This window comes from Sus scrofa, chromosome 5 (assembly GCF_054392235.1).
Source record: "Sus scrofa isolate SSC_HxYL_T2T_F1_AM1 chromosome 5, Sscrofa_HxYL_maternal_Yorkshire_Landrace_v2.0, whole genome shotgun sequence".
In the NCBI taxonomy this organism is placed as follows: domain Eukaryota; kingdom Metazoa; phylum Chordata; class Mammalia; order Artiodactyla; family Suidae; genus Sus; species Sus scrofa.
In genome coordinates, this window is record NC_139387.1 from 101249617 (window position 1) to 101393795 (window position 144179).

Here is a 144179-nt window from a genome sequence, read left to right on the forward strand (position 1 = left end):
AGAGACAGTTCCCTGATGTCTCTTGTCCACTTGGTTCCTTTTTTTTTTTTTTTTTTGGCTCTTTGCCTTTTCCAGGGCCACTCCCACGGCATATGGAGGTTCCCAGTCTAGGGGTCTAATCAGAGCTGTAGCCGGTTCCCAGGCTAGGGGTCTAATCAGAGCTGTAGCTGCCAGCCTACCCCACAGCCACAGCAACTCAGGATCCGAGCCGGATCCTTACCCACTGAGCAAAGGCCAGGGATCGAACCCGCCACCTCATGGTTCCTAGTCGGATTCGTTAGCCACTGTGCCACGACGGGAACTCCCTGACTCTTGCTTACTTTTAAGCAGCTCCTGGTTTTCTTCTGCTAAGGGACTGGAGGCTGGCCTTTGCCTCCTCTCAGAGGCTTACCTTAAAGAGGGATCTCAGTATTTCTGATCTCCTGATGAGCTTGCCCACAATCTTTGATTTGTGTGCTAGCTCTTCTCATACCTTTGATATATGCTTTTTTATTTTCTTAATTTGATTTCAGGTAATGTGCTTCTACAGCAGAACTCTAGTGCAGCAGTATGAAGGCAAACACACATAACAGAGTTATGGGTGTGACAATGATGATATTAATGTAGCTAGAAAGCCATTGGGCTGTGGAGGTGGGAGGAGGAGGCAGAACTAAGAGAAGAAGGAAAGGCGGGAGGAACAGAGAAAAAAATAGAGGGCGTCACAGCGGGGGATGAGTATACTGAGTACTGAGATGAATTACTCGGCTGAATGAAAAGAAATTGAACTGAATTTCTGATAGGTCCACCCCCTGTTTTCTTTACCCTTTAACTTATTAAGCCATTCTTTCCTAATTTCATAAAATTAGTACGATTAGATGGAGGTCTGCCAAGCTTCACTAACTGTACCAAAGTCATGACTTTTGTCATATACACCTTCCTTTACTACTAGTTTTATTTATTTAATGATATACATCAAACCGCTTTTATTTTTATTTTTTTACTGTCTCCACACCCCTTCATTTCTCATTAAGCCTAGTATTTATCTAAAATTATAATTGTTAATGTTATAAAATTGGGTTGTGATGATCACTGTATGACTATAAATGTAATAAAATTCACTGAGTAATAGAAAAAAGTAAAAAATAAAATAAAAAAGGTACATGCAACCCCCAAAATAATAAAATTATAATTTTTATTAAAGTATAGTTGATTTACCATGTTGTGCCAATTTCTGCTGTATAGCAAAGTGACCCAGTCACACACACACACACGTATATATTTACACACATGTATATATGTATACATATATAAATACACACACATTCTTTTTCTCATATTATCTTCCATTATGATTCCATCATGTTCTCTCCCAAGAGATTGGATATGGTTTCCTGTGCTGCACAGTAGGGCCTTATTATTTATCCATTCTAAGTGTAAGAGTTTCTAATAACCTTAAACTCCCAGTCCATCTCACTCCCAAATTGATCCTTCAAATATTTTCCTGAGATACAATCAACTTGAAATCATCTGTTCGATGTGTTATAGATGTGTTATACACATATGTTAGAGCACATATTTTAAAAATACATTTTGATTTATACTCATTTGATAAATATGTTCATTGGTGTAATACCTACAGTCATCTGGGGAAGCTTTATGCGTGGCACACTGCTAAATCCTTGAGTGGAGGCAAGGTCCCAGCCTGCAATAGTTTTGATATAGGGAAAAACTCCTTCAAATTCACTTCCCTTTCGATTAGGCCATGTGATGTATTTCAGGAGTGTAACTCCTTTGTGCATAATATATATGCAACTCTTCGGCAGACCAAAATTATTCCCAAAGGCTGGTTGGGTTAAGATTGGGATTAGCATGGAGAAGTCATTAGTTAAATGACTTTCCTAGACTGTTGCATTTGCTTCTGTTTTCAAACTTTTTTTCACTTCCACTTAAAACAGTCTGCAGGGAGTTCCCGTCGTGGCGCAGTGGTTAACGAATCCGACTAGGAACCATGAGTTTGCGGGTTCGGTCCCTGCCCTTGCTCAGTGGGTTAACGATCCGGTATTGCCGTGAGCTGTGGTGTAGGTTGCAGACGCGGCTCGGATCCCGCGTTGCTGTGGCTCTGGCGTAGGCCAGTGGCTGCGGCTCCGATTCGACCCCTCGCCTGGGAACCTCCATATGCCACGGGAGCGGCCCAAAGAAATAGCAAAAATGACAAAAAAATAAAATAAAATAAAATAAAACAGTCTGCAGCACGTTTTGGTTGAAAACAAAGGTAGTTAATACCCTGAACTTTGTTTGTGGTCTGTTTTCAAACATACATTTTTGTAACTATACAGGGGGAGGTAGTCTCCTAGCTGGAGCTCTGGAGCCACTTGGAGTGAAATACGCACGGAAGGACGCTCATGTACATACAAGTCCACGTTTCCATCCCATGTTCTCCCCAGACCTGTTTACTGTTGGGTGTGGTTGACGGAATGATGCCTGCCTCCCATGCCCAAAGAGGTCAGCATCCTAATCCCTGGAACCGGTGAATATGTTACGTTAAATGGCAAATAGGCATTAAGATTGCAGGTGGAACTGATGCTAATCAGCTGATTTAGGGAACTCAGCCTGGATTATCCAGTTGGGCCCAATGTAATCACAAGGTCCTCAGAAGTGGAAGCAGGAGGGGGAAGGGAAGGTCAGAGTGGGTGATGTGAGAAGGACTCAACTCACCATTACTGACTTTGAAGATGAAGGAGGCTATGAGCCAAAAACTCTGGAGAGCTTCCAGAAGCCTAGAAAGGCAAGAAAAGGAATTCTCCCCTAGAGCTTCTAGAAAGAACACAGCCCTGCCAACATTGCCAACACTGAGCCCTGGGACTTTTTGGACTATTTAGACTTTTTGGACTTTTGACCTCCAAGCCGTAAGGTAGTAATCTTACGTTGTTTTAAGTGATTAACAGCAGCAACGGAAAATAACACAGTGAACTTCAAATTTTACCCACTTAATTGTTTCTCATGGTTATAGGTTGCCATATTAATTTTTTAAAAAGAACTAGTTAAGTCGAATTTGGGATCCTACTCTTTTATTAAAACATCTAATTCCTAAATTTACACATTATTGGTTTGGGAAAATTGACCTCTCTCAGCCTCTGTTTCTTTTTCTTAAGATTTATTTATTTATTTATTTATTTATTTATTTATTTATTTATTTATTGTCTTTTCTAGGGCCGCACCCGCGGCATATAGAGGTTCCCAGGCTAGAGGTCCAATTGGAGCTGTAGCCGCCGGCCGCCTACACCACAGCCACAGCAACGCCAGATCCGAGCCGCATCTGCGACCTACACCACAGCTTAGGGCAACGCCAGATCCTTAACCCACTGAGCAAGGCCAGGGATCGAACCAGCAACCTCATGGTTCCTAGTCAGATTCGTTAACCACTGCGCCAGGACGGGAACTCCTCAGGCTCTGTTTCATCAACAATAAAATGGGAATAAAAATGACAGGACCTATACAACAGGTTTGTGGAAAAGATTTAGTGACATAATCTATGTAAAGTACTTAGCACGATGCCTGGTATGGCATTAAGTGCATCGAATAGTGGTTTTAACTATTACTGTTGTTGCAGTAGCTTTCCAATTCCAAAACCTCCGACAACAGCAAACAAAAGTGTATCTTTCGAGACCCTGGCTGGATCGCTGACTTCCGCGTTTAATAACCTACCGCTTCTCTTTCAATTTAAATGTCTAAAGAAGCAGCGGTAAACCGTTTTTGGAAACAGCATCTTCCTTAGCAATCTTAACCCTGAGTCAACAATTATTTCGACCATTAAATATTCATTCACTAAAGTAATTGTTTAAAAAAAAGGAGGGGGGTGGAGGCTAAGACAATGGCCCAAGTATAGATCCTAATTAAGTTAAAAAAAAAAAATCCCTAAAGCGGGGCGGGGTGAATTCTTCGCTAGCCCCCCCTCCCCCCAATGAACTATCCCGTACTGCCTCTGCAGAAAAGAGGGAGCTCCCGGACTTAGCGAGCGTGCTAGGTATTTGGTCCGTCCCAGGGCGGTGCCAGGTGAGCCGAGACGAAGCCGAGGGGCCCAGCTGCGACTCTCCGAGCCAGGCGCGCAGTGCACGCGGCAGCTGCAGGGTGTTCGGCTTCTCGCTCCGCACCCTCGTGCCCTCCTAGCCTTCGGGCCGTGCGCGCACCGGCCCCTAAACGAGGGGAAACGCTTGGATTAATCTATCCAACTTCTACGGTATTTGCAGTGCTCCGGCAGCCCTGCCGGTCTCCCCCCCGCACACCAGCAGAGTCTCGCTTCCCCGGGGCTCCGGAAGGGAAGGAGGCGTGTCCGGAGTAGGCGGGAGGGAGCCCTATAAAGTGCTGGCGGCGCGCCGGCCCGGGGCTTCACTCTCCGCCTCGCGCCGGGACCTGGAGCGCCGCGCGAAGCTGAGGCCTTGGAGAGGGCGTTTGCGCTCGGGCTACCCAATGCGTGGACTATCTGCAGCCGCTGCTCATGCAATATGCTGGAGCTCCAGATCAGCTAAACGGAGTTGCCACACCGCTGCCTGGGCTGGATCACAGCGCTGCCTTTCCTTATGAAGAAGACACAAGTGAGTACGGCGCACCCAGGAGCTCGCCGGCACGCCAAGAAAATCGCGCCCACAGGCCCGCGCCTCCCGGCCGCGACTGCTGGGGCGCGCGGGGCTGTGCTGGCTGGACGAGCCCGGAGGGCACCCGGGAGGCGGGCGTGGCGTGCTAGTGCCAGCTCCCCGGCCCGGGTGAGCCGGGGAGAGGAGTGAGAGAGAAGCGTGGGAGCTGGTGTCAAGTTTGGTGCCGCAGCCCCTAAGTTGGGAGCTGTCAGTGGGGAACTGCAGCTCCTGTAAGACGGGAGGATCTGCTCTTTGGCCGGGGAGTTTAAATTATTACGGAAAGGCATGCCTTTGCACGGGAGACATTTTCCAGTGGGTTCCGGGGAGATTACACAACAGCTCCCCGCGTGCCACGCTCGGTGGCTCGAGCACCCAGATTTTCGTGCAGCCCTCGAGTGGGTGCAGGGCTCGTGCGGACGCGGGAGCAGCCTCCAGAAGGTAGCCAACCCGGAGTTTCTTAGCAGCCACGCTCGAGTGGGCAGAGAACCTGCCTGGCCAGCTCGGGAAAACTTGGCTCCCGCGGCGTGTGCCAGGTTTGCGGCTCTTGGTGAGCTTCCCCGGAGAGCTCCAAACGGGGTGATACTTCTACATTGCACTCACCTTCTTTCATTACAGTAGAGAAAAAGTTGTGTGTGTTAACTCCGATGGTAGTTATTGAGGTAATTGCCAGTGCTGCACAATTGTGCATTATAGAGAAGGATTAGTGGCTAAAGCGCCGTCCAGGGGTACAATTAGATTTTTTTTCCCCTTGAGGTAGATAACTGGCTTGTCCTTTGGAAAGGGCCGCCACGGTTATTTTCAAACACAGTTCTTTTCTCCACGGCGGGCTGTACCTCTTCTCACTTCTCCCCTTAGGAATTTTTCCTTGTTTCTGCCTCGGGTTGGGTAAGGCTGCCCTTTCACCCCCCAGAGGTTCTGTCGGAGATTGCAATTCCTGAAATGTGTCGGAAGGGTGGAGGTGGTGGGGAAAAGGGTTGTATAAATCCTCAGTTGAGAATGAAGGCATCCATGTGCGGAAATGCTTTATTTAATGGCACACGACGTGTGCCATTTTAAGTATATGTCTAAGCCCGGGAAGAGTACACATTCAGAAGGGAGTAGAAAGACTCGAGCCCATTGCACCCGTGTGGAAAAGAGCAGCGGGGAGGGACTCACCTAGCAGAAAGGTTTGTGTGGTCTCTAGGACCGCTGCTTGGGACCGAGAGAGGAGCAGAACGCAGGTTCCTCTCCCGCAGGTCAGTTTATGGGCAAAGCATTGGACGCCACACCTGAGATGACCACAGGGGGCTGTTGAAATTCGAATGTGAAAGACTGGCGACAGAGGAGAAGTTTTAATGTAATTACTTGATTCGTACGTGCTTTCTGCTTTGTAGACTAATAAGCATGGGCGGGGACCCAATTCTTTGTTATAGTAGCATCTGCTCACTTGAAGGGTGGTGAGATCTGGGTGGAGAAACCCGCTACCTTCTAGTTCAGGGAAAGAGCCTCAAGCTTCCTATTTAAACAAGATCACTGGAGACAGATCAGGTTAATGACCAACACTCCAAAGGGGGGCGATGTGGTATCAAGTCACTTTGAGAGTCCGTAGGATTGATGATCCTTGCACCCTTGCTTTGCAAAACAAATGTGAGCTCTGTAATCGCCTTCCTCACTTGGATTAAATGGCTGTGTAAATCGGATTACAGGCAATAATTCCATTGAAAACGAGAAAGAGGTCGAACTAAACCGAAGCTTCTTGGTGTTAGTGAGTCAGTGCTGCTGACCAGGGACATTGGAGACAGCTAAGCATTTTAGAAATGTGACCTGCTCAGACCGAGGAAAAGTGCAAGCCCTTTGGTGGAACTTGCCTATGTTGAAGGGCTTGAGGCAAAGGAGGGCAGTGCCCTTGGTGAAAGAAGGCATTCATTGCCTGGGATCTAATGACCTTCAAGGTTTGCTTTAAGGATAGGTCTAGCAATTCCGCATTCTTGCACTGCAAAACGGGGGCCCTGGAAATAGCATGAAATGGATGAGATAAACAGCAGAAATGGAACGGGCGCCTAAATCCTCATTCGTGTTGTTAAAATTTCTGATCTTAAAAGTTACATTAAAAAATTGCCTATGCAACTCTGTATGGATGGAGAGCAGCGTAAGCAGATCTGACATTAAGACATAAGATCAATTGTTCTACTGAATCTAATGATATCCTTGCCAGGGAGGAATACTTATTAATATTCAATAGTTCGAATAGTCATTGACAAAAATGGCATCAATTCCAGAGCAAATGGTGGTGTGCTCTGCCATTACCCAGGATATAAAATGAGAATTTAATAATAACAATAACAACAACAACAACAGTAATAATAATATACTTTAACTTGAATTACGCAGCTCTCTAAGAATCACAGGGATATCAGACATTCTGGCTTTTCAGTCAAGCTGAATATGGAAAGTCTGTCAACAAACACTTGGGGTTTGATAAATGATTCTTTCATTTATTGAGCACGTGTGATGGACTGCAGCATGTGGGAAATAATTACCTGGGCAGTAGTTAGGAGCAGCAATTTTTAACAACGCATTTAATCGCAAGTCTACAGAAGTGAAAGCGTTTTGCATTTTTCAGATTTCTGAATGTATTTCATTCATATGGTGTGGTTTTATGGTTTGAAGGGAATTGTGTCTCTGGCTTGGAAAGAACATCTCTTTCCGTATCTTTTTTTCAATGTAATACTTTAATAACCTGGCATCTGTAATAACAATTAGGCATCTTAATTTGCAAATCCAATTTAAAAAGTGCTATTACTTTAATGGGCCTGGTGCCATCTTTATTGATACTGTGCTTATATTTTAGGTTTGAGATGGTTTTGTGAGTTTTCCTGATTGCTGTCAGTTTTGGAAATGCTAAGATAGGAAAAATTCATCTGGCAAACAGTGTAGAAAAGGCCATTTTAGGCACACTTTAGTTCTCAGAGAAGAAGCAAATAGAATATTAGCTTTTGTTATTTTGAAGAAAATAGCCCTCTCTCGTCTGTATGAAGTTTGTCATCTGGGTGATGAGGCAAGTTTATAGAAAAGAGCATTTTTAAATCTTGTCCTTAAAATCACTCAATTTGGGATGTATGCTTTGAATAATCCTAATTTATGTAGCTTTTAATTGATACATTCTGCCAAGACTTGAGAAACTCAAGTGCTAAGTCGATTACATTTAACGTAAAACATGGAAAATAACCATATGGAAATCTGAAGGCCTGAGCCAAATCAGTTAGAATTGCCAAATTTAATTTATAACTTAACTGCTGATTTGGAGATAGCAAATTATGAGTCACATTTGTTCTTTAATAACAGGTGATTGAAATCTTTCCATCACCATCGATAATAGTAAAAAATAAATAAATTAAAAAAAAAAATCCCTGCCCACCTAGCTAGTCTGAATACTGGGGGTTTCCTGCGTAGTCCGTTGAACCCCATTGCATGTGCCCTTACCTATCGGTATTTAGAGAACACCTGAGACAGAGGGGAGCGATCTTAGGCTCCAGCTTTTGAAGACTTTGATTCTCATTTTCTGTTTTACCGGTGGTGAGACAAATGACATTAGGTGAATGATTGAACTCCTTGGGATTTCTGTTTTATAGTTTGTACAGTGATTACAAGAGTTAGAAAGATTTCTCTCACATGGTGGTTGTAAGGATGAAATGAGATCTTATGCATGCCTCCCAGCACCGTGGTTTACTGCGGTTGCAGTCTGAATTTATCATGTCTGAGGAGCAAATTGCCTTCCCCTAACTTAAAAGGCAGAGGAAAACCAGTTACTGCAAGTAAAATGAGCCCATTTCATAAGTCTGGATCTGTGGATTCCGTCTCATAGGCTGATATTTCTATTCATCAAACCAGGGAAAAGAAAGATTATCCGTGGCGTGGGAGGTGTCAATGTTTTTTAAGTTTTTCTAATAAAAGTGAAAATGAGAGTTAATACTGAAAATAGAAAATGGGACAGTAAATCTCTGGTTTACTGTCACATTTCCACACTCTTGCTTTCTCAGTTCCCCTGTCTGACTCTGAGACACTATTATTTTATTTCATTTTAGGCAGAAAAACTAAAAAAAAAAACCCTGTCCATGGTGTTCTTGAACTTGCTTTCCTGAGTGAGGACAACCATTCATGTCTTCAGGATGTCTTTACTGTTTTGACCAGGCAACATGCAGTGACTTTTTTTTTCCTCCTTAAGTAAGTTAGGGAGGTTTTTTTTTTTTTTTTTTCCCTCCCTTTTTTCGATTACCTAAATGTTCTCTTTTGTAAATGAGGGCAAGGCTTTTGAATATACACCTCTCAGAGCAGTCTCTTATCTTCATTTCCAGTACATGAATCATGAGTAAACCACAGGATCTCTTTTCAGTGTTCATCACCTGTGTGGTCAGAACAATTTAGAAGACAAATGGAGAAACACCGGGATGCTTTTATAATATAGGCTGTTTGCAGGCGTACGTTGTTTAGGCTTTGTCTCATAGAAACCATCCACTGCAGCCTTGCGGATTTTTACAGATGCAGTGAGAAGTTTTTGCCATTTCACTTCATTAAGGTCATGGTAAAACCTGTTCATGGCTTGGATCTGGTGTGGCTGTGGCTGTGGCACAGGCCAGCAGCTACAGCTCTGCTTAGGCGTTGGAAAGGGTTGTCACTATCCCATCTCTACCTGTTTCCTCTGTCCTGAAAACTGGAAGTGACGCGGGTGATTCTTCTTAGACCTTACGCTCTTGGTCTAAAATCACAATGTGTGTCATCTAAAGGAAGACTGTCCTTTCTGTAACTCTCTTTGTCTTTTGTCTGTATTTTACTCTTCTTCCAGGCTGTGACATTGACTTGGTTATCAGGGGATGGTGTTCTTTTATTAGCACAGATGCTATGTTGTATGGCTTGGGGAGGGCTTTTGAATCTCTCTGGACCTCACTTGCCTCCATTATAAAATGAGAAAGTAGGGCTAGGTGAGTGTCCTCCAGTTCTAAAACTCCCCATTTCTAAGGCTCTGATACAATTGATGCTTGGACTAGATGGCATTTGAGCTTCCTGTAGTTCGGCGATTTGTGTAGTCACTGCTTGGGTGTGAATAGAAATGATAACCAGGGAGTTCCCACTGTGGTGCAGCAGAAACGAATCCATGAGGTTGCGGGTTTGATCCCTGGCCTCGCTCAGTGGGTGAAGGATCCGGCGTTGCCGTGAGCTGTGGTGTAGGTGGCAGACATGGCTTGGATCTGGTGTGGCGGTGGCTGTGGCACAGGCCAGCGGCTACAGCTCTGATTAGACCCCTAGCCTGGGAACCTCCATATGCCTCGGATGCAGCCCTAAAAAGCAAAAAAAAAAAAATTGTTTCATGATAGGTTTTATGATCATGAACCAGCCGATGGGGAGAAGTGAAGGCGATTTAGACTGCTCTGCTTTTCTCCTTTCCACTGAGCTTTAGTATTCTCTATGACAGGAGTGGTATTTACACTGGCTAGTTTGGCAACATCCACAGGAGAAGAGGATCTTTACTCTCTTGCAATCTTAAATTCTCTATGTGAAGAAGGTAAGTCGGGCAGCCAGAGGAAGTCATCTTACGTAATTAGGGAATGCCGCCCTCCCCATACTTATTTCTGCCCCTGCAGTTTCCAGCATCTGTGTGCATCAAGTAGAAATGGGGAGAATCTGCCTGTGCAGTAGAAGGAGCTTTGGTGGAGGGAAGCAGAGGTCCAGGTCCTGCCCTTGGCTCTGGCTCCAGAGCCTGTCCTTGGGTCTCAGCAGTCTTGGGCAAGTCTCAGACAAGTCTTGGGCAAGTAAGTCACGGAGCCCTAGTAGTATCATGCCCTAGCCTTATTCCTGAAAAGACAGTGAAGAGGAGGAGTCTGCACCTGGAGACCCAGAGGCTGAAAAGGAGAGAGCGTCCCTTCTGCCTCCAGGGAAGACGGTTCCTGCAGATGGTGCATGGCTGAGTCTGAGACTGTCCTTGCCTTGGGTTTTTGCAGGTCCAGTGTGGTCGCTGTAACACCTCTTCCCTACTCCTTTTCCTTAGCCTCTCTCTCAGATGGGCAGAGCTGAGACCAGGAGCTAAGCTAGTAGCCAGCAGCAGGTTTTCCTTAGCAGTCAGCAGCCACTTTTCTTATTGTTGACATGTGAATATTCCATGATCAGCTAGATCCCTCCTCTAGCCAAGGGGCCATGGATTCTGCAGAAAATAGAGCTGTGCCAGTGATGAAAACACTTTCCTGCTGTAAGTACCAGCAAAATCTAGGGAGCGTCCTACTAAAACCATGTTCAGAATTGAGGCAATGACCCAGACACTTTAAAAAAGCAGCAGCGACTATCTTTAGTTATCTGGATGCAGGAATTCAGCACTTGACTTTGCCAGTGTAGCTGTTGCCTTGGGGCTTGGAGTGCTGCTCATGAGAATGTAGTTTTGCAAGGGGCTAGTTAGGGTGCCTTTTCTGTGTTCCTGGCACACAGACAGTGGCTCAAAAATCTGGCAGTTGCCTTGCAAAGAATGCCTTTGCTCTCTAGGGTGACTGCGCAAGAGGGTGCACAGGACGAAAGCAAGAGCAAAGCAGTCGTCACTGCTCACTTGGAAAATCAAGCCTCTGCTTCCTTCACCTTTGCAGAAAGGGCATCCCCACTGTATAAAGTTTGTACCCCCTGAATGCATAATGTGCCCCCGCTGGAGACCAGGGAGGGAAGAGCACAGCCTGGAGGGGCCATTGTTTGCTGTGTATCCACACACACACATGCTCTGTTGCCCTTTCAGGAGCAGAAGCTCATCTTCCGAACAAAAGCCCTGTGGATGCTTAGAACTTTTGCCTCTTTTCCACCTTGACAGGACATCTCCAAAGCCAAGGACCTTTCCATTTTCAGTGCCTTGACTCAACTCCAGGACTGAATCACTTCTCATAATTGGCCTATTTCTTCTAAATGCCAGTGTTTGGGTGGTAGTACCCCAGCTTGGCTCTAAGAATTGCAGTGCAATAGTGGCTGTCTATTGTGAAGGACCCCTTTGTGCTGAGCTTTCCACTCTTTACTTGGGGGTCCCTTTCTCAGCACCTTCCTAGATAATTGCCCTGTGAAAACAGATACCTTGATTTCCAAGAAGAGTGTGGAAGAGAACGTAGGTTGTGTTATAAAGGCCTTGCTCTCCCCTCCTGGGATGTGTTGCCCATATGGATGGGTGTTAAAATTTACATTCACGGCAGAACTTGAGATGGCGGGAGGGAGGGAGGGTAGAAATAGTTCATGTGAAATGTTTTCTGATGTGATCTGGGAAACTGAAGGATTACAAAACAAACCTCAGCAGTTACACATCATTATTTATGCTTCTGCGTAAACCTTCGATTTAACACCTCTGAAATAGTCACCGTGTTAGGGGTTTCCATTCGTGATGACCAGCTGAAGTCTCTGCCTTCCTTTGGATCTCTGGTGATTGTAAAAGCTGCGATCTTAAGCCAGCCCCACCCGGAGAGCTCTGATGTGTTCTGTTGACGCACAGGTCACTCTACCCTGTGTTCAAAAGACAAATTATCACCATGCAGGATCTGGGCGGGGGCCTTCTGCCTCCAGGTGGTCCAAAGTGAGTGCTAAAGTGCAGGGATCTAATGAAGGAGTTAGAAAACATTCAGGAAGAATCAAAAGGAGGTTTCGAGTACAATGTCGTCAGTGCTGGATGAAGTCAATTCCATGTAGAAAAGCACAGAACTGTAAAACAGGATTTAGATAAGCCTCCCATTGTTTTTGCAAAAAAATGGTAACTTTTCTTTTTTCAATTCTTAACCCCTGCCCACAAAAGTATTTTTAAAACTTTAGAAAAAAAAAAAAAAAAAAGGAGTTCCCATTGTGGCTCAGTGGTTCACGAGCCCACTAGTATCCATGAGGATGTGGGTTTGACCCCTGGCCTCACGCAGTGGGTTAAGAATCCAGCATTGGCATGAGCTGTGCTGCAGGTCACACGTGGAGCTCGGATCCCACATGGCTGTGGCTGTGGCATAGGCTGGTGGCTACAGCTCTGATTGGACCCCTAGCCTGGGAACTTTCATATGCCATGGGTGCAGCCCCAAAAAGCAAACAAAACAAAAACCCCAAAACTTGGGTACATGTTCGTTCATAATGTACCCTGGTTATAATAGTACTCTGTCTAAACAATACTAGAAAATAGTGGAGTATTTTTTTCCCTCCATCTGAAACTTGGATCTTTTTTATTCTTAAACAACTCCATAGACTTTTCAACCCAAAACCAATCTGACCATTTATTGTTTGTATTTCTGTATAAATGTCACACAGAAATGATTCAGCTTGAAGGAATGATACTTACTCCAGTATGTGTCAAGCATTTGACATTTAAATGTGTAGCCATTTTAAGTAGCTTTCATGATTGTTTTGGTTAAATCAAATCACCCTGATAATAAGATCATGCCACAATGGCACTTACTAGAAAACAATTCCAAGATGAATTAATTCAAAGAACTTTTCTTCTGAGAGGTAAGTGCTGTTTTTTTTTTCTTTCTCAAGTCCCATTTCACAGATGGGGAAACTAAGATAAGGTCTAATCCTTGCCAACTCCAGGTGTGTATGGTAATGATTAATACCCATTTAGCTGGCACAACCCAGTCCATCAGCGCACCTTATTCTGTGCCTCAAAGATACACGTTCTGCCTATAGGAACATTGAAGCAAAAATGCAGTTCAGATATTAAACACAGCTGCCTATAATAGAATTTGGCAACAGAAATTTTGTGATGCCAGTTGCTTAGCAGAATGGCTCATGTTATATGTTCAATAAACACAGATTGAATGTTGTGGAATGAATAAATGCCTGATTTCAGGTTGCTAAGTGTCAATAACCTTTTTTAGAAGTCTTTCTTTTTCTTTTTCTTTTTTTTTTTAACAAAAGGTAAATTTTAAATACTGCCCTGCCTCTGTTATACACAGAAACATGTTTGATTGGAGAGGCTACTTTGTTCACCATTTATAGCATTAGTTTTCAGGGTAATAACTAAAATGCACTGTTATTTACTAAGCAAAACTGGCAGGCATGTGAGCAAACAGAAAACACTGAACTGAGTCTGATGTAGTAGCAGTTCTGCTGCTTTCTAGTATGCTCTTTAGTGTTTCTCTCTGAACTTGACTTTCCCAGTCTCTAAAGTGGGTGTACAAATAGCTACCTGTTGGTGGTATGGATGTGATGATTGAGACTGGGGATCTACACAGTAACTTGCTCTTAGTAAATAATCAGTTCCTTCTCTGCAAGAAGAGCAAATCAGGGAACCTTTCAGTAAATCCACATCCGGTCAAACATAAATTCATTGCTGGCAGTTCCTGGCTTTGGCCATAGGGCTTGTATGAATAAATGAATTAAAATAAAAGAGATGAATTCTTTAACTGCCTTATGTACACACGATCTACTTTAATGCTCATAAGCACTTTTAGAAAGTTAAACAGAATTTCCCCAAATTTTAGCTCCTTTGTCTTTCTCCCCTTTCTACAAAAGGTAACAGTTCTACAAAATAGGTCAAAAAACAAGCTGCTTAAGAAGGGAAAAAATAAGAAAGCAATAGGACTAGTTAATAAGTTAATATATATTGATTATTCACCATAGATGGGGCACTGTGCCATACCGCACAGGCATATGTCAATTCTAGCAAAAAATGTGATGAGGTAGATATTATGGTTGACATCTTTTTTTTTTTTTTATTAAATAAGGTGACTAAAGTTCAGAGATTAAGAACACTTGCCCAAGACTAAAAGGGGGGGGAAGCAAGTGGTAGAGCTTGGATTTGAACCCAAGCCTGTTGAAGTCTAAAGATTAGAATCCACTGAATCCCATCAGTAGAATGCGACTATATTAGGTATACGTGTATATACATCACAATCTGTAAGGCCTGAGACTTTTTTCCTTTAATTTGCATGTGAAGATGATGGTTCTTCATCTCATACCTGTTGAGATGAACGCAGGCAAAGCTGAGTTGCCTGGGTGAGGGACAGTTTGCTTGTTACTTAACTCTGCAGGCCCCCGCAGGAGCACAAGTCCGGGAGCGCAGGCTTGGTCCCCAGCCTCTCCCACCTCAGTCTCCTTAGCCATCAAATTCCTGTTCACTGACCCATTTTGAGGGAAGCACTTAGAAACTGTAAGAATACCATTTTATTTCATGGAATTAAGAACTACTGCCAAAACCTTAGTGTCTTTCAAAGGGTGCTTTTTTGGCAGAGGGGAGGTTTTTAAAGATTTGAAAAATGTGTTGCAAAATAACTTCTTGGGCAAAAAAATGCTTCAGGAATGACTATAATCAATTTGTTCTGACTATTTTCACGTTGTTTGCAAAGGCAGTTTGAAGTGGCTATGATCATATTAGAAAACTATTTAGCAATAATGTCTTTATGCTTACGTCTGGTTGTTAAAGCCACCAGCCATTAAAGTCGTGACCTTTGTATTGTAATTCTTTATCAGTCCAATGGCATGAATATTAAAAATTCTTCTACATTAATGGTACCATTTTTTGGAAATAAATGACTGCTGGAGCATTATTAACCGGCAGCAGCATGATGTAATTTATCACTCTAGTAGGAATGAAAGTGTTTGCTAGAAGGTCCTGGAATCACTGAACACAGGTGCAGGAGACGACAGAACTGTGGGTAAACCAAATGGACTGCAGTTAGATGGGCCGCTTTGGTGGGCTAATCCTCTGAGTCTGTCTCCCCATCTGCCAGATAGGGAGCAGTGGTCCATGTCTCTAAGGTGGTTGTGCAGAATACATGAAATGACCCACAGAGAGCCCTTAGTCCGGTGCCAGGCACCTAGGAAATACTAAATAAGTATTCGCTATGATCTTGCGCATTAAACAAGTTGTATGCCCATTGATAGTGATGACGCCTTTCTTAAGAAAGTGACTTTAATTGCAAAGTCTCCATTGTCAGAATGAAAGGGAAAATTGAAGCAGTTTATCCAACCAACTCAGGCTTCTAAGGCACTTTTGTCCCGAATAATTGCTTTCTTTCCCTGCCTTAAGAGAACTCTGAAAAGGAGCTAAATGGGTAGAATTATAATCACAAGATCATTTACCTAGAGCAAAGGGACTTCTTTCTGTCTTGTGCCCAAGGTCACAGAGCTCATGGGAGGTGGAGCTGGCTTATGAACCAGGTGGTCTGGAACCTGAGTCTGAACCTCTAAGCTCTATGCTGTACCTGGAATGGGGAGGGGGGATGCGGGGTGGTGGTGTGCATCCACGAGCCCTTCCTGTGCACTGGGGAGTGGTCTCCTGCTTTTCCCTCTCTGGGAGGAGGCGTCACCTTTTGCATCAGTAGAAATAGAGCCACTTGTTGAGGGAGAAAGGAAAGATCATGGCTTTGGTGTCAAAAGCACCTAGGTTGTACCTCTGGCTCTTGCCTCTACCTTGCCCAGGGGTCTTAGGCAATTTATTTAACTTGGCTTAACCTTAACCTGAATTTCCTCTTCTGTAAAAATAGAATAACAATACTTTGCAGGTTTCCTCTCTGCTTCTTCCACCTCCCCCCTTCCTGTTTCCTCCCTTCCTTACCTTTTTAACCTAGAAGTAGTTAGTCATGTACCTGCTTTGTGATGGTCACTCACAGAATTGTATGGCTATAAAAAAAAAAAAAAAAAAAAAAAGGACTTTTCAGACTTAACCGTATTTTCCTGCTACCCTATACATGTGTTCCAGTGTTTGACTCATTGGCCTCATGTAGACACTCAGAGGAGCATGGACTTGGGAGTGAGAATGAGGCTTTAGTCCTCATAGCGCTTGTTACTCACCAAGGCTCATGGGCGTGTTATTTACTTTTCCGCTGGGCCTTGATGTCCTCATCTGTACAATGGAGTAATAAAGGTAATAGTACATAGTTGGAAGAATATAAAGATTCAATGAGGTAATGTATGGAAATAGGCTGACGTCGAACTGATGGTCAGTAAGCGGTCGCTCTAATGGTCAGGGACTGGATTCTGCCAGCGAACATCCGCCTGTTTTTCCGTTTGTGTGATGGCAGTAATAATTTACACCTGTTGTCATTGAACAGCAGCGAGCGTATGGGTGATGATGGGAAGTGGGGTGTGTAACCATGAACGGAGATGAGTGAGGGTCTGCATAGGGGTCAACATCTCCCTTGGCAACCAAGGATGCTGACAACCTCACCAGTTGTACGATACAGGAATTAGCAATAGAGCAGTGCTCTTCAGACCATGCCGTTCCATTCGGAAGCCTCGGGGCTGACTATTATTCCAATCCTTGAGAGATGAAAAATTCACACTTTCTAAACCCATGAAAGCTTCGCGTTTATTAATGTCTTTCAAAGGGAGCCTCACACTAAATAGGACGTATTAATGGCTTTGGAGACACATGGATCTAGAGTGAGCTCTTCTAATTGGGTGACGTAGTCTCTTAATTCTTCTAACAGTCTGATTTTCCTGTTTGTAAAATGACATCTGTAATAGTGCCTAGCTCTCCAGGTGGTTTTGGGGATTAAATGAGCCAATGCATGAGAAGGGCTGTTGCCAGGTACCCGGAAAACATGGGTAAATGTTAGCTTTCCAAGCAAACTTAATTTATGTATGCAAAGTTTGTGTGTGTGTGTGTGTGTGTGTGTTTCACATGTGTTGAATTTAGTGAGACTGTATGATCAAGAGTTTGGGAATGTTTGCATTATGAATTCAGGTTTTACTTACTAATGGGTGATTGCGTTTAGTGTTTGAGGGCTTGATTGTCCAGGTTAATCTTCAAGTAAGTTTTAGATCAGTCAAGACAGATGCAAGTTACTTTTATCAGTCCATTACTTAAGGTAAACAAGCATTCCATTCTCTGACAGAACATTAAACTGTTATGTTCCTTTTGATGGGGTGCTGACTTGTTCAAAACACTCCTGAAAGACAGAAAACAGCTCCTGTTTTCCGACATTGTATAACCTGAAGACTGTTTCTAGTGGTTTCTTGATTGAATCTTTGACTGTCACTCCCTCAGCAATTAAGTTATCAACCCAGACAAGTGTGAAGTAACTGTGGGTTCATTTCCAGAGTGGGATCTAACACAACAACTTGGGCCAAAACTGTACAATCAAAAGGCGAAAATCTCTTTTTAAGTGTTGGAAAAGGAAAGAAAAAAAAACTACATCCATTCTTTTAAGGCCCAGTGAAGAATGGGACAGAATCATTGGCATGAGTTATTTTTATAAGCTGCTTAAGAGGAGAGCTGGATGACAAAGGGGCTTGCTAATTTTGCGTCTTTCCCTAGCAGTGTGTGTCTTGGCACTTGACAGGCAAGGTAGGAAAGTCAGAACAAGAACTTGGTGACCACCCAAGAGATCCACATCCTAAATGGAGCAGTGTGGTGCTGATAGGGGGTTCGCCTCGCCAAGGGGATCTATTTTATTATCCAATAAAATGAAGAGTAAATGCTATAATTTTAAAGTTTCTCTCTAATGCACCCAACTGAGATGATTAACAGAGATCTGATCATGTGACTATCCTGGTTAAAATCCTCCACTGACTCTGTATTACCTGCAGGATAAAGTCCAAACCCTCAACACACTACACGAGATTCTCTGTGATTTGGTTGTTGCTTTTCGCCATGGGTCCCTGGGTGGTAGATTTCGTTCCTCTAACAGTGTTGACTGGAGAGTGACATGCCCCACGCTGTACTTTGTCTCGAAGGGCCTGACAGCCTCTCTTCATCCTCCAGCTGATCTGGCTGAGATGATTTCTCCTCTCAGAAACCCTTCCTGAAGTCTGTTTGCTCTTTCTTCCCTCCCCCAACTCCCCTGTGGTGAGTGACCTTACCCTGTGCTTCTATAACAATCAAAAAAAAAAAATTGTATATTGGAAACAATATAATGGAATTATCTCCTTACGTACCTGTCTACCTGGGTAAAATTGCCTCATGTGGGTATCACCAGCTAGTGGCACAGCACGCAACTCTTAGTAAAGATTTTTGGAACCAAGCTATGAGTTAATGAATCACATCAGATGTATCTTTGACTGAATCTTTGACTCTTAACATTCTAAGCATGGATCTGAGTATTACATGCCTTCTGAGTTCAGTTGACACCCAGGAAGGGGACTGGAAGGTAGGAGCAACTTTTGAACGTGACTGTTACGCACTGATACCCTTCATAGGAGGAAACATATAACATACCCGCGATACCGCCTGTCACAGACATACATTGTTCAAACATGATTCTGTTTGGAGAAAGAACTGGGCCACTTGAGGTTGAGACCATGGATTAAAAAACCAATAGAGTGGGCCAACGTGCTTGCCACCTCTAAGGAAATAACAAAATAGGTTGAATAGCAGGTGTCAGCTGATGCTTGTTAAGTCAAGATGATAGAGGCACTAAGAGCCAGAGAGATTTTAGCAGGTAATACTGTTGCTGCTGCTGCTGCTGAAGAAAAGCTGATTCTGATGCTCATGTGCTATGCCCTGTCCTGAGCTAAGTTTGTTACATAATTTTATCTCCCCTGATTCTCTCCCATCTATGAGGGTGGTTGTCTGATCCTACCATTTACAGAACAAGAAATGTGGGCCTAGGAAGTTTGAACAAGTTGCTTAGCTTCTTACAAGTAGTCAGTCTTAAACCCATCCTTTTGTTTGGTGTTACTATTGCTGCCATCTTTTCCTTTCCCTAGATAGGATGTGTTTCTTGATACATACTAATGAATAAGACTATTATAAGGACAGTAAACAAATTCCTCCTCCCAGCTCACCCATGTTCAAGAAGCTTCCTTTCATATTTTCTCTCCACAGTTTGTGTTGGTTAATGGTTAGCCAGTGCAATAGACAAGGAAAGATGTTGTGTAGGTTTAGACACTGATGTGTATAATCTCTATCAAGAAAGTGTTGAAAGAAATGAGATATGAGACCGTAGTCAGTATGAGAATTTTAGATCATTAAACTTACATGGTATTTATGGGCTTAATTTGCGGTGAAGGCATTTAGCAAAAATGGTATTTCAGTACTCCAGATCAAAGATGTATTTAAATTTGGAGGAAGAAAGTTGGAGATGGATTTACAAGTGATGTTTTCAAATTTCAGCTGTGATTAGAAGCCACCGTCTTAATAACCTAAGGCCATAATACTACTGCTTTACAATAAAATTCCCTGAAGTAATATTGTATAGAGCCTGTGTACTTTAAAAAAATTCACGATGCAAAATTTTCACAAGTGCTGAAGTTTTTCAAGTTATGCAACCTTGTAGCATGGCCTATTTTGCTTTTTTTTTTTTTTTTGAATCAGGTAACCTGCTTGGTTTGGGGCATGGAACTGAAAGGTTAACTGGAACCCATAAAACTTGTCAGGTCTTAAATAATCACTGCATTACAAAGAGCAGCATCTACCTCCTGTCTCAATTTACAAACAAAAGCTCCAAAAAGGACCATCCATGAGAAGGAGATGTAACATTCAAAAATCAAACCATGAAGTAGATGTGCAGAATGGCGAGTGCAGACTTGGCACTTGACTTGTACAGCAGCTGAAGCGTGTCTTTTAAATTTCATTTAGCTGGATGCATGGCCCTGTCTTCATTCCCGAGGAAGTAGATTCCTTTTGCTCCTACATAGTGAAAGAATCTATTTGCTCTCCAAGCAGTCTCCTTGTTTACATTTATTCCTCCGTCCTCTTTGGAGTGCTCAGCAAAGCAGCTGCTGTGAAAGAAGCCCAAAGGCTCGCCTACCTTCTTTTCTGATCCACGGAGACTGTTCCTCCCTTCCCCCACTCCAGCATTATTCAGCATTAGGACTTGAAGGTTTAAAGGACATTTTCCATATTTTTTTTCTTTTTTACCAAGGAAGCTTAATTGATCACCTTCCCAACTCATCTTTGAAGAAGGATTTCAGAACACAAAGTAGTGTATGTACGTACATTTACTTTTAGTTTTTACATTGACTCAGCACCTTTTAAAAAAAAAAATTGTAGAAAGAAATGTGATGCCACCCCTCACATGCTGATACGTGGTGAGCCTTTTATTTCTGCCCTACATTTTTCTCTACGGAATGTGGGGTCTCTTCCTCCATAGGGCTGTCACAGAGAGTGCTAAGCCCAACTCCGTGGCATGGTGGTGAAAAATCAGAGTAAAAAATCTTGCCACTTAGTCATGATGATTAGCAAGAAAATGCAATACTAAAGCCTATTTTTTTGGGGGGAGGGGTGCAGAGGAAGTGTCATTCCAGCGCACTCTTGAGTTGTGTGGCATGCAACTTTCTGTTTCTTGCAAACAAGTCCTAGGAAAAGAGAGCAGTGATATTATGCCATGTTACTATGAAGAAAAGGGAGTCAATTTTATTCTTTAGTCAAAGTAGGTCTGGATGACATGAAAAAATAATTTAGGTCTGTGAGGGTTTTGGTGTTTTGTTTTTTTTTTTTTTTTGCCTGCTTTGGTAGGGATGACAGATAAGTCAACCAGTGCTTTGAGAAGAGATAAGATTAGCATTTAAAAGCTTAACCTTTGTCATCACTTCTGAACTTGCCTGCTCCCTAGTGAAATCTATTCCCTGCATGTGTTTCCAGTGCAGAATCACCATGAATAATTTTTTTATGAATGGCTGCTTTAGAGGTTTTGATGGATTGCAGCTCACTGGGGATACAGGGAGAAATTTATAGATGCATATTTGATGGAATTCTAAACAAAGCACAGAATTGTAGACCTCAGAGGCGTCCACGGAATTTAGTATAGGAAGGTATCTGCATTCCAGCTCCATGTTTTTGTTCTTTTATTTTTCCTAATATGCCCCTGTTGGGTCAATAAGGGAAAGTAACTACACATTGTACTCATCTAGTTCCTTTAGAAAGGGAATCTGGGGATTTTACAGGCAGGTTAGTACTTTGGATTATTACCACACTTTGGCTGCATCTGTCAGGAAAGGCATTTTCCTCTGGTTGTTCATTAAAAATAGTTTATTTATCATTTACTACAAACAAAGCACAGTGGGAGAGTTGAGAGCTACATTAGTAAGAAAAGCAGTTAAGTTGTTCCTGCTCTTCATGGGGCTTACAGTCTGCTCTTGGTTTTATATCTTTATTTTCCATGTTCATGGAGCTAGAGAAGTATTTCAAGGTATGAAGGAAACAGTTAAGAGTTCAAACTGAAAAGAACATAGCTATTGTCACATTTGGGGTAGTGAAGAGAATGTTGCAACGTTACTCACTCTTGGCATCATTAGGGTTTAACAGTGATAGACCTAAGAGTGCGAAGGATGGCAAGAGTTTATGACCAATGGGTGAGCAAAACTCTCCTGTTTATCCTTCATTCATTCTAAAAATGTTCATCAGAGACTTCTCTGAACATGGCATTGCTCTACCCATTCTGGACAAAACAGCCTTATGGTGCTGAAACTCAAGTGCAGGAGGCAGATAACAAGCGAATCTGATGAGTAATGTTGCAATTCCATTTCGTGAATATGGACCCTATCTACTAAGGACTGAATCTCACACTAGCCTGACTTTGTGCCCTGTTTCCCCCCTGAGTTTATTCAAACAGGTTAGAGATTGCTATGACTGTGGTCAGTGCTATACGAGAGAATTTTTCTGCAGATTTTAGTGACAGTTGGCCATGCACAGCTGTGAAGGAGCATGTCCTGTGAGTGACTAGCAGGTCAAGGTACTAGAGATAAGAATTAACAGTAACAGAATCCTCATCCTCACTCCCATTTACATGCTTGTCAGAAGGAATAGATGGTAAGAGCGAACGAACTGAGGAGGCAAGACAGTTTCTCATCATTTCTGATTGAGTGCTTGAGTGGAAATTGATCTGAGAGTGCTGGGAAGGCTTCTCCTTGAAGGTGATGCCTGAGATGAGTCCTGGATCATCAGAAAGAGTTTCCCCTTTGAGAGTCCAAGAGGAAGAAAGCTTATAACAGTTGGTGCAAAGGGCTTAAGGCAGGAACCCATTCCCCGTGTTTCAGGAACAGAAAGGAGGTCGGTGTGGCTGGAGTATAGTGAGGACAGAGGAAAGGGTAAGAATGAGCATGGAGGAGTTCCCATTGTGGCTCAGTGGTAACAAACCTAACTAGTATCCATGAGGACGTGGGTTCGATCCTGGCCTTGGTCATGGGTTAAGGACCCAGCATTGCCATGAGCTATACTGTGAGCTCTGATCCAACGTGGCTGTGGTGTAGACCGGCAGCCGCAGCTCTGATTTGACCCCGAGCCTGGGAACATCTATATGCTGCTGCTGCAGATGAAGCCCTAAAAAGCCAAAAAAAAAAAAAAAAAAGGATAAGCACGGAGGTGGGCAAGTGTACGTTAAACAGAGCCTTGTAGACCAGAGGCAGAAGTGTGCATTTTATCGCACATGTACAGCAGGGCAGTCAGAGGTTTTTAACCAGGTGGTGCTGTTTGTCTTTCCAGAAGACCACACTATTGTGAGAAGCAAGTATGAAATCAAAAAAGGCAATTTATTTATTTATTTTTGTCTTTTGTTGTTGTTGCTATTTCTTGGGCCACTCCCGCGGCATATGGAGGTTCCCAGGCTAGGGGTCGAATTGGAGCTGTAGCCACTGGCCTAAGCCAGAGCCACAGCAACGCGGGATCCGAGCCGCGTCTGCAACCTACACCACAGCTCGGCAACGCTGGATCGTTAACCCACTGAGCAAGGGCAGGGATCGAACCCGCAACCTCATGGTTCCTAGTCGGATTCATTAACCACTGCGCCACGACGGGAACTCCAAAAAAGGCAATTTAAAGGCTCCTTACAGTCTTCTAGGCAGGAGTGATGGAGCTCGGTGCAGGTTGCGGTGGTACAAGACCACAGGGAGGGAAGTGAAAAGTTTCAAGATTTCTTTTGCCAGGGAACTAATAGGATTTGACAGGCCGCAGATGGTAAGAGGGCGAATGGAAAGAATCAAGGATGGTGCCCAGAGCTGGGACTCGAACCACCAGACGTCAGGTCTGAAAATGACATTGAATGGAGATCCCTGTCAAGGGTGTGTTTGAAAAGACAACAGTCGTAATAACACAGTGGACAGTTATGAGGGTGAGCTCGTTGTCAGATACGAGATACCAAGTGTGAATATATGTAATTTTTTCGAATCCTCAAGGAGCTTGTGAACTAAGTTCTATTCTTAGGCCCGTGTTACAGGTAAGGAAACTGGAGCACAGAAGAATAAAATAACTTCCCAAAGGCCCCAAGGCCAGTCGGTGGCAGAATAGAGATTAAAACTAGAGCAGCCTGCATCTAAGCACGGCCTCTCAGCCCCCACGCTATACCGCATTCTCTGTGCGTGAGTAAACACACTGTTTTCTAAAACTGTCTGGGATTATTACCTAAGCTAAAGCTGACTTTTGAAACCCTGCTGTTCAGGTTAACATTCACCCTTTGCCCAAACAATTCAGCCTCCCTTTTGCTCCAGGTAGAGATGAGCCTGCCTGCTTTGGGAGAGCTGATCCCGAATCCAGGCCCAGGGGTCAGCTTCACAATCTCTTTTTATCCCCTTGCTGTGCTGATCTTTAATTTATGGCAGTGACAGAACATAAATGGGGTTGTGACATATCCACTGTTAGTATAGCTTTTAATTTTAAGGTCAACATTAAAAAAAAATTAGCAGTCATGATAAAATAACTGTGGGCATGCCTTGTTTTATTGTACTTCCCAGGTACTGCATTCCCCCCCATCCTAGATACTGCATTCCCCCCATTCTCCCCCCCCCACCCACCCACAAACCCCACAAAGATTTATGGCCACGCTACCTCAAGAAAGTCTGTCGGCACCACTTTTCCAACAGCATTTGCTCATTCTCTCTGTGTTATATATTTCTGCTGTATTTCAAATTGTTCATTATTTGTTATGGGGATCTGTGATCAGTGATCTTTGAAACAACTATTACAACTTGCTGAAGGCTCAGGTGATGGTCAGCATTTTTTAGCAATAAAATATGTTGTAATTAAGATAAGTGCATTGTTTTAGACATCATGCTATTGCACACTTCAGAGACTATGGTAAGTGTAAATATAACTATTACATGCACTGGGAAACCAGAATATTAGTGTGACTCACTTGCTTTATTGCAATAGTCACTTCACTGTGGTGGTTTAGAACTGAACCCACAATAGCTCCAAGGTATGCGGGTATAGCATTAACAGTCATGTCGTGATCTATTTAGTACCAGTTCTCTTGTGGGTACTTGATAGCATTGTCTTATTTATTAATCTTTGCAAAAATCCAAGGAAATGTTATCACCTTGAGAAAAACAGAGGCTCAGAGAGGTTCCATCATTTGGTCAAGGTTGCAGCATGTACGTTTCAGAACCGGGATTTGAACCCACAGCCTGCTTTGCTGATGTTCTTCTTTTCTAAACATCATCTCATCTCTTTCATAAGCAAAGAACCTGCAGTTGACATGTATTGTTACCAGAGGAACATGTCCTGGGCATGTCAAAGGCAGATGCTTTGCTGGGCTTCAGGTAGTAGAATTGCATTAACATTTTCTTGGATTGCCAATCAAAAACTGCCTTCTTAAAATTTTTTAAAAAGACCTCTATTCACAATTTGAATTTTGAAATACTGATGGAAAAACATAGGGTAAGTTTAGACTAACCTCAATGAGAAATAAATGCTTAGTAACTTGGATTTTTTTTCTCTCCTAGAATTGTTTAAGGTTTAGTTACAGACAACATAATCCACTCTAGCTCTTTTAAACAGAAAAGAAGATACTAAAGTGCATTTGATAGCTTATAAACCACTGGAAGGGCTAGAAGAGCAGTTTAAGATTTCAGAACAGTCTTAGCTCTCAGAACCCAGTCAAGTTCAAGGCCACGTGTAAAGCATCTACGGCCAATGCTGTATAGCCGGGACTGTTGCTGATGGCAGGGGCTTGCTGCCCCTACGACCACCCAGCAAAACGCACGCCCAGCATTCATCTAACCGTCTTCCCCTTCAAATCTTGCAGAGTTGTTCCTGACTGATGAAACTCAAGTTGTATCTGCAGCTGTAGCTTGTTGCAGAGGTGTCAGAGACATGGGGATGCTAATTGTGCAGCCACTGAGGTACAGAACATGCTCAGAGAGAGCAGGACTGGGAATTAAGAATCAATTCACAGTATGCTCTCCACTTACTACATTGAGCTCTTTTCAGATTCTTCTAAATCAGGAGTAGCTAATATGTAGCTCTTGAACCAAATGCAACCTTGTATACCTTTTCAGACAATTTTTGTTTCCTCTAATGCTACCCCTGAACCAGCAGAGCCTAAAATGGCATGTCTCAGACTTGAGAGTGTACCTAAGAATCTTGTTAAAAGTACTCATTCCTGAGATGGACCTTCAGAAATTTGGAATCCACGTGATGCCCAGAAATCTGTACTCTAAATAAATACCCTCTCCTCCCACCCCAGATGATTATACTTTGATCTAAAGGTAAGACAGCAACTCCCCTCATTTCAGATGGGGCACTTCCTTGAAAGGCAAGGATATTTCAACAGTTTATTCACTTCGGCCAGAGGCACTTGGTGTGTCCAGAATACATTGCATAATCAGGAAAGTTCTTGCAGTGACCTTTGCAAATCTGGCTTGTCATCTGATGCGATGGAGAAAACGATCAAGATTGTGCATGTTCTTTGAGCTCATGCCTTTGACCTGCTGGTTTTGATGATATTTGGAAGCAGTAACAGCAGAGTATAAAGATTTCATTTATTTGTAGTCAGAAACCCAGATGGGAAGAAAAAAGACTTTGTTGGAGATTTCCTGAGCTGCTTCCTCAGATTGAGTCTTCTTAAAAATTGAAAGGACCTGTGAGGCTAAACTTGTCAGACTCCCAGTGGGTGATCTGACAAGACATCTGAGCATATTTAATTACAGCCACAGGGGAAAAAACACAAGAAGTTCTAGGAAGTTCAGGCATTCAGTCCAAATTCAGTGCCTGGGCTCAAATAGCAGTGAGAGCCTACTGCACTCATTGTCCCATCTCATTTGTTTGGAGTTCAAAAAGTTGTACAGATTTTAATGATGTGTAGAAACTATAATTTACAGGTCATCACAATTTCAAAAGTGAGTTAGATAGTTGGAAGAATATAAATTAGGATTTAGGTTTTTGTAGCAGTTGTCGGAAAGTGACAACCCTTAGATGGCACATCATGATTCAATTTTAAAAGCAACTAATTGGCATAATAGTAAACAAAGCCATGACAAAAGAATCAGTGCCCAGGAAGTGCCGAATTTGGCTATATGACGTGCTGAATTTGGATATGTGGATTTCAGAGCTGTTACTTTTGTGTGTGTGTGTGTGTGTGTGTGTGTGTGTGTGAGAGAGATATTCTTATTCTTGCCAATGTTGAGGGCCTGCCGCTCTTATTTTTTAACTAAACATATCAAAAATAATGGTAACAGATATGTAAGGCTAGGTTCAACATTGAACTAGCATCCACCAGTCTTCTAGACCCATTTGGTTTGTTACACATCTTCCTTATAACATTGATTAGAATTAGCCATCAACTAGCATCTCTGTCAATTGCAGTGGGTTATACTCTTGATGGGGAATCTTTCGCTCTGCTTTTATATAGTTGCTGAAGACTTACATTTATGAATAGCTAATGACCTATATAGTACCATTCTTTCCAATGAAATAATCTATACTGCTGGCACAAACTCTTACTTTATGATATATGTCTCTATTAAAAATAATAGTAAAACTCGAGCCCTTAGACCCTAGGTTCTAGCCTCAAGTAGAAGTCCTTTGTAGGTATTTTCACATAGGGGCAAAGTCTCTGAGCTTACCTGATTCTCATTAACCCCAGCCGAGTCCCCCATGCACAGTCCATTTAAGGAAGAAGAAGGCTTCATTGGTCATTTTGGCCCCCATCCTTTTCCTCTTCTCATCAACCAGGACTAAAGTTAAGCTTTTAGGCCTTCCAGATGTCACACACTCTCTGTTTTCGTAAGCCCTTGAAATTCCCTCACTCTCATTGACCTCCGTGGTCCATCGGCCTTGGCCTCACTCCAAGGCTGGCTCCATTAGGTACTCTGAAACAACCGTCAGGTTGACATCTCTTAGTGCTTGTTTTATCAGTCACACTCTCCCCTTTTTACCTTTCTTTTCTGTTGGCCGCAGTACCCCCAGATCAGCTGATTTGCCTCCCACATGGATGGCTTCTCATTCTCTCTCGTCGCCTCTGCAGATGGTTCTTCTTCTTACATGACAGTGTTCTCCAGGGGTTCCGGTGATCACTTCCAATCTCCAGCGGCCACTTCGACATAGCCTGGCTCAAGGCGTAGCACCACTTCTGCCTCGGTCACCCAGACTGGACCCTGGAAGACATGTGTGACTCCCCTTATAAACCCCACCTCCCTTCTGTCAGTCTCCCAGATTCTTCTTTCCTGCTTCCACATCCGCATGACCGTGTCTGTTTCTCTCCACTCCCACTGCCTTTTGCTAGTTAAGTCCCTCCTCATGTGGCCTCCAGATGACTCCACTGACCTTCACACTGACCTCTTGCCCCCAGGCTTGTTGCCAGCCTTCCCACCCCATCTTTCCTTCATTCTGATGGCCATTAAACTTTGCAAAAATAAATCAGATCTTGATCCTCCCCTGCCTAAAACTCTTCAGCAGCTCCCCAATGCATTTAAGATAAAATCCAAATCAGTTAGCAAAATTGGGAGGGCCTCTGCTTATCTTCTAGCCTCGTTTGTTGTTGCTTATTCCTTGAAACTCATTTTTTCATTCATGTCATAAACATGAAGGTCTGTGAAGATGCCTCGTTCCCTCTCTTCTGTGGGCACCCACTCCTTTACTTCTGTTAGGGGTCTTCGCCCCAGCTCCTTTGACCTGGCTACCTTCCACCCACCTTTGAAAAAAGATGTCATCTTCTCCCAGAAGCTCTTTCGGAGCCCCTCCCTCACTCTCCCCACTCCCCATCCCCACAGTCAGGTTCAGCTGTTCTTCTGGGCCCTTCGCCTCTTGTAAGCTCTCTCACCCTGCTGTGTTTGCCAGGAACTAGAGCTTCCTGAGGCCATGATGGTATCTTCTGTTTCTTTACCTTCTGTACTTATCACGTGGTCCCTATGCGTCTTTTGAATAAGTAAGTAATTCTTAGAAATATAAAAGCACTCAATTTTGTTTTTTATCAAGAAGGAATAACTTATCACTTCATTTTTGAGCTCTCCTCTCCCTCTAGCTATGGATTTTTTTTTTTTTTATCAAGTATAACCTGATGTACCTGCACTACTTGTTTACCCAGCCTAGTCATAATTTGACATTGTCGTTTCAATTAGAAACTGACGTGGTTAGAGAGACCTTATGCCTTCCACAGCCTAGGCATTTTAAATACAATTTAATTGTTTATTAGATAGAAATGAAGTCAGTTTTTATTATCGGACTGGCCCAGCGTTTTTCTTTCTAGAGTAGTGTAGGTATTGGTTTAAAGTCTGTTCACGCTGGGATTTACTGCAGAGTGGCCACAGACCAGTCAGTTAATCTCATTGCATTGTGTTTTTCTCCCTGTAAAATGGGGTAATAATGACCTCCCTGGGTGATGGAGGGTCCTGTGACGTAGTATCTGCACGCTGTCCTGTGTATGATCCTTAGTAGGTGTCCATAAGTGTGAGTCATTGCTCCCCTTAAAAGGCATTTACTCGTAGAGTAAGGACTAACTCTCATGGGGTGACTCCCCCTCCCCCCTTTTCCCCATAGACTGAATACCTTGACCTTCTTGCATTCTCCTTGTACGTTAAAGCCATTGTCCGCCTTTGTAATATTAAGCACCTCCCTTTTAGAATGTTCAGATTTTGTTACCAGCGCACACGTGCCCATATTGGAAAATATTTTACTTCCCAAAAAGATCTGCAAGGAGAAATTAGAGGATTTTAGTGGCACCTCTTGGACTTTGACCTGATGTGAGTTTCACTCTCCTGGCCTGTTAGCATCTACTTTCCTGAACCAGCAGAAAAGACAACCCATCTGCTGTTTCCTTTGCCCCTTTGCAATTACTGGACAGTCACTAGAGAAGAATCTGAATCAGTGTAGGATGATGAGGTGTTTTCTTTATACTGTGAAATGGTAGAATCTTTTTGAACCATAAAAAATCCAAAGGAAGTCTAGAATCCAAAAAAAAATCTAGAATGGAGTGGTTATTCACTGACTGAAAATCTGTGGTTAATTTAGGTCAGGAGTATCACTTGTGGAGGATCGGGTTCATATGTCCTCAGAAAACCTGAACTCAGGACTAGTTACTCTACCTGTATATTGGTAACCTGCTTTCCTGGCTCTGGGTAGCTGAGCCAGTTGGCTCTCTTCCAAAGCGCATTTGGGCTACAAGGGAACTGCCTGCTTTGCTAGCTGGCATGTGAGATTAGGGAGAAGATGAATGTTGTTTTTGGCAGCAGCTGCTGTTTTGTTCGGGGCCGTCCTAATACCATTTGGTAGTTCTGTGCATAAAGAAAACGAGTTTCACAGACACCCCACTTACCTTTTTGGCTTTGAGAAGTCTGTAAGGTGGATGCTGGCCAGGCGTCTTTTAAAATCGATTCTCACATGCATAGAAAAGTATTTTGTTCTTTTAATTTTTTTTTTTTCAAGTTTAGAAGATTGGAATCTTCTGGTTTCTCCAACAGCATGTGTCCCCCTGATGTTCTTGGGCTGCGTGCATGTTAATTTCTACTAAAGGAAAGGAGTCTGCAACCTGACTTCTGTGTCATAACACATGTTCAGATCAAGTAAATAATATGCTTTGGGGGGCTTTGGAGCTCCTTTTTCTGGCATGTGGCTTTTTATTGTAAGGAAGGCTGTTATACTAAGGAACAATGGATGAATGGGTGACTATTCCTCTGGGGTCTCTGGAGACTGGTTCTCAACAGCAATGAGATTTAGGTAAGACCTTAGCCTTGAGTGTCTCCAGTCTCATTTTCCTGTAAATTTTCTTTTTTAAAGTTCCCTTTGAATACTCTCTGCCCCTGTTAAAACCTCCTCCCAGCAAGAGATCTACTCTATCTGTCATACACAATTGTAAATTTCAGTCGCTCTTACTTCCTTCTACCAGGACGGTTTCTACTGGATGTTTTGGCTCTACGAGGACTTACAGATTTCTGATTTTTTTTTTTTCCAGCATGGAAATAAGGTGAAGGCAACTCTTAGAAATGAAAGGGTTATTGGAATCCTGTGTGTCATAGGGAGTATGTGGGGGACACTTTTGACGCATGCCTCTAAATAAAAAAATCTAGGACTGCTGACAATGAAATTAGTTTCATGTGTCTGTGCAATGAAAGGTTATCATAAAAGGAGAGGTTATCACACAACGAGCGTGACCTAGAGAGAAAAGTTGTACGATGCTAAAACAAAGTAGCCAAAGAAAAAATGTCATATGCAGAAACAGAGAGTGTTACAGAAAAAGCAGTGAGATGATTACTCAAATGGAAAAGATACATTTTAGAGCAGAAGTCACAAACCCAGGGACATTGTGCCTCAGCTTTCTATCTCCAATAGGGTGTGGGTATGTGCACACACACCCACACATTCAGGCACCCGCATACCCTTGTTGGAGTTTCCAGAAGTTACAGAACGAGGAAGAGAGAGATGAAGATAAATATTTTGTCTCTGTATTGGCGCACCTCTCTTAATTGGAAGTCAGTTGTCTTCTCACTGAAGCTACTCTCAACAGAGTTAAGAATGAAGAAATAAATGGAAAAAGGCCAGAGCATCAAAATAGCCATGTACTGAAAGTCTGACTCTTTGTTCATGCAAGATTGACTCTATAAAGTCCTTTCCCAGACTGTTTTATTCATTGAAGCGCTGGTTTCCTTGGTTTCCTAGACAATCGAAACCTATAAGCCGCACAACAAATAATTGCAGAGCACCTGTAGTTTGAAAAGTTTTCATTTGATTCTCACCACCACTTCATGAATGGGTGAGGCAAAAACAATTCTCATTTTAGAGATGGGTAAACAGACGCTCGAAGGATTCACTGGCTTTTTTGAGGTTACAACATGAGGGGCTCAGAGGTTTCCTGGATCCATCTTCTGAACCCTGCCATCGCACTACCAGTTTTCAAAAGCATGAGCTCTTTTTTCTTTTTTTCTTTTTCTTTTCTTGCCCTTGGCAACCTTTGTTCTGACAACATCTTATCCAGAAGCATGAACAAATAGAAAAAAAGCTGAGCTGCTCTGTTAAAGCCGGCTGTGGGGGTGCAGAATGCTGGCAGGCAGTATATTTTCCTTACCAGGAGCAGCTTGAGCATTACGTGCTACACCATTCATTCATCAAAAAAAAAAAAAAAAAAAAAGAGATTTATTGAGCTCTGATTTATTTTTCAATTGCTGCTGAAACAAATTACCACCAACTTAGGGACCTAAAACAATACAGATGGGTTCTGTTCAGGTTAGAAATGCAGAAGTCCAAAATGGAGCTTGCTGAACTAAAAAAAGCAAGGTGTTGGTGAGACCGCGTGTCATTATGAAGTCTCTGAGGGAGACTCTTGTCTGCTTGCCCTCCTTCAGCTTCTAAAAGCCACTAACATGCCTTGACTCCTGGCCTCTTCGCTCCATCTTTAATGCCAGCAAGGGTGAGTCAAAGTCTTTAAGTCACTTCTTTCTGACCCATCTTCCATCATTGCATCTCTCTGACCAGAGTTGGCAAAGGTTCTCCATTTCTCTGAGCTTAGACTGAGCTCAGAGAATCTCGGATCATGTCTCCATTGCAAGGTCCTAGACTCACTCACATCTGCAGAGTCCATTTTGCCAGATAAGGGCAGTATTTTCACAAATTCCAAGAATTAGGATGTGGCCATATTTTTGCTATTAATCGGCCGGCCATAAGCAGCCCCCCAGGGCCACCTGCTGTGTTTGCCATTGAGACTACACAAGGCTAGGGATGGGCATGTGAACAGTGAAAGTGTGTTGCAGATAATGATCTAATGATATGGGAGAAAGAGGTCAATGAAGAAAGCGCCTAAAGTAAAATTAAAAAAAAAAAAAGAGTCCTTGTGAGAAGTACAGTAATTTGGAGCTCTTCCTAGGAGAGCAGTGACAAGTACACAACCAAAATGCCTTGCCCTTCAGTTTAACTGAGGTGTGACTGACAGGAATCGTATAAGGTGGACAATGGGGTGTTTTGCAATGTGGACACATTGTGAAATGATGAACATAATCAAATTATCCACATTACCCTTCTGCGTGTGTGGCGAGAACACTTGCTATCTGCTCTCTTCGGAAAGTTCAAGTCAACAATACAGGATAATTTGCTGTAGGCACCATGCTGTACATTAGGGCTTTAGTACGTGTCTTATAACTGAAAAGCCTGTACACTTTAATCAGTAGCTCCCCATTTTCCTCCCCCACCTTCCCACCTCCGGTAACCATCTTTCTATTCTTTGTTTCCATGAGTAATACTTTTTTTTTTTTTGATTGCACATTTAAGTGAGATCATAGGGTATTTGTCTTTCTGTGTCTGGCTTCTTTCACTGCGTCTTCCCTTTATTTGATGAATCTGAGTCATCCAAGAAAAGCAAAGTTTAATGTTTCTCGCCACTGTTTAGGAAATCAGGGAAGTGTGTGTACTATACATTAGAAAAATTTCTGTATAGAATAATATGGAAAAAAATACTTTTCCATATAAAGTAAGCCCCACATTTCAGCCCTCTCCCGAGAATACTAATAGGGAGGTATAACTACCGCCATGCAGACTTAGCACATTTCTCCCTTGACTGCTCCTCCATAACTCAGTTTTAGTTATGCCTGAGTGAATGACTCAATTTCATGAAAGGTGGATACTCCTTACCAATAGCGAAGTGCTTGACCCTTGAACAACATGAGTTTGAACCTTGAAGGTCCACTTACATGTGGATATTTTTCAGGGGTAAATACCGCAGTACTGCATGGTCCCGGGCTGGTCGAATCCCCAGATGTTGAGGAACCAGGGACAGGGAAAGCTGACTATAAATTATATAGGTAAAACCCCTGCATTGCTCACAGGTCCACTCTAAATGTGAAATTAAGTTACAGCCTCAGTTTTCTTAATAACTTAAAGTGCTTCATGAAATAAAAGTTTCTCAGGGATATTTGAATGTATTTACAGATTTAAGTTGAACCCTGACCACATAGATTCTAACAAATGGAGCAAAACCAACTTTACAGATGTTTAGATATGATTGCTATAAAAATTCCTGCCCTGGTGAAATTGTTTTGCAATTATTATAAAAGTCTGTCTCAAACGGATATTTTTTTTTAATAATTTTTTTTATTTTTCCCACTGTACAGCAAGGGGGTCAGGTTATCCTTACATGTATACATTGCAATTACAGTTTTTCCCCCACCCTTTCTTCTGTTGCAACATGAGTATCTAGACAAAGTTCTCAATGCTATTCAGCAGGATCTCCTTGTAAATCTATTCTAAGTTGTGTCTGATAAGCCCAAGCTCCCGATCCCTCCCGCTCCCTCCCCCTCCCATCAGGCAGCCACAAGTCTCTTCTCCAAGTCCATGATTTTCTTTTCTGAGGAGATGTTCATTTGTGCTAGATATTAGATTCCAGTTATAAGTGATATCATATGGTATTTGTCTTTGTCTTTCTGGCTCATTTCACTCAGGATGAGATTCTCTAGTTCCATCCATGTTGCTGCAAATGGCATTATGTCATCCTTTTTTATGGCTGAGTAGTATTCCATTGTGTATATATACCACCCCTTCCGAATCCAATCATCTGTCGATGGACATTTGGGTTGTTTCCATGTCCTGGCTATTGTGAATAGTGCTGCAATGAACATGCGGGTGCACATGTCTCTTTTAAGTAGAGCTTTGTCCGGATAGATGCCCAAGAGTGGGATTGCAGGGTCATATGGAAGTTCTATGTATAGATTTCTAAGGTATCTCCAAACTGTTCTCCATAGTGGCTGTACCAGTTTACATTCCCACCAATAGTGCAGGAGGGTTCCCTTTTCTCCACAGCCCCTCCAGCACTTGTTATTTGTGGATTTATTAATGATGGCCTCAAACGGATATTTTTAAACTATCAAAGAGCATATGTAAACATGATGAAAATTAACAATTCTGAAAAATGTAGAAGACTCAACTTTGGCTTAGAGTTATGAAGCTAGTGCCTATGTGTGTGTTATTTGAAACATTATTGAGATGCTGTCAGAGTCCTCAGCAGTGACCAAACAGCATTGTGGGAGCATTCTACAGTATGACGTGGGGAAACAGTCAGGGTTTAGAACTGGACAGACCTGGGTTTTCATCCTGCTCTTACCACTTAGAAGTCACCAGATCTCTCTCTCAGTTTCTTCATCTTCCAACTTAGTTTAGATGAACCTTACATTTTGTGGTCATAAGATAGACAACATGTTTGGTCCATAGTAGATGTTCAGTAAGTGGAAGCTTTATCCACTGTGTTGTTGAGAGAGCGTCAGCACTTGCACACACATTCAGACATCCTGCCTAATGGTACTGAGGAACTACAGCACCTGCTCTTTTGAAAGCTAGGCCCCCTACTTGAGAGCTGGATCTCACCCCTTCCTGTCTTCTCAAGGACATCGATCAAGCAGTTTTCTCTCTTCTGAACCACAGGGCCAACTGCATCTCTTCCCGGGTCATCCCCATAGACACAGGGGCCTCCTGGCATGTCTGCCCTTTTACGATGAAAACTCCCCCTACCACCACCCAGCTTCATCCCTTGCAAAGTACCACCTCACTTTGTCTGTCTTTCTTTCTTTCTTTCTTTCTTTTCTTTCTTTCTTTCTTTCTTTCTTTCTTTCTTTCTTTCTTTCTTTCTTTCTTTCTTTCTTTCTTTCTTTTCCTTTGAAAGACACTTCTTTAGAAGAGCCATCTAGGAGTTCCTTTTGAGACTCAGCAGTAATGAACCTGACCAGTATCATTGAGGACACAGGTTCGATCCTTGGCCTTGCTCAGTGGGTTAAGGATCTGGCATTGCCATGACCTGTGGCATAGGTCGCAGATGTGGCTTGGATCTGGCATTGCTGTGGCTGTGGTACAGGCTGGCAGCTACAGCTCTGATTTGACCACAAGCCTGGGAACTTCCATATGCTGTGGGTGTGGCCCTAATAAGACAAATAAATAAATAAGCTGTCTGTATGCACTGTTCCCAATTACTCACCTCTCATGTTCTCTTAAACCGACTCCTGACTGGACTTTCCTATAACTGTGTCAGTAAAAATGCTCTTGTTACTGTCACCAGTGACTCTGCTGCTAAATCCAGTGGTCAATTCTCAATTCTCATCTTAGTTGACTTATTAGGAGTATTTGACATACTTTGACCTTCCCCTTAAGGTACTCTTTTTTTTTTTTTTTTTTTTCCTTTTTTTAAAGTTGGCTTTCTCCTCCTCCAGTGGCTTCTTTATCAGACCCTTGGTGTGTTCTAAATCTTTTGCCAGACCTCTCAACATTAGAGAACTGGTGGATCCAGTTCTTTGTTCTTTTTTCTGTTTGTACTCCCTCCCTTGATGGTCTCATCCACTCTTTTGCTTAAAATTCCATTTATATATCAAAGGCTATCACACTCATATATCTAACCCCCACTTCCCTTCTCAGTACAGATTGAAATATCCTGACCTAGTTTCATAGGTAGGGTATCTCCAGTACACTTCAAATTTAGCACACCCCAAATTTAATTCCTAATCCACCCCCCAACTTTCTCTGTCCTTTAGCCTTCCCCCTCTAAGTTGATGGCAACACTGTCCTTCCACCTGCTCACACCAGAATCCTTGGAGTGGTCCTTTGACTCTCTCTCTCCCAAAGCAGCACTTCAACTCTCAGGAAACCCCATGGGCTCCATCTTCAGGAGGCACTGGAATCTAAGGACCACTGCAACCCCTTCTTGCTTGAATTATCACAATAGCTCCTAACTGGTCCCTCTGTTTCTACCTGTTGTTACCCTGAAGTCTGTTCTCACCGCAGAAATCAAAGTGATTTTTTTTTTGGGGGGGGAGGGATTTATATTTTTAGAGAAGTTTTAAAAATAGAATCTTTTAAGATACTCATTTTAATTATAAAAGTAATAAAGTAGTATATTATCATTACCAAACACTTGGATAATAAAGAAAAAACCTATTTGGAATGTCACTACCCTAACGATTTTAGAAAGTCTATCTTTTCCCCCTTCAGTACTAAAGAAATGCATACTCATTGATTTATGGAATTTGAGGAAAATTGAGATTTCCCCTTTGCCCTTTGGCCCCTCAAGCATGGCCTCCCCCATTACCAGCAGTCCCTCACCAGGGTGGTAGCTTTGTTACAGCTGATGAACCCACCCTGACACGTCTTAATCACCCAAAGCCCATAGTCTACAGGAGGGTTTACTCTCAGTGTTTTGCAGTCTATAAGTTTAGACAAATGTATAATTATATGTATTCACAATTATTTTATCACAGTACTTTTACTGCTCAGTCTTCATCCCTCCTGCTCAAAACCCTGGCAACTGCTGATTATTTTCCTGTTTCCATAGTTTTGCCTTTTCTAGAATATCAAAGTAGTCAGACTCAGAGTATATAGCCTTTTGAGATAGGGTTTTTCCCTTACTAATATGCACTCATTTCCCATGTCCTTTATGGCTTCATGGCTCATTTCTTTTTAGTGCTGAGAAGAGGTCCACTGCCCAGATAGACCACAGTTATGTATCTATTCACCTGCTGAAGGACATCTTACTGCTTCCAAGTTTTGGCATTATTTGAATACACCGCTATAAAAATTGGTGTGCAGGCTTTGGTATGGACACATATTTTCAGTTCCTTTGGGTAGAACCAAAGAGCCCGAATGCTGCATCATACAGTAAGAGAATGTTCAGTTTTGTGTGAAATTACTAAATAGTCTTTTTTTTAATTGAAAATATGTCATATTTTCCTTTCCTCAAAATCCTGCAGTGAATTCCTTTTCACTCACAATAAAAGTGTAAGTAGAGGTAGAGGTGTAAGACCCTTCATAAAGAGAATTCATTTTTTATAATGAAAGCGTAGAAAGATAGACTTTCTAAAATTGTCGGGGAAGTGACATTCCAGGTCGGGTTTTTCTTTATTATCCAAATGTTTGGTAACGCTAGTATATTGCTTTTATAATAATAAAACTTGAAAGATTTGATGTAAAACAACAATAAGAGAAAAGACCTTAAGGCTTTTGCACTAGCTTCTCTCTCTGCAATACTCTCCCATGGACATCTGCCTGGATATCTCCCTTAGCTCCATCTCATCTTTAATAGAAATTGTCTTCCCATTGAGGCCCCACCAAGTGTCATTCTGTTTAATACTTCAAGCTGTTTCCACATGTATTACAGAGATGGAGGAGTTAACAGCTGGTTCTGTGGCCTTTTTTCCTAGACTCAGGGATGCCTGGGGATTGGACCTCTCTCTCATCCTCATTGCAACAAAAACTCAAGCAATCGATAGGCGTATTTGTATCCTTCACCCAGTAGAATTCTGCTGAAGTTTCTAAGCAGCAGAAACGTCATCAGAATGCAGTTTAGTGTTGAGACTGGTACTGAAGGGTGGTAGTTGTGATGACAGATGGCATCTCCTTGAAGGGACTACTCAGTTAGCAAGGTGCAAGCACGAGGAGTGGTCCTGCCCACCCAACATCATGTGTCATACACCCCCCCCCAAGGGTGTAGCAATACGTGGGCACTAGAGGCTGCTGGGGAGTCCTGAGCTCTGCTCTGCTGGTATGGGCATGCCTTTGTCATCTCTCTGGTGTCTTTTCTTAAAGCCCAATAACACACTCGGTGCTGGGTCAGACCTTCGATGCCTCATGAGTGTGATGGTCCACATGAGCCTGAGACCATGCTGCTAGCAGAGCAGGTGTTACAATCCCAGAACCCTTTACCATGATCAAAATTTTCTTTTTTCACGGCACAATGTTCGACATACTATATAATCTAGTTATTTACCATATTCACTGGTTATGGTCTGCCTTCCCTCACTAGGAGGTCAGCTTCACAAAGGCAGGGATTTCTGCCTCCCTTCCTTCCTTTCTCTCTTTCCTACTCTCCTTCTCTCCACTTCATTCTTTCTCTTTCCTTCTTTTTTTCCTTCCTTCATTCCTTCTTTCTTTCCTTCTTTCCTTCTCTCTCCTTCCTTCCTTCTTTCTTTCCTTCTTTCCTTCTCTCTCCTTCCTTCCTTCTTTCTTTCCTTCTTTCCTTCTCTCTCCTTCCTTCCTTCTTTCTTTCTCTTTCTTTCTTTCTTTCTTTCTTTCTTTCTTTTTTTCTTTCTTTCTTTCTTTCTTTCTTCCTCTCTTTCTTCCTCTCTTTCTTTCTCTCTCTTTCTCTCTCTTTCTTTCTTTCTCTCTCTCTTTCTCTCTCTTTTTCTTTCTCTCTCTCTTTCTCGCTTTCTCTCTTTCTTTCTTTCTTTCTTTCTTCTAATGTATCCCAAATATCTAGAACAATCCAGAGGAATGCCTGGCACTCATTAGCACTTGGTGGTTAATAAATATTTGCTGAGTGCATGAATTGGTGAACAAATGGTGGTGTAGTATTTCTTCACTGTCAGGAGTAAGCTGTGGTATAGAGAAGGCAATAGAATTTCTGCCCTTATATGTCTTTTGTTTTTTTGTCTAGTCTTACTGAGATGTAATTGAGATATACCCTGTCTTAAGGTATACAGCATAAAGATTTGCCTTACATAAACCATGTAGTGACGACCACATTAAGTTTACTGACTACCTGTCCTTTCAAATAGATACAAAGTTAAAGAGAAAAAAATTTTTTTCCTTGTGATAACTCCTAAGATTGACTCTTAACAACTTTCATGCAACGTACAGCAGTGTTAATTGTATTCATCATATTGCGCATTACATCTCTAGGTGTATTATCTATCTTATGATAAGTACTAGGAACTTATGAGGCAGTGTGTACGTTTTAACCGCCTTCATCCAGTGCCCCCTCCCCGCTCCCTGTCAGCCTCTGTATTTCTTAGAGCCTACAATATGAATGTGGTTACTACTGAGACTGGCCTTTTACAGAGATCTTGGAAGGACTATTAATCATATCGTGAAGAGGTTCTTGGAGAAATACATTTGCTGGGGTAGGTCTTAGCAATGACAGTATAAAAGAAAGCTTGAGTTTAAGCAGTTATGTACATGAAGGGATACTAAGTCATTGGAGGAGATTTTATATGTTGGGATTGTCCGAAAAGAAGAATTCCCCCCCAAAATCATTTATATAATTTGTCATCATTTTGGTCCAAGGGAGATGGTGCTTTGAAGAGTGCGAGCCCACCATGCTCAAAGTAGCATTAAACAAAAATAAGCCAGATTACTGCTAAAATACATAGATTGCAATGGTGAAACAATAAAAGTGTTTTAATTTTGATTACAAGTCACTGTTACCTATGTAAGTAGCACTGTACTCTCAGAAATTTTAGTAAATGATAATGGTTACTTGGTCCAGCAAAATGTCTATTTGGCTTGCAGATATTAATTGAAAATAATAATCTAGTTCCATATTTAAATCAGGGCTGGTTACATGATAAAATGGAACGATTTCTAGCCATGTGCAGATGGGCTTCTGTGTAATTTTAAGAGGCCATAGGTGTATGTTAACTCCTAACAGAATCCTCACATTTTAAAATATCTTCATATCTTCATGCCTTTGCTCATGCTGTTTATTTTTCCTGAAGGGCTCATCCCCTCCTTGTCAACTCTTGCAAACTCCTCTGTCCTCCAAAATCAAGACAGTCGTATTTTTCTCTGGCTTTTCTTGGCACTTTTCTGGGGTTAGTTCTCTGCCTTCAGGTTAATTGATTAATTGTTTCCTCCTCTGAGTTCCCAAAGCATTTATCTTGGGGTGCAGGTATTATGCATTTACCTATTTATTTACCTTCCCCTTCGTTTCAAGCGTTTCTTACTGCCTTTGTTTCTCTAGTGACTGGTTTCGTCTCTGTCTCATAATATGTGCTCAATAAATAGATGTTACATTTGAAGCATTTAACTCTTGTTTTTTACCAAATATTTATTAAGAGTATTTTATAGTGTAGGTGCTGTTCCTGTTGCAAAGATACTGAAAAAAAAAATTAGATGCCAAAAATTTTCAAAAGCTAAAAGAGAATGTAATAAAAAAAATAAGCCATGTGCAAAAGTAACTGTAATCCACGGTTGAAAGTATTTTTTTTAAGAGAGGGATGTGTCCATATGTGAGTACTTACGGGAATTGCGAATACTTCATTCCAGGATTTAAGAAATGTGTTCCCACTGACTAAGAAAATACTTTTCCTTTTAAAACGGCTAAAAAGCTGTGATGCAAAACAATGATTCTCTTGATGTCTCACCAATTAGGTTAAATTCTGCCCTAGATCTAAATCTCTCTCTCCCTTGCTTTGACTTGGTGTACTATTAGACAATTGAATTAAAACGCTTTTCAGGGTTTTGCTGCTACTTGCCAAATAGGCTACATTTAAGTAGAGATAGTTTCTTTTGGTGCCTTAAGGTATGAATTTTATGCGTTCCCTAGTTTTTAAAAACACTTTAACTGATAAGTCCTTTACATGTTGCTACAAGTTCATTCCTAATTGCTATTGGGAATTGCCTTTAGAAAGCTTTTGACAAAAGCTAACAATAATGTCATTGAAATGAAAAACCCAAGCCATATTTTACCTGAGCATTTTTTCAAAATTTGTTCAGCAGAGTTTGCTCAGCACCTAACTGAATGCAAAGCAATGGCATTAAAAAAAGGGGGGGTATATTCCCCCCTTTCCCTTCCCACGCTAAGGCAGAAGGTGTTGACTGTTAATAGTTTGAGTGACTATAGATTTTAACTGATGGTCACCGGCATTTTTCTGTTTTCATTTAGACTTGGATTATCACTTGCATTTATCTTCAACTGCTCCTATTTAATCCTCTCGTCAGAACTCAAGGGATCTGCAGGAACCGTGTGACTGATGATGTGAAAGACGTTACAAAATTGGTAAGTAAAAAGCACTTTCAATTGCTGTGCCTCTTTTTCTTGTAATTTTGGAAAGAAAGAGTTCCTTTTTTCTTGCCCCAAATTAATATTTTTCTAAGATCAGGAGAGAAGTCACTGAGTTATTCTAAAAGGTTTCCAGAGAACAGGAATGGAGCTATTGAAGGTCATGGAGCATCTTGTTGGTGACACTGGCCTGTTGCACACCACTGAAGTGGCTTTGTTTCTTTGCTGGTCTTTTCCTCTCCTTTACAGGCAGTGAAGGACACCAGAGGGTTCTCTGTGTGCTGATGCGCCAGCACTAGCTTGTTCCTCATTATCTTTTTTTTTTTTTTTTAATATATTTTTTTTATTTTCCCACTGTACAGCAAGGGGGTCAGGTTATCCTTACATGTATACATTACAATTACATTTTTTTCCCCCACCCTTTCTTCTGTTGCAACATGAGTATCTAGACATAGTTCTCAATGCTATTCAGCAGGATCTCCTTGTAAATCTATTCTAAGTTGTGCCATTTGCAGCAACATGGATGGAACTAGAGAATCTCATTATCTCTTAAACATGGTTTATTTCCCCTCCACGTGCCCTCCTGCTGTTCTCTAACGAGCCTAACAAAAGGAGATCTGAGCTGGTCATTCTCCCCTGTCCAGTGGTATGAAGACCGTTTCACATGTGGGTGGGTGTGTGCTACCTCCTTCAACACAGTTGGAGTCATAAGTTGTCTAAATGTTGACCAGATTCTTCTCCCACTTCTGTCACATTGGAGCTCTTCCTTCAGCAGAAACCATCTTCACTGGTGCCCCTTGGCCCCTGCCACCTTCATACAATGCTTCTCTTAAGATGCAGGGAGCAGAGTTCCCGTCACGGCTCAGTGGTTAGCGAATCCGACTAGGAACCATGAGGTTGCGGGTTCGATGCCTGGCCTTGCGCGGTCGGTTCAGGATCCGGCGTTGCCCTGACCTGTGGTGTAGGTTGCAGACGCAGCTCAGATCCAGCGTTGCTGTGGCTCTGGCGTAGGCCGGTGGCTACAGCTCCGATTAGACCCCTAGCCTGGGAACCTCCATGTGCCACGGGAGCGGCCCAAGAAATGGCAAAAAAGACAAAAAGATGCAGGGAGTGAGAGGGTTATCTGAAATGCATTCCTCCTAAGGATCATGAGCTAGTGGTGATTGCATAGGCTCCCTTGAGCTACATGGTGTGCTTTGGGATGAGCAAAGTTTGAGAAGCATTTTTGTAAGTTCCTGGTTGGAAAAAGCTAAGTGGCACTCAGTTATTTGAATATGTCTAGAGAACAGAGGTGATGTGAGAATAGGAAAGACATGAGGGGTTGTAGTATGTAGGAAAGAAGGAAAAGTGTTTTTGTGGAAATGTTTATCTTCCCTAGCTTGATAGACATTTCCTGGTCTATATGTTTTCTTTGGGGTTCATAGCCAAACTTCAAAACAGAAGTTTAATGCTATGGTGTGATTCTTAATGGCTTAATCTCAGGACAGAATTAAGAATACAAACACACAGATACAAATTCATGTGGATTCCTTAGAAAGATACCCCCGAAGTCCAGGTTTAAAAATATTTTCTGGTGCAGGAGGTGAAGTTGTATCAACATGTTTTATTCGAGGGGCTGGTGACCAAAGCAATGTAACAGTTGCCTACGATATGCCCAGCTAGGTATCGGATATAGGGATGAGGGGGAGGGGGAAGTACTTTTTAAAAAAACATAGATCATGATCCTTTTCCTCAAGTTGCTGATTAGTTTGTCACCCAGGGAACCCTCTACTAAAAAGAAAATGTGTACATTGAAAATGCAGTTTTGGTAGGAGGCACTCGTGAAACGTTTGTTCATTGAATCTTCTGTGCTGAGCATCCGTCACCTGTGGTGTTGGTGAACACCAGAGTGTCCGTGCCTCACTGATGCTACAGGCCTGAGGAAGGGCTTCAGGCATCTGCATTTTTAAGACATTTCCAAAAGGAGGTTTAAGAACCATGGCTGGAGATGGTCTAGTCTGTCAAAAGTTTAGAGACCCAAGTGTTGTGACCCTCATTTAATCTCAGTTCTTATTATGACTAGTTTTATCTATGTTGTATAGATTTATATAAATAGGAGATGAATACAAGTCTCCAAAATAGGCTTCATGTAGGTCACACCTGGGAAATTACAGGTCTCGTGAAGCCATGAAGCCACGGGTGTACCTGAGGGCCTGGCCCAAACATGAGAGGTCTGCGGAGGTCCTAGGGATTAAATTTCAAATATGCGGCAGGAACTCATGGTTGAAAGGTGATGGCGTATCTGACCACAGGCTGAACATGTCCAGGATTAAAATGGTATTTAAGAAAAATGACTGATAGTCCTTATTGTTTGCTAAGGGTTTGTGGAATGCTACTTAATAAGCACCACTTTAATGTCAAACCGGTATTTTTAAGTGGCATAAGTAGGTATTATAAGCACTTTCCAAGATTTCCCATTCTTGTCTTTAACCATCTGCTTATTTTCAGTCTGTGACCTATCAGCTGATGCAATGAAAAATGGCAAGAAGCATTGAGAAACAAGTGCCTGGGAAGAAGATACTTATTAGCACTAAAATATAATTCCCTCCTTCAAGGGCAAATGTAAAATCATTAAACTGAAAAGAAAAGTCTTTTTTTCTCCTCCCTTCCAGCAACTTGACTCAGAGGGGGAAATTTTAATTTCAAGAGTTGATCTAAATAAAATGAATATGTTTACTTGGGATTATTGGGGGAAAATCAAGGTAATAAAAAAAGGACTTAGAAGATCACTTCTAATTGAATAAAGACCTACTTAATGCACAGCCAATTTTTCATAGAGTAGGAAATTGAAAGATATAAAATAATCCCTGGTCTTAGAGTATTTGTAATCTATTTTGTGAGATAAGCCATCTCTATGAATATATGAATACGTAGCACTAACACCACAATAACTGCCCATAAATGGATGCCATTTAAAAGATTTTATGGATTAGCAGAGACCCAGCCTGCACTAATTTTTTGGTTAAGAGAGTGAATTTTTAGAATCTGACAGATCTGCTCTTTAACCTTGTCTAAGGAACTACTCTCTAAATCTCAGTTCTTACTCCCCAGTTTTGTGCTATGGATTACATAAGAGAATGTACAATAGCAATTTTTTTTAACCACAGTTGTTGTCACATAACCTGTCTGTGCCTCAGTTTCCTCATCAATGTAATAGACTGACAGTTAATTGACCTTTGAACAACACAGGGGATGGGGTGCCCACCTTTGGGCAGTGGAAAACCCATCTCACAGCTTAGAGTTGGCCCTTCGTATACAAGGTTCTTCCGTGGCAGTGGTTCTCTATACCCGATTCAACCAACTGTGGATCACATGGTACTGCCGTATTTACTATTGAAAAACACGTGGGGATGAGTGGACCCGTGGAGTTCAAACCCGTGTTGTTCAAGGGTCATCTCTATGACACCTCGTAGTGTTATTGTAAAGATTAAATGAGTTAATTAAATATTTACTTGGCACCTGTTTTAGGAACCAAACAGGTGCCAAGTAAATATTAGTTACTAGCAATGGGAGCAGTGGTGTTGGTGGGCTCACAGGGCACTGGAGCTGGAAGGGGATTTAAGACAGTTGAGACAAAGGACTTCGTCAATAGGAATCCTGAGATCCGAGAGTGGTGAAGCCCAGCTCTAGGTCCCATTACGTGTGCTGTGATTTTCTAGGATGGTGCTTTTTAAACTGGCTTCAAGAGGCCAGCCCGCTGCCCTGTTTTGACTTGTGTGTCTGAGTTTCCAAGGAAGACGTGGCTTGAACAAAGAATCGAGCTTGATGAAAACATGTTGGTGAGCCACTGCTTCAGGCCAGCACGTGTGGAATATTGTTTGAGAACCAGCGAGCCACAGTGTCTCAGGGTACTTATTAAAAGTATAGCGGTCAGGGTCCTACCTCCGAAATCCTGAATCACAGCTTGTGGAGATGGGATGTTGGGCACGTTCGTGTTTCCGACGAGCATCCCAGGTGATAGTCATTCGCATAGATGTGTCAGGACAGCTTGGGTCGTGACATTTGCAGTATTGGGCTGTTTCCATGTTTGAAAAGAAGCTGTGTCCCCATCCTTAGCCCTGGCCTCATTAATTTCTCTCATTCCCAAGGGAGCATGAGTGACTTTTTTCTTCAAAGAACTGTGGGGCAAAAAAGCATCGAGAAGTCGGTCAGGCTTCCTGGGGTGTTTGAATGCCCGCTCTGATACTGTCCAGCTGTGTGACCTTGGACAAAGGAATCCCTGTACCTTTCTGGGATTCACCTTCCGGTTTTGAAAATGAGGAACTAGGACATGATCCTTAGTTCCTAATCTAGGATGCATTAACTTTCAAACTCTTGCCAGTGGGACTTCAACTTGTGCGTATGTGTGCCTTATGTGAGTTTCAAAGAAGAGGATGTATAACTTTCATCTCCTTTCCAGAGACGTCTGTGACCTCCCCGCATCCTCCGATAGGAACTAAAAATCAGCTAACTTTGGAGGCCCTTTGTAGCACTGAGTTTCTCTCACTCCATAATGATACTTCTTCATGGGGTTCCCGTTGTGGCTCAGTGGGTTAAGAACCTGACATAGATCTGTGAGGATGTGGGCTCAATCCCTGGCCTTGTTCAGTGGGTTAAGGGTCCAGCATTGCTGCAAGCTGTGGCACAGGTCTCGCATGCAGCTCAGATCCCGCGTTGCTATGGTGTAGGCCTGCAGCTAGAGCTCCAATTCGACCCCTAGCCTGGGAGTTTCTATATGCCACAGGTGTGGCCATAAAAAGAAATAATAAATTAAAAAAAATAAAATGATACTCCCTCGGGTTGTACCTTTTGGAATAATTCAGTTATGCCTTGATTAAAGGAGGTTATATCAAGCAACAGAAATGTGCTTGCTTTGCAGGCATCATCTTGGTACAATTTGAGAGAAAGTAGGTTGACACTACCGTTTTGCTTTGTGCTCATAGTAATTTCTTCGGTGGAAATTATTCCCTTTCCAGTTCTGCCAGCTTCACCTTTGTGTTAGGTGGCACCTCCCACTGTGCCCACAAACCTTAAGTTTGTTTGCTTAGGGTGATTCTTGTGTCACAAAAGCACATGATCTATGACTTAACTGTCATTTTTTTTTTTTTTTTAATTTCTTCTTGGACACTTTGTACTGCCCCTATAGTCCCCATGGTTTTCATCTGAAATCCTTCTGGCATGTTGACTTAGCATAATAGTTCATCTACTTACAGAACATGTTGCTTTGTTTCTAAAAAATGTTGCAAGACTTGTTTTAAATGGCAAACTCAGATCTACTTAAAGAAAGGGTCAAGTATCTGGGAAAAGGATGAATGAAACTTTAAAAACATGTGTCTATGGGATGGTTTGGCCACAGCTTTTAATGATTGCAAGTATTAATATAAAGAGGGATCCAAATATTGCAATTGTTGAAATTAGTCTTTCGTTTTGTTCTTCCTACTTTTCCCTTCATCTGTGATGCTTTTGCTTTATTTGTAGGAATTTAATTAAATGTGACTTTGCTGCTTTTTAAAAACCTGTTTATCTATTGAGGAACTATTTGTCTTCCACAAAATGTTTCAGACAGGTTGCTGTCCCAGCCCCATCTCATAAAGGTGAAATTACCCTGTCTTTTCAAGGTCAGTCTGCAAATCAGTAGAATAGGATTAAAACACAGGAATTCATGGTTTTCCTGGTCTTGTGGTAGGTACTTATTTTAAACAGATTATATTAATATATGACTCTTAAGAGTTTAACGTAATGGGAGATTAAAAAAATATCCTTGGATAATAAATTTTACACTTTGAATGGACAGTTTGGAATAATTCTGATTTTTATTTTTCTTCAAATACAGTGATCTTCAGATAGAATTACCACTGCATTAAAATGGAGGATTGGAATTGGAGTCCCCCCCTTCTAGATGAATATGGAGCTTTTCTAAGCATAGGTTCTCTTTTAAAAGCAGAGTTCTCAGTTTTGGGGTTTTTTTTTGTTTTCTATATTTGACCCTTGATGAACAATGGTTTGATCACTAGATGGTTTTTAAAATGATTTTTTTTTTTTTTTAGTTTGCAATATTTAGCATTTTCATTCTGTTCCTGCATCAGTAGAAAAATTTTTTTTCTCTATTTAAATCTAAATTTAGGACCTTTAGTATTCCAAGAAAGGAGAGAAATGTATTAGGAATAATATTGGGGAAGTTCCCACTGTGGCACAATTGGATCAGCAGCATATCTGAAGGGCTGGGACACTGGCTTGATCCCTGGCCAGGCACAGTGAGTTAAAAGATCCAGCATTGCCACAGCTGCAGCATAGGTTGCAGCTGCAGCTTGGGTCTGGTCCCTGGCCTGGGAGCCCCATATGTCATGGGGTGGCAAAAATATATATATATATATATATATATATATATATAATTTGAAAATACTGACAAGTAGATGTCTACATTACCGTGTATTACCAGGCACGTCAATCTTATCATAAGGAAAAAATTGTTCTTCCTTTATAAGATAATCCACTTAGGTACTTCTGTGCACCTTAACTTTGTGTAAGTATCCAGGGACCATGAAACGCACTGTGTATGGGGTCTCTCTTTTAGTTGTCACCACTCATGTTGGTAATTATTTTTTTTACCCCAGTTTATTGATTAGGAAGCTGAGGCCTGGTAATCGTGAGTAACTTGATGATCCTCACTGGAAATAGTGAACTGACTAGAGGTTTGAACCCATAACTGCCCCTTTCTGGAGCACAAGGACTCAGTGAATTTATTTTTATGTATATATAGTCTTTTATTAAGGCCGCACCTATGGCCTATGGAGGTTCCCAGGCTAGGGGGTCAAATCAGAGCTGTAACTGCTGGCCTGCACCACAGCCACAGCAACTCGGGATCTGAGCTACGTCTGCCACCTACACCACAGCTCACGGCAATGCCAGATCCTTAACCCACCGAGCGAGCCCAGGGATCGAACCCGCGTCCTCATGCATACTAGTCATATTCTTTTCTGCTGAGTCATGACCAAAACTCCAGTTCATAATTTATGATGCCTTAACTTAGAATGTCAACGTCCACTGTAATTTAAGAGTTATCATTGTGGAGGTCATTTGTGGCACAGCAGGTTAAGGATCTGGCATTGTCACTGCTGTGGCATAGGTTCAGTTCCTGGCTGGGGAATCTCTACATGTCATGGGCCCAGCCAGGGAAAAAAAAATAAAAAAAAAAATTCTCATTGTAATCTTTTGAATTGTTTTTCCTAGGTGTTAGTCACCCTATCTTGTGATTAGGAAGCAGTCATATTATACAAGTTCGGTTAGTCCTACTTAATTGGAATCATCATAAGGTGTGTCTATGAACTCAATCAAAATGTTGCTAATCTCTTTTATTTGAAAGGAGACATGAGTCTTCTAACTGTATTTAGGTTATTCTTCACCAAAAAAAGATGACCCAGAAAAGTCTTGTCATGTTAATGTTTTCTAAACCACTGAGTTATTATTTTCTAAAAAAGAAAAGTAATTGATCCTAGTTGGTTAGATTTTCAGTCAGTATTAACAAGAGATGGTTTATAAACAGAAAGAAAAAGCTGAAGAGCTTTGTTCTGTGTTATTTCTGAAGACTGAAGACTGGTATTAAACTAAGCTGTTGCGTGGGAGTGAACGGAACCGGGATATTTAAGTATAAGCATAGAGGTTTTCTCTATAGCAGTGATTCTTAAACCTCTCTGGGTGTGACGAGATCTGAAAACTGTACTCTGCCCAGAGAGGTTCACATCTGTGCAACTTGGTGTGTCATGTCAAGGGAATCAGGAGTTATACAATTGCATTTTGATTCTTACCTAGAACTTAGGAGAAACAATTGAGACAAGTGAGTATCTGACTAAAGATGTCTTAAGAAGTCACGGATTTCATGAGACTCAGAGATCTTAATATTTGAGTCATGAGGTCCAAAGATTGTCCATCAGTGATCTAAACAGGTAATTAAATGTTCCAACTTGGAGTGCTTTTTCTCCCAAGTCCAAATACCTGCAGGGCCTGGTAAGCAGCCAGTACCTGTTGGCATGCAAAGACTTTTTCTTGGCTAAGTTTCCAGCATTTCCACTTGCTGTTCTCTTATGCATTTTACTGCCTTGTGTCACTGAGTATGGTCAACCCTTAAGACACCCAAAAAGAGAGAGCAAATGAACCAGTATAGTAGAGTGAGTCCCTCACAAAGTTACTTGTTTTTGCTCTTCTATATATTTTATAATCTAGCATCATGTTTATATCTGCATGTTCCAAACCACAAAGCTCATTGGAATAATGGTTTGGTAAATTTTCCATCAGTTAGGGTCACTTACAATTTTGTTGGAGTGTAATTGATGTACACTGTTGTATTTGTTTCCATGAACAGCAATGTGATTCGGTTATACAAACATATATATCCATTGTTTTTCAGGTTCTTTTCTCAAACATCAATTGCGTTCTTTTTTTTTTCCTTACCCTGAACTTATTTTACTAGACTAGATTTGTTTTCAAAATCTGTAGCTTCAGTTATGTATCCATTTAACCCTACCAACAGGATGCCTTCTTGGACTCAAAAACACGTCTCTGCTTTTTCAGCTTCCAGTCTCTGTATCAATCTTTAATACATGTTCAGCACTTGCCCAGTGGTCTTCTAAACTACTCCTGGTCTCTATCTTCTCCCTGCTCCAATCCATCCTTCTAGCCAACCTTCCTAAATTTCCCATCATGTTCTTTTCCTGCTTTTAAACACGGTTTGTGTAGCTCCACTGCTTACGCAAGACTGGTCAATCAGACTGGATTTTTGTAATTATCAACTTCACCCTCTTCAGCCGACAGACGAGCAGTAGAAGTTCCGCAGGGAGGAAGCCATGTGCCTAAGGCAGAAGGGACAGGTGGTGGACCTGATCCATCCACTGGGCCTCCTTAGCCCAGGATTCGGGTCCCACTCTAATGTGGCTCTCCCAGCGTAGTTCTTACCTCTTAGCTGCTAAAGCCTGAATGATCTGTCCCGGGTCTCCATGCCCTTGTCTTTGCATACGACCCTTCCTATATCTAGAAAGTCCCACTCCCTTGAAATTAATAATGATAAACACTCACACTTGTTCACACACCACACGCAAGCACTAAGTATTTTAAACAAGTTATTTAATCCTTGTTTAGTCTCACCAAATCCATTAGCTTGGTTCTATGATTCCCATTGGACACACGTAGAAATGGGGGCTAAAGAAAATGAAGTCACTTGCCCAAAGTCTCTGAGTTGAGCACGTGGCAGGCAGGGCCTGGATCCAGTCTGAGCACTGTGTCCCCAGGACCTGTGCTGTGAGTCCTACATCAGATTCACTGCCTTGAACAAATATCTTATCTTCCTAGTTCCAGGCCAGGGACTCCCTCTACTCTGTCAAATTTCTACAATGATCAGTGGACATAAGAGAGCCCCGTTCATCAAAAAGTTATCTGTGCTTTCTGAATGCTATTCAACATACAGTGAATGCTTACAAAGTAACATACCTCATGAAGCCACCATAAAAGTCTACAATTTGACTTCCTCATTTCTCTTCCAAATGTAATTTGAAACAAACCAGTGCAAGCCAAGAAAGTAATAATGAGGGGACTGATCAGTAGATAACTGTGCTGACACCAGAGCACAGAGGCAAGATTTGTATCCTTCCCTCTAGCAGGTGTTCCTGCTGCCTCTGACCTTGGCCGGCCAGTTAACCTCTCTGAGCCTCCAGATTTTCTTCTCTAAAACGGGCTTAATAATACACATTTCTGGGATTGTGGCGGAGACCGAATATGAAAACTTCTTAAAATTGTAAAGAATGAAAAAAAAATAGAATGATTTTTCAGTCCCATCAGAAGTGAAATATCAATAAATTAGTTTAATGCAGAAGTGAGTCTCCCAAGGTACGGAGATTTCAATGTGTTAGAGAACTCGTTAGATTCCTTTGACTTCTTGGAACCAATTTTGATATTTAAATTCCTGTTTAAACAGAATCGCCCAACATCTCTCTTACATTCTCTCTGCTCTTTTGGTGTATGCTCAGATTCTAAGTTTTCTGAATACTCATTCAGTTGATTTTATATTTATTTTTTGATAATGTTAATTGTGCTTAAGGAGGGGCTAGATTGTCAAGCAGCTTGTGTTCAGAACACCTGCCACTTCTCGCTGTGTTTCTCCATCTGGAAAGGCTTTCATTTATACGGTTGGTTGGTAGCAGAACCGAATGTTGCTGCTCATTCAGATTCCAGCTTTTACACCTGCAAAGGTGTCAGCTATGTCTTCTGCCAGGACTTACATAAAATGCTTAAAGTTCATTTGGCTGCCCCAAAATAGGAATGAACCTCTATGAGACAAAAGAAATGAGGGGAGCATGGTGGAAAGTTGAGTGTAAAGAGTAAAAGAGTCACCTCAAAATTAAACATAAAACTATGCCATCTTCTATGGCAGCCCAGAGGTGTTTTCAGGAAGCAGGGAGGACTTCATTATTCTATTGGGGGTGGCATGAGGAAGGATGACAGTGAGTCTCACAGTTGGAAAACTTCCACAACCAGTGTGCAGAGAGTAGTGAGATGGAATTGTTTAGCCGAGCTAAGAGGCAAGGGAGGCTTTGCTGTCAGAGACCCAAGTTCTAGTCCAAACTTGACATGCACTAGTTGGGTGACCTTAGTCAACTTACTTGACCTCTTTGGGCCTCAAGTTCCTCATTGTTAAATAGAGATCCTATGTGAAAGCTGACCTGAGGGTTGGATGTGATCGCACAAAGCCAAGTTCAGCTCATAAGGAACACAGTATTGGCACGTTGTAAATACGAGAAAAGTGTCAGGCTCCAGGCTGAGAGGAGTGGAGGTGGTACGGTTGGAGGTAGGATGGCACACACGCAGTGGGATCACCTACTTCTTTGGCTGTCCTCTGATTGCTTATGCCTTTACCTAGATGTTTTTCCTACCACATGGATCTCAGATTCTTGAAGCTTTTGGCAAAGCCAAGAGGAAACACATGGATTGTGTCTCGGGAGACTTGTCAGAGATGACCTAGTCCCGCAAACATGCACAAGATCCCAGCTTCCTATGGGGAACAGTAACCATTTTAGAGACAGGGTGAAGGGGAAAATATCTGCAAAGCAAGCTAGACCCATTGAGGTTATAACAGAGCAAAACCGCTTTCTTACCTTGTATATTATTTTAAGACTCAATGGGCTAAATCGGTTGTTGGCTGTCTTACACAGCTGCAAGTTTTCACCGTGCTAGAGAAGCGAAATGATGGCACTGGCACTAGAGAGAGAAAAGGAGACAGGTGAACCTCGAATTCTGTAACTTACCAGGATATGTGCCTTGCAAGTCAGTTGCCAAGAGAATGACAATACTCTTCTAATGAAGAATGTCAACTGATTGTTTATGATGTTTGGCACATTCACTCTTCTCAATGCATAATTTGACTATTTGACATGGGTACTTTTATCTGCGTTTTACAGATGAGAGAAAACAAAGTACAGTTTAGATTTGTTCCAAATTCCCCGGTTGTAAATAAATCAGGTGTTTGTTCAACTTAAGCTAAAGTGATCGATGGAACTGGGTTAGATCTTTCTTTAAAATCTTTAAAAGAAGCCAGGTAAAAACTTAGGGCATCTCGAATGTTCAGCTCCAGGTAAGTAGATTACGTTATATGACAGAACTGAATATTTCTAAATTATTTAAGGGATAAAGCATTTGCCTCTGATAAGTATAGTTTTTCTTTTGAAGTTTTACAGACTTTTGGGGGAGGCATCAACATAGAACAGTAGTTCTCGAACTTGAGCACGCATCAGAGTTACCGGGAAGACTTAAGAAAGATTCAGTTGGTCTGGTGTGGTCCAGGACTTTGTGTTTCTAACAGGTTCCCTGGTGATGTTGACACATCACTTGGAGAACCACTGACAAGAAAATAAATTGTGTTGCTGATTCTTCGGAGGAACAAGTAGGAAAACAGTCCTACAGGGAAATTCCAAGACCACAGATGGAAATTGAAAATTCAGATCGTGTTTCCAAATCTCAGTAGATTATACTTAGCCACCCGTAGCTGAATTTGGAGTCTAAAAGATTGGTATTATCACTTCCTTTCATTTTGGAGAGTGCCTTTGATTGCAAAGGGAAATCAAGAATGAAAAATCACTATATATGTAAATGTTGAAATTCAGCAGTAACTTAAAAGTATAATACGTTTGTAAGTGTTTTTCTCCAAATTACTGAAAACAATATGGTTAACTGATATGTATGGATTTTCTTACAATTTTTTTTTTTTTTTGTCTCTGTAGGTGGCAAATCTTCCAAAAGACTATAAGATAACCCTCAAATATGTCCCCGGGATGGACGTTTTGGTATGTAAACCGTATGCTTCTGAGTTTCTTTTTAGTCGCTGTCAAAAGAGATGAGATCATTCATATTGAGACAGGAAATTATCTGCCATTTAGGAGTTTGCTAATTGTCAGAATTTAAAGTAGGTATCTTTGGAATTTGACTTGTATATGTTTTTTTCCTCAAGCCACTGTTAAACTTTAGTTTGGGGTTAGCATTTCAGCACATGTATCTTACACCTGTACTCACAAAGTTAATAAGACCACATTCTTTAGAACTAGCCACAGATCTGTCTGTCTTTCAACCTCCCCCCAACCCCGCAAAAGCTTGAGTGTAAAATTATGTAAATTCTTTTCATACCTGAAAAGATCCTGTATAAGTCTCCTAGTCATTTGAGAACATAAAATGTTTTCTCTCTGAATTTATTTGCAGTGTGATTGATCCTTAGAACCTTGCAGTAAAAATATGTGGCTGTGATTACAAGTATCCTTTATTATTGCAACCAAGAAATTCTAATTATTTTTTCTCATTATTATCAGTATTTATACATCAAGAAATGTTCAGGCACACGGGACAATGTCATGCCTGCGTATCCATCGCATAGCTTGTCAAATGTTACCACTGGACAATATTTGCTTCAAACGTATTTTTTAATAACTATAAATATAACTAGAGCCCCCTCTATGCCTCTTTCCTATATCCATTAGTGCCCACTTTGTCTCTTAGGGACGACTTGTCGCCTAGGAATAAATATTCTAAGCTGGAATTTTTCATTTCACTGCATGTTTTCAGGGCTGGACATGAGGCTAGTTAGTGTACTCCCTTAGAGGTATTTTTTACTTTTACTGCAAACTATACTTATCCATACATAAGATACCATGTATTTTGCACATTTTCATATTTTATGTTAATGCCATTATACTGCTTGTATCACTTTGCCACTTACATTTTGCAACAGGCCTTTGAAATATATGTTCCATGTTGATTTTTAACTACTGTATTGCGTTCCTTTGAGTTAATTGTGAAATCATTTAGGTTACTCTCTGCTCTACAAGTTGACATCTTTCCATAACTTAGCAAAAGTGCTTAATTACACATCCGCTTCATGCAAGTTGTGTTAGGCTTGGGGTCCTTTCTGTGGACGAGTCCATCAAAATTATCAGTAGTTTAAGTGTGTTAAGCATGGGACAAAGTGCTTGTGCTTAAAACGCCTTTCAAAGACGCTAAGGTTGTCATCTCCAGAGGAGGTCAAAAGCATATTTCTTTTCATGCAAACATATTTACTACCTCCCAAGTTCCTTAGAACTCCTTAGAACATGTCCCTGCATGTAGAACCAGTTTTCCCCTTTGTTGACCTAGCAAGTCTAGGTCAATGTCTGTCCTATTGAATTAGGGAGAGTTCTCTGGAAATAGTAATGCAACAGTATCGTGGCCTGAAACTTAATTAATCCAATCATTTGCTCACTCAGTCAACAAGTATTTGTTTAGGGGGAAACTCTGGAGCCAGCACTTGATGAGACACTCTAAGAAACAAGTATACATCAATTAGCTTTATGTTCAAAAACTTTAATAATAATGGGAGGGGGGTATCTGACCTTTTTATAATACTTTTTCTATTTTCAACACGATGGCATGTTTTTATTTCTTTGGATGATTAGAAAAACCCCAGGAGGAAGGCAGCAGAGTGACTCTGATTCCTCTTTTACAAAGGACACCCTGAGTTTTACAACCCAGAAGTATTTTGCCCAAGGGTAACAACTAGAAAGTGACAGAGTCTTAAAAAGAACCCCTAGGTCATCTGACCCTTAACCCTGGGCTGCAGAAAGTAATTACAGGAGCAAGGGAAAGTGTTCCAAGTGAAGCCTCTAAGGAATAAAGATGCACCCTGCTCCTGATTACAGAAGCACCTAGGCCTGGGGTTGCCAAACTCACTCAAAGAAATCACGCACCTCTTTGAAAAACAACGTGTTAAACTGAAAATATCGAAATAGATTCGCTTGTGCTGGTATAACTGTAGATGATGCTAAATCATTGATCTGAGTATTTGCTGGTAATAAGAAGGGCTAAACTTGTAAAAATAAAGCTGATTCACAGCCACATATTTTTTGCTCTTTGTTTCTGTAATTGAGAAAAGTCCACTATTATTTGGTCTTGGCACACCATCCTGGCACAACTGGAGAAACTGTTCTTGGCTACCGCAGTTGGCAAGAAAAACAAGCCCGTGCATAGGCCTTTGAACAGAAACAGGGGTCTTACGCTTTGTTTTCCCTTCATTTTAAAATGCTAGTTTCTGCCAAGACCAGAGGAGTTTCCCGGTGCAGAGGCCCTTGATTATTTGTCAGTCGTCAGAGTCCCAGCTGCCTTATCTTTTGTCTTTAAACAGTAGAAGGTGTTTAGGATGGTACCAGAAATTCTCTGGGGCCAAAGCAATAAAATGGTGCAGGAGGAACCAGGCAGAAGAAAGCTCCAGGATAGAAGACACTTTATTTTTTACTTTTGTTAGAAAAATCTCCTAAACACTCCTGAAAAGGGGAGGTGACTTTTCTAAGGGCCTTTTTAGAAAATTACTCAGCAGATTGTCTCTCACAAATGGTAGGGTGAGACCCACCGCTTGGTATTTAAATCTCAACGATAGCTACCAATTTTATTTTAAGCTCTTTGAGACTATAATATTGTCATGCTTAGGGTTTCCATTAAGTTCATAAGCTAAAAATGCTAAACATTTCTGATCCTTTCCACGTATGAGGAATGTTATTGTAGAAAGAACAAAAATGGAGCGGCTGAATTTCTGCCGCCCACCTGCAGTCGTTTGGATGTCCATAAAATGAGAGAAACTGTGAGTTGCTCGTGGTTTTTGAGTAATAAAAATTTTCATCCCTTTTCAGTTAAACGATGTAGTTATCAGTTTTCCTCTTAACTTTTCATTTGGAAATACTTTCAAATTTGCAAGAAAGTTGCAAGAATCTTTACAGCCTTTACTCTCTAGTACAGCATCATCTCTTTGTAATATTTTGCTTTGTTTGCTTTCCTGAATGCTTGCTTTCTGTGTGCACATGTGTTATTTTTCTAAACCCGTTGAGTAAGTTGTATACAGAATAGCTGTCTACCCCTAAATACTTCAGTGTGTATTTCCTAAGTTGATTTTCTCTTGCACAACCACAGTATGGTTTTCAGCTTTCATAAATGAAGCCATAACTAAAATACTTCTTCCATCTATTGGCTGTATTTCAATTTGACCATTTCCTTTGCATTTTTTTTTTTCTTGTACGAAAATCTAATATAGGATCATGATTTGCATTTTGATAGCCTGTAGGATAGACAGACTAATGGTTCCCCCAAAGATGTCTCGTGCTGTGAATATATGGCCTTCCATGGCCAAAGGGCCTTCGCAGATGTAGTCAAGTCAAGGATTGTGAGATGGGGAGAGGACCCTGCAGTATCTAGATGGGCCCAGGAATCCTTAGGAGGGGCAAGGGGAAGGAGTGTTGGAACCAGAGAGTGACTTGAAAATGTGACACTGATGCCTTTGAAGAGGAAGGAGGGGGCCACAAGCCAAGAAATGCAGGAGACCTCTGAAAGCTAGAAAAGGTGAGGAAAGGGATTCTCCTGCAGAGCCTCTAGAAGAAACACAGCCCCTGTGCACACCTTGATTTCAGCCTAGGGACACCAGTTTTGTACCTCTGACCTCAAGAACCATGAAGTAACAAATCTCTGCTCTTTGAAGCCAAGTTCAGGAAACTACTACATTATGTCTCTTTGTGCTACTTGAAGAGTCCCTCAGCCTTTCTTTCTCTTTATGACGGCAAAATTGTTGAGGACTACAGCCTCCCCTCGAAAGAAAATATTCCTCTTCAAAACAGTTGTCTTGCTTATTTATTTATTTTTAGGGCCACACCCACAGCATATGGAAGTTCCCAGGGTTGGGGTTGAATCAGACCTGCCTACGCCACAGCCACAGCAACTTGAGATCTGGGCTACATCTGCAGTCTCCGTGGCAGCTCAGGACAATACTGGATCCTTAATCCACGGAGCGAGGCCAGGGATGGATCCCCCATCCTCAGGGATACTAGTCAGGTTTGTTACTGCGGAGCCACAACGGGAACTCCAATTGATGTCTTATATTGATACTATTCAGATTAAGCATCCCAAGCCATGATACGACATTAAGTGATGACAGGTCCTCCAGGTATCACACCCAGAGGCTCACAGTGTCTGTCTTCTCGCCATCCTGCTGCTTGCTCTGATCACCTGGTGCAGATGTTCCACTATTTCTACGTATTTACTCATTAGCAACTAAGGAAACAATCTTTGGGGAGATGCTTTAAGACCATGTGCAGTTCTTTGTCAGTTTCTCGCATAAATGTAGCATCTACTGATGATTCTTTCCTGAACCAGTCTTCATTGTCATGTGAGATTTTAATTATTTTGTTTTAGAGGCAGGGTTAAAGAGAAGTTATTGGCAGCACATAATGTCGATAGGCCTCCCAGGCATCTTTCCTCAGCAGCACCCTTCCTCCAGTCTGTAGGATTTCACTTTCTCAACTCTTCCCACCTGCTTTTGCCAGGTCTGCTGCCTCTGGCTCTTCTGTCTCCCTTGCCATTCCCGGATTTATTATTGGAGGTTTTAACTCTTCTTGAGAAGACAGTGGTTTTTAAAAAAAAAAAACAAAAAAACAAAGAAACAGGAAACAAACACACCGTGATCCTTTTAGCCCTCCTCTTCATATAGTTTGAATGGTCGCTCTTAGGAATAGGAGCTCCTTGGAGTTCCCGTCATGGCTCAGTGGTTAACGAATCCAACTAGGAACCAAGAGGTTGCAGGTTCGAGCCCTGGCCTTCCTCAGTGGGTTAAGGATCTGGCGTTGCCGTGATCTGTGGTGTAGGTCACAGATGTGGCTCGGATCTGGCAGTTGCTGTGGCTGTGGCATAGGCCGGCGCTGCAGCTCTGATTGGACCCCTAGCCTAGGAATCTCCATATGTCGTGGATGCGGCCCTAGAAAGACTAAAAGACAAAAAAGACACCTCCCCACCCCCCGCAAAAAAAAAAAAAAAAAAAAAAAAAAAAGTTCAACACTCTCATGGTCTGGCACCTTTCCAAATTCTTTTTTAATCCCTCAGCCCCACATGTTCCTTTTGTGCATGTCTCTCTCTGTACCTAGAGTGCTGATTGGTCCTTTTGTTTAGGTAACTCCTGACCCTTTCTTACTTTCTCTTTCTTTCGTTCCTTCCTTCCATCCTTCCTTCCTTTAGTTTGTATTTTTCTTCTCAGGGCTGCACCGACAGCATATGGAAATTCCCAGGCTAGGGGTTGAATCAGACCTGCAGCCGCCTGCCTACACGACAGCCACAGCAACACCAGATCCCAGATGCATCTGTGGCCTACACTGTAGCTCATGGCAATGCCAGATCCTTAACCCACGGAGGGGGGCTGGGGATTGAACCTGCATCCTCATGGATACTTGTTGGGTTCATTACCGCTGATCCACATTGGTAACTCCCTGACTCTTTCAATTTCACTTCTTCTTTTTTTTTTTTTTTTTCCATCTTTTTGCCTTTTCTTGGGCCACTCCCGCGGCATATGGAGGTTCCCAGGCTTGGGGTCGAATCGGAGCTGTAGCCACTGCCCTACGCCAGAGCCACAGCAACACGGGATCTGAGCAGCATCTGCAACCTACACCACAGCTCACGGCAACGCTGGATCGTCAACCCACTGAACAAGGGCAGGGACCGAACCCGCAACCTCATGGTTCCTAGTCGGATTCGTTAACCACTGAGCCACAACGGGAACTCCTCAATTTCACTTCTTTAAGGAAACTCTTCCCTCTCCTTGAGGAAGCTATATCCTATGAGAAACCTGCTTGGCACTCCTGAGAGTTCTCCTCTGTCATGTATTTGTGGAATTATTTAGTCGATAATCTTCTGTTTACCTGTAAACTTGCCGAGGGCAAGGATTGTATAATTTTGTTCTTCTCTCCTCAGTGCAGGGGAGGAGAGGCACTGAGTAAATTGCCTACTGAAAGAAAGTGAGGAATGAAGGAAGGAAGGAGGCAAGGTCCCCAGCATGTCATCACTTACTGTCCTGATTGTCCAGTTTGAATAGAAACCACAAGATTATGATGATGCATTGAATGATTGAAACTCATCACACAATTTCTGCCACTCAACATTCTCATTTTCTTCTTTTAGACATGTGCGGATGTTATAAAAACTCATAGGTCTAAGAGGAGTGTTACGAATTTTTGAGGAATCATGGTTTCCTTAAGCCTTCTGTTATATTACTTTTATTGAGTCATTTCCGTATGGACGCCCTTCCTCATTGTTCTCAATGGTTGAAAGCTGAGGGCCAAATTCCTGACTCTGGTGTTCACGACCTGCTACAAACTTGCCCCACCCTAACCACCTCATCTTAATATCCGTTATTCCCCAGCGCGAACTTACCACCCCAGCCAGATGCACCCCTGCCTCCTAGAATCACCTTGCTTACTCTCAATTGCAAGACTGCTTAGTGCGACTTCCCTTTGCCAGAAATGCTCTTTCCTCTCCCATCCACTCATCCAAATTCTACCCATGGAATTCTGCAATATCCTGGGGCTGAAAGCACCGCAGTGGCCATCTCCGCCAAGGTCAACCTAAGATCCCTCTTCCTCATAAGACTAAGACCATGGCCTGCTGTTCCAGATCATCCGCGCCTCCTTGTATCACTTGGCCAGTAAAACTGACATCCCCTCTATTCTGGGTTCCTGCTCCTTCAGTGCTGCCGAGGGACAGATGGTCGGCGACACGGCCATAGTATCTGCTCTGTGGACCTTACCTTTTTTATTATCTCTGAATTCCTGTAGCATTTGTCCAGAAGTGAATCATTCTGGTTACTTGATCATATATTACTTACAGGGCTGTTTAAAACTGCATGTGTTATGGATTTGTCTCAAAGTGGTGTTGTGAGAAATAAGTTTGAAAAGCCTGAGGTAGCGTGTCCTGTGTCATCATTACTCTTCTGCTGTTAGAGCTTCTCTTTTTAATGTATGTATCTATAGGTGAGGGCTCAGATCTTTTCCTCCTTTTTATTTCCTTGCTGTGTAAGCAGATAGCAGCCACTCAAAAACCATTTATTACTTCACATTTAGCTGTTGGCAAAGAATGTCTGATTTCTAAATCTTGAGAGAGCCCATCTTACTTGTCTAGATTCCATTGGTTCTTGCTAGCAGCAATGAGCTCTAGTTTTCCCAAAAACCCAACCCAGACAAAAAAGTCCCATTATTATAAGGATACGGAAGAGTAGCATTGCAGGCAAGGGCAGGGATGCAGCCAGACTTTATGAAGGGACTCAGGCCAGGACTGGGAGCTTAGCAGGTTCTCCTCTCTCCTTCTCTGCATCCCTGCCACATTCTTTCGCCTGTGCAGACATTTTTCTCTGTTCCACTCAGCTGTTGGAATGCAGCTGCCCCGGAGCTCCCACACTGACACAGGACAGTTTCAACTCTGCTCCGAGACGGGTGATCAGTTGGGATCACTGCTGCCAATGTGGGGGACTCTGGGACTTTCCGATGAAAGTGTCTGGCACAGGGGACCACGGACCAATCAGCTGTGGCTGAAGGGCAAGTTCACTCTTTGTAACTATGGATCCTGAGGGTCCTGTGATTGGAAGCACTCCCAACTAGAAACAGAAGTCAGGCAAGTAAACACGGTACTTACCGACGTCTCATGTAATATTTATTTCTAGGGCATCAGTGTAAAATGGTAGGTAAATGAATAAACATAACATTAAATGCTATTTAAAGTGGCTCCTTTGTATACTCAAACCCTCGGACTCATCTGAAGAAATGATTATATTAAGATACTTTCAGAACAGCTAGATCATTACTATCTGGTAGAAACGTAGCAGGAGCCACTGAGGGAAGTGTTAAATTCTCCAGTTGCATTTTGAAAAACAAACACTGCACAGGAGAAATGAAGGATAATAAATTTTCTTCAGTCCAGTGCATTCAAAATGTTATTTTACCTTACAATCTGTATAAAATTGGTAATGGAATATTTTAAATTTTTTAGTACTTATTCACCATCCACTGTGAGTTTCATACCTATAGCACATTCCACATCAGACACTGTTTTTTGTTGGTTTTTTTTTTTTGTCTTTTTGCTATTTCTTGGGCCGCTCCCGCGGCATATGGAGGTTCCCAGGCTAGGGGTCGAATCGGAGCTGTAGCCACCAGCCTACGCCAGAGCCACAGCAACGCGGGATCCGAGCCGCGTCTGCAGCCTACACCACAGCTCACGGCAACGCCGGATCGTTAACCCACTGAGCAAGGGCAGGGACCGAACCCGCAACCTCATGATTCCTAGTCGGATTCGTTAACCACTGCGCCACGACGGGAACTCCAGACACTAAGTTTTTATCAGAAGTATTTATTCCTTATTTAGACTTGTATCAGATGGGAAATTAAAATGCAGATCCACATACCTAAGCGTTTCCAAACATACTTAAAAGGTTTCTGGTCACCACATCAAGTATTAATTGCGTGTAACTTTAAACAGAGTAATGAGGTAAGCGAAATTACTGTTTCCCTTCCTCAGTCACACAAGCCACGTTTTGAGGGGTAAGTAGCAGGTGGCTAATGGGCCCCTCATTGGCAAGCACAGACTAGACAGACCCTCTAGTTTAGAGAGAGGGAAACTGAAGATCTCAATAGGTGAGGTGACTGCCTGGAATCACATACTGTGTTCACAGAGCGAGTACTAGACACGGCCTCTGGCTCAGCATTGCTGCCCTCACCTTCCCATGCTGACCCTTCTTCACAGCGGGTGCTATTTTGTGTCTGGCTTAGGGGCCATTTATAGCCCTGCCCTGGAAAACAACACATATTTATAGCGTTTGGGCCGATGACCATCTTAATCAGATTGCGGTGTCTACATCGCTTTAATTCAAGCAAGAAAATAAAAAGTTAGGTGTCGGCAGTGAACACCAAGGACCCAAATGAACTGTGTAGAGAGACGACCAAAATAAATCATGGCAAAACCCAGCTCATCCAAGGAACGAAGCCTTTAGGAGATTCTCTCGTAGTTATGTGAGCACACAGTGTTTTACAAAGTGATTTTTAGGTGTGTTTTAAATCTGCCTGCCCATGGAATGCTTGAGAGTGGCAAGGATTTCACTCTCTAGCCCTGAGAGTGAAAACCAGAAGACAGCAAAGAGAGTCTGCTCATGGCAGTTGGCATTTGCTCTTTGGTTGCGACAGGGGATGGGATAAATATGCTTCCTGTCATGTGGCTCTGGAGTCACTGAAATGAGACAACCAGCCATTTCCATTCCTAAGAAATCTCTGATTTGAACCTAAAGATCAGTCTGCTTGGTCCAGACGTGAGACCACATGAGTCATGGAGAACGCAGCAGAAAAAAAATACTGCAGGTCGTGGCTCAGTGGTTAACGAATCCGACTAGGAACCATGAGGTTGTGGGTTCCATCCCCGGCCTTGCTCAGTGGGTTAAGGATCCGGCGTTGCCATGAGCTGTGGTGTAGGCTGCAGATGCAGCTCGGATCCTTAGGTGCTGTGGCTGTGGTGTAGGCCAGTGGCCACAGCTCCGATTCGACCCCTAGCCTGGGAACCTCCACATGCCGGGGTGCGGCCCTAGAAAAGGAAAAAAAAAAAAAAAATACTGTCGTGTATGTGCTTTGAGTGCATTCACTCATCAAAGAACTAGGCGGCCCTAGGAAGTCTTGGTTTTTAATGTTTCCGTTTCAAGTTGGTGGTGCAGCCTTGGCAAAGCACTTCACTGCTCTATGCCTTGGTTTCCTCCTTTATGAGACTGGTGGGTGTGGACCAGCTGGTCTTCAGCGTTTGTTCCAGATCTCAACCGCTGTGATTCCAGTGGCATGGCTCTAGATCCTTCTGACTGCCCAGCCAGGAGGTAAAAATCCTGGAAGCACAAGACGAAAGAAGGGAATGCTTTGTGCCCTGGCAGTCATACCTCTCACTCTGGCAAGACTGAGGGTTGACACACATTAAAGAAAACAAAACAACCCATCAAACTGGGTGGTAACGCTGGTAATTAGATTAGTTGGATTGGAAAATGGGGTGAATACTCATTGTGAATAGTCCTCAGAAGTCTCACAGTTTATGAGCCAGAGCTTTTCTCCCTTAGAGTCTCTAATAGGATATTTGGCCTCAGCTCCTTCGCGGAGAACTCCCTCATAGGCTGAGACCTGGGCAGACTTGTGTCTAAGGAAGCGGACATCTCTCTAGAAATAGCTACCAAATGGGAGAGTGGTGCCAAGGGCATCCAGGAAGCAGTGTTAGAGCATGTTTTGTCCACTCTCAGCTTCTAATTCCAAGACGCTTACAGTGCCTCTTCATCTACGACTAATGCAGAATAGTATGTCAGAGGCTAATACATCGGAAGCGTTTCTTAAATGAAGCAGGGGATGCAGAGGAGAAAGCAGGCCTCATAGCAAGCCCCAGGATGTTTTATTTCAGCCAGGGTCTAAAATGCACCAGTTCTTGGTCTGCAGAGGTACGCATCTTGTGAAATTCACACATCTACCTTAAATTCATGTGTGAATTTTCATTGTTGGTCATGGGAGATGGTCATATTCCTAGCTACGTTTAGAGTGCTTTCAGTGACAGTAGTTTTTGTATCTTTCATTGTTTGGTCAGGTCATTAATGTGGTACTTAGGGTACTTTAAAATCCCTTAGGAAGGCTACCATTTTTACCCAACTCTTCTGTGGCAGTGGCGTGCTAACAGGCCAAGGACGTTGATTCAATATCATTGATTCAGTCAGCATGCTAGAATGCTGCAGTGTATATTTATATGTATTATATGCATGGTGCACATATAGAAATAAATAATAATTCATGTATATATAGGAATAGAAAGCAGATGTTGTTCCAATAGTCCTAAATAAAGCCAATAATTAACTCAGAAAATGTAAGACAGAGGCTACCCAGAAAGAAGGTAAGAAATTGAGAGTCTGGAGTTCAGGAAAATCCAGACACCTTTTCCCTCTCAAGCCGTATTTTTTGTATGTATGTATATGGGTGAATAAAACAATGATTTCCGAAAGGTAAAAAGTGATGATAATGCCTACCATTAAGGTAAAGGAAAAAATTAAATTTATGAATCTCATGCTTTTAAGTATCCATATCCTAATCATAATCTTGGAAGAGGTGAAAAACAGAGACCTCCTGTCATCTCACAAATATTTAGTTCGCTGTGTTTTGTTCTCTGCAAATTATTGACTATATTTAATTAAAAAGAAAGTAAAACTGCGTTCTAGTCAAAACTGGTTTCCTTTCTTACAGCCAGCCAAATTAAAGCTGGCTGATATTTAATATGGCTCACCTCAGTTTTACCTTTAATGAATCCAGTAATGTTAAGACTAAAAATCTAAAATATAACTGTTTAAACAAATTAATAAGAGAGAACTTTGAACTGATGATATAGTCTTTCCCTAGAAAATTATAGCAAGAATGGCTACGGAATGAAATATAGTTATAAGACTTGTAGAAATGGATTTTTCAGCAGTGTGTCTGGAAGTTTATTTCAGATTGTCAACAAGCTTTTCATAACTTGAAAAAGGCAGATACTGAGCTGGGATTAGATTGTGGGATTTCCTTGATTTAACTGTAAGAAATTACAGGTTTAGAATTGAAAATGTTCCTGAAAAAAGTTGATGGCTTGAACTGTTGATTCGGTATGTGAAAACAGGGCTGGGTGGCCCTGGGGGAGTAGACATGGCTTAAAGAAGAACTTGAATCCAGAATGTAAACATAGAGTTCCCTTGAAAATAGACACAGAGTTGGCTGTCGGCACCTCTGAGTTCCCAGGTTAAAAATAAGAAACATATAAACAAACTCTTTTCCGCTTTAACCACAGAACAAAACAAAAAATAACCTGTTCTTTAAGGCAAGGACCACAGCAACAAAAGGAGTGCTTTAGTGCAGAACCAGGGGATTTGATTTTGATTCCTACAGGCAGAAGACCTGAGAGATGGACAGGCAAGTTCATTCACAAAGTGAAGAAAGGACAGAGTTTGACAAGATTAATATATGGGATCTCGTGCCCCGGAAAAGTTTGCACAATTTCAATAGTATAAACTGATAGATAAAGGCTGTTCTACCATATAAATCCTATTAAGAACATATTTACAGTGTGTGCGGCTTCCCTATCCTAGGACTTCTGCCCCTTGCTGATAGGGCTGACTGTTGAAAGGGAATTATCACCACCTAAAGGAAGGGAAACTTGGAGAGCAATTCCACTCCAAAGCAAGACTGACAGCTTGTAAAGAGACTTGTTAATGATGCAGATATGAACTTGCATGTGCTTGTGATAAGAGCTGATTTTAGAAAACAAAGCATTCAATTCATTTTGAACATACTTTGGAAACATACAGTCTTTGAGAACTTGGTTGATGAATTGAATGAAATGGCTTGAGTGAACTCATGCTCACGTGGGGAGTTGTGTATTCTATTTTGCCGAAGCCAGAGCCAACCCTCCCGAAAAGTTCTAAATGACATTTAATGCTTTCACAAGTTGCGTACTTACCTATCTGTAGATAAACCAGTTTCCTTTTTGGCTGTATCATAGTAAGTTCTGTTAAATGAATATAAAAGGACATCCTTGTATAACCTAGAATACACAAATGACTTGAACTTCCCCCACAGAGAGATTCCACTGGTAAGTACAGAAATAGTTTAGTGGTTTTGATTCATTTTACATGGCATCAGTTACTCTATGTCGCAGTATTTTTATTACCATAGATGTCGTATTAATATATTTAGGATCTTAATAAGCTGAGGCCATTTTAGCTACCCCTAATTGTTATCATTTTTTGTCTCACCATAACTTTTTTTTTTTTTTTTTTTTTGGTCTTTTCTAGGGCCACACCCACAGCATGTAGAGGTTCTCAGGCTAGGGGTCTAATTGGAGCTGTAGCCACCAGCCCACACCAGAGCCACAGCAACGCGGGATCCGAGCTGCATCTGCGACCTACACCACAGCTCACAGCAAAACTGGATCCTTAATCCACTGAGCGAGGCCAGGGATCAAACCCACAACCTCTTGGTTCCTAGTCAGATTCGTTAACCACCAAGCCACAAGTGGAACTCCTCACTATAAGATTTCGTAGAGTTAAAAAAATAAATCAGAACCTCTGCTGAAAAGATCTTTACATAAGAGATAGTTACAGTATACCAAGTATGTGAATTATGACCAATTATTATACTTTGTCATGTCACATTAATTTTTAAAAATATGAAAATCCATTCTAATATACTAAGAAGTTTCTCCTAGTAATCTAAACCTTCATTGAGCTACAGCATCTATAGTAGGAGTTGGCAAACATACTCAAACATACTCTGTAGGCCAGATTCAGTCTGCTGCCTGATTTTGCATGGCCAGAAGAATTTTATTTTTACAGATGACTATTTATAGTCTATTTGACGATAGAGAATGCTTTGAATCCCAGCTAAACAAAATGTTGATCTATAATAAGGAATTCCATTCTCCTTATTGGTAGACTTACATTATAAAAGAAATTAAATTCAATTACTCAAAAGAAATTATATCTAATTATAATTATTACATTTTAAACTTTGTAGTAAAACATTGGTGGAAATTCATTTCTCTTGTATCTTTGATTTTTGCCACTTGCATGCCAAGTCGAAAATACGGATCATCTAGCCCTTTACAGAACAGGTGGACCCCTGTTATGGAATATTTCTTCGAATTCATTCTCTTAGTCACTCCTGCATCGGTTCAGCAGTTGGTTTTGAGTAATTTCCATATGCCAGGCACTGTTCTAGGCCCCAGAGACAAGATTTGATAGCAATACTGCCGTCATGAAATTTATATTTAAGTTACATGCCTTATCTCCTCCAAGCTACCTTGTTTCCATTATCCCCATTCTGCAGAGAGGCAGAATGAGGTTCAGAGTACTTACGGAGCTTGTCTGGAGTCTCTCCGCCAAGAACAGAATCCAGTTATGCTTGACCCCAAAGCTTGAGCTTCTAACCAGTGGGCTGGCCAGGGATGGCTGCATGGATGGGCCTCCGTGCTTGGTTTCTTGCTCTGCTGTCACCATCTTGAAACTTTTTTTTGGCTGTGCCCACAGCATGCAAAATTCCCAGGCCGGGGAACAAACCTGTGGTACAGCAGTGATAGCACTGGATCCTTAACCTTCTGATCCACTAGGGAACTCTCATCCTGACAGTCATTTTTTGGAACAAGTTTTTGAACAATAAATACATTCCATTTTTCCCTTGGACCCGCAAATTATGTAACTGGTCCTGCCAGTAAGACAAATGTGCTTTTCTCTCAGACCACACTCTACCAGGGCTGTTTTTGGTGTTTTGTTTGTTTTAAACATCCACAGGAATTCCTCTATGAAGGGGCCTTAATCTTAACAAGATCATTAGAAAAATTCAGCTATGGAGTTCCCGTCATGGCTCAGTGGTTAACAAATCCGACCGGGAACCACGAGGTTGCAGGTTCCATCCCTGGCCTCCCTCAGTGAGTTAAGGATCTGGTGTTGCCGTGAGCTGTGATGTAGGTCACAGACATGGATGTGGCATTGCTGTGGCACAGGCCAGTGGCTACAGCTCTAATTAGACCCCTCGCCTGGGAACCGCCCTATGCTGAGGGTGCAGCCCTAAAAAGACAAAAGGCAAAAAAAAAAGAAAGAAAAATTAAACTATGCTTATTCCAACAATAATCATATTCGAGTTCACTAAAAGACTGGAAATTCCTTGAAGACAAGGGCTCTCTTCCACTATATATATATGTGTATATATGTGTGTGTGTGTGTGTATATATATATATGTGTGTGTGTGTGTATATATATATATATGTGTATATATATATATATATATATATATGATATAAAATCTATAAAATTTCCTCTGGGCCTAAAATTCTTTTTAGAATATGGTGAATAAGCACTAAATACTCTTCAATAGAATTAAATTCCCTTAGTAGCTGAATTTGGCAAAGGCTCTGGCTTGTCTTAATTTTACTTCCATGGAAGAGCAAAATCTTTACCATCAACGCTTTCCTCTGATCTTTAGGCATTTAGAAATTTTGCAACAGGTTGTTCCATATGAGTAAAATAAAACATAAGAATTGTCCTGTTCTGATATGAGGAAATCCTTTGTCCCGCCGTCAATGACTGAAACAGTGACGGCTTTGAAGGGTGCTCCAAGTCTATGGTACTTACCAAAGATGCTTTATCTGCCTTTTCTTTCCAATTTCCTGCAGCCTAGTCATTGTTGGATAAGCGAAATGGTGGAACAACTGTCAGTCAGCTTGACTGATCTTCTGGACAAGTTTTCCAATATTTCTGAAGGCTTGAGTAATTATTCTATCATAGACAAACTTGTGAAAATTGTTGATGACCTCGTGGAATGCATGGAAGAACACTCATTTGAGGTAACCGTGTAGTCACTGGGACTGTTTGCACTCTTCTTTGAAAGCCATGTGACGGGTGGTGGTGGGCATGTTTATTTGTAGGACTTTTAATTTTTAAAATTTTTCATTTAAAAATCTTTAAAGAAAATTCTGAAGCAAACAGTTTTTCGTAGTTATGCTACAATACTGAAATGTACATTAAGACAATTAAATGTTGATCCCTGAATATATAAATAAAATTAATTCACAAAAGAATGTAAAAACAGCCCTGACTTTATTTCCTACGTGCATCAAGTTTTCATAACCTTCCAATTAGGTTACAAACATTCATGTACCTTTAAACAGAAAATTGTCTATACCAAACACTTCTGCCTGACCTCTTATGCATAATAATCATATCACAACAAAGTGTATTTTGACATCTTCAAGTCCTGTGATGATGAGTTATCACCAGCTTTAGAATGTGGGAATGGCAGGGCTTTGGGTTCTAAGCATACTGCAGGGGCAGTGTATCCTTAGAGATTAAGAATGAGGTATTGGAGTTCAAATCCTTGGCTCTATCACTAAAAGTTTTGTGAAGTTAACCCCTCTGTGCTTGCTTATTTTATGTGTTAAAATGGGGACAATGAGAGGATCCATCTCACAGACTTGACATTAGATGATTCGTGATGAATGCTTTAGCCCCAAATCTGGCCAAATGGGTGTTAATAAATATTTTTATGATTTTATAACATTGTGTCTATAATAAAAGTGGTCTTTGGACACCTGCTTTGGCACAGAGTTCATAAGCCAAGGTTTAGCCTACAAGCCTTCTTGACATTCAAATCCTAGGGTTTTAAACATGAATCTGTACAATGATACTCAAATACTGTCACCAATCAAATTCCAGTTACTCTTTTAAGACCCAGCATCAGTCCCATTTGTGCTTTCCAAGCCCAGAATTCTCATCATGCCCATAACCTTATCGCTGTATTCCATCACTTCTGTTGTTTTACTTTCTAAATTCTGAATCTGAATATATCTTACACAGTGACATCTTAGAGTTAGCATCTCACTTTATATCATAGTAGTTCAAAAAAGTATCCTAGTGGCATTGATAAGAAATAGAGGTCACAAAAAGACGGTATATCAGACGAGATGTCACGAGGGAAATAACATACGAATTGGAGCCTGAGAAATGAGGTGGTCACTAAGTGATGCTGTCAGGAAGAGAATTCCAGATACCAGAGAATGTACATGTACTAATCATGACACCCTGGCTAGAACCCAGGCGTTTGATACCAAGTGGTACGCCTCAATGGATTCAAACGTTAATCTAAATACAGCACTTAGAGTAGTACATAGGAAGTGCTATCTAGGTGTTAACTCTCATTATTATCTGCTTCTATTTATGGATAATCATGTATTTATAAATCCCTAAAATATAGCTTTGATTTGTTTGGAGGACAGTATGTAAGATCTTTTTTGAGTTCCCACTGTGGTGTAGAAGGTTAAGATCCAACTGCAGGAGCTCAGATCACTGTAGAGGCATGGGTTTGATGCCTGGCCTGGGGAATGTCCATGTGCTGAGGGCGTGGCCATAAAATAAGAAAATCCCATTTTTTTTGTTCAAGACTTGCTTCTTTCACTCAGCATTATGTTTAGAACGTATATCCACATTGATGCAGATAGCTGTATTTTTTTTCCTCCAGTTTATAGAGCATTTCATTGATTCTGTGCACCATTAGTTATTAAACCACTCTCCTGTTCAGTGATGTAGGGGTTTATAAAAACTTGCTGCTAAGAACTTTCATACGTACCTCCTGGTACATCAGGACACGAGCTTCCTGAGAGTCCTGACGTAGGAGTGGATTTTTGGGTCACAGGACGGGTACCTGTCCAACTTTGCTAGATAATATCAAATGTGCCAATTTATGTCATTCCACCAGTAGATAAGAGACCCTTCTGCTCCATATCCTTGCCAGGACTTAGTATCATTCAACTTTTTAATTCTTAGATATTTGAAGCATGTGTTGTGGAGGGGGTGTATATACATATTTTTTCCTAATGAAGATAGTGCAGAAGGATGATGATAATGAGCACCTCTAAGGAACAGTGGCTGTGATAAATGTGGTTAGGATAGTTTCATGGTTGGAACATTGTATGCACCGGACTGCCTCCCCCTCACTCCCTTCCTTCCAGCAGGAGTGAAGTCCGGGAGGGAACCAGATCACTTTTCCTGTAGTACTAAAGTGAAATGCATGTGTTAGAGCAGTTGTCTAAAAGTGTTGGTTTCATTTGAATCTTTTTTTTTTACTTTTTAAAATTATAATTGTTGATTTACAATGTTGTGCCTATTTCTGCTGTACAGCAAAGTGACCCAGTCATACATACACACACACACACACACACACACACACACACACACACATATACATTTCTTTTCTCATATTATCTTCCATCATGGTCTACCCCAAGAGATTGGGTATAGCTCTATGCTATAGCAGGACCTCATTGCTATTACACTTAGAATGGGCAAGCAGTAGGGTCACTTGAATCTTTGAAGGACCTATTTTTATAGTCTATTACCTTGACATTGGTTAAATCTATGACTATTTGAAAAATACAACTCTGTATTTTCCTCTTCCAGAATGTAAGAAAATCATCTAAGAGCCCAGAACCCAGGCTGTTTACTCCTGAAAAATTCTTTGGGATTTTTAATAGATCCATCGATGCCTTCAAGGATTTGGAGATGGTGGCACCTAAAACTAGTGAATGTGTGATTTCTTCAACATTAACTCCTGAAAAAGGTAAGATATATGAGACACTTAAGAAAGCAAGCTTGAATCTTAAATGTGTAGGTAATTATCTACTTGTGCCTCAAATGTGTATAGTTAGAGAAAGATCTATGTGTATGTCAAATATAAAAGCAAATATCAGAGGCTTGAAAGAAATGAACAGTTGTAAATTTGTTGGTGTTCAAGCCAAAACAGCACTCATCACTGCAAATTAAAGACCATGCATGGGAATGCCCATCGTGGCTCAGCAGAAACGAAGCTGACTAGTACCACCAGGATGCGGTTCGATCCCCGGCCTCTCTCAGTGGGCTGAGGATCCAGCATTGCCATGAGCTGTGGTGTAGGTTGCAGACACAGCTCGGATCTGGCGTGGCTGTGGCGTAGGTCAGCGGCTATACCTCCAATTCGACCCCTAGCCTGGGAACCTCCATATGCTGCAGGTGCGGCTATAAAGACAAAAAGAAAAAAGAAAAAAGAACTGTGCCTGAGTCAATAATATGAGACAGTCACGCATATTTTTAATCTGATATTTGTTAGTAATGTACAATTACATTATTCTTCCCCTCTAGTCGTCTTAACGTCCCCTTCTCAAGACTTTTCCTTAGGGTTCTCTGAGTCATGTTACCCTCCACTGAGACCCCTCATTGTCCCTATAACACAAAATTTTAATTTCATTGCTTTTTTTGAAAAAAGACCAATTGCCAACAGTTTGCATGATTTACATTTATTAGCATGTAGACAGTGAATCTTTGTTTCGTAAGGTGAATCTTCACTAAAAATAGGCTAGCAGGACCTAGTATGAACTAAATAGGATCTGAATAATCTAGATTTGGGATGCAGACCTGGAAAGTACTCTGATATTGCCCTTCACCTTTTGAGGACTCTGTAATTTATGTAAATCGCCATGCAGCACTGACGCATTATTGCTTTCTATTTAGATTCCAGAGTCAGTGTCACAAAACCATTTATGTTACCCCCTGTTGCAGCCAGCTCCCTTAGGAATGACAGCAGTAGCAGTAATAGTAAGTACACATATCTGATTTAATGCATGCATGGCTCCAATTAGCATCTGTAGGAGTATTGCATGTGCTTTCACGGAAATTTCTACAATCATTACTATTAATACTGTTCTATTACTATTCTTCTTATTACCGTTTTCCTGAGAATTAAATATTAGGTTTGTACACTGGATTTCCCTATAGCTAGAGATAATGTTTAGAGAATTGGGGCAAAAAATTTTCTGCTAAGATGAAGTAAGGTGGCATGAAATTACTTTCAGATATATGATTTAAGCTTTTCTCATTGTTGACTTAAAATGTATTTCGCATGGAATTTGCCTGACAAAAAGGGAATTTTAAAATGAAAAGCTCACATGCTGGTTGTATAAAATTCCAGGGATATTTTCTGTCTTGTATATATCAGTATTTCTATGGTGTGTTTTGAAATTTGGTGATTTTGTTATTTTACTATAAAATCATATGTTGGGGGGAGAATGTGCTGCTTTCTCTGAAATTTCTATTCTCTTTGGTGAAGAACACAATTTCCTGGAAGTCTAATATCTTTTTGCAAATGCAGGGAAGGGTCATTGGATGTACTAAATTTCTGACCCTCTAGTCTCATGGGAATTATAAGAGGAAAAAATTCATCCTTCGATTCTTGCTAAGAAGGTCATCCCTTGAGGCTTAGTAACAGGTCACTCTTCAATATTCAAGGACATCAAAGACCTATCTGTGAAAAGGAGCAACCCATATAATACAAATCCACAGTAACAGTGCCGCAATTCAGAAATTAAAAGAAAAACCTCTAAAATCTAATTTGGGAGTTCCCGTCATGACTCAGTGGTAATGAACCCAACTGGTATCCCTGAGGATGCAGGTTCAGTCCCTGGCCTTGGTTGGTGGGTTAAGGATCCAGGGTTGCAGTGAGCTGTGGTGTAGGTTGCAAACACGGCTTGGATCCTGCATTGCTAAGGCTGAGGCACAGGCTGGCAGCTACAGCTCTGATTCAGTCCCTAGCCAGGGAACTTCCATATGCCACGGGTACAGACCTCAAAAGACAGACAAACACATAAATAAATAAAGTCCAGTTTGTTTTGGAATTTTGCCATGAAAACATGATCTGAATTCTGATCAGGCTGTTTATAATATTTATCCTTCTAAAAATGAGTATTTACGCATTTCACTCAGCAATATCAAGGTGTTTGATTATAGGGTGCTACCCAGACCTCATTGAGGTTATTATATAATATACGATATTTACAAGACAGTACCTTCTAAAAACCTAAATTTCTAAATCACTTAACACATTGGATCTGAAAAGTTTTGAAAAAGGTCTCTGTGTGTTAAGGTCTTTCCTGCTACTACAAATATTAATTCTTCAAAGAAGCAATTTTGGGCTTCTTAAATTCTGTTTATATTTCATTGATGTCTAATCTTAGCTTTACTATTTCTCTGCTTCTACTTTGGGTTTAATTTGCTCAACTTATTCAAGCTTCTTAAGTTCTTAAAGTAGAAAAATTAGATCAGTGATTCTAAACCATTCTTCTTTTCTAATATAATAAGCACTTTAAGGCATGCATGTCCTTACATTTTGCGACATTGTGTTTCCATTATCATTTCTTTAAAAATATTTTTAGCTCTTCTTGTGATTTCTTATTCGATTCATGAGTAATATAAAAGTGGGTTATTTGTTGTCTAAAAATGTGTAGTTTTTCTGGACATCTTGTTACTGGCTTCTAAATTAATTCCATTTTTGTCCGGGAACATAAACTGTAATCTACTAACATTTATTAAGACTTCTTTCATGAGTTATCATTCAAGTCTCAGGTGTAGCATTCTCAAATGTCCATCTAAGTGGTTAAAAGTTTTGTAGAGCTCCTCTATATCCTTAAGCTTTTGTGTAAATTTTTTTATCACTTACTGAGGGAGGGACATTACACATTTTTTCCTTCGATTGTAAATTTCGGTTCTGAGTTTTTTGCTTCGTCTGTTTTGCAGTTCTGTTATTCAGTGCTTACACTTTTATGACTGTTACGTTTTCTCCGATGAACTGACCTTTATATCTTACTGAAATAACAGTCCTTATTACGTCTGGTAGAGCCCTTGTCTTAAGGTGTATTTTGTCTGACATCAGTAGAGCCAGCCTTTCTGTGCTTAGTGTTTTCATGTTCTTTTGTTCATGCTTGACTTTTCAATCTAGTGTCTTTTTAAAAGTACATCTCTGGTAGAAAGTATATAGTTGGACGTTGCTATTTTATCTCATCCTTTCCTTTTAGTTAAAGTGTTTTAGCCACTTAATACAGTTATTGGTATGGTTGGATGTGGGTCTCCCATTTTGTTCGTGACACCACTTGTTTATCAATCCTCTGTTCTTACTTTCTAGCCATCTTTTGTGTTGATTTGTTCCCCCAGTGTTCTATTTGAATTACTCTGTTGGCTTTTCAACAGCACCTCTTGACATTATTTTGTGGTTACTTTAGGAATTACAATATACATCTTAACTTGTAACATTGTTTACAAGAGGCAATTGTTCAGAAACAGTAGAAGAACCTTGAAATGGGATAGTTTCACTTGCCCATGACCATCTTTTGTGCTGTGTTGACGTATATGTCTATATAGCTTATAAACCCCACAGTGCTTTAAACCATCGTAAGCCTTTCAAAGTAAGAGAAAGAAAAACAATTGTCTTTTATATTTGCCCACATACTTATTATTTCCTATTACCCCTCATTTGTTCTTATAAATCCAAGTTTCTGTCTAGTGTAATTCCCTTCTGGCTAAAGAACTTACTTTTAACATTTCTTGTAGTGCAGGTCTGCTGCCAACATAATCTTTTTTTTTTTTTTTTTAAATGAAAAATGTCTTTGTCTTCGATCTTGAAGGTACTTTTTACTAGATATGGAATTCTGGGTTAATAGAATTTTTTTCTCAGTCCTCCAAGATGTCACTCCCTTGTCCTCCTGCTTCTGCTGTTTCTGACAAAAAAGGTAACCAGTGTTTGTATGATGCTTTTCCTCGTAGGTACTGGGTCATTTTTCCCCTCTGCCTTTCAAATTTTTCTTCTGTTTAGGAATTTAAATTAGATGCACCTAGGGGTGGTTTTCTTGTTGTTTGTCAAGCTTTTTGCATATGTAAGTTATTTTCCTCAAATTTGGGAGAAATTGGACCACAACTTGTTCAAACATGTTCTCCTTCATTCTCATCTTCTTCTGAGAGGAATCACACTTGGACCCGCCACACACGTTAGGCAATTTGGTAATAAATAGTCTCACACATCATGGAGGTTTTGTTCAGTTTTTTAAGCTCTCTTCTCTTTAGTCTTCAAAATGAATAATTTCAACCTGTTTTCAAGTTCCCTGACTTTTGTGTCATCTCTAACCTGCTGACTGTTTTTCTAATAAATTTTTCTTTTGTTATTACTTTTTTTTATTAAGATATTATTTTTTTTAGAGCAGTTTAAAGTTCACAGCAAAACTGAGGGGAAGGTACAGAGATTTTCTGCATATGTCCTGCCCCCCCCCCACAAGTGTAGCCTCTTCCAGTGTCAACATCCCCCAGTAGAGTGGTGTAGGTGTTTCAAGTGATGAGTCTACATGAAAACATCGTAATCACCTAAAGTCCATGGTTTACATAGGGTTCATGCATGGTGTTTGTATACAGGGCCTTTTCTTTTTTAAATTTCCATTTCTAGGTTTGTACGTTGTGGTATAGAATATCTCTTTGATTCTTTTTTTTTTTTTTTTTGTCTTTTTAGAGTTGCACTTGCAGCATATAGCAGTTCCCAGGATAGGGGTTGAATCGGAGCCATAGGGGCCAGCCTGTGCCACAGCCACAGTAATGCCAGATCTGAGCCACATCTTCGACCTACACCACAGCTCACAGCAACACCAGATCCTTAACCCACTGAATGGGGCCAGGGATCAAACTTGCGTCCTCACGGATGCTGTTCGGGTTTTGTACCACTGAGCCACAATAGGAATTTCCCCTTTGATTCTGTTACGTTTTATATTTTTCTGCTGAGATTTTCCAACTGCATTTTTATTATGACAATCTTTTTTGGCTCTTGGATATAGTTATAATAGCTGCTCCTAAAGTTCTCATCTCCCAATTTCAACATGTAGGTCATCCCAGCTGGGCTTCTATTAACTGATTTTTTTTCTCTCTGATTCTGGGTCACATTTCCCATTAGATGGGTAGTAAATTTTGAATCTATGCTGGATATTATGTTGTTGAATATCTGGGTTTTATAGCATTCCTCAGAGACTGTTGCGTTTTTTCTGATAGGCAGTCCATTTACTAGCAGATCAGCTTTCTCTTCCCTCCCAGACTTGTTTCTAGATTTCTTAGAGGGAGGCAGAAGAGAGAAGTCGTATTTCTAAGGCATGGAATTTCTGAGATATTTCTTGAGTACCTAGAAAATCTCTCTGTTCTTGTTGGTCAGAAGTGTTTTGTCTCTGAATTGACTGCTAGGATCTCTGTTTAAGTCACAGCTTCCCAGGCATTGTTTATTGCCTGGTTTTGTCAAGTGTCTCCCTGTGCATACAGTTTATTATTCACCCAGTGACTTAAGAAGACTCCTCCTGAGACGTGTCATGCTTCTTGTCTGCATGCTCCTTTTGTGCAAATAACTCTTCCTCACACACTCCAGCTATAGCAGCAATGCTGAATTCAGTTCTCTGATTCACTATCTCACTAACCCTCCTTGGCTCCGTCTTTCATACCTCAGTCTGAAGGGGCCTCCCATCCAGAAAATCAGGACGGTCGTGGCCCTCAACCACTTGTGTTTTCACTCTCTCAGGGATTATACTCTCATCCTGCCTGCTGGCTGGTGTCTGAAAATAGTTGCCTTGTATAATTTGCCTAGTGTAATAATTATTTAAGCTGGGAAAGCTAATCTGCTGTCATCATGGTTGGAAGCAAAAGTCTTTTCTATTTATTCTAAAAGACAAAGTAGATAGAAAACACCAACTTGGTAAAGCAGAAATTGGCATAACATTGTAAATCAACTATAACTGCTTTAAAAGTCACAAAAAATACATATCCTGACCACAGACAGTACAAAAACAAAGCAAAACAAAACCACCACCAACAAAAACTACCTCTGAGTTTGTAGGTGCTTTTAAAATTGCAATGTGAATGACCAGCCTTCTTTGTTTTCTTTTCTTTTTTCTTCCTTTTTGTAAAAAAACAATAAAATATGGGCCTTGCATATCAACTTTTGGCCAGGTGTTGTCACTCATTGAGTAGGACACTTAGATACCCATCCAGAAGACAAGCTCTTACGGAGCATGCATTCTCATAAAAGAAACAGAAACACATTCGCATTGTGTTTTACAATATACATTATTTATATTACATGTATAATAATAGAATGGTTTTAGTTGTAGCATAAGGAGGCAAGCCTTTCTCGGGAGTAGGATCAGGGAAATTTGAAGAAAGCATGCTAGTTTTCATGGATAAAACCCCAAAGTGTGTCTGCTGGCCAGAGGACCAGGCCATACGAAGGAGTCACCCAGACGTGTGAGTGCCCTTTCTAGGGGAGAAGCATGGGATAATATAAGAGTGTATAAGTTATTCAAAGGGAGTTGTGTTTTCAAATAGTGATATCCTTTGTAGCAAAGCTAAAAGAGTGTTTTAAACATGTTTAAGTTTGGGATCTTTACAAAGTAAGAAAATCCTTACTTTGGTATCACCTTAGACATCTTTTAGAAAGACACTCCCGAGTCAGACCGCCTGCGTTTATATCCCCACTCTTAGCTCTTGGCTAGCTGTGTGACCTTGGACAATTTTCGTAATCTCTCTGGACTCCTCAATCACATGGAGGTCGCTAAGCTCTTTCTTTGGTTTTCTGTGAGTTTTTAATGAGTTCAGTGCATGTGTACTTAGAGCCATGCCTGATGTGTATATAGTACATGGCCATCATTAATTATTAGAACAATGAGATACACCAGGGCTGGGTCAGGAATTGTGGCAAGGCTGTGGTGAGCGTCAAATCGGAATAAAAGGGGAGTACCACGCTGCATGTTTTCTAAGCACCAAGAAGAAAGTCATGTCCACAGGCACGGTGCCCATAAGCTGACTCAGTCTGCAGAGATGGTCACCAAAATTGGGGCACAGTGTTTTTGTTCTCTGTTTGTTCAGATGTCTGGTATTAGTCAACCCACTCAAGTTAGTTTCCGCAAATTGTTGAATGATGGGCAGTTTTCATCAAAATGAGATACAATTGATAGGACAACAATCCAGGAATTGGGGATTACTCAAATCCTGTCCAGATGAGCTTATTCCACAAGGTTTCTGGGGCAATCTTTACATAAAAGCAAAGCTTTGGCCCGGGATCCTTCAGAAGGGCTGTAAGGCATACAATCCCGATCTCATTAATCCCTGTGATAGCATCATAGCAAGTGTGGAGAGTCATGCCCTGGAGGTGTAGGCAAGCCTTTTCTGATAACATCTATTTTCTCTCCCTGGAAGAGGGATGGCGGATCTCTGGAGAGAACCCAAGGCCTGGCTCTGAAGCCCTTTGCATTAACAGGAGAAGTAAAGAGAGCGGGGTGACTCCTGTCTAGGAGGGGAAGCTCAATCCCCCTGATTCTTTCCCCTCTTCTCTTTACCAGGCTTGTCCCTCTCTCTTGGAGAAGGACGTGTGCTGTGTAGGTCAGATTCCAGAACTTTGTTAGGGGCCGGGGTCCTGGGGCAGAACTTTAAGTTGGTGAAAAAGTCATAGTGCGTTGGTAGGAGGCGGCAAGCTTTCTCTAGACTCTGCTGCCGCGCGGCTTCGTTTGGAACACCTCCCTCGGGCTGCCCTCCTACCTGAGAAGGATTGTGAGTGGAGAATTCCAGAACACCTCGCTCTGTTGCACGCTTCTTCTGCTTATGGCTGGTGGGTGGGGTCTTTTCTCTGAGGGATGTGATTTAAGGAGGGATCGGGAGCTTGGGGTTCACGGATGCAAACTATTGGTCTTGGAATGGATTTGCAATGAGATCCTGCTGTGTTTGCGATCTAGGTCTAGATACTTACATTGCAACACGACAGTGGGAGGAAAAACCGTGTATACATGTATGTGTAACCGGGTCCCCATGCTGTACAGTGGAAAAATAAATTAATTTTAAAAAAAGATTTGCCTTTTGGACAGAACAGGAAGACTAGGGTATTCTGCTGCCCTGATTCCAGGGCATCTGGCTGCCCAAACGTAGCTCTCCGTAGCACCATTCTAGCTCATTAGTGTTCCACTGGAGTCTGGGGACAAAATATTAATAGCTTCCTTTGCTCTCTCTGTGTATGTTGATTAGGGCCCCTCAAGGAGGTCGCCTGGTCAAATCATAATCACACACCAGCAATCCTAGTAGACAGTGTGGACCACAGTGGGTCGGCCATCAAGGAGAATTCTAACACATAACTGGAACACAAATACAAAGAGCCAGATTATTTATAGGTAGTGATATAAACAGTCCTGAAATGGTAGGAATTGCATGGAACACCATTACCTCATAGAAAACACTTTAATAAATGGTAGTAAAATCCCAGATAAGAACATGTAATCTTTTATAGCTCTTGAAATAGTTATATTATTGTAATAATAGTCTTACTTCAGTTATACCAAATCCCATTTTATAACGCAGGCTTATTTTGATGTGGAATTCATGTTCAGTTTTAAGATGCCTAAAACAAATTTCCCAGGGGGCTTTTGGATGCACGGTCGGCCAAAAGAAATCTGTTACTCTCATCTTAAGGAAGTGATTCATGGTTACATGAATGAAAGTTTCCACTTCTTTACCCGATCCCTTAAGTATAAGGGGCACCCCTGACTCACTACATCCTCCCCCAGCACACACACAATCTTCTGTTATGACAGCATCTTTGGAAATAGAGGAATCAGAGAATTAGTGAATTTCCTGTTCCAAGTTTGCAAATAGTAAGGAAATGGGCAAGTCCTGTTTTCTCCATAATAGATAAGATTAGTTTCTTGCCTCTCTGGTTAAATCTATGAGTTTATTGTTTCCTCTTAAAAGCAGCTACAGGAGTTCTCTTGCGGCACAGTGGGTTAAGGATCCAGGATTGTCACTGCAGTGGCTTGGGGCACTGCCATGGCACAGATTCGATCCCTGGCCCAGGAACTTTTACATGCCATGGGCATGGCCAAAAAAAAAAGGAAAACAAAGCTGATGCAGGTGCACTGGTCTGGCTCTCAGTTCCATGTGTGCCAGTGTCCTCAAACAAATGCATTGTTGTTTGCGACGAGACACTGAGAGAGACATCTGCAAAATGTTAAGTTTTTGGGGTTCCCATGGAGAGGCAGTGGGTCTAATGTCCCAGCTTGTCTCTGCGGCATTGCCAGTTGGATCTGCGATGTCGTGGCTTAAGGGATCTGGTGGCGTTACAGCTGCAGCATAGGTCATACCTGTGGCTCATATTCAGTCCCTGGCCTGGGAACTTCCATGTGCCCCTGGTGTGGCCAAAAAAGGGGGAGAAAATGCTACGTTTTGTGTTGGGAGTAAGAGACCCTTGGGGGAGACAGGTTTTTGTTTAATTCTTAAATCATTCTGCTTTGCATGGATGAGCAAAGCAGGATGCAGGGAGGTGCCCCGTGTGAATGTCACATGTCTTCTCTCACTAAGTCACATATGTAGAGTCAGCGCAGGGAGACAAGTGCTTCTCGCCATGCTTCAGAGCTCAGTAGTCTCAGGCTCTCCCACACAGGACGTTTGAAAATCCAAACCTTTAGTCCACAGCACAGTGCTGGACCCTACCTGGCACCCAGTAAGTGTACATTGAGGATCTGATGAAGAAACACCATAATTCCAAGCTTGAGATCCCTAAAAGTAACACTAACCGCAGTATGCCTCTCTTAACTGAATCTTTGAGGCAGGCCAAACATAACTTACAGACCGAGTGGCAAAGTGGCCTCTTTAAAATTTCTTGGCTGGGAGGTCCCGTCGTGGCTCAGTGGTTAACGAATCCGACTAGGAACCATGAGGTTGCAGGTTCAATCCCTGGCCTTGCTCAGTGGGTTAAGGATCCGGCGTTGCCGTGAGCTGTGGTGTAGGTTGCAGAGGCAGCTTGGATCTTGCATTGCTGTGGCTGTGGTGTAGGCCGGTGGCTACAACTCCGATTAGACCCCGAGCCTGGGAACCTCCATGTGCCGCGGAAGCGGCTCAAGAAAAGACAGAAAGACCAAAAAAAAAAAAAAAAAAATTTCTTGGCTGGATGTGAAAAGACACTTGAAGATAAAGGTATAGAAAATGGATTTGCCTGGTGGTATTAGTCATTTTCAGGTATATGCCATCTGTTTTCTATATGTGTCAATAATAACTAAGTCAAAGACCCTTCTGCTTGTGGGGTTTCTTGATTTTTTTTCACTTTAAACCTTCTGGAAATGACAAGGACTTGTATGGCAAGCAGAAAAATTAGTGTTTTAAAATTTTTAAACAGATAGGTCAAGAGTCTATTACGGAAACAGTTGGGAACAACCACAGCATGAGGGCAAAACCTCTGGCCTAGATACGCTGTGTTCACCACTGGACTGTTTAAATTACAGGGAAGGCCTCAGATTCCATTGAAGACTCCAGCCTCCAGTGGGCAGCCGTAGCATTGCCAGCATTCTTCTCTCTTGTCATTGGGTTTGCTTTTGGAGCCTTATACTGGAAGGTACGTGTTGCCGTTCATTCTTTTTTTTTTTTCTCCTCTCGCTTCTTCCAAAACTTCCTGAACTTTATATATGTCTTTGTTCAGACCACATTACGTAACTAATAAACTGCCCTTTTCTAAGAATGGATCCTACTAAGAAAACAGTAATATAGGGTCCATTCTACCTTAACTTACATCCTCCACAAATTGTACCTCTTAGAAAAATTCCCCCATTCCTCATTATGCTTTGGAGACAGCCCCTCTAGCTGAGAATGCCTACTTAAGAAATACAAACTGGGAGTTCCCTTCATGGCGCAGTGGTTATCGAATCTGACTAAGAACCGTGAGGTTGCGGGTTCGATCCCTGGCCTTGCTCAGTGGGTCAAGGATCCTTGAGCTGTGGTGTAGGTCGCAGATGAGGCTCAGATCCTGTGTGGCTGTGGCTGTGGCGTAGGCCTGCAGGTACAGCTCCGTTTAGACCTCTAGCCTGGGAACCTCCACATGCTGTGGGAGCAGCCCTAGAAAAGTCAAAAAGACAAAAAAAAAAAAAAAAAAAAAAAAAAAAAGAAATGCAAACTGGTTTTAAAAGCCTGAACTAAATATAAAAAGGAAGAAGTAGGAGTTCCCATTGTGACCCAGTGGCTTAAGAACTTGACTGGTATCCATGAAGATAAATGTTTGATCCCTGGTCTTGCTCAGTGGGTTAAGGATCCAGTGTTGCAGGCCACAGACGAGGCTTGGATCTGGTATTGCTGTGGCCGTGATGTAGGCTGGAAGCTGCAGTTCTGATTCGACTCCCAGCCTGGGAACCTCCATATGCCATGGGTGTGGCCCTAAAAAGGAGGGAGATATGCTGAAAATCCTATGATGTGCTTAAAGCCAGGTCGAAATGCAATTTGTATTATCTGCTATTTTGGATTTCTATTTCATTTGTTCTTTTATTGAAGCCTGTCTCAAATTTTTATAGGGGCTAAATCCTTGCAACTCAGCTTTTTGAAATGTCTTTTTCCTATTTAAATCTTTCGGTTTCTTAATTACTTTCTCATCTCCGATATCCTGAAAATGTTCACTTGATAGAACCATGCATTTTTCACCATTTCCTATTGCACAAATATTTTTATATGTTGCATGCTGAAGGAAACATAGAGGTAGAGACTCTTTTCCTCTTAAATAGGCCACGATAATACTGATATTTTTACACTATGTATGTTCTTTTCCCAGAAGAAACAACCAAACCTTACAAGGACAGTGGAAAATATACAGATTAATGAAGAGGATAATGAGATAAGGTATTTTGTTTTACTAAATCTGTGCATAAGTAAGTTTGACCTTGCATTTTACATACTGTGCCTCTGCTCCTAACACCTTTGAGAAGTGTTTCACGCTCATGACGGCGGCTCCCAGACCTGGGTCTTCCAAGTTTGATCCACTTGGCTGATCTCTCCCTGTCCCTGCAATCCTGCATCTCCACTTACTTGTGAAATGCCTTCACATAATTGCCCTTGGGACCCTCCGGCGGGTATGATCTCTGCTTGCTTTATTTTTATAAACACCAGAATCTTCCTCATGCTGCTGATTGTGGAGCTCAGCAGGCACGTTTGCTAATTCTCCTCCTTTCCAGACCGGTACCAAGATCTGCTTTGCTCTTTCTTGGGCTGCGGTCATTAGCTTCATCTTGACTTGACCAAGATGTCTTGACCAAGATGCTGCCCCCGAGCTTTCTTTTCCTCAGCCTTTCTAAACTCCACCTTTGTCTCCTGTAAACCTCATTCTTAATATCAAGATTGTTGCAGGGATTTTCTCTTGCATGCTTCATATATTTGACTTTACACTGGCTTTCAGAGCCCTCAACTTTTCTCAATCTCTTCAGTATTTTCTCAAAGCCAGATACAAAAAAAATGGTTTTGAGACCTTTCCACTTGGGGTCGCTGATCCTGGCCTCATTTTTACCCTTTTCCTATTTCCCCAGTACCAATGCTTTGATGTTATAGTTCTCATTTGGTGTGTTCCCTTCCCTTATGTCATGCCGCACGTGCAACTATTTGGTGCATATGAGCATTTTTAGTAGGTGTATCTGCATATGCATAGAGGATTTCTAAAGCACTTGGGAAGACTGTGCTGCAGCAGATCAAGGCTTCCCCCTTCTGTAGAGTAACATTATGAAGGCAGGCTTTTCCCTTAATCATGCAATCTTTTGCTACTGCATTAATAGGAAAGAAAAAAACAAACAAAACACAAATAAAGCAAACAAACAAACAAAAAAACCCAGCCTTTCACAATGCCCAAATCATGGTGTGCTTCAGAATTTCTATCTAAAAGCAAATAAGCATTCTTGTTGTTGTTTTTCAGTATGTTGCAAGAAAAAGAGAGAGAGTTTCAAGAAGTGTAATTGTGGCTTGTATCAACACTGTTGCTTTCGTACATTGGTAAGTTTTGAGAATTCAAGTTACCAGATTTAACAAGAACTATAAGGCACCCTAGATGCCAAAATGTATTACGTCTTCTACCAAGCTGATTGTCAGTATGTTAGCGGAAGCTGTTCCATAAGTGAATTATGCATTCTCAGGTTTTGAAAGGCAAGCAGTGGCAGTCCTGATGAGGGTATGGGAGATACACAAAACATGAACAGTTGAGTGTTAATAGCAGGGTCCTACCGCATAGCACGGGGAACTATATCCAATCTCCTGGGATAGACCATGGTGGAAAACAGCTGAGTGTTTACTGACGTTGAGGCCAGAAAATAAATTAGACAGGGAGACTAGAGCCACGTAGGACTAAAAGTACTATTAGCAGAGGAAGAATAAACAAAACCAATTTCAATTAGGTGTGATTACTGTAACCTAAGAAAAGTGGCTCCTCTGTTCAATGATGAGACACGAGAAAACCAAAAACCTTTCCTTGGCCTTTTAAGGAAAAGGAGAAAAACAGTCAAAATAGGTTACAGTCCGGAGAAGGGAACCGTCAAGGGAAAGTGTCAGCCACCACATGACTTGGGATAATTGTGCCTCCTCGCAGTCCAGAGCCCATTACACGCTGCAGAGGAACCAAGGGCAGAGCGTGTCGTCGTGGTTGCGGGGGTCCAGGAAGGAGACCAGGAAAATACATGGAGGGTGCCAACAGTTGTCTCCCTGTCCCTGGTTTGTCAGCCCCCAAGCCACAGACACGGTGCAGGGATCACCCTGAAGGGCCTTCCCCTGACCCCACATGCAGGCTCTTCCCGTTTTTCCTTCTGCCGGCTGGCTGTTGATTCTGTCTGGCCCGTGGACTCCCAGCTGCCTTCATTGCAGGGGTAGCTAAGTGTTCTCTCATCTTCCGGTATCTACCCCGCCGTGGTCAGAGGGTCATATCCTCACCTAGGTTATTGCAGAGACCGTCTGTGTTCGGCTTCCCTTTCCCTCATCCATCACTGTCCTTCCAGGTCCCCTTTGGTCCCCAATTTAGAGATTTTTTTTTTCTTCTCTAGATTGAAACGTTTCCAGGGAAACTGGGTCACAGACCCTCTTCTCCTCCAGGAACTCACTTTTATCACCATCATCTTTCAACAACCCAAAATCACATCATATAATAACAATAATTATGTTGCCTATGTCTCCCTCTGTTAGCCCTGCTCTTGGTCACCATGTCCAGAGCACAAATAGCAAGCACCCTCTCTTTTTTTCCTACTCCCATTCCAGCTCTCTCTAGGCTCATGTTTATTTTCAGGCTCAGTATTCCCCAAAGTGAAATCACTGTTATTCTTAGCAATGTATTTCTCTATCCTTCAATCCCAGTACAAACCGACTGTTGCTTCCCTAGCTGCCATTTCCGTTCCCTTAAGCCAGATATCCACCAACCACACATGCAATGGTTCCTTGAACCTTAAAAGCTCAAGTCATGTCCTCTCTTGTTTGCTTTTGGATGGCATCGCTGAGATCCTGTTTTGGCACACGGGTCATATGAAGTTTAATTGTGGCATTTGTTCTGTGATATTTGGAGAATGGATTATGATGGAAGAGCCCAAGGCTCTGGTCTAGGAGAAAAAAAGGTGGCATTTTAAAGCAGCCATAATCAAGCTGTATGTCCACCAGTCAGAGAACAGTCAAGCACAGGGACTACTACATCTGTCTGGTTCGTGCTGTGTCTCCTCACACACACCTCAGTTGTTGCCTAAGCATTGTGGGTGCACAATAAATGTCTGTCGAATGAGGGACTGAGAGAATAAATAAACCCTAAATGAAAATTTCACCAGATGGTAAGAAAGATAGTTCTTCGGAAGTGGCCTTTTTGTTTTCAGGTTCTTTTGGTTTGCAAGACAAATACATTCTAGAGACCTGCTATACAACACAATGCTTAGAATTTTTTTTTTTTTAAAGCTATGTTGTGTACTTAAAATGTGGTAAGAGGGTAGGTCTTGGGTTAAGTATTTTTACTGCAATAAGATGTTTTAAAATAACCTTTGAAAAAGTGCTGTATGGTTTATTCTTATCTTGTATGTGTATGTGTGTGTTTAATTTGCTGATTTTGGTCAGTAGGACAGCAAAGTGTGTACAGCAAGGGGGAATAGTCATGGGAAATGATTAATTTTTTTCTTAAAATATGAAGTATTACCCATATAATTAAATGAATGAAATGAGGTGAAAGCAACCCCAAACTGTTGAGAAATAAACTCACCACATATGTGTGAAATGTATGACCTTACATCATTGTCTCTGCAAAGCTCCCCCAAGGCTCAGTTCAGAAACCGTCACCTCCAAAAAGCTGATATCCCAAATTAATCTCTTTTTTAGGTGATTTTTATTTTTTCAATTATAATTGGTGTACAGTGTTCAGTCAGTTTTCTACTGTACATCAAAGTGACCCAGTCACACACATATGTATAAAATACATTCTTTTTCTCACATTATCCTCCATCATGCTCCATCACAAGTGACTAGATATAGTTCCCGGTGCTACACAGCAGGATTTCATTCCTTATCCACTCCAAATGCAATAGTTTGCATCTATTAATCCCAGATTCCCAGTCCATCCTACTCCCTCCCCCTCCCCCTTGTCAACCACAAGTCCGTTTTCCAAGTCCATGAGTTTCTTTTCTGTGGAAAGATTCATTTGTGCCATATGTTCGATTCCAGATGTAAGCGATATCATATGGTATTTGTCTTTATCTTTCTGACTTACTTCATAACTTAGTCTGAGAGTCTCTAGTTCCACCCATGTTGTGACAAATGGCATTATTTTGTTCTTTTTTATGGCCGAGTAGTATTCCGTTGTGTATATATACCACATCTTCTTAATCCATTCCTCTGTCGATGGACATTTAGGTTGTTTCCATGTCTTGACTACTGTGAATAGTGCTGCAGTGAACATAGAGGGGCATATGTCTTTTTCAAGGAAAGTTCTTCTCCTTTGTTCCTTTCTTGTTTTGGCTGGATGATTTCCATTTATTTTATGCTTGTGTATTTTTCTTTTTAGTTTTCATGAGTATAATGTTTGGTTTTGATTTGTGGTTGCCCTGTTTTTTAAGTATGTTAATCTCTCTTTTACAGCCCTCAAATTATATTTTGTATTACATTTCCTATATACTAATACATTAGGAGGACATCACGGTTATTTACATAGAAGTTTTGTGTCCTTCTCTAAACCATAAGCTCTTAGAAGACAAGATTGGTTTTTGAATCCAACAAACTATGCAGTTTACATTTTGCACAAACAAGCAATGAATGTATTTAAGAATAAATAATGGAGAGATGAATGAATACCTCAGAACTGCCGTAATGGTAAGAATAAAACTTATGGAATAAAACCAAAACAGACTTCCGTAGGGCAAATAAATAACAATTCAAATGCTCAGGGAAAGATAGATAAAAGGAAGAAAAAACAAGCAGCTAATTATCATGAATCTGCAGATCTTAGAGTCAAAATATATATCATTTGTAATCATTTATTGAGTACTGATTGTATACTCATTATATACAGGAAAGCCTTTTCTGCCATTTTTTTCCTTCCATGTTAACTAGCACTTTACAAAGTAGGAAATATACTTTCTTTTGGGAGGAACATTAGGTACATTTTTCTGTCATACAGCACATGAATCTTGAGGGTTTACACCAACAGCGGTTAAAACCTGCCAAGGAAATTGGAATAGAATTGGGGGAAAGGGATGTGATTGAGGGAAAGGTTTGGGAGAATTGACTACATATGACATGGTAGGAGAGGAAATCTGCCAAGACATAAGAATAATGGTAGTTAAAAGTACCAAGGATAGAAATGAAATGTGGAACTGTAATTACACATTTTTTTAAATTGGATATAATTTCGATTATAGTCATTTTCTTGGTTAACAAAAAAAAGTGGGAACTATAAGCAATGACTCAGGTTTATGGCAGAGATTTCTCCACGAAATGGAAGTTTCACAAACTAAAACAGATTAAACTAGGACAAAATACTGGAACACTAGACTAGATAACATATGAAATAGTTCTCCAACTTGTAATTGGAAAATCAAGAAGAGGGTTTGATAGTTTGAGTAAAAGGAAGGAAGGTAGATAAGGAAGCAGAAACAAAAGTTGCCTCTAAGAGAAAATACACTAAAGCTGTGATTATTTGACACCAAACATGCAAATTATCTGTGAAAAGTTAATAATTTACTTAGTCAGCTACCTGATGACAAGTATTTGGAAGTAGCACCCCGCAGGAATGTTTTCTTCATGGTGGTGTGTGTAGCACATTTTAAGAGAAAGAACTAGAGTAGATCACAGCAACTTTTTTCTCTTCATTTTTCCCACAAATGTGAGGTCACCAAGCTCTCACAGGTGCCGTGTTGGATGCAAACCTAGTTCTGGCCTCAGATCGCTTATGGCCTACTAAAGGAGGTAACATGTGTACATAATAACCTACTTTTAAAAGGACCAAAGGAGCTGACAAAGAAATACAATAAGGGATCAAAGGCACGGCCACTGTGCTGGTTCTACGGGAGGAGCCTTCAGCAGAGCCGTAGACCATGGTATGCAGGACATCCCACAGAATTGCACAACGTACACCCGTGCACAGTTGTCTTATCTGACAGGGGAGAAAGGTCCCTAGCCAAGGAGAAAGGCTTTCATTGCATAAATGACTGAGCTAGATCTTGGATGATTGGTCAGATTTTACTGGCAGTAAGGAAGGGATAATACCAGTACTGCCAACGGCATAAGCTAAATCAGAGAGCCCAGAGTACAGACTGTGCTCAAGAGTTTGTACAGCTGGACTCCAGGGGAGGCCACACCTAAAAGGTTAAAATGCTGAGGAAAGATTAAGCATCTGTGTGGAACAGGGTCTGAATTCCAAGTACAGGGCTTACACTCTACTGAGTAATGTAAGGAGTTGGGGGGTTTACAAAAGATGAGATTAATACAGGCAGAGAAGGAGTTTAGGAAAGTAGTCGGATGCCCATGTGGCCCGATGGATGGTAGTGGTGAGCCAGAGTCAGGGAGTCCGCTTAGGAGGCCAGTCGCAACAGAGGTGAGAAAATGACAGGAGCTAGGGTCACAGCCATGGAAATAGGAAAGCAGGGGCCACTTTTGGGGCGGCTTTTCCTTTTTCTGCAGGAAAAGAGCCAATGAGTCCTAGTTACAGGCAGTACTCAGGGTTGATCTGGAACCTACGGGACTAATTAGATGGTGGTGCCATGAGATGAAAACGGGAGAAGGAGCTATTAGTTTATATTGACCAGTGGCCAAATACGTTAGACTGGAACTTCAGAGAACAGATAGGGCTGGAAATAATAGATTGGGGATTTGAGAGTCATCTACAAAGAATTTTAATTGAGACCTTGGGAGAAGGACTGTGTAGTCACAAAGAAGGCCCGGTTTGGTTAACGGTAAATAGCATGGGTTTGCAGACACTCAGTGATGTTTTTGGACTTAGCCCAGAGTAATAAGTGTAGAAAATAATTCTTACTGTGATTAGGCTGACAGAGCCTCATCTCTGGAAGTTTCCAGTAGATCTAAGAAGAAAGTAGATCCTAGAATTGGAGCAGGGATGAGGGCAAGTTATGCTCGGACGTGGATTATGTAGGACTTGGGAATGATCAGCTACCAAATGGCAAAATCTGTGACTCCTTACCAGGTATTTCCTGAGAATTGCTGGAGTGTTTTGGAGCTGTTTTGTTTTGTTTTGGAGCTGTTTGTCTGTAATGTAGAGGATTAGAAGGGATTAGACGTGGGTTCAAGCCTTGGCTCTGCACCTTAACTGACTATTAAGTTCCTGGATGAGTCAGTTGTCTTTTAACTCCTGGTTTTTCAAATATAATGAGGGGCTACTGATATTCACCCTGCTTATTTCACGAGGTTGTTGCAAGAATCCAGGGTCTCATTATAAAAATTGTAGTTTTGTTACATGAGAAACCAATTTTAAGCTTTAAATTTGTTTTCTTTGCTGAAGGATCCAAAGACAAAATCAAAAGAGATTTCCAATCTTACTTCTTGAAGCTTAAGTTTAGCATTTTGAATTATTTGTAGCTTTTAAAAAAATAATTTTTCTGCTCTTTTGTGATTCCCCTCTGCTTTTCTAACCAAGTTTGATTTTTAAAATACCTGCTATGTAATTTGGATTTCTGAAGTTTTATCTTAACATCTGCTCATTTTTTCTTCAGGACTTAATTCTATTTTTCTAAATACAGGTTTTCTAATTTTTAGAAATTGGTATTGTATAGTAATGGTTTTTAGTATATTATTACATTTTATATATGTATATTTTTAGTTTATTTAGTATATTGCATTTAGAGGTTACACACATTTAGTATACTACATAAGAGTGTTATACCCTTCGTATATTCCTGGAAAAAAATAGTATACTTATTATCACTCATACTGTGAAACTTTATACACGGTCTGTGTAATGATCTCACACATTTTAAAGCCAATGATCTATAAATCCGGGCTTGATAAATAAGGAGAAAAAGAGGGAAAGGGTAGTGAGTAGGGAAGAAAATAAATGTAAAATACACATTTATTGGGGGTTGTGATTGAAAATAGCCTGTAATATTTTTTAAGATAAGAAAGTACAAATACTTCACTTGAAAGTTGAAATATCTGAAAGCTGGAGTCCAAAAGCTCAGTGTTTTAATACCAGCACTGAAAAACTAAAACAGAGTCTGGCTTTCATGCTTCAACAAGTATAATAAGCTGTGCTGAAGCCAACTGAACTTCCCCAGAGGCTTTGTCAGGATGTGGTGCCAGGATTTCTTTCTTTTTTTGCCTGACAGTCCTGAATGAGATCTTGCTGCTGCTGTTTCCTCAGTTGAGAGAAGTGATTGCTAGAACCTGGCTAGCCCGTCAAGATACTGGCGCTGCTTGGTGGCTAGGAGCTGTCATTCGTGGGTGGCCTCTGATTAGCTTCTCCACCTGCCCCAGATAATCTCTTTCATGCCGCTCCATCAATCTCCACTTCTGCACTCTCTGGACACTGCCGTTGTCCTTCCTACCCTCTCCCCTCACCACCTGGCTACAACCTTTTCGTAGCCTTGTTAGAGAAATTCAAGGCTACATATAGATTGATAACCCTCTTATCACAAGCGGAGATCAGGTGGTGTGCAGAAAGGTATGAAAGCCACAGGGTATTCATTCATCCATTCTGTGTTCAAGATAACATTTATTGCGTACAGGTGGCCTCGTCCAGCACTTTTCCAAAGGAGAGCATTCCCATGAAAGCTTTCCTAAACCAAAAGGGCATAAAACAAAGAAGCAACTACCTAAGGACACCTCTTGTTAACAGGATGCATGGAATAAATAAAGTATAAATGCGTACAGACACAGGTCAAAGCTACGGCAGCTTGATGCTGAGATGTGAAGTGTAGTTCTGGGGAAGGAGCTTGGCGGTGCCACTCTCACTGCTGGGGGTTCACAGTCCCTCCAAAGGTTTACTGCAAAACATGCACTGAATGAATGCTCCTGTCACTTTTTTCCTTTGCTTTTATGAAACATCTCCAGGGTACCCGTTTTCGACAAAGCGGTGTAAAGGGAACTTTGGAACAGCAAGCGATACCCCTACCTATTTAGTACGGGGCGCTGTTCTAGGTGTGGGAGGACAGCAGCGAAAGAGATAAATTCTAATGAGAGGAGACCTTCATAAACGATACGTAAGATCGTTTTGGATCACGTAAGGTGTTACTGGCGAGATCAGAGGGTGATGGGTCCCCGATTGAGGAAAACGTTCCCCAAGTTATTTTAGGCTGTGCAAGTGAAGCAGGCATTGTGTGTCTCCTCCTCATTCTGTAGTGATCGGAATTCAGCTACTGAGAATGAAAAGAAGACAGAAAGCAGATACGCTATAATCTTTTTTTTTCCTTTCCTCTCCAGGCGGGTAACAGTTCATGTTTGCTTCATAAATGAAGCAGCTTTAAACAAATTCCTATTCTGTCTGGAGTGACAGACCGCATCTTTATCTGTTCTTGCTACCCCATGACTTTATATGGATGATTCAGAAATTGGAACAAAGTGTTTTACTGTGAAACTGGCACTGAATTAATCATCTATAAAGAACTTGCATGGCGGAGGACTCTATTTTAAGGACCCGGGGGACTTGTGGTCTCAATTAGAACTTGCCACTGACGTTGGGAGAGAAAGCACGTGTCCCAGACTGCACGCACCGTTTTGCATGCCTCCAGAAACGTCTAATTGCTGAAAAACCACATAGCTTTATTTTATAGTTACAACCTGCAGTTCGTAGTTATCTTGGTCTCCGTAAGTACATTTCAGCCTGGATGGTGGGGGTAATTATTTCTATCAAGGGGATCTAGAAAAAATTCAAAAAACCCCAAAAACTCAGCAGCATCAGCCACTGAGCAGGAAGCAGTGGGGACAAAGTGGGGGAGTAAGCGACAGGTCAGCCTTGTAGCTGCTGATCAGTGAATGATATGGGTCTGAGCCCCGTCTCTTCCTGACACGAAACGTGCTCACCCACATCCCACTAGACAAATGGACACGGTTGGCCAGTTCTATCCATGCAGGGCAGCCAGTATTGAACTACAACAGTGATGCCTTTGCAGAGAGACGCTGACCAAGTATCTATCGCACAGGGAAGCTGTGGACACTGAGCAGCAGCACTGTCTACTGGGGAGGACATTTGGCACCGCTGGTGAAGTTTGCCTTTACCCCTGACCACTACAGAGTGTATAAATTGTGCTTGCAAAATATATTACAAAATGTTTATATTCTAAAACTATTACAGAGTTATGGAAAGGGACTTAGGAGAAATCGCTGAATGTATGGAGGCCCCATTTTTCCATTTCTGCCATGGGAGACAGTAAAAATAATGATATTTAGTATCTAAGGTTAGAAAGCTACACCCACATGTTAATATGGGTGTTGACAACTAAATGACTCGGGTTTTTTCTTTTTTCTTTCTTTTTTTTTTTTTTTTTTGTCCGAGAATGAAAGGAATCAGGAAACTAGTTATTTATAATATAATCATCACTATCTGCTTAAAGGATCCATTTATTTAAAATCAGGCACTCTATATCCATTAAGGTTTATGAATTAAAAATAAAGGGAGCTTTATATAGTTATGCATGTCGGTTTGCTATTTCAATATGTGACAGCATTTTTGTCATATTGAGTGAATTTGGCAGGAATTCCCAAGATGACATTGCACTTTTTAACCAGAACTTGTAAGACAATAAGTGAATATCCCTTGCCAATTTTTTTTTTTTAATATCAAAGGAACATCTGACTAAGGTCAAAGAATGACTTCTTACGGTTTATTTTGATGAAGATTCTTTTACTATATCACAAACATATGCATAAAGAAATCCAAAGCTTTCCACTTCAACTTAATCCTTGCGATAACATTGCCATGTCCTGCCACCATCTGATGACTGTTTTCAATAGTGATACACAAAGGCATGGAAAACTGCTACCTTTCCTTTGATTTCAAATGTCCAAGAATTTCTAGTATCATTGGATTTTAGCTTAGGTTCAAAGCTAATCCAAATACAACTCCGGTAAGTGGCCTTTGCTCTTTTTTGTACCAAAGAGCCCAGGTGATTTCTACAATCTTTTCCTTCTCTGAAGTGCTGTGGTTCCTTAAACACTAGACCTTTCTCTGAGATACAATCCAGGTGCTTTGGGAAGCTGCATTAATTTATACAGGCCCTCAAATTCCCCATGGTACAAACAATTATATATAATAAAACCAGAGATCCATTTAATTGCTGAAAGGACCTGTGTCAGTGTATGATATTTTAAGGAAACTAGACATAGATTAATATGATTATGTGTGTAGGTCACATGTAGATTGAGAAGATTAATACTTCTCAATCTAATAGTTTATTTCAGCAATGGTTTCAATTTTCGTAGGTATGTGGAAATGCTATTTAATGAGCTTGAGCGTACAGTACGTGTGCGTTTGTTCTCAAAGCTAGTGGCTGGATTTTAACACTCAAGGACATGGTTCTAATCCATAGAGTTAAATAAAGAAATTCAGCAAGTATGAAATCCGGCATGGTAGGCGAGGGGAGATGTATTCTGCCTAATTAAATGTATTCGTTCGTTGAGAGTTGTATGGATTACCAATGTTTAAAAGACTAAAATTCAATAAAATACCCAAACAACAGAAAAATGCTGAACACTAGTTTGGATGCTAGTTGCTTGGGAATTAACGGTCATATCTGCTTTGAGATAAAAATATGTATATCTTTGCATTATTTTACCCAATGTGCCTTCTGGTGCACATCCTGCTGGAAAACCCACAACTGAAATCATAAACGTGAATCCCTTTTTAAATTGGCGCCATGTATCTGATCGTTCTCTTCTGTATTATTTCAAAATTGTCTCTTAAAATGGTCTCAGAAGTCTGCAGATTATACGAAAAGCTTTGCACCTCTTTGATAGAACCCAAGTCTGTAGAAAAACTGGCTTTGTGATAAATGGTGCCTGCCAGGGGTATCAAAGTCTTGCTGGATTTTTTTATTATAATCTAATGTATTTACCACACTGCCACTTTCTAATGCATCAGAGACAAGCTGAGTTTTTCAATATATTAATAGAACACATACTGTATTCTCTTTAAAAAGGGTTTAAGTATGATGTGAAAAATGACGATATATGATAGTTTGTTCACAACAAAATGTTTTCTTTTAGTAAGAAAGTCCTTTGGAGAATTGTGGCATATTTTGGTATTCTAACTCAAATGAAGTTTTAAATGAATGGAAAAACCCTTTAGAATTCATGGCTACTTCTTCATGTTCTTCTGCAGCTAGGTTTTGGTTTCAATATGGAATCCCTGTATGGGGCTGTTAGCCATCCCCTACCTATTCTCATTTAACTAAGAAATACATTTTTCAAAAAGGCAGTTTGACATCATGGGATGGATGTTGGAAAAAATTGTCAGGAGCCTCTACTCTGCCATTAACTGATATTGGTAAATCACTGCTCTTCTTTGGATCTCAATTTTTTAATTTATGTAAAGTCAGAGATCATGGGAGGTGTGGGAGAAACCTCTTAATATGTGGCTGACAAAGATGATAAAACAGAGCTGAAACTGTCCCAGACAAAATATTCGACCCTGATCTCTGTGAATAAGCAATTTTGAGCATAAAAGGCTATGGCTGTTCTTGTTTGTAATGTAAATAGGGTCCATTAGTAAAAGTGAAATTCAGTCTCCTGTAGGATGAATTGGATAACCAAGAGATGGCTTTTTCCTTTGCTTAAATAAACATTTTTGGATCTCCTCTGAATGAAAACCAAGAGTACATTTTACTCAGGAATAAAGAAATTAAATAGCTTGTGTATCACATTTGGAAGTGCACCAAATTAAGCATTTAAGCATCTTATTTTATTAAAAGCTAAGAGCAGAAAATGCAGAATGTTCATAGAGTTTTTAAATGCCAAAAAGTAGTTTAGAATCCATTTGGAAATGGTTAAACCATGAGTTAATGTTTTAAAATTGAAAGTGGGCTAAGAATTTTAAAGAAAGCCAGCTTGTTTCGAAACAATATTTTGAAATTGGCATTAAAATGTAAACACTCGGTTTGAAATTTCAGCCAGTTCGGTTGTGGTGTTTGATCACACAGTTTATGGTGTGGTTGGTAATATCTTAGGAAAGGAAGTACCATCATTTTATCTTTACAAACAAGGTATCGTTTTAGACATGATCTGTATTAAAATGGATATTTGTGATCCCAAAATGTTTCCTAAGCATCGTAAATTTATTTATAACTGCCATCTCCAATTATGTCTTTATGATGTTTTTAAAAATATAATTGTTTAAACTAAAACCATAGTATTTTCTGTTACTTGATTTCTGAGCTATAAGACTCACTGAATAAGTTACCAATCAAAGTATCCTATTCTCCTATGTTTTAAGGATTAACATGTGATTATAGTATCCACGTGCCACTATTTTTTAAATCAGTGGATTTAAAGTATTCAGACATTTAGATGGATGCACAGATATATTGCTAGTTCAGTCATAGATTGGAGTTTGCATATCGTAATGTAAATGTATGTCAACACTATTCTATAGTTTTCTTATGACCGAGGTTTAATTAAATAAAAAGGTGGTAAAATGTGATGTGTATGTGTATGTACTGTATGTGTACTTTTTAAAATAGGTCTATGTCCTGACCCTTTTTATACAGGTTTGAATTTGAAATTACATTATATATACATATACTTTATTGTTCTAAATAAAGAATTTTATGCACTCATAAATTGGCCCTGTCATTTGACGTAAGAAGCTTTTTGGGGGGTTGGGGAAGGGGTGGCGCGCCCAAGACATGTGGAAGTTCCCGGGCCATGGACGGAACCTACACCACAGTGACAACCCAAGCCATTTCAGCGGCAGTGCTGGATCCTTAACCCACGGCATCACAAGGAAAATCCAAGAAATCATTTTAACTCAATATTTCCTGGTTAAGTAATCAAGGAAGATAGGTAAGGTAATCAAAGAAGATGACGTTGAATTAACACATTGTTGGATCTCAACAAGTTTCCTCACTTAGCGGAGAAGACAGGAAAACCACAGGAGCCTGCATCAAGCCACAGTGAAGTAACGAGCTAAGTGCACACCTGAGGTTCCGTTCATATGCTTGGGGCACGCAGGAATCAGCGCCACCTTTCATACTATTTTCAGGCTACAATACCTACAAATACCTACAATACCTACAAATACTTGAACTGTAAATATTTACATTTGTATCTCTGTAACTTCTGAAACATACCCAAAATACCCTTGGCCGCACCTGAGAAAAATTAATGATAATTCCTTAATAGCCAAGACCCAGTAAATATTCCTAATTTGATTGTCTTTCATCATTGTGCACTGTGATATTGTACGACAGCAGGGTATACAACAAAGAGAAAATGCCTCCCTCAACATTGCATTTTGTTCTTTGGGAGAAGAACACATTTCTTGTTAATCCTCAGAAAAACTAGGTACATACATACATATGCAATGCTATCCTCCAACCTTACTTCTCCCATTTATCAGAAGAATGTGTAACACTCTGCATTAGCCCAGATAAACCTTTACCCACTACCAGAACCAGGCGATTGTGGATGGACATTGAGATTGTAATATAATGTGTGCCTTCTGGAATCACAGTCCATACTTAGCAAAATCCAATGAACTTTCAGAACTTTTTCTTCAAAATTAAAATGAAGGACTTCTCTGGGGACATAGCTGCCCCTTCACCCTCTCAGTTGGTGGCTGCATTTCCTCCATAACTGTCACTAGGTCTGGAAGTAGGTTCCCTACTTCTCATTGCTGCTTCTGGGTCTTCTTTGCCACTCCTCAAACCCTCCCAGATTTGAACCTCATCCGATTACATACCCTCTGCTATTCAGTGTTGATTTCATGTAGGAACTCCCAGGTTCTCCTTCATTCGTGATGGTGTTAGCACCTAGTTCACTGTCACGCAACCCATGTGTCCTTCTGTCTTAATTCTTGGGATTCTGATACACATGTAAGCGATCTTTGCAACATCCTCTTCTTTTAGGTCCGTGAAACTTCTATCCTAGTGAGCCAGTCCTCACCACCACCCTAGCCACGTAGTCTGATGGTCACCCTGTGTGCTTTGTCACTACCGTTAATGGCAACCCATCCATATCTCAATTCTAGGCATCCCGCCTCTTGTCACCACTTTGTATCTTTCCAGTTTACTCCCTCACAGATTAAATTCCAACAATCCTTTTATCCACAGAACCTGTCCTATTGATTCGACCTTTCTTTCTCCTTTCCTTTCCCTGCCCTCCCCTTCCTTTCTTCCTTTTTTTCCTTTCTTCATTTCTTTCTGCCGTACTCTTGGCATATGGAAGTTCCCAGGCTAGGGGTGGAAGCAGAGCCACAGCCACAGCAATGCCAGATCCAAGCCACATCTACCATTTTCCACTGACTGCCCATCTTTGATATTTTTTTCCTCTCCTTTTACAGATTAAAATTCATGATCCAGCTTCTAATCATTTTCTTGCATATGCCTTCTCTTTTGATCCCTTTCAATTCCTAATATCTGCTGGGTAAATGATGCCCCTGCTCAAATCCACTTCTCCGTCCACTCTTTGTCTATACTTGAGTGGCTAAACATGGCTAGAGTACACTACACTATCATAAATTCCTTCCCATGAATTTCAAGTGGGTCCTATCTGGTTTCTCTATAAATTCCTTCCCATGAATTTCAAGTGGGTCCTATCTGCTCAACAATTGTATTTCCCTAGTTTATTTGCTTTTCCATTCTTACAGTTGACTATTTCATATATTATTTTCTCTCCCAAACCACCTACCTCATTCCTCATTCTTCCTCTTAGCAATCTTGATTGCTACTTCATCTTGAAAACTGAAAACATAAAAGAGAACTTTTATAAAAGATTTTTATAAATTCTTTTATAAAAGTCTTTTATAAAAGATTCCTAGCACCTAGAGGCTGATTTTCTGTGAAGTTGAGAAGCTTAAACTTCTGATCCTCACTTAGGCAGTTCTTTTATAAGTTGCAGGAGGAAGCTTAGCAATGTATTCACATAGAAATACATTTGTATAAAATTTGCAGTCACTTCCATGTATCTTCAAGGTGTTATTAGGTGTCCTCATGTGGCAATGGCTTCCAGCAGCTCTCCCACTTAGCACTGTGCCAATTCACCAGGGCATCATGGCCAAAGGTGTGTGGTCACCATGATGCCCTGGCGAATGTGTCAGATGGACTTTCTTCTCCTGATGAAGGAGAAACAGGGCTTAAATGACTGGAGCCAGAAGCCAGTCTATGGAAAATTCTCACAATTGTCACAGTCACTTGTAAACTGTCAATGGAAGACTCAGGTTTCATTAATTCCTTGCCAAAATTGTATTTTCTCCACCAGAAATTATTTGGTACTGCAGAGTATACATTTATAAATAAACTGTACTTTTGTCCCCTCTTAGTGATAAGGAAATGCAATATAATTTAACAATATTGCTATTTCTAGAACCAGAAAATCTGTATGTGAGGACATATGGTCTATACTTTTCAGGGTACTCGTCCTGATAAATGCATAGCATTGTGCATCCACCATTGTAACACCATACAGAACTGTGGGAGTTCCCATTATGGCTCAGTGGTAATGAATCCAACTAGTATCCACGAGGACATAGGTTCAATCTCTGGCCTCGCTCAGTGGGTGAAGGATCCAGTGTTGCTGTGAACTGTGGCGTTAAAAAAAAAAAAAGAATTGTTCCACTGCTCTAAAAAAAAAATGCCTTGTGCTATATTATTATTACTGTTATTATTATTATTATTATTTGCTTTTTAGGGCCACACTTGCAGCATATGGAAGTTCCCAGGCTAGGGGTCAAATCAGAGCTACAGCGTCTGGCCTACGCCACAGCCACAGCAATGCAGGATCTGAGCACTGTCTGTGACCTACACCACAGCTCATGGCAATGCCAGATCCTCAACCCACTGAGCAAGGCCAGGGATCGAACCCAAATCCTCATAGATCCTAGTTGGTCTCACTGAGCCACGATGAGAACTCCCCCTTGTGTTTAAATATTCAGTGTTACTTCCATTCCCTGTGCCTCTGGAAACACTGGTTTTTAATTGTCTCCATAGTTTTTACTTTTTCCAGAATGCCAGGTAATTGAAACCCTAAAACATGTACCCTTTTCAGATTGGCTTCTCTCACTTGGCAAGAAGCACTGAAGATTCATGTGTGTCTTTTGTGGCTTGATAGCTCATTTCTTTTTATCACTGAATAACATTCCATTGTCTGAATGTATCACAGTTTGTTTATCCATTCCTCTATTAAGAACAGTTAGTTATTTCGAGTTTTTGGTGATTAGGAATAAGGCTGCTATAAACATTCAATTTTTTGTGAACATAATTTTCAGAATAGCTAAGTAAATTACTAGAAGCATGCTTGTTGGACTGTGTGGTTAGACTGTTTAAGTTTAGAAAATTCTGTCTTGTCAAGTGGCTGGACAGCTTAGCATTCCCAGCAGCCAGGAGTGAAAAGTCCTGCTGCTCCACATTCTTGCCAGCAATTGTTATTGTCATTTTTTTTTTTTTTAATTTCAGCTATTCTCATGGGTAGGTAATGGTGTATCATTATTGTTTTAATTTGCAGTTCTGGGATGACAAATGAGCGTCTTTTCATATGCTTATTTGCCATCTGTAAGTCTTCTTTGGTGAGATGTTTGTTCTTTTGTCCATTTTTAAATTGGGTTATTTTCTTATTGCTGAATTTTAAGAGTTCTTTGCATATTTTAGATGCAAGACTTCTGTCAGACTTCTGTTTTGCCCTTATCTTCTACCGTTCTGTGGCGTGTCTTTTCATTCTCTTAACACTGTCTTTTACAGAGCAGCTGCAAGGATTTTTTTTAAAAATACACATGTACAAACACAGAGCGTATATCCTGCTCAGGTCATCGCCTTAATCTCATCAGAGTAAAGGCAGTTTACACGGGACCTAAAATTGTTGATGACTTTGGTATTTTGCAACTGCTAGTATTTTTGATTTTCAGGATCCTCCTGTTGATAGGGTATTTTAAACACATACAAACTTGGACTTTCGCATGTGTTTTTGTGTAACAAGATTGTCTTCCCAGTATAAGGCTGTTGGGCCATAATGACATTTTAAAGACTTCTAATGCATTTTAAAGATTCAAAACAAAAAGTCAAATCACATGAGAAGGGAAAAACTAATAAAATTCAGTCACATCATTTCACTCCAATGTGCAAATATATTTTGGAATGGTTCATAAAAATAATTCAGAAATTCTAAACTCTGGATTCAAACATAGAGATATAAAGTAGATATAAAGGATCCCTTACTGCCATCTTTGTATTTTTTTATTAAGGACTGAAAAACAACCTAAATAAAACGTATATGTGACACAGAGTCAATAAGGATGACTGAGGAAATACATTTAAATTCCTATGATGTTATAATGCAAATGGTAACAAAAATGCATGACATCAAAAGCAGTCAAAGAGAATATAAATACGCTGGTATTTATCTTAGAAATGGTATTATGAATATGATTATGTTGATCTTTGCTTATATTTAAAATAAGAAATGCTAAATTATAAAATACAGAATTACCTCTGGGGAAGGAAATAACTGCCTCTTATGGAAGGGAAAAGCAAGAAGCTAAACTTCTCTGAGTGTTTTGTAGATTTGACTTGTGAACAATGTTTGGGTCCTAATTTTCACAATCCAACTGTAAAAAAATTATGAAGCAATTCAGGAAATTAAAACTCTTGCTGGATAGTGAATTATGTTTAAAAGCTTTTTTTTTCCCTCCTTAAGGAGTTATAATGGTATTATTGTTGTATATTAGTTTCTTCAGCTTGGGTTGCCATAACAAAACTCCATAGACTGTGTGGCTTGAAAGACAGAAGTTTATTTTCTCACATGTCTGGAGGCTGGAAGTCTGAGATCATGGTCAGATTCTGAAGAAGGCTCGTTTTCTGTCTTGAAGACAGCTGCCATCTTGCTGCATGCTCACATAAACCCTTTTGTGTGTGTGTGTGTGTGTGTGTATCCATGGGAAGAGAAAAAGAAAACAAGTTCTCTGGAGTCTCCTCTTCTTCCGTAATAATTCCATCATGAATCCTGACCCTCATGACCTCATTTAGTCCTACATACCTCCCAAAGTCCCCCATCCACAAATCCCATCATGTTGGAGGTTAGGATTTTAACATATGAACCTAAGGTGATAGTGGGGACAAATTAGCTTGTAACATATATTAAAAAATATATTCCTCCTGTCAAAAATAAGAACATGAAGGAACTGAAACCCTTGTGCAGGACTACTGGAATGGTAAAATCACTCAACGGCTAGGGAAAACAGTCTGGAAGCTTCTAAAAAATTTAAAAAGAGAACTACTATGTGATCCAGCAATCCCACTCTAGCTATATATACAAAAGAACTGGAAAAAAAAAAAAAAAAAGCCTGAGAAGGTATTTCCACCCCCGTGTTTGTAGCAGCCCTATTCACAACAGCCAAGAGGTGGAAGTACTATAAACGTACACCTACAGATGGGTGAAGAAAATGTGACATATACGCACAATGGAATATTAGTCAGCCTTAAAAAAGAAAGGAGATCCTGTCGCATGGACAACATGGGGGAACACCGAGGACATTCTGCTAAGGGAAGTGAACCAGTCACAAAAAGATAAACACTATATGATTCCATTTATACAAAATAGATAGATAGGTGTTCATTTTTTCTATCATGTCTGCTTTTTCTATTTTTTGCATAGCCTTGAAATTTTCCATAAGGAAAAATTAAAAAGTATAAAATTCATGAGATAATATCATTGTGTCTTCATATATGTTCCTTTTAGTTTTGATTTCATTGCCTCACTTCTCATGTACTTGATTCTTTTGGACCTCTTACTAGACACTGTACACAACTACTTGTAGATAGAGCCTGAGTCCCAGAACAGCACTATTGCATCCCAAGAACATTTTATTAGTTTCTGGATGCAGCTAGGGGCCCTAGCAACTCCAGACCACCTTAATCCAGAGTTTCTAGACTCGGCACAATTGCCATTTTATTAGCTATATATATTTTGTGTTGCATTTTAGGATGTTGAGCTGCATCCCTGAACTCTACCCACTAGATGCCAATAACGTCACCCAGGATAACAATAAAAAATGTCTCAGATATAGCCAAATATCCAGGGAAGGGCAAAGTCAGCCCCCTCCCCATTAATTGCCTTAAATTAATCTAAAATTGAAATCTTCGGAAACTAAATTTGCATCCCTGGGATGGTCCATCTATTCCTACTTACTCCTGTAACACCTTCAGGGTCCCAACTCTATGTTGGGTTTTTCTTTGTTTGTTTTTTGTTTCTTAACTAGGGCTCATACTCCTTGGCAAACCCTGAGTCCAGAGTTTGCCCACCAGCCCTAGGAGTTTGTTGAAAGTTCTTCTCAGCTTCTTAGTGTTTTAGCTAACAGTTCCCTTATCAGTGGGAATCTCTGAAAAAAAAGGACCCTGAATGCTTTGCATATCTGAGTTTTCTTTTTTAGTTCACCAGTCCCTTGGAAAAGTTGTTGGTCGTTATTGCTGCCTTTTTTTTTTTTTTTTCCCCCTCCTATTTTGTCTAGTTTGTTTTCCTTATCTGGAGGGTTGATCCAGCTTAACTTCAGGATTCCTAGAATGGAACTCCTCCATTCTTTGTTAAACCCAAGTAGATTTTCATTTCCATTACACCACTGAAACTGCTCTTATCAAAATTTTTATGCAACGAATTCCATTGGTTAGTTCAGAATCCTCATCTGCTGTACATTCTCTGGTACACATGTTCAGTCCTGTTTTAGCTTATTTCCTAATCCCTCCTTCTCCTTATCTTCCCGCTTCATCTTATTTCCCTCCTGTCCCACCAATGTTAGAGTGCTCCACGGCTCAGTCCTTGGCTGCTTTCTGTTAGAATACACTCATTTCTTGGTGATCTCATCCAGTGTACTCTCTTTACGTAACAGAGATACAACAAATACGCCCAATTAAAGCATCCAACCCAGATCCATTTCTTGGACACCTGAGTATCCGAGTTAATATCCCAAAGTTAATATCCAAAACAGAACTCCTGATCTCAGCAAAAACACAAACAAAACAAAAAAAATACAAAAATACCTACTCAACTTCATGTTTTTTAAAAGGAATTGTTTCTGTTATCCAAATAAAGTCTTGGAAATATTAAAATTACACCCTGGGTTTATACTTCTATTAATTGTTCTATGACTAGTGTTGTTTGCTACAGTTAAAAATTGTTTATCCAATAGGATAAATTTTACACAAATAATAATTTCTCTGTGATTTAAATATATCTAAAGGTATATTGCTCTTTTTTGAATATGAACAGTGATTTTACTACATATTTATCTGAAAGTAACTTTAATAATTCTCATTCTGAGTTGAACTCACTCAAGCATGGTATTTATTTTGGTTTATAAAGATTGTCTCGGATTTTAATCTCCAGCAAAAAGAAATCATGTGTATAATTTAAAATATTCATGTAATATTCATATTATGTAAAATATTTGTCACTTAAAATATTTAAATATGGGTCAGCATAATGCCTCCTCTAAACGCTTTCAGAACAAAGTATAACCTTAAAGACAATTCTTTAGATGTTTGATGGTGAAAATTATTGTAAAATAAATTATCTTCCTCTACCTTTTATGCATGATTTTTTTGGATAGAAAATTGGGCACTGCTTTGCTTAATTACTTACTAGAAGGGTTTCTTTTGTGGGATAAAATGAGGCAGGGAATGAAGCATTTGTTTGTAGCCTGTAATGCTCTCTAGGGCAGTTGTACATTCTAAACAATGATGTCATTAAATGATTCACTTCAAAGGCAGAAAGCTAAGTTTTCCAAGACAAGTAAATACATTTAAAAAAAATGAATTTTGAAATATATACAAGAGTTGTTAAAACTTTATATAACTCTATCTGCTGTAGAGTTTATTGAAATAGTGAAAGTATAAGTGTTTTTTTCACTAAACCATTCATTTGGGAATATAAGTATATTAAAAGCTTATTTTAAAGTGCAATGATTTAATTTTTAATTTTTTTTTATTTTCGGTCTTCTCTCTTTTTAGAGCTGCACCTGCGGCGTATGGAAGTTCCCCGGCTTGGGAGCCAATCGGAGCTACAGCTGTCAGCCTCCACCACAGTCACAGCAACATAGGATCTGAGATATGTACGTGACCTACACCACAGCTCATTGCAACGTGGAGCCTTAACCCACTGAGCAAGGCCAGGGATTGAACCCGTGTCTTCATGGATACTAGTAGGGTTCTTTAACCACTGAGTCATGACGGGAACTCCTAAAGGGCAATGATTTTTATATTTCTCTCAGGGCAAAAGCCCAAGTTCTTTAATGACATCTGTGTGACCTGCCTCCTTGAATCTTATATTTTATTCCTGATTAATTATAATAGACTTGCTAACGGGACGTGCATGCCTGTTGGACCTTAAATGGCTTACCGACACTTGAAATCATAATGGACAATACTACCCACCCTCACTTCCCCATGCACCTCTTGGTGGTGTTTGTTATTACAGAAACCACTGAAAAGCTGGCCCTGAAAAGATATGTCACCAAAAGAAACTGGCGTGATGTAATGAAATTTTGAGCTACCTCAGCTAGTAGTGTGTACATTGTCTGATAGATATTGTGAGTTTCCCTTGAAAATTGAGATAAGCTTCATTGTCTCTGCAATTTTGCTGGATTACAAAGATGCCTTGGCATAGAGTTTAAGAACCATGGCACTGGAGTTCCCGTCTAGGCGCAGTGGTTAACGAATCCGACTAGGAACCATGAGGTTGCGGGTTCGGTCCCTGCCCTTGCTCAGTGGGTTAAGGATCTGGTGTTGCCGTGAGCTGTGGTGTAGGTTGCAGACGCGGCTCGGATCCCGCGTTGCTGTGGCTCTGGCGTAGGCCAGTGGCTACAGCTCCGATTCAACCCCTAGCCTGGGAACCTCCATATGCCGCGGGAGCGGCCCAAGAAATAGCAACAATAACAACAACAAAAAGACAAAAGACAAAAAAAAAAAAAAAAAAAAAAGAACCATGGCACTGACATATTATCTAATTATTAATTACATGGATTATGTATTGTCTTTCCCACCACCATCCCTCATGATAGAATGCACTCAAGCGCCAGAATTTCTGTCGGTTTTGTTCTCTGATGTAATCTAAGCACCATGAATAATTCTGGCGTATGTCAGTTTGCAGCACACATTTGCAGCTTAAATAATTACCTGTCTGTCATGCACGGTTCTTTGTTAACTCTCTGTTTATATTTTTGCCAAGTTTTCTTTCAAGTGTTATCTTTTTACTGGTTTGGGATTATTTTTTGCGTATCTAGGCAATTAGCCTTCTGTTTATTATATGTTCAGCAAATATTTTTTTCCCAATTGGTCTTTTAACATTTTTATGATAATTTTTACCGCATAGATACTTTAAATTTTCATATACTCAATTCCATTATTTTATTTTCTTTACAGTCTACAGGTGATATTTTATGTTGAAGTAGATTTTGCCTATTTCCTGATCCTAAATAAAGAAAAATACTGTGTTCAGTTTTTTTCTAATTTATTAGGGTTCATTTTACTACTATTATTATTGTTATTTTCAGTCATTATTTTCCCAAGAATTTATTAGTGCTCCAAGATAGAAATCCAGTTTGATCTTCCTCCAAATGGCTAGCCAGCTGCCTATTAAATAATTGATCTTTCCCTACTGCTTTAAAATAACAGCTTTGCCACACACTAAATCCCCATGAGTATTTTGGCTCTATTTCCAGAACTGTCAATTCCATTTTCGTTGTCATTTTGTTCCTTCTCAAGCTTTCACCTCTTTGACTTAACCATGATCTTGAAAACTATTTTTAGTTTTCTTTTCACAAACTAATGGATTTTTAATTTGGGATGCATAAAATATTACCCTTTGAAACTATCCTTTAAAACTTAATTCCAACAAAACAACTTGGCAAGTATTAGAAATCACAATTCAAAGAGGCCCTAAACAAAAGTTCTCCAGGAAACTTCCTTTTTAGCCATTCAACTACCTATCACAGTTCCGGATATCTTGTGGTCACACAGAACTTCAATGAATCAAATGCTTTCTCGCACTGGAAAAAGGGCAGCAAAAATGAACTTCTTACACACGAAGTACAGTAAAAATGAGTAGTGACTGGGTTTTTCTATACACAACCAGCAACCTAGGTATCTTCTCATGATCTTTTTCACACAAGGATAGTAACGTTACAACTTCTATCTCTTTCTCAATGAATACTCTAAAACTTCACAAAATGCAACTAGAAACACAAAGCAAAATATTAATGATCTCTTATTTTTAATGCTATTTTTGAACAGACTTTGTTCATATCAATATACTTGATAAGAAATATCATGGTTAAAGCATGAAGCCTAGCAACTGAAGAGCATAATTATCCTCTAAAGACTCAGCAATGTCTTCAGGCATCGTCTTGAATTCAAAAGAGATGCATAGGCACATTTGTATATACATATGTAAAACATATAAGGTAGTTTTTGGTAATTTAACAATAAATAATCAAAATGTTAAGGCTGGCTAAAGAACATTTCAATAATTTCAACACGCAGCCCAAGTGCTCTCATGGGTATCTCTCTATTTCCTTTTTGCCCGTCACGTTACACAAGTCCATTAGAAGCAAACAAACCTAAAAATACAGATCGCAGAGGGTTTTTTTCCTTCTTACATATAGGAGACATAGACTCTTGGTCAACAATAAATACAAAGGCAGTTTTCTTCGCCCCTGGCACTGTAACATGCTTTTTTGAGCTGATGAAAAAATTTTCCTTGGAAACTGACCACAATAGTCCCTCTTACTTATAATTAGTAACAAACAGATTAAATGCATAATAGTGCAAATGGACCAATTAAGGTAAATAGCATAAGAACATAAAGGCACTGTGTACAGTTTTTATAAAACATAAATAACTACATCCCAAGCACCCATTTTTTTTTACCCCCAATTTCAGAAGATTCTTGTTGTAACCACTTATTTTGCGGCATGAGACTGTTTAAGATGAACCAACGGCATCATGTGTATTATTTTATTTCCAAAGTTACCACTGAAATGTCTGGGGCATTCAGACTGCTGAAAATGTAATTCTGTCAGCAGAGTCAAGTAGAAACCTTTCCAACTTCTATAGAAAATGGACAAAGCTGGGGTGTTTCCTGAGCCAATTAGCAGTTTCGCTGAGCAAGAAGGAAGTGTGTCTAAAGATTCCTGAATGAGAACCCAGCAAGCTCAGTATTTGAATAAGAACAACCCAGCAAGCTTTCTTGGGCTTTTGGCACCCACCGAGGCCACAGTAAAGAGTTCCCAGGAAGGTCATCCAATTTCAATGTGCCAGAGGGATTATGTGGGAGGGAAGAGGTTGTGGGGCTTGTTCCCTTCAGCACATGTCCGGGGAGGACCTTTGCCAATGCCTGGCACCATAGGGCTTATAAATATTTTCTAGCTGAACTTGTGAATACAGCTTTTCAAACACCAGACAAACGATGGGGCAAAGGAATACGTTCGGCAAAACCTACGAATTGTCTGAAAATTCAATGAAATTGCAAATTTGTGTTTGGAAGTCACACACATGTCTCAAATATAGAATTTAATTTCGCTTCAGGGAACAAGTTTATTTAGCGATGGGACACTTATCTGATGATTTGTCTACACCGAGGTTACTCAGCCATTTGGGAAATGATTAACTTTCCAGCGTTTCAGCAATACACTCATTTTAATACAGACATGGAATTATAGTATAGCTGATATCATTTTAGAAGTTTAATTGATAAAGTTGACTAAGTGAGAATTCTGTCCTCCCTTAGATCTTAATTTATTGAAAAATCCAGGGACAAACTATTATTTATTTTAAAACTATCGTATAATTGCTGACCTATGTGCAAGTTTAACTTTTGTTTTCTACACTTTACTGCTTTTTATCAATTTAGTGTTGCTCTTCTATGAAACTAATAGAATCTTAATATAAGCTTTTACTTAATTTGATCTTAATTCACTAATAGACACAGCGTAATCTTTTCAGGTTTTACTTGGTGCAGACACATTTCTTAATGCCTGATGAAGAGAATAAAACTCATTCAACAAAGATGTGGTTTCCCATTAAATCGCCCAAACCCTTGTAAGCCACAAGGACGTTAGGATGAAGAAGTTGCAACTTTGTCAGTTAAAGGAGGAAGAGACGCCAGAGATAAATAAATAACCAGTAATCATACAGTGTGATAAATACTTTCCAAAGCCTCTTCTCAATCCAGCAACCAGAAGGAGCCTTTAAAAAGAGAAGTCAAATCCCATCCAGTCTCTGCCCAAGCTCTCTGTTCAGAGCCAGGGGTTTACAAGGTCCTCCATGATCCGGCCCCCATTTTTAATTGTCCCCCTCTTCTACCTCCCTCACCATAATAAACAGTATGTTCAAACATAAAATACTGGATGACCTGTGTGTTCTTAGAAGAATGTTTAAAGAAGAATGGGAGGATTTAATTCTAGAAAGGGTAAGTTGAGGTGAGACGAGCTGAGGCTTTGCCTAACTGGATAAAAAGATTAGATTTTATTATGGAGCTGTTGAAAAGCCATTAAAGTTTTTTTAAAGCAAGAAAAGTGTCATGATAAGATTACTCTTTATTTCTTTGGTATCTTAACTTCTTTAGAAAAATCACCCTGAAAGCAACATTAAAAACTAGATTGGAAGAAGAATCTATAGGGAGAAAGGTCGCCTATGATGTTATTGTAATAGTTCATGACAGGCTGAAGTGAGACAAAGGGAAAAAAACTTAATTGGAGAGAGATTTTTCACAAAAGAGCAGTAAACCTTCAAAACTGATTAATAAGGCAACAGATGATAAACAAGAAGAAAGAGACAGAGATAACTCTGAGGTCCATAACTTGAAGGACTGGAATGTGTAAATGGTTCTCAATGGGGGAAAAACAAAAACAAAACCAAAAAACCAGCAAACTACCCAGGATTAAAAGGAGTATATCGGGGAGGAAGTCTACTAAGATTGAGTCAAGAACCCTGAGGGAGAACAGGAAAAGTATAGAACCAATTATTTCTCAGAGACATCAAGTATAGTGGATTTTTGTTGTGTTTTGACTGCTTAGCTAACATTCATTTTCCCTTGTTCGTAGGACCCTTTGAGGGAAGTAGTACTTCTCCATCAGTTATAGTCTGATGAGCCAAGAAGCAACGTCTGTAATCAAGCTAAGTCACTTGGACGCTCTTTTCCTGAAGGCTTGATAGTGGGCAGAGTGACAAGAGACTAGAAACAGCCGGTTTCATCCCAGAGGTCAGGCTTGGAACACTAAAGCTGTTTTTGCTATCAAAAAGACCATTTTATAATTCCTTCTGCGGCTTCCTTGATTCCCATAAATTTCCAAGTCCACATCTCTAAGCTTCTCTTTGATACCATGATCTCGCAAATCCTTCAGATACATTCCGTTTTTCTTCATGGGAGTCCATTTGCATCACCTTTGCCAAAGAACTTTAGCTGACACAGAGGGGAGAGAGAAAGATGATGAAAGAATAATGGTAGAGTAAGTAGTAAAATTGAGGATGTCTGTGTACAATATAGAAATTCTAGGTCACATAACTAGATTGCCCCTTTTTTGGAATCAGGGGCTTAAGAAGAACCATAAAGTTTTTTGTTTTTTTTTTTCCTAATGGTTACTGAAGGAAATGCGTAAGGGACTGATTAAGGTTAAAAGATTTGCTAAGCTGAAAAAAACATAAAATCTTAATAGAGCCAAACCAAAGAAATTATGCAATCTTCCTTAATAGTACTTAGAAATCTTGGAATGGAATTAAGGAATGCAAATCAGTGGAGTGATCCAGATTTAGGAATTAATGGTGTACACGCTCCACTTAACAGTCAAGCGAGTAAAAGAATGAAGTGATGGATGAGTATACACTTGACATCATGAACCCTAGGGTCCCGCCTGGGTGGGAAGCTTTCCAGATCATATATCTGCGGGTGGGTGAAATCAGTAACACCTTCACCTAAAAGGCCATGGCAAGGACAGGATTCAAGATGGAACAATCTCAAGAAGGATATTCATTCAAATACCTATTGGCAGGACAGACCAAAGGAAAATACAGTCTATGACCCAAGTGGGGAGAATAAGTTTATAATCCCAAGTTCTGCAAGCCCAGAGAGTAATAAAATGCATATATGTGAATGATAAACTCAGAAATCTGGGGGAGTATGGTGTGATCCAGCACACTTGGAGAAAGTTTCTAGCAGCAAAGCACAGAGGCACACCTGTTCTGATAAGAAGGAAGTGAAACTTAGACTCTAGTAAATTGAAAGAAAATAATAAATAAATTGGTAAAAAGGGAAATAATGACAAAATCAAAAAGCAAACTTAGCGAAACTGAGGAAGAAGAAGTTGTGGAGGACTAATTTAGATAAAGCTCAGAGTTCAAGGTATTAGAGATAGACACCCCAGTAAGTACTTAGAGGTGAAGTTACTAAGGTAAACTAGATCAAGGAAAAGGACCTACAGTGTTAAATAAGTCATAAATATAGAAATTAATGATGATTGCTGGGGACTTCCCATCGTGGCTCAGTGGAAATGAATTTGACAAGCATCCATGAGGACGCAGGTTTGATCTCCAGCCTCACTCAGTGGGTTTAGGATCTGGTGTTGCTTGTGCAGACACAGCTTAGATCTGGCATTGCTGTGGCTGTGGCATAGCCCAGCAGCTACAGCTCCAATTCAATGACCCCGAACCTGGGAACTTCCATATGCCATGGGTGTGGCACTGAAAGACCCCCCCCCCCCAAAAAAAAGGGTTGTTAGAAAGGTATTACAAGAGAGTAGGGGGAAAAAAGTGTTAACATCCTTAGTGAAAATAGTTTCTGATAGATTAGTCAATGAAAAAGGGACAGGTTGGGAGATGAACATGACAGCCAGGAAGGAAATGATTGAAACGGGAGACAGTGTAGACTAGTGCAAAAGAATTGTACTAGGAAGAATCCTGGCTTTGTAGTGACTGTGTCTGTTCTCGTTCTGTCTTTCCTTTTCTTTCTTTGATCTGTGAGTCAATCTTCTTGAAATAAAATGATGCCCCTGCTCACATGAGATCCACAACCTTATTATGAAAGCCAGGTCTCCCTTTTACAGACATGTTCTTTTTGTACAGGTTTAGTTTCATCATCAAAATTTTTCACCAGGGGGAGTTCCCGTCATGGCGCAGTGGTTAACGAATCCGACTAGGAACCATGAGGTTGCGGGTTCGATCCCTGCGCTTGCTCAGTGGGTTAACGATCCGGCGTTGCCGTGAGCTTTGGTGTAGGTTGCAGACGTGGCTTGGATCCTATGTTTCTGTGGCTATGGCGTAGGCCGGTGGCTACAGCTCCGATTCGACCCCTAGCCTGGGAACCTCCATATGCCGCGGGAGCGGCCCAAGAAATAGCAACAACAACAACAAAAAAGACAAAAAAAAAAAAAAATTTTCACCAGGGGTTTAGGAGACGATGGGGAGGACATGGAGGTCCCTCGCCTGTGAGGTGGCCATAGAGGAACGGGTGCCACAAACGTGCTGGGCACATGAGGGTACAAGAGCCTTGGGTAAGACCAATAATTTTTCCCTCACTGGATATGTCCAGGATGTGAGTAAACCACTGAGCACACAGTGAGCGCTCATGAAATGGTAGCTTAAAACAAAACTCTGAGTGGATCTAAATAGCTTTGTCTTTCTAATATCTATTTCTTTTCTCTCTCAATGTCCTATTTTTCAAAGTATCTTCTAATTTCTCATTTGTCTCATTTAGCTTATTCTCATTTTTCTTTTTTTCAAATCTGACCCATTCAACGTATGGCCATAGTTTCAGTCATTTTATTTCTCCTTGTAGTGTCTGCATCATAGCAAAAATAGCATACTATACTATTGTCAGTTTTCTCCATGACAGTGCAAATTCAATGGCTATGAGGGATTGAGTAAAAATTCAAAAAGGAAGATATGAAGTCACTCACTGGTTCTCAACCATCAAATGACTCCCCACCATACTCAGCATGACAGTGGAAGTACCTATCCTGTTCTACATACCGTGTCCTAAAACTCCCTTTATCCAGTCTTCTAATGTCATTTCCCCTAGTTCACTCCATCCCACCCACCCCATCCCTGCCCTAGCCCACTCTGTTCCAGCTCTTTGCTGTTTCTAGGACATTCCAAATACATTCTTCTCTCCTACTATTTGATTTTGCTCTTCCTTTTTCCTGGAATGTTCTTTCCCAGATATTTGGATGGCCAGCTCCCACACTTCATTTGTGGGTCTCTTGAAATGTCATGTTCTCACATAAAGCCCCCTCTGATCAACCTACCTAAAGGAGCACACTTGCCTCCTCACTCAATCCCTTTTCCACTTTTTTCTTCTCATGACAGTAATTGCTACCAGATACTATAAGTTGATGTATACATTATCTATCTTCTCCACCAGAAGATAAGCACCATGAAGGCAGAAAATTTGTTGATTTTTTATTAATTCATTCCCCAGTGTCTAGAAAAACACCATGCATATAGTAGACACTCAATAAACATTGGTTCTAATTTATTAATTTTTTCTTAGTTGGCCTAGATCAGATCAATATCCAGAAGAAAACTAACCTCTTGAAACTATAAGTACTAGTTGCAAAGCGACAGGATATTAAGTGTCTTGGTTCCTTTGGCCTGCTATAACAAAATATCATAAACTGGGAGGCTCATGTGCAATAGGAATTTATTTCTCACAGTTCTGGAGGCTGGGAAGTCCAAGATCAAAGCACCAGCATATGTGGTATCTGGTGAGGACTCCTTCCTGGTTTGTACATGACTATCTTGCATTTTCAAAAGGGGCAGAAGAGCTATCTGGGACTTCTTTTTTAAGGGCCCTGGTCCAATTTATGAGGGCTCAACCTTCATGACCTAGTTACCTCCCCATGGCCCCATCTTCTAATTCCCTCACATGGCGAGTTAGATTTCAACATATGAATTCTGAGGGGACCACAAACATTCAGTCTATTGCACAAGATTAATACACAAAAATCAATCACTATTCTATGTACCAGCAATGATCAAGCAGAATTTGACAATAAAAAAAAAGTAATGTTTCCGTTAGCACTCCCTAAAATGAAATACTTTGGTATACATATAACAAAATATGTAAGAAGATCTACATAAGAAAAAAAACTGACGCAAGAAATAAAAGAACCTGGTGTTCCCGTTGTGGCTCAGCAGTAACAAACCCGACTGGTAAACATGAGGATGCGTGCTGAATCCCTGGCCTCACTCAGTGGGTTGGGGACCTGTCGTTGCCTTGAGCTGTTGTGTGAGTCACAGATGCAGCTTGGATCTGGTGTTGATGTGGCTGCGGCGTAGACTGGTAGCTACAGTTCCAATTCGACCCTTAGCCTGGGAACTTCTGTACACCTTGGATGCAGCCAAAGAAGAAAGAAAGAAAGAGAAAGAGAGAGGGAGGGAGGGAGGATGGGAGGATGGAAGGAAGGAAGGAAGGAAGAAAAGAACTGAATAAATGGAGAAGTAGTCCAGGTTTATAGATAGGAAGATGCAATACTGTCAAGATGTCTGTTCCTCCCAACTTGATAGATAAATTCAGTGTAATCCCAATACAAATATCAGTAAATTACTTTGCAAATATGAATAAATTTATTCCAAAATTTATATGGAGAGACAAAAGACACAATATAGCCTCCTTGATATTGAAGGAGAAGAACAAAGTCGGAAGACGCATAATATCCAACTTTAAGACTTGTTATAATGCTACAACAATAAAAGCAATGTGTTTTTGATGAAAGCATAGACAACTAGATCAATGGAACAGAATAGGCAGCTCAGAAATAGACCCACATAAATATAGTCAAATGATTTTTGACAAAGAAGCAAAGTAAATATAATGGGTCAAAGGTAGTTTTTACAACAAGTGCTGCTGGAACCACTGGACATCCAAATGCAAAAACAATGAATCTGGACAAAGATCTTTACATTCTTCACAAAAATTAACTCAGAATGGATTGCAGAGATAAATTAAAATGCAAAACTATACATTTCTTAGAAAACAACATAAAAGCAAACCTAGATGATCTTGGGCATACCAATTATTATTTTTTTTGGACAGGCCCACAGCCTGCAGAAGTTCCTAGGCTAGGGATGGAATCTATGCCACAGCAGTAACCATAGTCACAGGAGTGACAACTCTGGATCTATAACCTGCTGAGCCAACAGGGAACTCCTGATGCTCTTTTACATTCAACAAAAAAGGAATGATCCATGAAAAAATAAAATTAAAAATACAGTGTCAAAAGAATGAGAAGACAAGCCATACACTGGGAGAAAATATTTGCAAAATACATATCCAATAAAGAACCATTACCCAAGATAGACAAAGAACTCTTGAAACTCAAAAATAAGAAAACAAACAACTTGGTTAAAAAAATGGACATCTCACTGAAGAAGCTATGTAGATGGCAAATAAGCAGACGAAGAGATATTCCAATCAGGAGTTCTTGTCATGGCTCAGCAGAAACGAATCTGACTTGTATCCTTGAGGACACAGGTTTGATCCCAGTCCTCACTCAGTGGGTTTGGGAACTGGCGTTGCCATGAGCTGTGGTGTAGGTCACAGATGTGGCCTGGATCTGGCATTGCTGTGGCTGTAATGTAGGTCAATGGCTACAGCTCCAATTAGACCCCTAGCCTGGGAACTTTCATATGCTGTAGGTGTGGCCCTAAAAAAAAAAAAAAAAAAAAAAAAAAAAAAGATATTCCAATCGTATGTCATCAGGCAGCTGCAAATTAAAACAGCAGTGAGATACCACTACACATCTATTAGAATGGCCAAAATTCCGAACATTATTGATATCAAATGCTGTTGAAGATGTGGAGCAATAGGAACTCTCATTCATTGCTAGTGGGAATGTGACGTAATACAGCCAGTTTGGAAGACAGTTTGGAAACTTCTTATAAAACTAAAGACATTTTTACCATAAAATCAAGATATTGTTCCCCTTGGTGACTTTGCCTAAAGGAGCTGAAAACTTCGGTCCATAGAAAAACCTTCCCACTGATTTTTATAGCAGCTTATTCATAATTGCTACATCTTGGAAGCAACAAATATGTCCTTCAGTAGATGAATGGATAAATCAACCGTGGTACATCCAGACAATGGAATATTATTCAGAGCTTAAAAGAAATGAGCTATGAAGCCATTAAAAAAACATGGAGGAAAGTTAAATGTGTATTCCTAAGTGAAAGAGGCCAATCTAAAAAGGCTACACACCATTGTGATTCCAACTACATGACATTCTGGAAAAGGTAAAACTATGGAAAGAGTAAACAGATCAGTGGTTGCCAGAGTTTGGAAGAGGGATGAACAGGCATAGCACAGACGACTTTTAGGGCAGTGAAAATACTTTATATGATCCTCTAATAGTGGATAAATGTTATTACAAGTTTTTCTAAATGTATAGAATGTAAAACACCAAGAGTAAACCCCAGTGTAAACTATGCATTTGGGATAACAGTAGTGTATCAATATAGGTTCATCAAATGTCCCACTCTGTTGGGGGGCTGAGGAATGTTGATAATGGGGGATAATGCATGCATGGAGGCTGGAAGTATGAGGAAAATCTCTGTATCATCTCCTTAATATTGCTGTGAACCTAAAACTGATCTAAAAAATAAGGTCTATTTACAAGAGACAAACCAAAAAAGCAAAGTGTGATATTCAGGAAGCAATTTCCTTGGTTTAATGTGAAATTGTATCTTGGAGATCAGAATCTCTCTTATTTACAACTTTATCACACTGACTGAGTCACTGCTTAAGAAAATTTCACTAGAGAAGTTGAAAATAATCAGACACTTTCTAAAGATCGATTTTAGTGACCTATTTCCACACGCACACGTTTTTGATACATGACTTTCACATTTCCGATTCTTGTGATTGTAAAATACTTGGCACACCAATACTCCTCACAGTTCTTGCTAAGTTTTCCACTGCCAGGTTTTAGGAGGAATCTAAACTATTCAGCTGGATGGCTATCATAGACTTAAAATAAAAATAAAATTGGTACACTTCCTAAATACTGGTTCCCAAAGCATTATTGTTACAAGAAAGAACTCAGTAGTTCTCAAAACTACTCCCAGCTAGCATTTATTCAGCAATTGTCTTATGCCAAGTCATATGCTAAGTATTATATGTGTTTTATTTAAATATCCTAACAATTTAGGAGATAGTTACTATTATCATTACATTTTACAGATGAGGAATAGAAAAGTTAATTCTCATTTAAATTCATGTAATTAGTAAGTGAGCATACTGACTTGAAAGAATGTTCCCCCATAATTCCATTTTTTAACTTTTAATTTTATTTTTCTGACCACACCTATGGCAGGTGGAAGTTTCCAGGCCAGGTATTGGACCTGGGCCACTGCAGTGACAACACCAAATTTCTTAACCCACTGCACTGTAAGAGAACTCCCCCCACCATGACTCATGTCCGCTCAATCTCATAACATGACCTTATTTAAAAATAGAGTCTTTGCAGCTATAATTTTAAGGTGGCCCTAAACTCAATGACAGGCATCCTTATAAGAAGGCCTGGTGAAGACACAGACACACAGAGAAAAGGCCATGTGACGACAGAGACAGGAGCGATGCATCTACAAACCAAGGCGTGTGGAGGATTGCAGAGCCACCCGAAACTAGGAGGGAGGCAAGGAACTCCCTCCGAACATCCAGGAGGAACCAACTCTGCTCACACTTTGATTTCTGATTTCTGGCCTCCAGAATTGCAAGAGAATAAATTTCTAGATCGTAAGTCATCCAGTTTGTGGTAGTTTGTTATTGCAACCCTAGGAAAATAGTACACAAAGAACCCTCTTCAATCCAGGTCTGACTTGAAAGGTTAACCTTTCAGTCACTTTACTGCATTAATCTCAGAAGGTCTTATATAAGTACCTATCATATCGCTGATCACTCTTTTTGGCAATTATCTGTCACTAAGTGTAGAGGATATTTATGTTTTACCTCCAGGCTTGGCATAATGCCTGACACAAAGAGCATTTAACTGGTCATGAAAAAAAAATAACTATCTCCTCTTTCAAACAGACAAAGCCTTCCCTCCTTTCTAGTTCTCCCGTTCCTTTTACAAGACAGGTAAATCCTTTGGTTAATATCAACAACAATGAAGATGATAGGTATAATTAGGTTGTCACATGTATTTTTGTAGTTTATGAGTTTATTATTTTAAAGCTAATCCCTCATCTTTTGTTGTCTTTTTAGGGCTGCTCCCACAGCATATGGAAGTTCCCGGCCAGGGGTCAAATTGGACCTGTAGCTGTGGGATCCAAGCCACGTCTGTGATCCACACTGCAGCTCACAGCAACGCCAGGTCCTTAACCTACAGAGCGAGGCCAGGGATTGAACCCATGTCCTCATGGATACCAGCTGGGTTTGTTACCGCTGAGCCATAGCAGGAACTCCAATCCCTCATTCTTAAGATCATATTCTGATTGTAAACAATTTTATATTTAGGTTTTCACTTTGTTGTTTAGATCATACCGTGTTATAGGCAAGACTTGAAGCGAACAAAATAGTTGCATGTGAAAATGGGACAAAGCACAGAATGAAAGAAAAGTTAAGATGAAGGGAAGAGTTTGAAGAGTTAGAAGAAAAAAACGCAGAATAGATTCTTGACCTCGTTGCCGATGTGCCACAAATTTGTTGCTAAATATTAGGGGGAAATGTTAGAATAAGAAGGTGTATTCAGGGTGTCCTCAACTGAAAACATAGCAGTTGCTCCAGAGGCCCTTAATAAATCATCCTTGGCTGACGACCAGGAAAGAGATTTCTCCCATGCCTCCCCCTAAAGATGGGAATCCCATGCACTGGATCTGAAGCTGTGCTGTCTTCCTGAGGAACAGGATTCTGTCATTTCAAGAACACAGATTTCAGAGTCATATAAAACTGAGTTCCAGCGTTGGCTTCACCATTTACAAGATACATATTTTGGAGAAATTCTCGAATGTGCTTCATTTTTGTTGCCTGGGATAATGAAAACTACTTCACGTACTTCTTATGAGGCTGAAAAGAAGATGTAAAACACTTGGCAGAGAGAAAGTCCTTAGACCTCCTTAGTCCTTCTCTCTTATGAATGATAATCTTTGACCATAGCCATCTAAGCAACTCTTTATTTACAAATTGCTCATTGCCCCTGCCTGCTACTGACCTAAACTGATGTTCGTTTTTAGCAACTCGCCAGCTATTGAGTTGTAACTATATTTACATGGTCACATACACACTATATTGACCACTGTGGCATGTATTTACATTTAATTTATGCATATTTTATTTCAAGAAATTTTAATAAATAAAACTGAAAAAAAATTTTTCCAAAGTGTGAGCAATTTTGCTCCCCATTCTACTTGATAAACACAGCCTTGCATTGGTTGTGAGATGGGGATTGGATGGTGCTGTTTAATCCTCCAAATCTGCCTTAATTTCTATCTGTCCTACTGTGTGTCTCACAACAGTGAGTGTGATTCGAGTGTCAATAATCAAACCAAAGCTACCTTTTCATCTAGTGTTGATCTGAGATCACTCTAACTTGGGAGGTAAAAATGGACTTGTGGTGAGACAGTTGATTCCCAGCAGACCTTGAAGTGAAATTTTGATGACTTATGACTGTTATGTACAATCTAGAAGATTTTAAAACATAGACTGTACGGAAGGGAGGACTTCACTTTATGTCCTATTATAGCAGGTAGAAAATAGGTGCTCAATAAATGCATGTTCAGAAAGAGAAAAAGGAAGAGAGGGAGAGGAGGTAAGTTTAGAGGTTTTGTTTGCTTGTTTGTTTTGTTTTTGGCCACACTCACAACATATGGAAGTTCCTGGGCCAGGGATTGAATCTGAGCCTCAGCTGCAACTTATACCCCAGCTACGGCAATGTCCATTCCTTAACCCACTGTGCCAGACTGGGGATCAAAAGTGCCACCGCAGAGACAACACCAGATCCTTAACTAGCTGCATCACAGCGGGAACTCCAGTTTACAGTTTTAATAGGCTTTCTGGTTACAGAAAACCAAACATTCACATTTTTATTACTTCTCTCTCCTCATAGTATAAGATTCCTTTAGCTCTGGTCCTCTCTTCCTAGCTGGAATGTTAGATCTACCAGGGAATTTCTCTAGCTTCTTGCCTCTTCTCTATGGGAATCAAGGCAATTCACTACCTATCCCTTTTGGTAGATTTTTGGACTGCCTCAGCCTCACTAGACTGGAATCAGGAGGGCTGACTCCAATCCCTTAACGATTGCACAACCTCTGGCAATATGCCTTGTCTCCTCTCCCTGAGCCCAGTCATTTCATATTTGCAGAGGGAGCAGGACTCGGCGATCTCTCTAAGGTCATGGTGATGTATAGTTTTTGGATTTGTAACTTCCTTATTTTAGGTCTTATTCAGATCATGAAGACAGAAATACCTTCTCCTTTACTCCTCGAGGACTTTAGATGGGATTTCATCTCATGCAATTGAAAACTTTTCTTTCCAACGTAAGAGTTTTTCACCTTAAGCTAAGATTAACTTAATAGTTTTTAGACCATCTTCAACAAAAAAGGATTCTATGTCTTCCTATTTTATATTCATAGCTGAAAAATATGCTAATGATATACCAAAAAACCTCTTTGTATATCTCATAATTTCTTATGAGATAAAAAACAAACTAGAAACCATGTTTTATTAGTGTATCTTGGGATGATTTTTTTTTCAGAAGTATCTTGTGATGTACTGACACAGGTGCATATTGGAGATACTGTGGGTTTGGTTCCAGATCACTGCAATAAAGCAAATATTGCCATAAAAGCAAATTACATAAATTTTTGTCTTGTCTCTCCTAGTGCATATAAAAATTATGCTTACACCATACTGTAGTATATTAAGTGTGTAATAATAGCATTATGTCTACAGAAACAATGTAATACATTAGTTAAAAAATATTTATTTGATTGCTAAAAAGGCTAAGCATCACCCAAGCCTTCAGCCAGTTGTCAACACTGATGGCTGCTGACTGATCAAGTGGTGGCTGCTGAAGGTTGGGATGGCTGTGGCAATTTCTTAAAATAAGACAATAATGAAGTTTGCTGTATTGCTTAACTGCTCCTTTCATGAACAATTTCTCTATAGTATGTAATGCTGTTTGATGCATTTTACCCACAGTAGAACTTTCAAAATTGGAGTCAATTCTCTTCAAGAATTCATAAGAAACAACTCGTTGATTAAAGTTTTGTCATGAGATTGAAGCAATTCAGTCAAACCTTCAGGCTTTACATCTAACTTCCTCCACTGAAGTCTTAAAGTCTTGAATTCATCCATGAGGGTAGAAATCTACTTCTTTCAAACACTTGTGAATGTTGAGAATTTGCCTTCCTCCCATGCATTACAAATGTCCTTAATGACATCTAGAGTGATGAATCCTTTCCAGAAGGTTTTGGATTTACTTTATTCAGATCCATCAGACGAGTCATGATCTATGACAGCTATAGCCTTATGAAATGTATTTCTTAAATAATAAAATTGAAATTCAAATGCAACCCTTGATTGATGGGCTGCAGAATGGAAGTTGCGTTAGGCATGAAAACAGCATTAATCTTGTTGTACATCTCCACCAGAGCTCTGGGTGACTTGGTGCAAGGTCAATGAGCAGTGTATTTTGAAAGGCATCTTTTTTTCTAAGCAATGCTTTACAACAGTGGGTTTAAAATATTCAGTAAACCATGTTGTAAACAGATAGGCTATCCTAAGGCTTTTTGTTCTATTTACGGAGCACATGCAGATGAGATTTAGCATAATTCTTGGTGGCCCTAGGATTTTCACAACAGTACATGAGCACTGGCTTCAACTTAAAATCATCAGCTGCATTAGCCCCTAACAAGAGAGTCAGCCTCTCCTTTGAAATTTTGAAGCCAAACACTGACTTCTCCTCTCCAGCTATAAATATCCTAGATAGGAGTTCCTGTCATGGCTCAGTGGTTAACGAATCCGACTAGGAACCATGAGGTTGCGGGTTCAATCCCTGGCCTCGCTCAGGGGGTTAAGGATCCGGCGTTGCCGTGAGCTGTGGTGTAGGTTGCAGACATGGCTCGGACCCTGCGTTGCTGTGGCTCTGGTGTAGGCCGGTGGCTACGGCTCCGATTAGACCCCTAGCCTGGGAACCTCCATGTGCCATAGAAGCAGCCCTAGAAATGGCAAAAAGCCAAAAAAAAAAAAAAAAAAAAAATCCTAGATAAAGACTTCTTCCAATAGACAGCTATTTTGTCTGCACTAAAGATCTGTTGTTTAGTGCTGTCACTTTACGTATCTTTGCTAGATCTTCTGAATAACTTGCTGCAGTTTCTACATCAGCATTGCTGCTTCACCTTGCACTTTGATGTTATGGAGAAGTGCTTAAATTTCACTGATCAAATTTCCTAATTTCAAAATTTTCTTCTGCAGCTTTCTTACCTCTCTCAGTCTTCATAGAATTGAAGAGAGTTAAAACCATATTCTGGATTAGACTTTGGCCTAAGGGAATGCTGTGGCTGGTTTGACCTTAAACCATTACAACTTTCTCCTTATCAGTAATATGTTTGTTTCACTTTATCACTTGTATGTTCACTGGAAGGACACTTAGAATTTTCTTCAAGAAGTTTTCCTTTACAACTTGGCTAATTTTTTGGCACAAGAGCCCTAGCTTTTTCCATATCTGGGGTGCTGATATACCTTCCTCACTAAACTTACTCATTTCTAGCTTTCCATATAAAGTGAGAGACATGCAATCCTTTAACACTTTTGAATACTTAGAGGCCATTGTAGGGTTACTAATTGGCTTAAGTTTAGTCTTACTGTATCTCAGAGAAGAGGGAGGCCTGAAGAGAGGGAGAAAGACAGGGAACAACTGGTTGGTGGAGTGGACAGAAACCACCCAACGTTCACTGGTTGGGTTCGCACTCTCATACGGGCATGGTTCGGCGGCGGGGGGCCCCCAAACAATTACAACAGTAACATCAAAGATCACTGATCACAGATCACCAAAACCAATATAATAAAAGTGAAAAGTCTCGAAATATTTTGAGAATTACCAAAATGTGACACATACTCCCAATGAAGTGAGCAAATGCTGTTGCAAAATTACACCAATAGACCTGCTCCTTGCAGGGTTGCCACAAACTTTCAATTTGTAATAAACACAATGTCTGCAAAGTACACTTATAAGTAAATAAAGTGAACCATAATAAAATGAGATGTGCCTGTATATTATATGTTTAAGGCTGGCATTTCATCCCTGAAGCTTGGCAAAGGGTCAAGGCTAATTATGACAGAAACCATCCACTGCCTACATACACACTGACATTCTCCCTTCTCCTCTTTCCAGTAGAACCCTGGAATGTGCCAAGGATGGTTCTACTGGGAAGTTTGATCCTTGTTCCAGTTCTGGACAATGAATCATAAATGACCTGAATTAATTATGGTAATGCCATCCCTTTTCCTTTCTCTCTTGCCCTGTAGTAATTTATCTCTGGGCGTTATGTGACCTAGTTCTGACCACAGTGGTATAACGAAGGCCTGATGGATAGAAGCTTCTGGGAAATTTTGCTCTCCTAATTACAAAAATTAAACAACAGACTCAATTGGTGGGCCTTTTAATGATTTGTGCTCCTCCCGTCATGCCTGTAGAGTAGCTATCAAACCTCAACATACAGTGATTGCCTTGTGCCGATGAGGCAAAATAAAGAACAGAAGCTAAACTGTCCAGGGTGATGCTGGCTGACAACAGTGAACTGTCTCACCAGCCTTGGGCTGCCTCCTTCGTGACTTCTTATTATGTGAGACCAATGAATTTCTATCTATTTTATGCACTCTAGTTTTGCTTTATGTCACTTACGGTTGAATGCATTCCTAAATGCTATATCTACCAACATGGACAGAAATACTTAACACAACCATGACCATAAAGCTGGATTTTTGAATCTCCAGATTTTTGAATGGCTAGATTAAGACATTTAAATGTCAAAACCCCACTAAGCCAAGGCTTAAAACATGGCACGATTGAGTGCAAGTACAAGAAGAAAGCAAGAATGTAGGATTTTGGTAAACTAATGTAGAAAGGACAGGTCTATTTGGCCTACCAAGTTCAGGAATTTTTAATCAGGCTGAAGGCACATCCCTGACCTCCAGTTACTGCATAACAGTAAGTGTCACTTGTTTTAATGATATGGATCATGTGAAAACGGTAATGATATTAACTAACTTCTATCAACTGTTTACTAAAGAGTAAGTATTTTGCTGAGCTCTTTACAACCACTGTCTCCGTTAATCTTTATAAATCCATGCAGTACTAATCTCCTCCATTTACAGACAAGGAAACTGAAGTTGAAATGGGTTAAACTGACCTGCCCAAGTTCACACAGTGAGTGAAGTGGAAGAGCACAGACCTAGATGATCTCACTCTGGTCTGCCCCATTTACCACTAAACGAATTCAGCAGAGCTTATTCCTCTACTTTATTTCTAATTTTTCTAGTTGTGACTGTCTCTACTTATTTAAAAATTGCAATTAGAATACAAGAACTTTTTTTTTTCCTAAACATTTGAGAATAAGATGCCAACATGATACCCTGATCCTCAACCCCTGGAAACTTTATGTAGTGGTTGGAATAGTGACCCCCCCTCCCCACCACACACAAAGATTTGTCCAAGTCCTAACCGCTAGTACCTATGAAGGTGACCTATTTAGAAATAGGGTCTTTGCACATGTAATTAAATGAAGGATCTTGAGATGAAATCATTGTGGATTTAGGGTGAGGCTCTAATCCAATGACTAGTATCATTGTAAGAGAAAAGACAAGGAGATCTGAGCTACTCGGTTACAAAAGAGGGACACAGGGGAAGATAGAGTTGAGATTGGAGAGATGCACCTACGCCAAGGAAGGCCAAGAATTGAGGGACTATTGGGAGCTGAGGAAGAGGCAGGGAGTGGGTTTTCCCTCAAAACCTTTGGAATAAGCCAACCTTGCCGAGATCTTAATTTCCGACTTGTGGCCTCCAAAACAGTGACAGAATAAATCTGTGTATTTCTAAGCCACACCGTTGGTGATAATTTCATTGAGCAGTTGCAGGAATCTAATACAGAGGGTAATTCCTACCATCAAGGACATCTTCCTAGAAAACCACAATATAGCCATTAAAATAAGAGATTTTAACATTAAAACCCTGCTGCTATCCCATCCATTCAGTTTCACCTATCATCCTAACGACATTCTGAAGAGCAGAAGATCAAATTCAGAATCACACTTCCCATTTAGATCATATCTCCATAGACTCCGAAAACTAGCATAGTTCCTCAGCCTTTCCATGAAAGGATCTTAGCAGTTTTGAAGAGTACTAATTACAGGTATTTTGCGGAATGACCCTCGGTTTGTATTTTTCCAATATTTCTTTTTTATTTTATTTCTATTTTATTTTATTTTATTTTTTGCTTTGTGGGGCAGCACCCATGGCATATGGAAGTTTCCAGGCTAGGGGTTGAATCGAAGCTACAGCTGCCAGCCTATGCCACAAACCAGGGTCCAAGCCGTGCCTGTGACCTACACCACAGCTCACCGCAATGCCGGATTCCTGACCCACTGAGCTAGGCCAGGGATAGAACCCGCATCCTTATGGATACTAGTCGGATTCGTTTCTGCTGCAGCTGCAACAGGAACTCCTCCAATATTTTCTTCTGATGGATTCAGGTACTGTGTCTTTGGCAGGAATACTGGAGAAGAGATACCGTGTTCTCCTTCCCTGCATCCCATCAGGTGATGCATACTTCAGTGTGTCCCATTACTGATCATATTCTCTGACACTTCTTTAAGGCAGTGGCTGTCAGAATTCTCCACTGTAGAATTATTCGTTTTTCCTTTGTCATTAATAAACCTTCTATAGAAAGTTATTTTGAGAATGGTATTCCTCATGAAAAACAATGGACCCATGGTTTGCTATTTTATGCAAGATTCATAATGTTACTATTATTTTATATTCAAATTGTGCCCAATTTGACCAGTATGAGACCCTTCAAACTGGCCTTTTCTCCTTTAAACATGTTCATGCCATTCTGCAGGCACCTTCTTCCTGGCACAAAAAGATATCCCAGAATCATTTTGCTTTTTTTCCTTTTCCAGCCTTGAAATCAGCCATATACTGAAGGATGGTATTTAAACATCACAATCTGGCTGCTGGGTGTCCTTGGGTCTGTTGAAGAATAGCTGCTACTCCACGCTCCCAACACTCACATTAATATCTATACATTTCTTTATCTGGATGGATTGAAATCCATGGGTTCACAATTCCAGTCAAACAATACAAAGCTCCTGCTAGTTTATTTCCTTCTCTGTACTTGGGATTTACGAAAAGGTGGGAAATGGGGCTCCCATTATCTTCCTAATTTTACTGATTTGCTCAATCCCTGGGTAAGTAACTAATCTCTCATTGCTTCTACCACCTTCTTCCCCACATGAATATGCTCTTTCTTCTACCCCACCCTATGTTCTCCCCAACTTTACAATCTCCCCAATCCCTAGTGCTGTCTTCTTCTGTTGAAAATCAATGCTCTAATTCCCAAATGGAAAATAGAATTACTTCCATTTTGAGCAGCCACAGCTGTATATATTAATTGAAAGTTAATGAGTATGATCATTTAAGAAAGAAGGTTAGAACCCATGGTGGAAATTGTTCAAACATAAGTGGATTCCCAAAGAGCGAGTATGTATAATTTTAAATTAGTGATGCTTTCTCAATAAGTTTGATAATTACGTGGCCCTTAGTTATACATGGCTTACTGCCAAATGGTGCCTAGCTCTCACTTAATCCCTTATCCTTAGCACCTAATTTACTCCTATTTCCTTCCTCACTAGAGTTATTCTGAGTCTTCTTCTTTCAATTATACCATTGTCTATTTTATGTTCACCTAATGAACTAATACTCTACTTCATCATGAAATTAGAGATTGTTAGGCATTAACACTATGTTAGGCAGAACACTGGCTCTCCAAAGATGTCCAGAGCTTAATCCCTGCACCTTGCATGGCTAGAAGGGGCTTTGCAGGTGCAACCGAAAGTATGGACTTGGAGGTGAAGAAAATATCCTGGATTCTGTGGATGGGCCCTATCAAACTGCTTGAATCCCTAAAAACAAAGAATCTTTCCTGACCATAGCCAGAGAGATTTGACAACAGAAGATGCTGAAGAGATGTGAAGCATGAGAAGAGGATGCCCAGACATTTCTGACTCTGAAGATGGAAGAAGACGGCCCTCCGCTAGGAAAAGAATCATCCTCTAGAAGCTGGTAATGGCTCTCGGCCAAGAGCCCATAAGAACCTAAGTACTTCAGTCTGATAACCGTAGTAGATTCCACAGAAGAGTTGATGCCTTTTTCCCCCTTTCACTGAAGTGCCTGCGGTATAAGGAAGTTCCCTGGCTAGGGGTCATATTGCAGCTGCAGCTGCTGGCCCACACCACCAGATCTGAGACTCACCTGCGACCTACGCCTCAGCTGGAGGCAGCTCAGGATCCTTAGCCCACTGAGCGAGCCCTGGGATTAAACTCACATCCTCACAGATACCACGTCGGCTTCTTAACCTGCTGAGCCACGATGGGAACACCCCTGCTGACACCTTGATTTCAGATTTGTGAAACTGGAGCAGAGGAACCGTATGAGCCCATCAAACTTCCCATCTCTTGTGAGATTAAAAAATTTGTATCACCTAAGCCATTAAATTTGTTATGGCGGTATTAGGACATGAATACAAACACTCTATTGTCTATGCTGTTGGTTCCATGCTCGACCACTTCCAGGCAATAGCCAAAGTGAGAAATACTGTATTACTTGATGTCTATTATCTTATAGTTACTATTCATTACAAAATTGTTTTTCTAATTCTATTGACTCTTCAGCGCTAATGTTCTGGTTGACTAGTTTAATTGAAGTTTTAAGCTCAGAGTCTTCCTTCCTTCCTTCCTTTCTCCCTCCCTCCCTCTTTCCATTAAAGAAGGCAGAGTTACATAGAGTTTTATTAGAGTGAAGAGTCTGTGAGAGTTTAACAGTTTAAAATGGAAAAAAAATGAATTGGTAATCTTCCCACTTCTGGAAATCTTCAAAGAGGCTTTCTTAAAGTGAGTTTTCTTCATCTCATCTTGAGAAACTTTGTGATAAGGAATATTACTGTTTTCTAGAGACCGATTTTTTTGATAACCAGAGGGTTCCCAGCTCTCTTTCTTCTAAATCTCTATGGTTTTAACGAGTTTATCAAGTTATATCAGTAGGGTTCAAGCAGAAGGCAACTTTATTGTTTCTCAACATCCCCTATTAAACTTACTCTGTTAGCTCATTCTTCTTCCCTGAATAACATCTCCAGAAGAGGAGTTCCCTTCATGGCTCAGCCATTAATGAACCTGACTGTTACCCCCAAGGATGCGGGTTTGATCCCTGGCCTTGCTCAGTGGATTAAGGATCCAGTGTTACCGTGAGCTGTGAGCTGCAGGTTGCAGATGCAGCTTAGATCTGGCGTGGGCTGGTAATTGCAGCTCCTATTTGACCCCTAGCCTGGGAACATCCATATGCCTAGAGTATAGCCCTAAAAATACAAACAAACAAACAAACAAAAAAATCCACAGAAGATACCACAGTTTTGAAGCTATTACCAAGTGTGAAAAAATAATTTCATTTATCTTCTGTAATAACAAGTCCAGTCCTACCTGCAATGGAATCTTAACTTTGTTACTCTTCTCCAAATCCACTCCCCTGCCCAGCGCAGCTTACCCGCCGCAGGGGAGAGGGGCTTACATTATCGTCTTATTCGTTATTTCCCCCTTTGCTCCCTTCTCCTAAGGCTGCGTCCTCCTAGAGCAGAGCGAAGGAGGAGACTGAAGGAGGCAAACAGTTCTTGTTGGACTTGTGTGGAGGTGTGTCAGATGACCACTGTGTCCTGGTGGATATTCCCAGGGGTCTCTTGGAGATCAAGACTTGATCTTGCCGGGTGTCCCACTGCTGCTCCCAGGCAGCCCTGCTATTTCCTCCATCCTGTCCGATGCCATTGTTCTCAAGACCCAGCCTCTGGCAATTCAGCCTCTTATGCTAAAGGTTAGCCCTCCAGGCAGACATCTAGAGGGCTCCCAGCAGCCTACCTACCATGGACTACCTCTGGTCCACAGAAAAAAACACTCCTTTGTTTCAGTGTTCATGGAGGTTCCCTTTGCTCCTTTCCAAAGTCTCTCTCTTGTCTTGGCTTTTGGGACAACTTCCCAGTCATTTAGTATTTCCCCCTGTGAGCCAGATTCTAACCTCTATGTTTTCCTGAATTTCAGAGCTCACATCCATGCATTTTTAGTAGTATTGGCTCTATTGGAGTTCGCCTTGCCTCTCTCTCTCTCTTTTTCCTTTTTATGGCCATATACCAGGCATATGTAAGTTCTAGGTCTAGGAGTCAAATTGGAGATGCAGCTTCTGGCCTATGGCCAAGGCCACCGCAACACACAACCCGAGCCACATCTGTGACCTACACTGCAGCTGGCAGCAACGCCGGATCCTTAACCCACTAAGCGAGGCCTAGGATCAAACCCTCATCCTCAAAGAGACTATGTCAGCCTTAATCTGCTGAGCCACGGCTGGAATTCCAAAGTCTGACTCTCTTTGGAAGACTTCCTCAAGCCAAGAAATTTAACAAGAGCTGGGGTAACTCTCTCTTTAAATAACCCTCAATCTCCCATCACCTACCTCCTGCTGAATTCTTTTTTGATACATATTGGCAGACCCATATTTGGGTGGAGGGAGGGGCTCTTCCTTTATAAATGCTCCACTTTGCTTTAACCATCAGCACGCTTTACACATGTTCTTCTCAGCTTTGGGGTCTCAGCCTAAACTCCCAGACAAGAAGAGCCCTATTTTGACATCCTATCACATTCCTCCAAACGCTCTCTTTCGTCAATAGTGTCTTGTAAAGTGAAAGCTCATCTGGAATCAGTGTAACTGCCAGCACTTTAAGAATGCACATTTAGAAAGTATCCACCCAGTTCCTGATCTTGCCACTTCACTAAAAGGAAGGTAAGGCTATTTCCTGAGGGAGGCTTCCAGAGAAAACTCTGCTGCCTGAGGTAGACTACTTACATAAACGCTTATGTAACTTTGAATCATCAAAATCCAATAGAGGACACCAACCCTTGATATAACCACTTTTCCAAATCACTTACGAGTGTTTCTCTTTTCAGTACATATGTTATCCAGATCAAGGAGGCTTAAATTTTCAGTATTTTTTAATCCAGATTCATGATTTATTGAACCAGTGACCTGCTAACAAAAACAGGTAATTTGTGTCTATTACACATGTGGAATTTCCTCAGTTTGAGGAAACAAAAGAGATTTCCTGATGGAAAGGCTTATAAGATTAAAATCGGTAACAAATGATGCTATAAATCTTTATAAAACATGTAATATGAGATTCCACACAGGAGGGATTTACTAAAACATATCTTAAACCAATTATTCTTCATTAAAAGCTTAAAAAGCACCAGGGTAGCAGGCCTGCAAGGAGACTAGAGGAACTGTCACTTAGAGACACTTAGCTCAAAGGCTGTATCTGGAAGCAAAATCTTAATCCTCATGGGAGCGCCTCTGTATGTAGAGAAATTCTGATGTTAATTTGGACTTAGCTTTCCCACTGGTCTCATGCTATAAAATTAAAAATAATTCTTTCAGGTAAGATAAATCTGTCTAAGTTATGCTTACTAATCATACTTGAAATATTCAGCCCAAGCTAGAGAAAGTAATTGCTGGTCCCAATGACATGACTAAAAGTGAAATAGAGGACCTAAAATAAAATAAATACACGCAAAAGGAGGCACTCTCAAGTGAGATGGATGTGACCATGCAGCACAGAATACTTTGACGGAGCAAATTCAAATGCTTTTTATCTTCTCCACATTTCCAATCTTGGTCAGTCTTTCCTCTTCTATTTTTATTTTAAGACCCTCTATCCTCCCTAATACCTTAAAACCAATTTGCTATCTCCTGTTCTATTTCTTTAAGAGTCTGTAAAGGATCAAGTATGTTTATCTGATAAACTATTTCATGTTAAAGTGTTAATGGTTGGCTAAAGCTTTATGTCATTTATTTCATATGATGCACTTATGTGTGTATTTTCCGTTCTTCAAGTATCTTCTGTAAAGATTATCACTAAATAATAGAAATTCCATTCACTTACTGTACAAGCTGGTAAGGAAGGTGTTTGGGGAACAGTACTTGGGTAGAATGAAGAGTGTATTCTCATAGGGCATCAACGCTGTTTGTGAGATTTTTGGTGAAAAGCTCTACGGTGTGAGGGGCTAAGGTTTAGACACTGGAGCCAGAATATTTGAGTTTGAGTCCTCTGCTACTCGCTTGCGATGTGTATGCACAAACTATTTCTCTCCATATCTCAGGGTAAAAAAGTGTCTATTTCATAGAATTCTTATGGGGATAAATAAATGAATACATCCCTTATATATAAAGGGATCTGAATGATATCTTAGCACTATCTGTATTTATTATTATTATTACTATTATTATTATTAAATAAGGCAATACCCACAACGCTGCTTAAAATAGAGACTGGTACACAATGAGCACATAATAAGCTGTTGAGGCCCCTCCTTTTTGTGTATATTTTTATGTATATTGTACAGACAGCCCAACTCCAACTTAAGCATTTAGTGAGCAGTCAGATTTCTTAGTAGTTATCATGATAATTGTAATTAGTTATCATCTAATTGTCTGTTCTATTTGTTTCTTTATTCAAAAAGTTTACTTAAAAAAAAAAAGAAAAAGAAAAAGGAGTTCCCATCATAGCTCAGCAGAAATGAATCTGACTAGCATTCATGAGGACACAGGTTCTATCCCTGGCCTCGCTCCGTGGGTTAAGGATATGGTGGTGTTGCCATGAACTGCAGTGTAGTTCACACATGTGGCTCGGATCTGGTGCTGCTGTGGCTGTGGCATAGGCCAGGGCTACAGCTCCGATTTGACCCCTAGCCTGGGAACTTCCGTATGCCATGGGTGCGGCCCTAAACAGACAAAAAAAAAATTTTTTTTAACTGAATATTCCATTTACGCCAGGCACTATGCTAGGCCCTGGGGATTGAAGGCTATTTCATAACGCTCGGAAATGGGGTACAGAGGAGAAGGGAGAGTCAGAGAATGACAAAAATATAAACAAGGGAAAAGTGATCAAGTGATAAAGATGAGGAATAAATATTCTGAACTGCCCAGAAAATGATGAAGAATTTGAAAGCTCAGAAGGCTCAATAAATTCAGTCTAAAACATTACAAGGAGTAGATTACTTAAAGATAAGAAAGGCCTAGACTTTTTTTTTTTTTTTTTTTTTTTGTCTTTTTGCCATTTCTTGGGCCACTCCCATGGCATATGGAGGTTCCCAGGGTAGGGGTCCAATCGGAGCTGTAGCCACCGGCCTACACCACAGCCACAGCCACAGCCACAGCAACACGGGATCCAAGCTGCGTCTGTGACCTACACTACAGCTCACGGCAACGCAGGATCCTTAACCCACTGAGCAAGGCCAGGGATCGAACTGCAACCTCATGGTTCCTACTCAGCTTCGTTAACCACTGAGCCACGACGGGAACTCCATGAAAGGCCTAGACATTTTTATAAAAGCAGGAGAGAAGAGAGAAGTAGTGGGCTGGGACAGAGTATAGCTGTCCAAGAGAAGATTCAAAAGGCCATTTGCTTCAGGAATTAGGAGAAAATATTTTTTTTTAATTTTTATTTTTTAATTTTTTTGGTCTTTTTGCCTTTTCTAGGGCTGCTCCCGTGGCATATGGAGGTTCCCAGGCTAGGGGTCGAATCGGAGCTGTAGCCACCGGCCTACGCCAGAGCCACAGCAACACTGGATCCTTAACCCACTGAGCAAGGCCAGGAATCGAACCCGCAACCTCATGGTTCCTAGTCGGATTCGTTAACCACTGCGCCACGACGGGAACTCCGAAATATTAAGAAGGGACAAGAGATTTTTTTTTTAATGCTAAATTTTTTTTAAAAAATTGTAAATATTATATTATTTAATTTAATAATAGTAATAATAACAATAGCTGAAGAGGTATTGAGAAAGGGCTAAGAAAAATGCAACACCTGGACTCAGCTTAAAAGAGCTCAGCTAAATTCTGTGATTTCCCTATGGCGCTAAGACTAAAGTTCAAGTAGAGGAAAGGTATACGAAAGAATCATTTGTGGAAGCTTAGTTTAGAGAAAAGATGGATGGAATTTAAGTCAGAAGCTCTCAGTTGTATCTTGAGCTTAGCTAGGTGGCTCTTGATTAGTCATCTCTGCTCTCTGAAGCTCATTTTCCTCCAGTGTAAAATCCAGTTGGATTCTGAAAGTTTTAAATCCCCTTTGACCTGCAGAATTCTACAACCAATGATTAAAAGAGTGCTACGACACAGCAAAGCGTTACTTAAAGTTGATCAGTATAGATCTGCATGAAATAAATGAGTTATCAGAATAAGTGTGCTCATCAGCTAATTTGAAATTCTAGTAGATCTTTGGTGAGCTCACAAAAAGCATTCCTCCAGCTGTTTTTGAGTGAGCCTGGCAATCCTTCATAAACGCTATTTATCTTGGCAGGATGCTGACCAGCGCGACAAGGACGGTAGGTGAGCTGGCAAAGTGGTCCAGGAGATGCAGAGAATCCTTTTGGAAGACTGACTGACACGCACAGGAATCGTGTCCCACTTCTGGAAGGCATACAGCCTACACTGTCTCTCCTATCTCACCTACGTTGGAGTTGTACTCACAGTCATCTCCTTATTTGCAAGGGAGGAAAAACGCTCAGATGTGCAATGTTTCCCAAACTGATATAGTTAATTACTGGCTTGTCAGTAATTACAAGTAGTTGTGCTTTGTGCCAGAGAGAATGAGGTTCTGTCATAGGGAATAAAGACCTGAAAAACAGTGACTTATGCTCTCATTCAGATAGTGCTTTATTTCTCACTCATATAAAATAAATTCAGGGGTAGGTCTCCCAGGGAAATATAGAAGCTTCACATTGTTAGGGACCCAGGCTCCTTGTATCTTTTTGCTCTGCTGAATGTGGCCTGCATCTTAAAACTTACTGCACTGCTCAAGAGAACGGCTGGAGCTTCAGCCATTATATTTGCATTCTAGGGAGGTTAAAGAAAGAAGGAAAGCAAAGGCGCCCTTGTCTTTGGAGGATGCTTGCTAATAAAAAAAAAAAACAAAAACCATAATTTCTCCCTACATCTCATAGCTAAAATTTAACATAATCACTATGTCTTGCTACAAAGTAGACTGGAAAATTAAATCTTTTAGCTTGGCGGTAATGTAACTGACAAAAATTGCTGATTTTATAACTAAGGAAAAAGTACCGTTACTGGACGGTAACTAGCATGTTTCTAGTCTTTCGTTTTGCCGGATCAGCTGTGGATTAGCTTGAGGCTCTACTCCAGCTCATCTTCATCAGTAATACAGCCTGATAAAGCCTCTACAACCTAGAGTGAAGATAGTTCCTGGGGCCAGGGAAGGGGACATGTGCCACCTTCACTCACTTCCATTGGCCAGTGGAAGTCACATGACTACACCTGATTTCAAGGGAGCAGAGAAATGCAATTTCATCGTGGGCTTTGATGGAGAGGAATCAGGATATTTGTGAAGAGACCTGATGACTACCAGAGGGGACCTTCCTCAGGGAACCAGTTACAGACACCAAGCTTCTAGATCAAGATCCTGAAAGAACAGCTAAATGACTACCCAAGAAGTACCAACCACAGCAAAAGCATGGGGAACTCTTCTAAAGGCAAACTTTAGGGCTCTTTAGAATCACACTCTAATTATTCATTTAAAAATGCAGCTTTCTTGACACTAGCCCAAGTGAGTCTGATTCTGTAGGTTTTGGAAGGAACCCAGAATTCTTCATTTAACAAACATCTGAGAAGATTCTCAAGCACTTGACAACCCTTTTCGGTAAAATTGCATGCAGAATAGCCAAAAACAAATAAAATAACTAAAAAAAAATAAAGCCCTGTAAACCAGCTATAATGGAAAAAAAAATCATTAAAAAATGTAAAAAATAAAAAATAAAATGGGGTATGTATGCTCCTTAAATTATTTTTTAAAAAATAAAATAAAATAAAGCCTAATCAAAAATTCAAGGCATTTTTAGAGTATGCAGAAGACAGAGTTACTTTTAAGATGAGAAGTTAATTTTTTCAGCTATCCAAATGCTAGACTATGATCCTGATTCATTCTAGATTTTGAGAGATTGTTAAAACAATTATCCTTTATTTTTGGTTTATGTTTACTTATCAAAATACTAGCTCTGAAAGATAAAATGTGGTTTCAACACTAGCTTTGGTGTTAGGAGACTCATATTTCAATATCCGATCCCGAAGTTTCTTATGTAAACTTGTTCAGATTTACACTCTGTCTTAGGATCAGTTTCCTCAAAATTGCCATAGCAGTGCCTTTCTTCAAGTTTTGTTATAGAAAAAAAAAGTGGAATAATATATATGTGAAATACTTAGTACCAGTATTTAATTTAGTACAATTAACAAGAAGAATAAGTTAGAAAGTAAAAAGCATCTTCCAATGGTCATTGTCAACAAATTCAGTAACCTCGAGATTCTCTGAGCACCCGTATAAAAGAAATTCATGTTATTTAATCCAATGAGGGTCGTTTAAATAAATTTCAGTGCTGTATAGAAAAGTCTTACATTAATTTAGAATAATGAACTACTTCTTTAGGCCAAAGAAAAAGAAGATACTCAGCACAGAATATCATTAGACTATAAACATTCATTTATTAGATAAATATTTTCCCCATGCCATTATTCTTCTGAAAAGAGCTTGAAAAATTCATGGCAAGCATAAATGTATGTTTGTTAAGCAAATCTACATTACGTGGTGAAAGCAAATAAAATTTCTGAGTACTTTTTCAAGGTATAAGATGGATGCAGGAGTCACCATGAATAAATGGAAGTTTTTGTCTGGGCAAGGGATGACCCAGGAACTGTGTGATCAGAGCGACGTCTACAAATACTGCTGTTGCATGTGTATCCACAAAAGCTACACCCTAGTCACTGATACCAACTCTACATCAGATGGCAAGAGAAAAACCATTAAGGCCTTGAAGCGCAGCCAGTTCTGCTGCAACAAAGTTTAATGGCTGCCTCCCAACCCTGCTCAGCTGGTTACCTCCTAACAATGTTTGATAACAAAAGCCAGATACATTCCCAGCTGCTGTCCACGAAGCTGAAAAGGACAGACATGAAATTCTATGAAACATCACCGAAGAAGAAACTTCAATAGTGCCATACAGTTTGCTGTTGACGGTGGGAAGACAATGACGGCTGACAAAGACGACAGCTGTGGGTGTGTGCAGGGTTTTGACAGCAATTAGAGAGGAAGAGCCCCCTTCCAGGAGAAGCAAATGCAACCAGTGAGGCAAAGCAGGAGGCAGAGGTGGATTTACCGAAAGCAAATGAAGCTTGAGAAGGCGTCTTCGAGACGGGGAGCTAGCCTGGGGTTCATATGATCACTTGTTTTTGTAAAATTTTTTAAAAAGTACCTTATTTTACAAGCAGCTGGTTGAGATCACTGACTCTTTCTATCCCGCCTTAGACTCCATCACCCTTCCCTTTGTGTAGAGGGTCCTGAAGCCATCGAAGGCATGAGAAGTTGACTTGGGCATGCATTTAGTTTGGGTTGAATGGGATATATTTATCACTTCTGTCTATTATTTAAATTTTTGCTAGTTGTCTTGGTGAAAGAAAATTAGGAGTGCTCTTATTGCATGTTGGGCAGACCCTGCCAGAGTCAACACAAAGAAGTTTGTCTTACAAACATGTCTTATGCTCCAGGCCTGGAAGGATGTGGCACTGGTGATGAAAGATGCTAGTCTGTGGGAAATTCTCTTTGGTTGTTAGATAGGTAAAATGTAAAAGGGAGGAATTACTTCTTAAACACTCCTCGTCAGAGAGAAGTTCTCTGCTTTGGGGCATGTGTTTTGTAATGCAGGGTATAAAATATAAAAGCACCACACATTTTCATGGGAATTATAAGAAATAGAATTTATCAGAATTCCTGTGTTTGGAGAGCCTAAACTTATAGTAATATAACAAACAATAAATATGTCTGTGAAAGACATCTCGTGTTTTCATTTTAGTTAAAAAAAGGATTAAACATGCTAGAAGAAAAAGGCCTTTGTAGTCTCTCTGTAAAAATACATTATTAAGCATACCATTATGAAGAGGCAATCAAAGAATGTGCCATTATAACATGCAGGGAAGTAAATTTAAGAGATGTGTTCCAGGAGCTCCTGTGGTGGCTCAGTGGAAAACAAATCCGACTAGTATCCATGAGGATGCAGATTCAACCCCTGGCTTCACTCAGTGGGTTAAGGATCCAGGGTTCCTGTGAGCTGTGGTGTAGGTCTCAGATGCAGCTCGGATCTGGCATTGCTGTGGCTGTGGTGTAGGTTGCAGCTACTGCTCTGATTTGACCCCTAGCCTAGGAATCTCCACATGCCATGGGTGCAGACCTAAAAACTCAAAAAAAAAAAAAAAAAAAATCTGTTCCAGGTAGTTGGTTAATACAACTGTTTGGTTATATTTTGTGTTTTGGTTTTTTTTGTTTGCTTGTTTTGTTCTACATAAATATTCATTTTGTAGCTACTCTTGTGTTTAAAGAGAGCTCCCCTCAAAAGCTAGTTACCCTACTATCAGTGTTTTCAGTCCTTTCAAATTTCCTTTCCTGCTATTGTTCTGTTAAGAGCCTGGTCTCCCTGTGATAAAATAAGTGATGCCAGTTTTCTTAAGACAAATGTGTATATGTGTATAAAAATCACGTATTACATATCATTTCATATCTTTGAAAGGTTATCAAAGTATCAGATCTATATTAAGACGTATACAGGTCACAAGGATATATAAGATGACCCTCCCAAGTTTCACAAACTGAGCACACCCATTTAGTCAGCCCCCAGGAGAAAATTAATAGAATCCCAGATTCTTCCCTGGTACTTTCCAAAGTCTCTCAACTCCCTTCCAAAAGGTAGCCACTCTCATGACTTCTGTACCATAGATAAATTTTCCCTTTTTCTGAACTTTATATAAAAGGAATCCTACAATATGTATTCAGTTGTGTCTGTCTTGTACATCATTGTTGATAGCTGTAAGTTGTTTATCCTCATGTGTGAAGAGATCATAATTTGATGTGACTTTCTGTTGATAGGAATTTGGGTAGTCTCTAGTTTGGGACTATTACAGATGATACTGTTGGGAATATTCCTGAATATGCATGTAAACACGTGTACACATTTCAGTCAAGTATATATGCAGGCATTAACTACTGGCTTACAAATATCATAAATTTTAAAAACAAAATTAATGGCTGTGAGTTGGTTTTATTACCGTGTCTTTAAATCTCAAATGAAATTCAAACTTACAGTAAGTTATGGAATATTATATTATTGAGTTTAAATTTTATAGTGCCTATAGCTGTAAAACAATATATATTTTGTTCAAACATGATATAACATGATACATTTTATTCAAAAATGAATAAAGAAAACCCCCGTTAAATTGGAATTGGGAAGGCTGAAGGGGGAGCACTTATGCCCTACTACTCACTGCTATCTGCAGACCCCAAAGAGGAAGAGAGGTATCCTGCTTCTCCAATAGGAAGAAGGTTACTACGTTGCTACTCCAGCAGGAGGAAGATTTTCTCCTTGTCTGGCAACAGCCCAGCCAATCAGAGACTGTTACCACTCAGCCAATGAAAAGCCACTGAACTTTGATCTCCTGGTTTTCTCCAGAGGACACTTTGTTTATAAATACCTCCTCTCAATGTCCCCATTTCTGTCATAAAAAAGCATTCCTCTCCTTTGTTTCTCCAGACTTGACTATGGTTTTTGTTATAGCATATTTGTCCCAAATTACAATTCTCGGCTATTCCTGAATAAACCCATTTTGCAGGTAAAGTAACTGGCTGTTTAGTTCTAAATTCAACAACTTAAAAACGAAAGGACACAGATAGCCAAGATGAATAGACGAGGCAGAATGAGAGCACATAATGCTGGGCCTGGGGTAGTTGTCTCTTAATGACGGTCAGAGAGATTTGGGAATTAAATAGGATGACCCCAAATCTCAAATCTGCAGTCCTGATATACTTAACAGGTAGCACTGCTTTTTACTCTAAGGTCAGCTAGGGTAAGAAGAAACACTTGAGCCTCTGAAATTATTACCAAAATGCCAAAAAGTGAACAGAGAGAGTCCTTGGCGGAGAGGGTAAGCAGGAGACACTTTGGACTTCGGGGTTGAAGGCTAAGAATCATTGGTAATTGTTCTGTAGTCTTTTGCAATCCACTTAGCATCCTGCTTCATCTTGGGAATAGTGTGCATACTCTGTGTTGAGAGTCACAGTTACCAACAAGGCAGGGAGCAATGAAACCAGTGCCCTGGCGTAGGGGAGGACAGATGTGGGCCATTCACATGCATGTGGGGACTCAGGAGGGGGGGAGAAGAGATCCGAAGCCTGGAATTACAAATTAGCAATGGAAAAAGTGAGTCATGACGCAGAAAGCAGGGCTATGAAGACAAAATAGGAAATAACAGAACCAACTCTTGCTTCAATTTCTCATTTTGATTGTCTATGGAAGAGTAAATATGGGAAAAATGAATCCAGAATTATTCTCACTGTCAGAGAGTTAAATTCCATGCAATAAAACACTCTTCAAAACAGAAAGTGCTGTGATACTCAACGAGTTAAAATGACAAAAGCTGAAGTGTTCAGTATCTTCACTTCACTCATCTATGGTTTAAAGTTCCATAATATTTTACTTGGGGGCAATGAACTTTAAAATGATCTCTAAAACGTTTAGAGCTTCTTGCATAATGGGTTCCAGCTCCTGCTTTTTATTGTGTAGATTAACACTGCATACTGAGAAAGTATTTGCAAAACTAAAGGCTGACATTAAAAGGAAAAACTTGATTCTATGCAGTGTTAACAGCCAGTGGCCCTGTGTTGTATACCTACTATGTGCTGGGGTTGTTGTACATTTCATACATGAAGTAACTCTATGCAGTAGGTACTATTTTAACTCATTTTACAAAACAAACAAACAAACAAACAAACAAAACCCAAAACTTTTAAAGGAAGCTGAGAAAAAAGTTTAAATAACTTGCTCCTATTCACACAGTTTACAGGGAAGAAGCTTTGATTCAAAACAAAAACACTGGGTCCCAGGGCCCAAAAGCTCAGCCAGTATCATGTAACTTCATGAGGTAAGCTGAGGCAAGGAAGGACTCAGTTCATTCCCACAGCAGTCAAGTGGTTGTAGAAAACTTAAAAGCAGGAGGAATAATGCAAAGAATGTGGGCATGGGTATGGGAGCCAGGCAAACTGAATTCACTTCTCCCACCTACTAGTTACGTGATCTTGGACACTTGTGGCGACTTGTTTCTTCTTCAATAAAATGGGACTAATAATAGGATTTCCATGAGAATTAAATTATACAATCTATATAATGTGGCTACTGCCATACAGTTTTGGGGTTCCATAAGGTTTTTCCGCCTCACCCTCTTTAGGCAAAGAAATAGTCTCACGGTGTCACATGTTAGAAACTCTTGACTCAAGAGAGATGAAAACTCGTCACTTTAGCCCAGGGATTTTTCCATGTTCTTAAACCTGCTCCAGGAACAGGGCTAGTATTTTAGTATTTTATTATCTACTCCTCAAGACAGTTTACCTCAAGGTTAACGAATTTCTTGATTTAATTCAAGTTCATTTTCTCTTACTGATTTTCATAGAACATAAGGAAAAATGACCATGATTCTCCCTTAAAGGTTTTTCCTTTCTGCCAACTTTGAACTGAGGGAACTTATCTTCATTCAACAAATACTTAGGATTTATCTTCTATGTTTTTCCTTAGCTAGAACTTTTATAAGCTGCATTTATTTGTATTTTGAACTTTAAATCTGTTACAGTTTCTTTTTGGTCCAACTCAAAAGCCACCTCTACATGTAGATGTTACATGTACCTGATTGCTCCTCCAAACAGATGTTATGATGCGTGTCCCCTATGGTCAGGTGCCACATGATACAATTTCTTTTGCCATTGCTTATCCCATAGGACTTTGATCAACTTGAGGACAAAGACAATATGGTATCCATGGGTTTTGCTTGTTGTGTTGTTTATGGCTGGAGCCTAGGGTTGAATCTGGTAATGGTACCAGTTTGTCAAATTAACTTTGTTGCATCAACAAATGACGCTATCACAAATAAGAAAAAAATGACAATTTAAATTTATAATCTAGATTACATGTACTTCATGAATTCTCGTGGCCCTAATATTATCAATTCTACTCAAATTAAAATTAGTGTTCAAATTTCCCTCTAGCTAATACTAGGTAGACACTCACAGTTATATATATATTAGTTAAGGTAAAATGAGTTGCAATAACAAGGGGTTCAACAATAATTTAATGGTTCAATGCATAAAGAAGTTTATTTGCTCTCATGTCACAATCCAGACTAGGGGTTCCATGCTTCTTTATACTGCCTTTCAGGAACCCAGGCTGACATGGGCTCTACCATCTTCAACCCTTTATTTTCCAAGTTTGCTCTCTTCATTGCCAACTTTGCCAGAAGGAGAGGAAGGGGGCATGAAGGAATATGTTTGCAAATACAGGAGCTTGGCTGGAAGTGTGGAAGTGAAACTCATCATTTCTAACCACATTTCCCTGGTGAGATATGAGTCATATATACACTCCTAGTGGCAAGGGAGGCTGGGAAATGTGGTACATGGCTTGGCAGCTACATCCTAGACATAACCCTATTACTTAGTGTTATGGGCTCAATTGTATGCCGCTAAAACTCATCTGTTAAAAGTCCTAAACCCAAGTATCTCAGAATGTGACTGTACTGGGAAATAGGGTCTTAAAAAAGACACTTAAGTTAAAATGATGCCATTAGGGTGGGCCCTAATCCAGTATGATAGATGACCTTACAAGAAGACAAACTTAGAACATAGACACACACACATTTTGCTCCAGACATATTGGCATTCTAAGTATGTTCCAACCTCAGGGCTTTGCTATGTTCTTTCTAGGAATGCTCTTTCCCAAGAGAGCCGCAGAACTCACTTTTTTACTTAATTTGTACATCTACTTAGAAGCTATTTTATTAGAAAGACCTTCCCTAACTGTAAAATAACAACCAACCCTTTGTCTATGCAGCACTCTTGTCAACCTTACCCTGCCTTATTCATCTCCACAACATTTGTTACCTATTATTTCACTTTATACATTTACTTGCGTAGTCTGTCCTACCTTCTAGAATGCACCATAAGTTCACAGAGTTTGGTTTGTTCCCTGCTGTATACCCAGTATCTAGAATAACTCAGATAAACCTCAATTGATTGGCTATACCAACCATATATTTTTATACATCTATATAAGGATTTTTTTTCCTGCACAGAAAAATCTGATTTGTAAGCCAAAAGATGAAAAATCTTAAGGAGATACAGAGAGAAGCTGAAGAAATATGGGGATGATTATAGAAGAATTTTTATCCTTAATATTTCCAAATAATCAAAATATCTTTTCAGACCCTTGTCTACACTGTAAGTCAAACCAAAGGCATCTGAAGGTTGAGGACAATTTAAGCTCTTTTATACCTAGGATGTACTCCATACATGTTTATAGAATGAATAAAAAGTACAAGATATCTGTTTATTTTTTTTCCCTTGGTTTGCGAGAGTGTTTCTTTCCTGATCATTCTGTTTCCTGACTTCACCTTAACTCCGCACTTTAAAGGTTGTCTTCATTTCAAGTTTGTTTTTTGTTTTTTGGCTCATCTCTTCGATGGTCATTATCCATTTCAGAGCACATATTCTCAAAAGTTAGACCAGTTTTCATCTGTGTGATAGCTTCCAAATGCATAAGCCCAGACTGACCCTTCTCTTTTCAAACCTCAGTCTCATGTATTAAACTGTCTGCTGGATACTTACACATCGAAGTCCTATGGTTACTTGAACCTGAGCCATTATCATCCCCCTAAAACATGTCACACATCCAAATCCCTATTGTGATTTTGGGTACCACCATAGTCCTATTAACTCAGGCTCTAAACACGGGAAGCCCTTTTACCTTGGCCTTTGTTAGCACTGCATTCAGGAAATGTTTTGCATTCTTGTTTATGTGTTTAAGATTAGGGGTTTGTAACCTTAATGTAACTTTTTTTAAAAATTTGCTAGTTTAGTTCAAGTCTTGGCTTATTTGGGAATTTCATCCATTCATATTTATTGTGGTCCCTGATAGTACATATTTCACCCTGCCATCTTATATTTTATTGCTTTATATCATTTTAATGTAATTTATTTCTTCTTCCCCCTCTTCTCCATCCATATTACACTCTTTTCCCCCTCCTTTTCTTTCCTGTTTTATGTTAAATAAAACATATTTTTATGCTCTTTCTCATTTTGAGTGGTTTGGAAATTCCAAATGGTGTTTAAGTTCTCTTCATTATGTATCTTAAATTATTAAGACACAATTACAAACATTATTTTTCAGTGAATGTAAAAATAGTAT

General features: G+C 40.4%; 1 protein-coding gene across 3 annotated transcripts; it reads left to right on the forward strand.

Annotated features, from left to right (window-relative positions):
* The first annotated feature begins 4361 nt into the window (after nt 1-4361).
* On the forward strand, nt 4362-97190 carry KITLG (KIT ligand). 3 transcript variants are annotated; one of them, XM_021091141.2, is made up of 10 exons: nt 4362-4571; nt 41288-41401; nt 53686-53748; nt 68975-69145; nt 71754-71913; nt 72840-72923; nt 82436-82545; nt 83746-83813; nt 84874-84950; nt 92838-97190. In XM_021091141.2, exons 1-9 carry the CDS (start codon nt 4557-4559, stop codon nt 84911-84913), a joined length of 825 nt encoding a protein of 274 aa, XP_020946800.1. In that variant the 5' UTR covers nt 4362-4556; the 3' UTR covers nt 84914-84950; nt 92838-97190. The 3 variants fall into 3 exon arrangements, with proteins under 3 accessions (XP_020946800.1, XP_020946801.1, NP_999434.2); XM_021091142.2 differs by lacking the exon at nt 72840-72923; NM_214269.2 differs by lacking the exon at nt 92838-97190 and having other exon boundaries at nt 4380-4571; nt 84874-85123.
* Nucleotides 97191-144179: the final 46989 nt, after the last annotated feature.

Excerpts from the sequence above, each read along its gene's own strand:
- KITLG (XM_021091141.2), top strand. Across the intron at positions 69,146-71,753 it reads TGGAAGAACACTCATTTGAG|AATGTAAGAAAATCATCTAA; the intron begins GTAACCGTGTAG and ends TTCCTCTTCCAG. Across the intron at positions 83,814-84,873 it reads GAAGAGGATAATGAGATAAG|TATGTTGCAAGAAAAAGAGA; the intron begins GTATTTTGTTTT and ends GTTGTTTTTCAG.